This window comes from Carassius auratus, chromosome 20 (genome assembly GCF_003368295.1).
Source record: "Carassius auratus strain Wakin chromosome 20, ASM336829v1, whole genome shotgun sequence".
Classification (NCBI taxonomy): Eukaryota; Metazoa; Chordata; class Actinopteri; order Cypriniformes; family Cyprinidae; genus Carassius; species Carassius auratus.
This window is the reverse complement of record NC_039262.1, coordinates 7,538,197-7,682,375: the sequence shown is the minus strand read 5'-3', so window position 1 is coordinate 7,682,375 and position 144,179 is coordinate 7,538,197. Positions and strand designations below refer to the sequence as shown.

At 37.9% G+C, this 144,179-nt stretch overlaps 5 protein-coding genes and 1 pseudogene across 7 annotated transcripts in view; 2 read left to right on the top strand and 4 right to left on the bottom strand.

Moving 5' to 3' along the window:
• Positions 1-5,492, bottom strand: part of tprb (translocated promoter region b, nuclear basket protein) — a 15,567-nt gene extending 10,075 nt beyond the window's left edge. The window contains exons 1-19 of the mRNA XM_026290773.1: positions 5,314-5,492; positions 4,903-5,007; positions 4,748-4,821; positions 4,556-4,652; positions 4,136-4,239; positions 3,201-3,365; positions 2,939-3,031; positions 2,778-2,858; positions 2,576-2,663; positions 2,312-2,452; positions 2,134-2,231; positions 1,843-2,040; positions 1,620-1,727; positions 1,298-1,527; positions 1,016-1,176; positions 784-926; positions 427-575; positions 180-342; positions 1-84 (exon numbers count right to left, since the gene is read on the bottom strand). The exon at positions 1-84 is cut by the window's left edge and continues 51 nt beyond it. Coding sequence (XP_026146558.1) covers positions 1-84; positions 180-342; positions 427-575; positions 784-926; positions 1,016-1,176; positions 1,298-1,527; positions 1,620-1,727; positions 1,843-2,040; positions 2,134-2,231; positions 2,312-2,452; positions 2,576-2,663; positions 2,778-2,858; positions 2,939-3,031; positions 3,201-3,365; positions 4,136-4,239; positions 4,556-4,652; positions 4,748-4,821; positions 4,903-5,007; positions 5,314-5,464 — 2,433 coding nt within the window. The 5' untranslated portion in view covers positions 5,465-5,492. The remainder of the gene's footprint in view (positions 85-179; positions 343-426; positions 576-783; positions 927-1,015; positions 1,177-1,297; positions 1,528-1,619; positions 1,728-1,842; positions 2,041-2,133; positions 2,232-2,311; positions 2,453-2,575; positions 2,664-2,777; positions 2,859-2,938; positions 3,032-3,200; positions 3,366-4,135; positions 4,240-4,555; positions 4,653-4,747; positions 4,822-4,902; positions 5,008-5,313) is intronic.
• A 3,918-nt stretch (positions 5,493-9,410) lies between these two features.
• On the bottom strand, positions 9,411-14,494 carry pdcb (phosducin b). Its single transcript, XM_026290772.1, has 4 exons — positions 14,364-14,494; positions 12,841-12,906; positions 12,007-12,155; positions 9,411-11,372 (listed from the first exon to the last, which is right to left on the bottom strand). The coding sequence occupies exons 2-4, from the start codon at positions 12,887-12,889 to the stop codon at positions 10,857-10,859; spliced, it is 714 nt and encodes a 237-aa protein (XP_026146557.1). The 5' UTR covers positions 12,890-12,906; positions 14,364-14,494; the 3' UTR covers positions 9,411-10,856.
• Positions 14,495-29,302: 14,808 nt separating this feature from the next.
• On the bottom strand, positions 29,303-33,031 carry ptgs2b (prostaglandin-endoperoxide synthase 2b). 2 transcript variants are annotated; one of them, XM_026290771.1, is made up of 10 exons: positions 32,907-33,031; positions 32,673-32,789; positions 32,435-32,578; positions 32,131-32,274; positions 31,628-31,809; positions 31,446-31,529; positions 31,008-31,254; positions 30,593-30,879; positions 30,330-30,477; positions 29,303-30,190 (listed from the first exon to the last, which is right to left on the bottom strand). In XM_026290771.1, exons 1-10 carry the CDS (start codon positions 32,962-32,964, stop codon positions 29,781-29,783), a joined length of 1,821 nt encoding a protein of 606 aa, XP_026146556.1. In that variant the 5' UTR covers positions 32,965-33,031; the 3' UTR covers positions 29,303-29,780. The 2 variants fall into 2 exon arrangements, with proteins under 2 accessions (XP_026146556.1, XP_026146555.1); XM_026290770.1 differs by lacking the exon at positions 32,907-33,031 and having other exon boundaries at positions 32,673-32,797.
• Positions 33,032-45,172: 12,141 nt separating this feature from the next.
• On the top strand, positions 45,173-47,602 carry LOC113037905 (cytosolic phospholipase A2-like; annotated as a pseudogene).
• A 2,371-nt stretch (positions 47,603-49,973) lies between these two features.
• On the top strand, positions 49,974-54,691 carry arpc5b (actin related protein 2/3 complex, subunit 5B). The gene is made up of 4 exons (XM_026290769.1): positions 49,974-50,274; positions 51,238-51,310; positions 53,333-53,509; positions 53,590-54,691. The coding sequence occupies exons 1-4, from the start codon at positions 50,135-50,137 to the stop codon at positions 53,650-53,652; spliced, it is 453 nt and encodes a 150-aa protein (XP_026146554.1). The 5' UTR covers positions 49,974-50,134; the 3' UTR covers positions 53,653-54,691.
• A 200-nt stretch (positions 54,692-54,891) lies between these two features.
• hmcn1 (hemicentin 1) lies at positions 54,892-140,695 on the bottom strand. Of its 2 annotated transcripts, XM_026290767.1 has the most exons (107): positions 140,446-140,695; positions 127,496-127,566; positions 124,213-124,371; positions 123,840-123,962; positions 122,891-123,062; positions 122,691-122,797; positions 120,493-120,613; positions 119,662-119,925; positions 119,413-119,557; positions 118,926-119,047; positions 115,503-115,772; positions 108,920-109,061; positions 108,701-108,828; positions 108,400-108,513; positions 108,153-108,311; positions 107,672-107,866; positions 107,159-107,254; positions 105,097-105,224; positions 104,843-104,987; positions 103,786-103,898; positions 103,294-103,453; positions 102,928-103,105; positions 102,027-102,154; positions 99,559-99,825; positions 99,372-99,467; positions 98,503-98,697; positions 98,275-98,405; positions 97,393-97,540; positions 97,156-97,282; positions 96,518-96,672; positions 96,147-96,425; positions 95,729-96,010; positions 95,063-95,171; positions 94,808-94,977; positions 94,491-94,645; positions 94,256-94,379; positions 93,768-93,869; positions 93,480-93,656; positions 93,203-93,354; positions 92,967-93,090; positions 92,553-92,728; positions 91,023-91,119; positions 90,801-90,923; positions 90,502-90,657; positions 89,969-90,244; positions 88,300-88,467; positions 80,784-80,897; positions 80,538-80,624; positions 80,259-80,450; positions 80,010-80,183; positions 79,822-79,935; positions 79,569-79,714; positions 79,328-79,478; positions 78,819-79,001; positions 78,590-78,703; positions 78,293-78,480; positions 78,020-78,116; positions 77,746-77,907; positions 77,503-77,616; positions 77,148-77,350; positions 76,825-76,906; positions 76,174-76,305; positions 75,943-76,092; positions 75,692-75,851; positions 75,468-75,592; positions 75,207-75,390; positions 74,510-74,607; positions 74,104-74,382; positions 73,829-74,025; positions 73,579-73,660; positions 73,361-73,497; positions 72,789-72,930; positions 72,533-72,677; positions 72,319-72,446; positions 71,929-72,085; positions 71,637-71,758; positions 71,399-71,563; positions 71,197-71,304; positions 68,985-69,122; positions 68,378-68,512; positions 68,023-68,292; positions 67,601-67,791; positions 67,302-67,515; positions 67,033-67,167; positions 66,743-66,933; positions 66,229-66,310; positions 65,812-66,081; positions 65,566-65,736; positions 65,198-65,368; positions 64,945-65,115; positions 62,804-62,974; positions 62,545-62,715; positions 61,834-62,004; positions 61,350-61,496; positions 61,027-61,164; positions 60,825-60,946; positions 60,478-60,715; positions 60,178-60,240; positions 59,955-60,074; positions 59,720-59,854; positions 59,453-59,566; positions 59,240-59,365; positions 58,902-59,030; positions 57,628-57,990; positions 56,733-56,852; positions 56,475-56,601; positions 54,892-56,391 (listed from the first exon to the last, which is right to left on the bottom strand). In XM_026290767.1, exons 1-107 carry the CDS (start codon positions 140,693-140,695, stop codon positions 56,025-56,027), a joined length of 16,872 nt encoding a protein of 5,623 aa, XP_026146552.1. In that variant the 3' UTR covers positions 54,892-56,024. The 2 variants fall into 2 exon arrangements, with proteins under 2 accessions (XP_026146552.1, XP_026146553.1); XM_026290768.1 differs by lacking the exon at positions 57,628-57,990.
• Between the last annotated feature and the right edge of the window lie 3,484 nt (positions 140,696-144,179).

Here is a 144,179-nt window from a genome sequence, read left to right as displayed (position 1 = left end):
CTGGAAGGACTCTTTCTCCTGGGTCAGTCTGATCTCCACCATCTTCAACATGTCTCTCTCTTTACGCAGGTTCACCGTTTCAGACTGAAATAGAGACACAGATGATTACTTCAATTTAGACTGAACTCTTGGACTGAACAGAGACACCTGCACTTGAGTGAATGAAATGATTAAGACACCTCTGCAATGGAGAGTTTCTCAGCTGCTGCTCGGAGGTCCTGGTTGAGGGTGTGTATGGTCTGTTCGCTCTGCTGAATTGCTGCAGCCTGTTTCTGACTCTTCTCATTCAGAGATGCAATCTCCTTACGGTAGCCCTCTACATTATCCTGGAGCATCTCATACCTGACAAACACCACATAAAATAAATTAAAGATTCTATATTTGAGAAAACCATGAGGACCAAAAGAACTGTATCCACACGGATACCGTTTGGAGGTGAACTCCAGCTGTGTGGAGATCTTGGTGTTTTCAGAGCGGAGTTCAGTCACTTGATCCTGGAGTTTCTCGCTTTGCTCAGTCAGGGCTTTTTCAGACTCTGTTTTTTCCTTTTTATAGGTCACAAAGATTTCCTGAAGCTGATCAAAACACAGGAATAATACACAAACATGAGTTATATTTAAAAAAACATCTAATAGACAAAAGTAAAAAAAATTAAAATTCACACTTTTTTTACTGCATTAACGAATTCTTAAAAGAAAAGCATTTTTATTAATGATGCTCTTAGTCTCAGTGTCACTGATGGAAAAAATGCTACGAGTGGACAGCCCGCTCCACCCTGCCAACCTGCTTCAGTGCAGCCTTGGCCTCTACTGACTCAGTGGATTCCATCACAGTGGCAACCAGTCCTGTAGGGGTGGCTGCAGTGGGTGTGACGGCTGGAGAACGACGGGGGGTGGAGGTCAGCATAAGCTCCTCATTACCAGCACCTGTCACAGTAAGTTTATTAAACTGTTCAATCATCAATCATCGAAAAACCTAGCAATAAAGACTAGAACAACCGACTAAATATAATTACCCTGTGGGAAGGTGACTCCAGTGGCCTGGGTCAGAAGCATGCGGAACATATCCCTTTGTCGTGCCACAGCATCAACCTTCTGCAGATCCTGAGATCTCTTTTCCTTTAGCTGCTCCAACTCATGCTGAAGCTCCTCAAGATATTTCTCCACCTCACTCCGTCTAAACACACAATGAGAATTTTGCTTTCTCAGTCCATATTTAATATGATATTAACTTGACAGATCCACTTAAACCTCACACACACACACACACACACACACACACACACACACACACTCACTTCATGGTGTCTCCGTCCATCTCATCATTTTCCTTGTCCTCACTGAGATCTCTTAGTGCCACTAGAAGTCGCTGGTTCTGCTGCTGCAGCTCTTCAACGCTGCGGAAGGTGACCAGGTGTTGAGAAATCACCTCTGATGTGCTGCTCACATCCGCAGAACACACCTCATCCTCCTCACGCATCACATGGTTACCACGCGCTTCCTCCAGCTCAATAAGTAGGACTCGCACCTGAGATAGTTATGTTAAAAGAACATAATTTTTGATTAATTGTTTACTCTCCCGTAAGTGACTGAAGCCTCAGCTGTGCCATCAGGCCTCACCTGTTGAGACATGTCAGCCAGCTGCACCTCAAACCTCTGGTTATCTCTCTCCAACACAGATGCACGTTTGTTGCTTTCATCTGCTTCTTTCTGCAGGCGGTGGAGTTCCTGAAAAATCCAAGAATAATCATTTTTAGATTTGTTGTGTGTCATTAAGCAGCATTCACTGGCAGTGTGACGCGGAATAAGGTTTTGAATTTCTACAAGACTCTACGGTCCTCACCGTGACAGTTTGCTCTAATTTAGCAGAGAGACTGGAAACAGACTTTTGCAAGCGCTCATACTCCTCTCTCTGTCTCTTCAGGATGGGCCCCTTTGCTTCCATCTCCTGCACAATGTCATCCAGGTACTTGTGCAGTCGTTTGTTCTCCAGTTTCTCTCGTTGTAGCTGTTCTTGGGTCTCAACATAAGCTGTATATATCTACACAAAATAGCAGGTGGTATATTAAAACTGAAAAAGCTTCGTGAATAAGAACAATGCACTTACATCACAAATCAGAATGCAGGTCAGTACCTCTGTAAGTTTCATGCCTGGTTTGATGATTTTGGCTACTGCAGCTGCTGTGGGAGACATTGTTGTCACCTGCTCCTCTGAAAGAATTGAAGCAGTTCCTGGAAAGACAAAAAAGGCATCAAATTTACAAATACTAATTCACATGATAGAGGTTAAGGAACTAAGTGGCGATGCTAACCTCTGTGTTTGGCATCAGACAGCAGCTCATTTGCATTATCCAGCTCTTTCTCCTGGCTGCTTATTTTCTCTTTCAGTTCAGTGATTTCTTTGTCCTTACAACTCTCCAGCTCTGCCATCTTCACTTCCAGAGCTTTATGTGCTGTTCAGAGCAGATAAGATGTTATCACAGAAATATGTAAAAACACAAAGCATCAGTGTTAGTTTTCTTAAACGGTACTCAAGGCTGTCAACATGCATGTCTCTGGCCAGGAGAGTGGCTTACCTTCTCCAGCCTCTTTAAGCAGCTTGTGAAGTTCATCAACAGCTCTGCTGAGCTCCTCACTCTTGGCCTCTGCATCAGCTGCAGCTCCCTGTGAATCATCAACAGAATTTAGAACTTACAAATATTACTTGGATGATTATTGTAATATTCTGATTTATGCTTTCCTTGAAATTATACAATTCATAAAGTAATAAAAACTTACCTTATACAAATTTGAGAGTTTGATGTTGGCATTGAGCTCATTACTGAACTTCTCCTCCAAACTGGCTTGCTGTTGCTTTGCCTAAAAGCACAACAAAGATTATAAAGAATTGTGAAACACCATTCAGCGGATAACTTCAGCGATGGATTACAATGGCTAACCTCTCTCATCTTGGTGATCATCTCCTCTGCTTGCCTCTGAAGTTTCTCATTGGACGCCTTCAGACTGGTGACTTGATCTTGGAGGCGGGCGATCTACAAAAGGTACAGAGAAATTAGCACAGGGACTAAGAGCTTAAATAACACATTTCTAAGCAGATCACAGAATATTCATGAGGAATTAAAATACACACACACACACACACACACACACACATATATACATATATATATATATATATATGAAAAAAGGTTTTGGCAATACTTTATCCTCCTTGTTATTAAGGTTGATTTGGAGCTCCAGGATTTCACTGCCTTTCTGCCGGGAAAGAGACAGCAGCTCTTCACTCTTGGCCTTGAGCTCAGTATTCAGCCAGGTCACCTGATTCTGGAGTAGATCTTTCTCCTGCTCCATTCGTTTCTCTTTATACTGGAAAATTAACAGTGCCAGCATATCAAAAATCAGTGTTTAGGAGCCTGGTATAAAAACCAGAAATGCAAACAGGTAAGAGGGGAAAAAGGTGAGAACCAGGTGCATGCTCCACATGGATATTTTTTTTAAGATATTTGTTTTACATGCTCATTTGCAGTTACTTTAAGTTATTTGTAAAAATATTATCACCGGATACGTCACAAATGTAACATTTCACACAACAAAAAAATAACATCTTGTTGCAACATTTAAAAAAAAATCTAAATTGAATATATTTGGTCAAAATCCCATGTTATAAAAGATGAAGTGCTATGCAGGCCATTTAAGACAATATCGACTGATCTGACAGCAATGCTGACCTAAAATGCAAAATTTTACCTTCATCGTTCCCACATATCAGACTTCAAATACATAACATATTTCCCTTTTTAGGCATAGTTTAGTAAAGAAAAATACTAGCAGTTGCCAAGTGGCTATCAGCCAATTCCAATACAAATAAGACCAGTACACTTTTTCTAAACTGAATATAAAAAGTTATGACCAGAGTTCAGCTGGCTCCAGTTTTTTTTTTATTTACCCTTGTAAGATCACAAGGTAAAGAGAATCTATGAAAAATGCAAGTGTGTTATAAATAAAAAACTGTGGATGACAAATGCATCAAGAAAAAAGGTTCAATATTAAATAAATTGTCAATATTGGTGCAGAAAATGATAAAGGTATTAGATCAATGCATTTGTATGAAAATATTTGATTTCATTAAATGTTACCTTGATTGAGACCTCAGTAGATTCTGATTCATCCAGCTTGAGCTGAAGCTGCATCTTCTCTGAACTGACTTCCACCAATCTATCATTAAGACGCTTTAGGTCCTCTATAAAAAATAAAAAAAGAAGAAATTTAAGAAATACAACTCCGACTTTATCAGAAGTGACAGGAATCACATTTCTGACAATACAAAAAATATATAGATTCCAAATAAATTCTGTTTGATTTAACTTCCTTTTCAGCAAACACTGAAAAATGATTTTATGACAATATTTGAAGCACAAATTTGTATTTTGGCCATTTGTCTTTTTTTACTGTATTTTTGTTAAAACAGTGTAGGTGAACAAAGCAAAACCTGCATATTCCAAATAATCTGTGAAAATGTTGCTATTAATTGTAATAAAAGAAAGCTTATTAAATACCGCTTTGCTGTTCCATCTCCTGGGATCTCCTTTCCAATGTCCGTACAAGCTCTCGTTTTTCGGCCTCGAGCTCATCTTTGGCTTTGGAAAGTTCATTCTGCACAAAGGCGGCACAATTTCACCTCTTCAATATCACAAAATTCAAGACACGACACAGATGTTCTCTATCAGACTGTTATATGCTCTCATTACCTGAAGTGATTCTAGTTTGGTGTATGAAGCCACTTTCTCATTATTTGTCTCTCGTAAGCATTTCAGCTCATCCTCTGTAAAAAGACAAGTACAAATACAACATTAAGTTTTCTATTTTTAATCAAATAAGAGCTGTTTGACTCCCACATCCTTACCCAGTTTGCAGTACTCTTCTTTCAGTTTCTGATGCTCTTGAGTCTGGGACACAAACTGAGCCTGACTCTCTGCAAACTTCTTCTCGATGTCAAAATACTGTTGTTCTATATGAGAGAGAGAGAGAGAGAGAGAGAGAGAGAGAGAGAGAGAGAGAGAGAGAGAGAGATTAAACTTAACCGAAAGCCTAAATACCCACACAAACATGTATATGGTAACATAAACAGAAAACGTTTTCTGTTCAAATGAATACGTATTCAGTAACTTTAAAAAAAATGAAAACCTATTCAGTAATTTGAAACAGTTTGCAGAACAATATGCTCAAGGGGAAATATACAGTTTAAATACGATAATGAAACCCAGGCCTCCTTCGCGGCTATTCGCCGTTTACTAATTAAAACAGCAAACCTTACCATTATCCACACGATATTGCTCCTGTTGTGCCTTCAGACAATCAACTTCACATTGCTGTTCAGAAATATACTTCTCTAATTTAGACAAGACAGTTTTGGGGAGTTTTGATATCTCCGACCGCTCCAACATCTGCTGCAGCACATCCGCCATTTTTTCGTTGCAATAACTCCGCCTCCTCTGCGTCAAACGTAAACGTGCTTATTACCATTTCCTGTTGTTGAAAAAACCGCCCGTCAGGTGGCGCTCAGCAGCTTATCTTTTCTTTTACTGTCTATGGCTTATCCCAACCAAATCGCCAAGAACCGCTTTAGAAATTCAAGTAATTTAAAGAGATATATGTACACTATAATATTATAATCATTTAAATGTCTTCAAATTCCAAAACGCGTGCAATACAAAAGAAAATTTATATTGTAGGTTCTAGCACGTTCTAGTAATTACAAACGACTGCGATTGGTTGAGGCTGACTGGAGATGAAAAAAGTAACGCTGGATCGTTGACACTTGATTCATTCATAGATACAAAACAAAGCTATTAAGTATGTAAATTCATCAAGAGGCAGCTCGGTTCTTGCAAATAAGCGGACACAAGAGGGAGATGTGGTATCACACATGCACTGTCGACTCGATTCAGAGTGAGAGGGATGCCAAGACCGTGTTTTTACCACGGTTTTAAGCGACCCCTATAATGTGATATTTAGCCCCTACAATGCAAATATTACCAGGAGAAGCCCAGAAAAACAAAACTGTATTTTAAACCGCGAATTATTTGCGGGGATCCTCCTTAAAGCATGATTGGGCTTGTTTTGAGTAGCATTTGAGCGGGTTTTGTTGTGAAAACCTGGCAACCCTGATGGATGGTTGAATAAAAGTGTGACGTGGGCAATCTTTTTTGTAATGCGGTAAAATCTACATAAACGTGCTTAGATAAATTTTCTACTTTTAAAATTAAATTTTATTATCTTTTTATTTCTCAGTACTCTGCTCACTGTCCAAAAGTTTGGATGATTATCTCATTAAAACATTCCAGAAAAATCATTTCCAAAAGTAAAACTTTTTTCTTGTTTATTTATGGATTGATTTAAGGCAATAATAATAATGTGCACAGTTATAATTATTTTTTATTTGTAATACATAGTTTATTTGATTTAGTTTTTTTATAACTTGTATTAATATGGCCTTATGTTACAGTTTTCCCTGTAAAAAATAAGTTCATGAGAGAAAACTGAAACATAGTTAGATGTGTTGGTTTTACCTTTGTCTCATTTCTACTTGGCTCATATTATCCCGTACAGTCTTGGCATTCATTTGATGAACAGCATTACCCGCCTTTGCCTTCTCTTTTTTTTTGCTTTTATTCTCTAGCAGCTTTCCATTCCTTAGACCAGTCATAACACATATAAATGTGACCACAGATTAATTATCAATATGGAATTTTCAATTGTAAGAAAAAACATAATAGTTGTGAATGCCGTCAGCTCCCCCTCAGGCACTGGATATTATTTACAGTAAGACTGTCTGTATGGAGAGATAGTGTAACCTCCGGTAACCTCGCCTCTTTTGCTATGCAGCCTTAACCTTGAATCAGCCAAGCTATGCTCTCTCTTTCACCTCTTCCAAACGTCAACACACTCTAGAAAACAAAGACCCGTGGGAATGTCTCAAGAACTCGCACACCTCATTTCATGTTTTGAAAATGCTTTGTCTTTTTTTGTTACTTGCTCAGTCTATAGGGGTCAATGCATTAAAAATCACAACATAAAAAAAATTAATGTAAAGTGCTGCTTTTTGATGATCAAATCAGTGTTTCAGAGCCATTGGTGGTTAAACACGGAGTATAGTTTCCCGTTTTCAACATTCAAAGAAGGCAATAATTGACCTTGAGTATATGCATTTGTGGTAAATGTAAATTTTCCTGTGTATGGAAATTTTATTCTGTGATTTATAATTTGTTTTATTCCCAAATCCTGGTTTCCATAGTGACATATGGGGAAAACACGCTTCATTACTACACCTTTGCGTGACAAAGCTACATAGAATGTTGAGTAAGTAGAGTGTAGGAGGTTTTAAAGTATGTGTTTGTGTGGGTGGGTGGGTGAATGCTTCTGTAATTTTCAACACAAAGCAGTGTTAAGAAGCCCTGTGACTTCATATCCCCTCCATTTCAACCCCGACCCCACCTCCATCCAGTCCTTCACCTATGGTCCCATTTACACTTGAAATTAACATCTATCATGTCTGTCCACCCACTAACTCATGTGTCCAACGTCACTCCCAGATGTCCTTTGCAACACATTATACTCAGAGCTCAGGAAACCCTTTAATGTACAGTCATTTAGTTGGTCTCTTTTTTTCTGGACAGTTTGGCTTATTTGAAACTGTATTATACTCTCTTCTATTATAATTCATGAAACATTTGTTTTCTTTCTGGCCCAATTCTACAATGTTTTGTTTTACTGTATTTGTTTCATTCACATGCACAATTCATTTTTTCGGAGGTTGCCATACAAACTATATATGTAAGTGTGTAAGATACTGTAGATATAAGTTATATCTCAGGCCAGTTGCCTCTACATTAAGACTGTGTCTTAAGAGCTAGACTGCCCAACTAACAGATGATGGAATAAAAGTTTTTATGTTTTTATGTTTTTACAGAAAAAAAAAAATGATGACCAGTCTTACAGACAGAAAAATAGATGTCTAACTTGTAAGACTTTTATGCAACCGACCACTGTAATAATCAAATTCTTTTTAACATTTTTATTATATTTTGTTTTTATATTTGAAGTTTTTTTTTTTATCTATCTGAGCTATGAACCCGTGACAGCATGTCTTAGGAATTAAGTCCAGGCGAGGACTTGGCTGTTTGGGCTACTCCTTCACACATGTAGAGAGGATGGAGGCAAATGTGGTATCAGGTGCAGATGTTGTCAGAACATGTTTGCGTGAAGCACAGACGACTTCGTCGCACGATATAGCAAGAGCTCTGTGAGAGACACACAAAACATTACTACAAAATCACCAAACCCTTCAGGCCCTCAGTGGGTGTGCCTGCATGACTTGGCCCTCAAGAGAAAATATGTTACTCTCAAATTGGTTTGCATGTCTTTTTCAAATATGAACAGATGAAAAAATTCCTGCACGACCCCACAAGCTGATACAGTTTTTTGCAATTGCTGTTGAACTTGTTTTGAACTATGGTGAGATTAAAAACTTAGTGGGTGAGGTTACAATCAGGGCCAATTTATAGGATTCAAGAAGTAATATAGCCTGTATGTATCAGTACTGCATGTTCAAATTAAGTGGGTCATTTAAAATAGAAAAACACCAATTGTTGGATTAGAGCCAAAATATCCTGCATGAAGACAAAGGCTCCAGCAGGGACAGCCTGTATTTTGATACTGAACACTCAACAAGATCTTGGATTTAAATCCAGTAATAAGATTACAGACTAAGCTGATCAAAAAAAGATCACATACGCTGCTCATAAAAGCATGACAACATGGGGGTATAGCCACTTAATGCACTGACTAAGCTTACTGATGACATGATAGTGATATATTGTTTATTTATAACTGTATTTGACTCTACACCAGCTATTTCTAGATAATAGCAGATTTTAATCCACTCTAGCAAGAGGATAGTCAGGAACAGTAGCATGTCTTTTGTCTTTTGAACATGTTCTTCATAACCCATGGTTCATCAGGAGATCTAAATCTTGATCATTGCCCCATACTGTGCATCTCAACTCAAAGGAAGATTCTCATAAATACATAATTATAACATGTCAAGTTAAAGGAAAATTATTGGAAAATGAACAAATGTGTAATAAGTATCTATTCTTTTAATGCAATGAAACTTTTGAACCCGCAGGTCACGGTAAAGTCAGATGCAGAGATTGCATTTAAACAAGTGCCGTCTTGCTTTTCAAACCACATTAAAGGAAGGTGGAAATTCTCTGGAATTTCACTTTATTACTCTCTTGATTGATTCTGTTCTTCAAATGCTTTCTTTAAGGGTGACATATAATTTGTGTGCAAGTGGAGCATGTGTTTAAATAATAGTTTTTTTTTTTTACTATATGCAGACGGGAAATGTTCAGTGTTTCCATATGCATTTATTTGTGTATGCCTAAAAATACAGTTGACATAAAATATCCTGGTTTATGCAAAATTCCAGCCAAACTAATTTACAGTAAGACAGATTGTGCATGCAATCCAAAAATTAGGTTAAAATCCATCCCCACCACAAAATCAAATTTAACACAGGATGCTGCTTATCTTGAACCTCACAAAATTTCTATGCACCGAAAATCATAAAGGTGATCATGCACAGGTTTAAGGAATAGTTTACCCAAAAAAGAAAAACTGCTGAAATTGTACTCACCCTCAGGTCATCTAAGATGGAGAGGAGTCTGTTTCTTCACCAGAACAGATTTGGAGAAATTTAATTTAGCATGTCATCACTTGCTCACCAATGGATCCTCTGCAATGAATGGGTGCCATCAGAATGAGAGTCCAAACAGCTAAAAAGAACATAAAAATAATCCACACAACTCCAACAGTCCATCAATTAATGCCTTGTGAAGTAAAAACTGACATGTTTGTAATGAGCAAATCCACCATTAAGGCATTTTATCCTTATAATTGCTTTTTCCAGTAAAGAGTCATCTTTTATGAATCAGGAGAGAAATATTCTTAGATCAAGCACTGTTTATAAGCATAAACTGTCAAAAGAGTTCAAAACAAATGTGACTTATGATTATGATGATGTTTTGTGATTTTTGATGTGAAAACACAAGGGATGGATTTTTAAACTGAAGGATGCATTTTTATGGATTATCTATTTGTATTTTGGCTGGAAGCAATGGTTCAAAGTTAAAATGCCTTGATTTATTTCTTACAAACATGTAGCATTTTGCTTCAAAAGACACTAATTAACAGACTGCAGTAGTGTGAATTACTAGACTCTTGTGATGTTTTTATCAGCCGCTTGGACTCTCATTCTGACAGCACCCAATCACTGCAGAGGATTCATGTGTGAGCAAGTGACAGTGTTAAATTATTCCAAATCTGTTCTAATAAAGAAACAAACTTCATCTTGGATGGCAAGAGGCTTAGTATATTTTCACTCATTTTTTATTTTGGGGTGAACTATTCATTTAAGAAGAACTGATCATGGACCATTCTCATTTGTATCATCTTTGGCTGCATACTATCACATGTACAATATGTGCATAAGTATTCCACATGACACTAATTCATTCTTATCTATTTCATATTCATGCAGTTGTCTATTTGAGAAAACATGATAGTTGAATATCTCATTATCTTTCTCAGCTTTATTCCATTTTTTCGTTGTAATGTACAAAACAATTAGTAGTTTTCTCTACTGTGCTCAAAGAGATCTTTACCCTGAGCTGCATGTGCACATGGAAGCATCTCATCATGTTAGCTGGAAGAATAATGAAACTTATTCTTGTCATACTCAGAAAAACATTCCTCCCATTCATTTAATCCATTCTTACTCTCTGCCATCTTTCATCACTCCACATCTGCTTCATCCTCATCCGCTCCAGGGCCGCATTCCTTCTCTGGCAGCAGTCCATACTCATTGAGGAAGGCCTCTACATCGGTAGCAAAGAACTCCTCGCTGAAATGCTGCGTAACAGCCAGGAAGTTTCCCAGAAGCTCTCCAGCCTTGTACACTAACAAAGCGGGCAGCACGTCATCTGAGAAACGCTCACCAGCTCCAGTGGCGGCGGCACTAATGCGGCAGAATTTAACACTGGGATATTCTGTGGCCAGGCAATCCATGCAACTGTTAAGCACCTCGCACCCCTGCACTCCATCTTTAAAGATGTGCACCACCACCACTGTGAGCCGGTGCTCCTTCTCAATGACCTCCAGAAAGGCCTCGCCACTGTCTAGGTCATACACGCCCTCAAATTTGGGCCCGAAGCTCAGGCGCTCGTGCATCTCCTGCATGCATTGCTTGCGGTACTTACGCAGACTTTTCTCATCATCTTCTTTTATCAGCTCATACTCCTGAGCGCTCATCTGGGAAGTGAAAAAGAAGCAGGAAAATGAAAAGCTTTTAAGGCCAATATAGATTTTTGGGAGAGACAATGGCATTTAATTTTGGAAGTTAATCCATTAAATCATCTTTTGATGTCAAAGACCCGCCAAATATGATGACCTCTTTTGAGGAACCCCTAGAATAAAGTGTAAAAAACGATTTATACGTTGTGAGAAAAATATTATGCATGATGTAAAGAAAATACACTGGTTCTGAAATTAAACAACTGGTCTTTATATGGTCATTGTACTAAATATTGGATAAATATTTAAACGAATGCGATAAAAAAATAATATTTAATCACATTTTATACAAAATATTTTTTACCCCTATGTAGCCCATTGAGGATCCCTGAATCTCAGTTTGCAACCTCTAAATTCTTATGTACGTACAAAATACACAAATCAATTCATTAAAATGACTAACACAATAACTACAGTATAACAATGTTTTAATATAGTTTGGTGTTACTGTAGTTACTTTTGACCATAGTATTATTATGCATATACTTCCTATCCATTTTCGGAATGCACATTTTACAGCCTGATTAAGAAAAGCATTGTTTTTCTTCAAAGAGCTCATTTTTATTTTGAAATTCTGGTCAAAAGAGGCAACCTTGCGATTGATTCCACCCACACAGGAGTCTCTGGGTTTGTGGGGGGATGACATCTGTCTTAGAAGCTCTCTCTTGTTGGGAGGCAGAGCCTCCTGGTCCATGCTCTCCAGTTTAAATTTACGCCAGTCATTGATGACACCCTTTGGTCCTGGAGATACCGTAAGTGAATGAATAGATGAGTGAATTACATCAATACATATACTGTAAAAACGTAATGCTGTTATTAATCAGAACTTAAAACAAGTAATGATGTTTTGTTTGAAGTTTGAAGTTTACTTAAAAATAAAAGTTCAGTTTAGTTTAGTTAAGTTGGATATTTAAGTTCAACAAATTTAATCGTAACAAATTTAAGCTGTTATAAATAATTGCAGCAAACAACCATAAGTCAAAAGACAATAGCCTACCGTAGTTAGTTAACTTTCAGCAGTGGATGATATCAGTTCAGGTCTGACATATTTTATAGAAATCTTATCTCTAATTTGACTCATATTGGGGAAATTAGCATATGCCCAGACACTGATGTTGTTTCAAATTTTGTCCAATAATTCAAATTACAATCAGGCCTCAGAAGTTCAAGGTTGAATGTGTTTCCTTAATTTCTTCACAAGAACATCAAGTTGTTCACAATGGGAAGCTGGCAACTAATGTAAGGGTTCAGGCTTTTTTCTAGTAATTGTATAATTCAATTAATGAATTAATTGCTTTTTATAAATTTGCAAACTAGTTTGGGAAACCTTTCCGTCTTCATTCTGCATGTTCTTAATACATTAGACCACTTTCCTATATGACCCATTCATTTTACAGTCTCACAAAACAATAAGAACCATACTGACCTGTGTGAGTGACAGCCACTGGCTCCTCATCTGCGATTCTGTCAGACATTTTTATTTGTTGATTATCTGTTGAAAAAGGTCCAATCTTCATCTCATCTATAGATGTCAAAATAAATTCAATTCTCCCAATGGTTTCAGCAAAAGTAACAAAAGCTGTATATCTCTGAACGACTATCCAGTGTTAAACAAATTTAATTCGAACAAGGTATAACATCAAAACTTCATTGAAATGTTAGCACGTGGACAGTGTCTCTGTGTCGTCGTACCCAATCGCTCTCTCTTGGAAGATATTAGGTTTATTAAGAGTAAGAAGATCAGATTACACTTTGATCCAATTTATTTGCACAAGTGGCCGTCGCCGATATGATGTCATGGAATGACAAATGAACTGTCCTCAAATAATTTACAATAAGCATAAATTTCCATTTTAACGCAGACACTTTAATTTGGCTAAAGTCAGTTGAATTATCATTCTTTTTAATGCACATCTCTTTGATTCTATTTGATTCTACAAGCAATACCACTGCAATTGCATAAAACTTTATTATATATTATGTATCTTAATGCCAACTTTAAAATCAACAATGCAGAACATATTTGGTTGCATTAAACTGGTCTTTTTCATATGAGGTTGAGACTGAGATCAGATAAAGCTCATGCTGCAGCAGATTAGCAGTTTAATACCAGACCTCAGAGTCTTCACTTTGCCCTGCTAGTCTCTGGCCTCAAACCTCCTTCATTGTACCTTTCACTGCTCTCAGTAAATCACTGACCGCTAATTGAGATTACAGCTATGATGCAATGCATCAGCTCAGATCGCAACCAGTTAAATCCTATATGACAACTTTGGAGGTTGCCTTAGTTTTCTTTGTTATTTCTTTAAAATGTTGATGTTTGGTTTGTGCACAGAGATTACTGTTACTGTACGCTTATTGTTTGAGAAAAAAATAATCTTTTAGCTCCTTTGAGTCTTTATTCGTTCATCAGTCTTTTTGAATGTTTTTCATTCAGTCTGATCTGAATCTTGAAGTCTTGTTGAATCATGCAAAATGATAAACATGGCATGAACTTTTGCATAGTTCTGAGATAAATACTGTATACCATAGACAACACTACTGCTATCTACAGTCTTAACAAACCACTTCAAGCTAAGCACAAACCAACTTAAAGGTTTGATTTTGGTTCATAGAAAAACAGGAATTATGCTTTCACTTTAGCATGCAAACAAGTCAAAGTAGACTTTGTTTCACGCAATCCATTCGTCTATAACATCACAGCTCATCAAAAGTATAATCAGTACATTAGTTAAATTAAACTAGTCAAATTAAATAGTAAATTAGTTAAATAACACTGTAACTCACTTAAAGCTGCAAAACAGAAAAAAAAAAAAACAGGAAAAGATGCATCCAAGAATGGAGCTGAATAGACTTTAGGCTTTCGTTAAATAACACTGTGACTCACATAAAGTTGTAAAACAGAACAAACAGGAAAAGATGCATTTCTCTATTAAGTTGCCTGCTCACCTTTTTTAAAGGTCCGAATACGTTCCCTCAGTGAGCTGTTACGTTGTCACTACCACCATTAGCTTTGTCCTTCATGCTTTTTTGAGTGTGCATGGGGAGGGCGCAAAAAAGCTTTCTTAAGTCAAGACACATCAGGCAACTCTGTGCTCCTATGCAGAAATAGCACAAGGCACTTAAGAGGATTTAAGTGCAGTGATTAGACACTATTCAGAACACAACCAAAGACAAAGGTACCATAGCTTTGAGAGGAGAGTGGTATACAAGATACAGAGAACATGTGATGTGGGGAAGACGGGGATAATAGCTGAAAATGTATGCTAACATGGAAGAAAAAAGTTTTGGTTTCTGACAAGCTATATCAGATATCAATGCTTGCAGAACCATTTATGTGCAGAGATTTGTGCAGCGTTAAACTGGCTAACAGTAAACTAAATCTTTAGACTGTATGGCTAATGATTTTCTGTGCATAAATGTAAAGTTCAGACTGAGTCAGCGTGTAACTCAGCAGTTGGTAAAAACTTTTACACATTGCAGTTTTTATTGAAATATGCATTGTAGTTACTAAATCCAGATAGGGAGGGAGAGATGGAGAGATAAATTGAGAATCTGGGTAAGAGAAAGAGAGACGGAGACAGAGAAAGAGAAAGAATGGAGAGCGATGAGATAAAGCAGCGCTGATCGTTCTGGCTCAGTGAATGTAAATGCACAGATGGTACATACAGGATTGACCTCATTAGTGTGAAAACACTCATCTTTTCAGCCTAACTATTCCTCACTGTATCCTTCCTGCGTATATCCTGACAACACAAACACAAATTATTTACTTAAATTAACCCATCACTGATATGACATCATTTTACAAACACTTACATTAAAAAACATTAATTTTCCTTATAAAAAAACAAACAAGCAAGAAACAAAATATGATATGTACGTTTTCATATTTTATGAATTCAGTAAAATACACAGATTGAATAAAACATGAAAATTGTGTTGAGGCACTATTTTGAAAAATGACAAGTCATGAATTTACATGTTGCTCAAAAATGTTAAACATTTCAGTCTGATACAGTTCAGTGATTTGGGCCATAAAAATCTTTCAAATGGGTGAAGCACTGTATATTTCTCATTAATTGGAACCTAATGCTGACTATCTAGGAACTAACTAACCCTAACCCTAAGTTGTGGAAAGGTTTTTATTATGGTGTAGTAGCATGGCATAGCATTATGACTTCATACATTGTATAAGTCAAGCTTTGTTTTTATACAATTTGAATTTGAATTTAAACCATATAGTTTATTATAAAATATTTTTATTTCAGTTTTTGTACTGAATGTCACAATGTGAAGGTATAAGACTTGGAATAACTGTACGGCGTGAGTCAACAGAGAAATAAGATTCTGTTTTAATCAAAAATGGTGCAATGCAATGATACTATATGTTCTTGCCTTTCTGTATTTGCTTTTTTGTAGTGACATTACTGCTAATAGAAGAGTGGTTTGACAAACCTGAGGTGTGGGAGGTGAACTGTCAGTTATTAGTCATGTGAGGTAAAAGCGAATGTATTTTCCCTGCTCATGGATACACACCCATATCGGGATCACCAGCAGGTGAGTGTGCGCCTCTCAGTAGTTCAAACGGATTGTCATTGTAACTGGGTGTGGTGCAAATGTAGGTAAAACCCCATTAGGATTCCTATCAGGGATTGCCATAGCACCATCATAACAACACAGATTTGTGACCACAGGTTTCAGGTGATACTTGCATTATTTAGCAAAGCTATTCTAGGCTTCTGCTTTTGAAGAAACAAAACAAAAGAAAAAAAAACGTAACATACAGTCTTTTCTACACAGCATAGAGACTGCATGAAGATTATCATGCTTTTGAGAGATAAATTATTTAATTTATTTAGATTGACAATTCCAGTCACTTTTTTATCTTAACAGGACTCTGGATTAAGAAATATACAAATGAATCTCAATATACAGCATGTTAATTACCACAAAAATATTATATTGTCTTGTCTCCACTGAACTTTTTTCCTTTTTGAGAGAACTATCCCTTTAAAAATGATTCAGTATGTGCTCTCTTTTGAAACAATAGACAGGAAACACTCCCATAGCCCTTCTACACGTATTTACATGTAAACTAAAGTCAGTAAGCGCTTCAAAACATAGACTTGTTTTAAGAATATCAAGATTTTTGAAAACCACTGACTAGGAGCTTGATGACCACAGTGGAGTTTTTATTTTTTACAGAATCAAGCGTCATCACAATGACCCACAGATTTAGTTATACCTCTCTGTCCCATCGTAGACCTACACTTCCATTTACAGTGAACAGGAAGTATCTAAAAGTCAGAGATTACTTTGAAGTTAAGCAGCCAGAATTCATCAAGGGTCCGACTGACCGCAGGTCAGACTAAGATAACATTCATTTATGCATGCTAGTATGTGTTTGATAATATGCGTCTATAGCAGACCCATGCTGGCTGAACTGTTTTACAAATCTCAACTCTACCAGGAAATTATGTGCACTAACTCACCATCTCTCTATTAGCTTTCCATTTCTCATAGACAAGCAGAAAAATACTGATGAAGTGATGGAGAAACAACCCAGAAAAGGTCAAAAGTGTAAAGAGACTTTTTGTGCACTGGAAGGGGGTGCAGAAAATTTAGATATTACAACTGAAAGTGGTTTTTTTTTTCTTCTCTTTTTTCTGTCTGGGCCTAATTCAGGTTCCTCTAATTTTTCTGCATTATTGTGGTTACAACAAGAGGAAAATATGCATAACATTAACTTTTGAACCATATTTCAGATGTCATGTTTGAGCAGATGGTTTGAAGGACGTGATGCTCTGTGTACATTAAATATATATAATAATAAATAAAAATGATTTTTAATTAATTTGTCATCATTGTAGAAAATAATTTCTTTGAATTTTACTCCATTTTAAATTTCCATTAAATTTAGGTATGACATTAATAATAAAAAGGCATTCTTTTTCAGACATTCAACTGTACGTTACACACAACTTACAGCAAACATGATTTCTTGATTATGCCTTAAATTTTGTGCATATGCTGAAGGGGTCATATGATGCAATTTCAATTTATTCTTTCTCTTTGGAGTGTTACAAGCTCTTTGTTCAAGAAGAAGATCCATAAAGCTGCAAAGACTAAAGTGTCAAATCCAAAGATATATTCTTTATAAAAGTTAAGAGTCAGCCACACCCCATTAAAACCGTTTATTCTAACACGCCCCACATCTCGAAGCCAAAATGTTCACAAAAAGAAAGAAGCCGTAACTTTTATTTTCTCTATTACTGCTGCTGCCATGTTGTCTAGACGCTGTGTTTCATTGTGAAAGTGAAACTACTTTATTTGGCCTTCCAAAAGAGGACATGATTAGAAAGCAGTGGTTAAGTTGTATTTCAACACTTTTCCAGAAGAGTCCAACCCAAATGTTCCCAACCCCAACCCAAATATATGGAGGATTACTGGTTTCCTGAACCAGTAGCCTGCAATTTGTCTGTGGCACAACAGCTGTTTCTATAAAGTTGGGCAGTTCAAACTTTGCAAGGACAGTCTGGTGCTTCTGACTTACAACCTGTAAGTACGTTTTTCATATTTAAATAATTTGCCAATAATGATTCAAATGCGAGTTTTGACCAGTAGAGTAGGCTTGTTGTTTCTCAGATCAAAAACGCAGACGTGGTTTTATGTTTTAGCAGTGCGATACGCGATGCAAAGCGTAAAAAGACAGCATAAGTCATTATAATCAGTAATTATGTTCCCACTGGATTCAACAAATGCCTCGTTTGTAATGGGCGTTATTGGTTTTGTCTCATCTAGTTATGTCCTGATTGCGAACAAATCTTTCTTCTTAGTGAAACTTTCGAACCAGTTCACTAAATTGAACTGAATCATTTAAAACAGTATGCACTAATCCACATATTAGTTAAGTTATTCGATATATAAACGTGCCTTACACTCCCTCTCCCTCTACATAAACCAACATCCCAAGTTATTCAGTTACTCCTAACAGAAGATTGACAACTGCTAAAAGGGAACTGATGATGGGATTTGCACAAACAGAGCAGCTGAACTGAGTCTTGTGCTGCTGGCCTGCAAGATGCCATATTTTAAGGGGTGTAACATTTCCGTCACACGCTTGGGCCATTCAGCCAATTAAAACGCACTGGTTATCTGGCCAGAGCACACCTGGCTTTTTCAAAACGATGAGCTTTGTAAAAATCAACACTTTTCAGAAAGGCGGGGCATAGAGGAGAAACATGTCATGGTGTCCGGTCTGTGTTTCCCTGGGTGTCCACTACTGGTCTCCCTTCCCCATAGACACCTCACCTCAGGCAGTCTGTTTTCTGTCTGTGTTATGGAGTCCTTACTTTCCGTCACCTGGTTTCCTCGCATTCCTAGTATTTCATGTTCCTGTTCTTGTTTGTTTGTTTTTGGACTGATTTTTGGTTTTGACCCCTGCTTGTTTTGATTCTGATATTTGGATTACCCATTAAACTCACACTGCTCTTGGATCTCTCGTCTCCTGTGTCCCGATCGTTACAAAAGGACTCCATAACACAGACAAAAAACAGACCGGTATAAATAGGCAGGATAAAGAGTATGAAAGTGAAGACACCTGAGTGCAATTAACAGGTGTGCAACATAGACAGTAAAAGAAATGGACACAGCGACCCCATTGGAACTCACTTGAGACAAGTGAAGCCCATTTTTAGCGATTTTTACCACTTCAATTTCTGACGTGCAGACTCAAACTAAGCTTGATGACGTCAGCAACCTGTCTGACAGATGTAAATCTTCTAGTAGCAAACTGCCATCGTTAATCTTGCAGAGACAGCAAGCTTGAGCGGGGAGTTCTTTGGCGTGAGTGAGCAGGAGTAAGTATTCTGATTAATTATTTTGTATAGTATTTTAAAATGTAACGCCAGTACGCCATATTAAGTTAATTGCCTGCGAGCTTCTCCTCCTGTCTGTACGGTAATGCGACAGAGAGTCGCGTGGTTATGACGCAATCATTAGCCTATTTTTACAAAAACTGTTTCTATGGGGCCATAATGTAACATATAAGGTAATGGAGCCCTTTATACATTGTTGTGTATCTTTAGAAATAACTAATTGACAAACAGAGTCTTTAAATGCCTCAGATGTAAAGTTATTCGCTGTCAAAGTGACGCCAAAATGAATGGGAGTCAATGGGAATGCTAACGCAAGTGAAGTTCTGCTACAAGATGGCGGCACTCGGCCGACTTGAACTTCCGGTTGACTTCCTTGCCACCTGATGTGCAACTACTGTGATGAAGAGACAAGGCCTTGTGGGAATTGTAGTGCCTGAGGTGAGGTACCTATGGGGAAGTGGCACCACTAGTGGACACCCGGGGAAACACAGACCAGACAACGTGACATCACAATAATGTACATTAAATGGAAAATTATGTTTTTTGAACCTTAAATTGCATAAACACATTGCATTACACCAATTAAACAAAATAATGTTCTTTTTTTAGCAGCATCATATGACCCCTTTAATTTCATACAGCATTCAGTAGATTGTTGTAATTCTTTTTTTATTTCACCTTTATCAAATAATTAAACAAACAAAAAGATTTTCATATGCTTATCCAAAATATTAAATGAATAAAAAACAGCTTTTACCTTCACTACTATATACAGTAATCTGACACCACTGTGGGTCTGATCACAACAATGTATTTTCAGGCTAGAGCTATGTGCGTTTGTGCACGTGTGTGTATTGTGCAATCCTGACCTGTGCCTTAGTGGGTCTGTGTTTACGCATGGGAAGCGCTATATTCACTTCTTATAAAACGATTTCATTCATTTACTAAAATAGATTACTCATGCTCATTCATAAGGTTTATTTTCTCTGTAGCCCCCTTTCTCCCACTGTGACAGAAACAATGACTCATGTAGGCTAGGTTTAAGTTACCTCACAACCACCAGCTGACAGTAAAAACACAGTAACAATTTCCTCTTTAATTCTACACTTAAGAACATAAATAATGACATGATAAGTAGTCATTTTCAGTTGTACGTGACATACAGTATGCTTATTAGAAAAATAAATACTGTCATTATCTAGCCACTCAGCATGACTTTGCTCCTAACTCGTACTAGGCTACTTAGTTTCTTTCGTACAACACGAAATCAAAGGTTAAAGAATTAAATGTTTATCACTACTTTTGTTAGAAGACTAATTTTAAGTTGTTATTCGCCGAAAATTAACAGATTGACATAAACTCTAAATCTCATTGGCGACTTCACGAGAGAACTCTCATCCGATTCGTGTAGTTCGATTCTTTTAGTGAATCGCTTGATCCAGTTCACAAACAACTCTGAATGATTCAAGCAAATATGTGCTCATGTAATTGCGATTTATAATCGAGCACCGTTTTCCTTGAGTCTTTTAAAGTAGGCTACATTAGTGATAGGAGAAATTAGAATTGCTTCGCACAAGGATTTACTTTAAATGGAACGTGAACAGCCCAAACGTGCATAAAGTTAAGGGGCGTAGGGCTAATCTATAAATCATTAAATAGCCTACCATTTAATATGAAGAGTCTCATTTGTTATATAATTATTAATTTGTAGTGCTTGTTTTAATTTGTAGTGCAAGTTTTTAGATAAGACTTGGCTATTAGGCCAATTATAGGCTAAAGGAACTTTCAATTAATTAAAATGCAACCTAGATTATAAAACTACCATAACCTGAGAGCTATTAAAACCAGATACTGGTTCATAGGTTTACTAGATCAATGGCCATTTCAGCAACTAACCATTAAAAAGTATGATGTAAAGAAACTTCACTTGATTTTTTTTTGTTTGATTTATTTTGAAGATTCACAAAGGTTCCTAAGCATCATAAATCAGTGTTTCAAGAGTGATCATCACTACTTTATTAGACGTCCTTGTGGAAGATAAGTAAATACATTACAGTCATTACACAAAGCTATGGCTTTAGAAGGCATGTAATATTAACTGACAAGTCATACAGACCACTTATTTTGTACTTTTATGTTCCTTTTTGGTCTTTTAAACATGAATACTCCTTGTCCTTATTCATGAAATGAAAAAGAGCAATTTTTGGTGAACTATTCTTGAACTATTAGTGCTTGAGGGCACAATGGTGACACCTCACATCTCACCCTGCATGTGTGTTTCAAACCTACAACATTTTAGCTTCCAGCTTAGATCATTAACCAATACCATGCATTACTATAGCATCACTGTCATGAAAGTATGACAGCATTTCCAAAATGATGCATTTCAAAAACAGTTGTTTTTCACAGGTGTTTTATGCCTGATTTACACCTCTTCCACCACACCCTCAGGCCAGGGGAGACACGGGAAAATCCAGCAAATAGCTTGTCACAGCTGTCATCTACACATCTATAGCTATACAGTAATATTGAATCCCTAGCCATTAATTAATATCAACATTATGGCAAGGTATTACTGCAATTTTTAAAACCAACTAAATGAATAGCTGTAAGTAAAGAAAACCTACAAATTTTATATCTATACAGTATATATATATATATATATATATATATATATATATATATATATATATATATATATATATATATATATATATATATATATGATTTGTTTAAGGGAAGATTGATCTTGAGCCACACCCAGTCACTTTCATTCGTTTATACTTAGTCTATGGAAGCTTTAGCCTAAGTTCTGCCAGGAAGACTCAATCACTTCGTCACTAATTACCTTCATCATTATCCAATCACGTCTTTATACTCCTGTATAAAAGATCGTACTTACACATGTTTGAGTTTGCAGATGCCGACGCGACAACAACCTCCACCCTCCCCACCACCACCAGGATGGTCCTGTCCTTACCTTCCAGGGGGGTCTGCTGCGTCCCTGCCTTCGTCTTCAGGCAGGAAATGCAGATTCGCTACCCTCGGATTACGAACCATGGACGGGGCCTTCCGCCAAAGAAATTTATAATTGTGCTCGCTGAGCTGTCAATAAATGTATGCTTCGTATATTCCTCTATCTCCCGAGTCTTTCTGGTAGAACTGATGATCTTAACTTGATAAGAAAAATCATATCACTAAATACAGTATGTCATTCTTGGATGAGAGCTGTGTGGCGTAGCTTCCAGTTTATGTGTACTTGTGTATACTGGAGCACAAATGTGTGTGTGTTGACCTTTAAGAAGTCTTCACAACATGTCATGTTGTTTTGGTGATTTGTGCATATCTTTGGTCGTGTTTGCAATGATAAATAAACCAAATAAATCAAATTAGGCCAACCGTTTGCTTCAACTTAACATGTCTTCACATCACCTGCTAAACATACTGCTATCTCTCCTTAAAGCGTCCTCATAATATTTATATAGTCAAAATTGTTTAGTCACCCTGTTTACATAGTGTAAACAAGTGTGTTTCCCTGATCATTCAGGTGTACAGACATATTTAACCAAAAATTACCAACATTTTCAAATAAAGTAAATATGAAATTATTAGGCTAACTGAATATAACTATTATTAGGAGGAGAGCTTAACACCTGAACACACTTCAACACCTGATATTTGGAGAAGATGCCTGTTGTTGACATGCTTTTTTACGTGGATGCTCAAGGTAATGACTATGGTAGGATGGTATGTTAACCTGTGTATAAGAGTCATGGAAACATCCCCCTTATACAAACAGAGGAAGTATCAAGGATGTTAGATCACTGGGTCTCAAACAAACCCTTTCTGGGTTTCCTCTTTTTATTAATAGGATATTGGTTGTGTCAGAGATGCAGTATGTGGGAAATCTCCCAAATTACTCGTTTTAAAGTATTTGTGGCACTTTACAGAAGAGCGGACCAAACAGGGTGTGAAACATTTTTTTCCTTCAGAAATAGTCACTGAAATGAATTCAACCTTTAAATTTGTTGATAATCAACCTCATGAGGTTGAACTAAATTTTAGGGCAAATGCGTGTAAATGTAAAGTTGATTTTTAAGAAAGAGACGGGTTTATGTGGATTAAATGATTGGGGAAGTACAGCATACGTCACCAGAGAGAAGTCTGTCATTTTATCTAAAGATCAAGTTATGATATTTTGATTGGGAATTAAAAGATCAGAAAAAGCATCTATGATGTGCATTTAGAAAATATTATTTTATTTCATTCTGATTTGTGATGTTGTGCTTATGTAAGAAGAATATCACTTGTGGGTGCAAGTTTGAAACCACATGTTGTTTTGTAGTTACTGTTACTGCATATTTCCCATAATTAATAAAACATCTTTGTATTGAGCTGTAGTTTTACAAAAGCTTGGTTGTGCAGAACTTTGTGTTGACCTAAAATGAATGTGACATGGTTGTTCTCCCAGTGACTTCTTTTCCAAATTGATCTATGAATGGGGATTTCCTTGTCTTTGTTTTAGTTTGGAGATCAAAAATTCCAGTTTCAGGTGACTGATCACAAAATTGGAGATACGAGCCAACCGTTAGCAATTAAACAGTCACAATCAGATCTGAGTATGTGTGTGTTGGGTGTGTGTATAATGGCTTGGATGGAAAACCCAGTACGTGAACATTTGAAACTTTAATTAAGTGAATTTTTTTTTTTTTTTTTTTTTTGTACAGACATCTAGGGTTCTGAGCTGATCTGCCAGATCTGTTCAGTTGCTCCATGAGAACAGACTGCTGACTGCTAGATGGGTTTAAAAAGACATAAATGATATAAAGGTCTAATAATGATCAGAAATAAGCAATTATGATGAAAGACTATTGTTTCATCATTACATGAAAATGACATGACATTAAATTAATGTTCCCAAGAAAGAGTATGAGGAAATGGAATGTCAATGACAACATTAACACTAATTGCAAAAGAAGCTAGACAGAAACTATCAAGTCAAGTCAAGAAGTTTCTCTTTGTAGTAATGCCTCGTATGGGCCTTAAATACTACAACACCTACACACACTCAGTGATGCATAGACCACACACACACTTAGTCACTTTACAAATATTTTACAGGTAGTGTTTAATGCCTAGAGGAAAAGAGGCCTTTGTTTTCTTTTTTATATAATTATTACTGTTAGAAATCGGAAGTCAGATGTCAGGGTTCATTCTAAAAGATATTCTATTTATTTAAGACTTAATGCCTTCCATTGAAAACGTTTCATAGCGGTGGTGAAAGGTGTTTGTGACTAATCAAACAGTCATTCAGTTACAGCTGTTAAAAGACAGTATGTGCCAACAATTCAGTACTTCTGTGTACTACTAACAAATGACATAATTTCCTTATACATGCAAACAGACAAGTAAGACAATTCTACCTTCAGCCTTTTTGTAACCAAGATATTGTGACATTTCTCTTTCATACTATTAATAGATTTATCTTGATGTGACACAATGTGGATGTTGATACAAATGGCAAAAGTGGTTCCTCAACTGATGTTATACAAAGACTGCCTGGTCTAGAATAAGATACTGATCAGTTGCTCTAGCAGGAAATCTTGAATGGAGAGCTCCATCAGTAGTCTTGTATGGTTGTGGATGAACTTAGTGTTAAACTGGGGAGAGGAGGTCACGATGCTGATGCATCTGGATGTCATGCTTAAAGGGATACTTCACGCCAAAATGAAAATGTTGTCATTAATCACTTATTCCATATGTCGTTGCTAACCCGTAAAAGCTTTGTTCATCTTTGGAACACAATTTAACATATTTTGGATGAAAACCAGGAGGTTTTTTACAGTCCCATAGACTGTTAAAGTTCAGAAAAGTATGAAAGATGTCGTCAGAATAGTCCATCTGCCATCAGTGGTTCAACCGTAACATTATGAAGCGAGAAACGAGAATACTTTTTGTACACAAAGAAAACAAAAATAACTTTATTCAACAATTCCTCTCCTCCTTCATTTTCCAAAGACGAACGAAGCTATTACGGGTTAGGAAAGACATGGAGGTAAGTGATTAATGACAAAATTTTCATTTTGGGGCGGAGTATCCCTTTAAAAAGCTACATGGACTTTATGACCAGAATGTCTTCAAATGACTTATGGCATATGAAATCACAACTTGCATGGAAAACAATTTTCAACTATAGAGAAGTGTTTTTTTTTTTTTTTTTTTTTTACTAAGGAAGCCCTCATCTCATTCAAAGATTTTTTTATATATTTTTTTTTTTGGCTGTTTTCCCTGTCTGACTCCAATATACTCATTCCTGCAATTTCTGACTAAGAAATGTTAATCAGATTTCGATTGCAGTGCTATTAAAAGCTTGTTTCAGATTAACATTCTGAGAATGAGTCACATACTATAAAAAAGGCCTTCAAAAAAAAAAAAAAATCATGCAATAGCTTTGTGTAAGTAACTGACTCAAATTGTATTCATTTTTCACTAGAATCTTGCAATTTAAAACTTGCCACAGTTAGGAAACAATTTTTGTTTTTATTGATGTCAGTCTTACTTTCTTCAGGCAACAATTTCGCACATGCCCATGCAGAGGACAAGATTTTCAGATTAAAGGAGTGAATTTGACCATTTTTCCACTTTCAAGGAAAGCACCAGGAAAAAATAACATTTATAAATGCAATTAAAATGCATTTGTATTTGGCTATGCAAAATGCCACTGCATTGTTTAATGTATTTAATTGATTTATTGTTTAATATATGTTCTTTGTAGAACATACCACTTATATATGACTGAAATGTCAATAAAGCGGAGTAAATTACACTTTGCATTGTTAGCTCAAGCATATTTCTGGAAGAAAAGACTCTGGATGAATGTGTTATATTCAATATCCTCTGTTGAGTGGAATGTCTATATGCTTTTAAGATTAAGTCTGTTATTTTGTAGGTCATTTACTGAATGCTGACTTCCTGCTGTACACAACTTTTACTTCTTTTTTTCAGTTGTATTAAGTTTATAGGAAACTGGACATAAATTGAGCAAAACACTTGTGCTCATTAAACCAAGGAATCTTGTTTCCAGATTTAAGACACAATTCTGATAGTTTTCTTGTAATTCTAAGTTTAAATCCAGTTTAAAAATAAATTTAAAAAAACTCTCACTGTTGCCTTTTAATTCCCCCCATGGGAATCAAATGTACATTATTCATATTTCTGTAAAATTAGACGGAATTAATCTGTAAGGCACAGATGGGCTTGTGTGGCTCAGGTTGGCTGAATAATTGGAATTTCTTCCTTCTTCCTTCAAAGAAAGCAACATCATTTACAATTTGGGAGTTAGCCATGTGCAGATACAGGAGCACTTTCCTATAAACACAAGGCATACAGGGAAGTTCGTATTCTTCACTGTCCTTTCCATTTGTAAACAGAGGTATTACAAATTCAAAACAGCAAAAGACAAACAGTGGTATCTTAACCGATGAGCTACATTTGTTACTCCTTTCATGGTATGAGAATGTTTACAGCATTAAATGGAGGGTCAGACAGTGGGGCACAGTGTAGTTTCAGTATTGATAAGTCACCACTCTGTCATCTTGCTCCAGGACCCAACTGTAAGTGTTTTTTGTAAGCATTACCTCATGTGAGTCAAATGTTGACATGAAACACATAATGACAAGTAGTGACAGATTTATAGTTCTCCCCAAATATTTTTGTCTACTTTTACATTCGTTTTTTGCAATACGGCATGTGCATAGCCTACTAAAAATAGGCTATAATGAGTTTCATTTCTGTCATAATTTAAAGCAAAATGAAAGCTTTTAATGTTGACGTTATAGTTTCAAACTTATTCTTGTGGTACTGACGTCTGACAAGGTGACGGACTTCTGTTTCTTTCCCATGCTCAAATGCAAGCATCAGTTCAACGGTGCGTATCGACTGGCGCGGAGCAGGCAGAGCAGAGCGAGCATTTTCAAATATCAGGATCACCTTGGATTGGAATGATGCAAGATCTGTTTCCGAAAGCCGAGAGTAAAAATATACTGTCAGTTCTACTTTTGTAAATCCAGCTAGGTAGTATAATTATGATAATAACATCCAAACTGTACTATTTAACACACACACACACACATATGCCTACACACATATTTAGGGCTGTGGAACAATTAGGGTAATCGTGGTTAATCGCATCCAAATAAATGTTTGTGTTTAAATAATATATGTGTACTGTGTTACATATATATATATATATATATATATATATATATATATATATGTGTGTGTGTGTGTGTGTGTGTGTGTGTGGCTGGAAGTGAAAAACTCCTTACATTAAGGAGAGCTGAGTTATTAGGGATGTTTTCTTTTACTGATAAAATGACCCTCACTTAATTAGAATAACATGATGAAGTATTGTGAAATACTATATATTAAGACTAAGTCTTTATAGGCTTTATGGACATATATATATATATATATATATATATATATATATATATATATATATATATATATATATATATATATATACATATGGGTGAAATTTACTAGTAATTATTTGAATGGAAATGATTTCTGCACAAACAGTGTAATTGTATTCAATGTTTAAATGACTGCTGAACAGTGATTTTTCCCTTGAATCTATTTCTCTCTGCCAAGTTCTCACACTGGAAAGTGACCAGGGATCGAGTCCAACTGCCCCTTATTTTCATCACTTGTCAGATTGCACGTATCTCCTCTTGAGGCTCACGCTCACAGCCAAACAGGCTTTCCCGGCGGCACGTCCCCTGGCCAGAAAAAAAAGAAAAAGCCTGCGTATACTATCAGTCACTGAAGAGACAGTGTGTGCTGAGGCATTGGAAACATGCTCCCCGCAATCTCCCCTTCTGGCTCGCGGTGCCAATTTCATGCCAATTTATCACAGAGAAAGGAAGACTGTCTTTTAGTCCGTCCACAGAAGTGAGCTAGTTGGAGCTCATACAGTAAAGCTTTAGAAAATCAAAGCCCCTGCGGGGTCACTGATGACCAGAAGCACAAATGCAAAGTCCTAATCACTCGCACAATTACAAGGACTAATCGGACGCTTCTCGTCAAAAGCTTTACTCATGGCCCTGATTTTGGCGATGCATCTCTTTACTTTGATGTGGTCAGTGGTTCAGTTTTATGAGACCTGACATCTACAGCTGTAGAAACAATGTGAAAAGGGCACTTACAAAGCATGGAACATGTAAAGTGTATTGATTATCTCCTAAAATGTTCATATGTTTATGTTCATCATAAACAGATGAATATCACAAATTAAACCAAACCATGACCCCATAGTTTTGCTAAAAATATGCGGAAATGATCATATAAGTCCACAGGTTTTACACATTGAGATTTTTTATTTTACTATAATTATTATTTTTTTATCCTTTAGCATAACTGCTAACTGTTTGTTAAATTAAGTGAATTTGCATTACCTGGTTGTATTATCTGCTTGTTTTATGGATATATTTTAGAAAATAACGGGCCTTTTAAGCCTACTCTTGTAAAATTCATCTATCAATCTTTTTATCTTTTGCTGTAGTGAGGTTTGTTCCAACTTATTTACAAAAATGTAATAAGGACTTGGAATTAACTTTAGTTCACTTTGAATTTGGACTATGTTGTAATTCACTCAATATATTTGCATTTTCCACTGTTTGAACAAGTCAGCACCGTCTAAAAATGTTGTTTCTACATGTTGGTTCTAACACATTTGTTTGAGAAGATATCACTTCAAGCGATAAAACATTCTCCATAGACTAACAATAATATCATCTGTCATCATGAAGATTATTTTTTATTACTTGAATTTGCATGGATATTTTCATTATGTTTTATGTGCCCACAATTGAAACCAAATAAAATAGGATGATGTATTTTGATGCAACGTTATTACAAATCGTTTTTTTTTTTTTTTTTTTTTTTTGGTTTAAAGGAGGTTATCAAGAATACACACAGAAACAAGGTAAAAGTATTATTGTGGTTTATTATTTGAAAAGGTCATATTTCAAGTAAAACAAGAAAATATCAATACTTTTTTTTTTTTATAAAACATAAGTGTTCACAAAGATATTTCGTTAGAAAGAAAACTTTTGTTCAGAATTCCAAAATCTTGAGATGTTTCATTATAAAGATTGAAAGAAACAAACAAAAAGGCAGACATAAAACAAACAACACAAGTTAAACCATTTTGACATTGTAAACGACTAGAAATGTGATTCAAGTAAAATCATGACAAACTATTCAGCATTATAGCAGTGCTAAAGTCTGAGTTCTAATGTAAACATTTTTACAATACAATGTACAATTGTAATAAATAGTTAGAAAATAAAGCATCAGATTTGTACATAGACTATTCAACAATACAAAAATATGAATTAAAACAATTTCCTCAGTACAATAAATACAATAAATAACCTATAAATACTTAAATAATAAATAACTTTCTTACAGAATACATCTATCAGAGTTCAGATGTCCGTTCTTTCAGTAAAACTGTTGGGTTGACATTTTGATCTGAGTGGGAAGTGCTTGCATTAATGGTGGTTGGTACTGAATCTTTTACATTAGGCACGTAGAAGGACGCCATAGGGCAGGGCCCTTTGACATTATTGCAAACCAATTTCTGCAGAGAGGCAGTATTGACAATCTCAAAACCCACTTTGCCACCAAAGGTGCTCGGTTTCCAGTACTCAGGGGAACAGATGGGATTTCCCATAAGTCCTTTGAGGGAGTAGGGGGCACCCATTTCCACCATGGTCTCCCCAAAGATGGCGTTGGTCCTGGGCTTCTCAATCAGCAGCCCAGCATAAAGCTCCACAGCATCCACATCTCCGTACATCTCTTCAAGTTCAGCAGCCATCTCCTTTTCTCCTAAAACATAAAACAAGCTCAGTCAACTCAAATAGTTGAAAACAGAAAATCTGCAAGGAATGCTTTTAAAATATTACATGTGATATTGTAGAAAACATCCATGTTCAGACCTGATACATGGAAATATATTAACCCTCACCTGTCATTTCTTCGAATGATTTGTATGGCTTCATGTTGAAGCGTTTCCTGTAGGCATTGATAGATTGGTAGCGCATTTGCCTGCTGCCTTCAATTGACTTTATGGCCACCTTTAACACAGCTGGTGCAACGTTACGCCCTCCAGCCACCTGAAGTTATAGACAAGATTTATTATTCACCAAGGGCGGTACCTTGCAACAGTATCTACAACAGGCTAATGCAAAACAACTTATTTTTCTTGTCTTAGAATAATTGAACACTTACCCTTCCAGCAATCTGTTTGGTGAAGGACTCAACCAAGCTGTTGACGCCATGGTCTGTCAGTATAGATGTGTTGAAGAGAAACTGATTATAATTGTAGACTTCATCCTGGATGTGAAATTCATCAGGCATAAGGGGGTGCCAGTGGTAAAGAGTGTTGAACTCAGAAGAGATCCTGTTCTGGTACTGGAAACGCTCGTTGAAGAGAAGTTCAGGATCAAACTTGAGCTTAAAGTGGTATCCACTGAGATGTTGCACATAATCTTCAATGACAATTTTGATCGTCTCGCCTATAGAGTCAGAATATACAATGGTATTAATACATCCATGAACCCATTCTGAAAAATATCCAGTTTACACTATATACACTTTTCAACTTGCAGCCAATCTAAATTTCCTTTTGTAACGGGACACTCACCAATAAGGATGAGACGTGAGGTCTGAAACAGCCTCTCGTCATCCCAGTCAGGATGCTCCTGCTTCAGTATGTCACACACTCGGTTGTGTTCACGCAGCCAGATGGTGGCATACATCATGAGTCCAGGAACCAGTCCAAAGGCTTCGTGACCAACGGCAAAGCGACGAGACTCAGGTACATGAGGAGGGTAGTGCATGACTACTTGAACCTCACTAACTGTCGGAGGATAAACCTCACCATCCACAACCTGGATAAGGTAATGAACATGAATTTTCAGACAAGTATACTTGCAATATGAAAGAGGAACATGAGAAATGAGTAAGTAATAAGGCAGTCGAAATAGCAAAGTTGCCTAATGGGAAGGGAGGATGAGGTAACTTGGGAGTTCAGTGAACTGGAGGTTATTTTAGTTAATTTTGGGGTGGAGACATTCCTTACCTGATATCTCAGCTTGCCATCCTTGAAAAGTCTCAGCTTGTGTTGGCGTTCAAGGTCCTGTCCATATATGTGTCCCAAGTCAACCTAAAAACATAGGGCAAAGTCAGTCAGATGCTACAGTGAATTTGAAAGGACCATTAATAAAAGTTCATGTCACTTAAAATGTCCTATGAGATACATACCCCGTGATTTATGGCACTTGTGAAGGCTGGACCTTTCTTCATGTCTGTTTTGAAGAACTGGTGGGTAAAATGTTGGGCAAAGAAAGCGAACATAAGACTGGTGCGCTGAGGGTCTGGGATGAACTTCCTCCTGAGAAGCAGCTTCTCAGCCAGAAGCTTCACGTCTGGCAGCTCTTTTTTTCCTGCTCAAACAAAAGAAGAAATCATCAGAAAAAGACATCAATTATGAGGGTTAAACACTTACCCAAAACTGTTATAATAAAACAGAAGTTCAAGCATTCTGTGCAGTTTTAAGTTATTTTAGCCTCTAGCCTCAGTGACTTTACTTAATGCAGATGAATCTTTCAGCAATAATTCTGTAAGAACATCATATATTTATTTAAGCTTTTCTCATCCACACACCCAAAGCACGCAGGCAGGCAGGTTGCGTCTGCAAGCTGTGATTACAGAAATGTGAATGGTAAGAAATGTGAGAAAACAGGTCTGAGGACAAAGAGGCTCACCTGCGACTCCCATTGGTGTTGGGCAATCGTGCGGGACAGGAGGCAGTGTGCGAGTGTAGTAGGAGAGATTTGAGTAGGCTTCCCAGCTTTTGTAACCATAGTCTGCATTGAATATAGGGGGGCTCTCAATCAGATGGGCACGAGCTGGTTTAGGAGAAAAAATTAATAAATAAAGTCAGTTTTGCATTTATAGTTTACATTATTGCTGTAACAAAACTTTTAAAGTTACATTTTTAATACAATTATTTAACAGCGTATGATAATGATATTTCAGGAAAGAAAAGCAAGGCCTATAAATACTTACATGTTAGCACGTATCTCATTATGGCGTTTCTCAAAAACGATATGTTGTTGACAATATTCCACAAGCTTTTAAAGTGTGTGAGAATATAATGCACCGTGTTGGGAGAAGGCTTCAGGGAAACTTTCACCCATGTGAGAAACTCAGCTGTAAAAACAACACCAAAGTAAACGGTTAGTCAAGTACTGACAGAGAACAGCAACCTAATTATTTCCCAGAAGTCAATGCAGGTTACACTTACGTGTTGTGCAGTTTTGACCTTGATATCCAGTGCGTGTACAGTCACATTCATACGAGTCTGAGCCCAATGCCGTACAGACCCCTCGATTCTGACATGGCTGAGAGCAACAGGGGTTGGCTGCATGACCAAAAATATACATGTATATTTTAGTCAGCTTAATTTACATCGTTTTGATAATACTAAAGAATCCTAATAGATGTGAATACAAAACGTATAAGTGAGGAAATGACTTACTTCCTTGGCAAACCACGAACCCCAGGTGCAAAAGAATAAATAATACCGAACTATTCATTCCAGTGGCGTACAGTAGTTGTATTGGGTCGTTCCTCGCCAGTTCAGATTAGAGAATGAATGAACTTTCGAGTGAGAGCGGCGCAGTTATAAGAGCAGCGTAATGACGCAACACGCGCGGCTCTCATAGCCTACTTGAAATGAATTCCAGTATGACTCGTCATCCGCCATAGACAATGATATAATCTACCTACTGATTATTATACGGATTATCGGATGTCATAAACTAATCTAATAATTCTGAAGGCTGTCGGGAGATAACATAACAGACTTGTAGTTTACGTATGTCTTGTCAATTTATCATTTGTAACAATAGGAAGCTAAATAAATCAATTTACTAATAAACTGTAATAATAATAATAATTTGATACACCCTCTGTGATCGCATTATTAATGGGTTTAGCCGGATTCTTTCTCACATATACAATACATTGTAAATAAATTTTATTTAATTCGAGTAAAATTCTGAATTAAAAAAGCTACATTTAAATATTTTCCTTCTATTTTGGTGTAGGCTGTCTATATAGCCTAATGGTGAAATCCGCAGACCGTAAAAAAGGGAAAATTCGATTCAATTAAATTTAAAGGAAAAAAAGACAAAGTTATCACAAGTCGATTGTAATACACTTTTTTTAAAATTAATTCTTAAAACACAAAAGCAATACTTTTTAATAATTATCAATAATTCTTTAAACATTCAGTAGCCTAGATATGAAGAAATTATCGTTAATGCAATAAAAATATTTTAACCAACATTTAATAATGATAAATAAACCAAATAATAAACCAACAATCAATAACCAATTATATTTATATAAACGCAACATATGTGTTTTGAACAAGCCTTTTTAATTATTAATATTAAAATATTATATTAATAATATATTAATTATTATAATTTTTTCATTAATCTTCTCTGTCATCCACGTGTTTTTTTTTCCTTTACTTTTTTCCCTTTTTTTTTTTTTTTTTTTTTTTTGCGATCACCAGTTCAAGTTCATATCGCATATCAGGAACTGCTTATGGGATTAGAATCCCATATGCCTCCTTGTGGCAGAAATGAAGGCCTCGACCGCACAGTAGGTCCGCTATCAAGACAAACCTTTCATCGGGAAAACATCACTCTTTCTTTATGATTGTTAGGCATAATAACAACAATAATAATAATAACATTTGAAACATATAGAAAAAAAACATTTGCCTATGTAACTTTTTAAATCTGTATAATAATGCTTTGTAGTGCTTTATAATAATTTTTATAGCCTGTATAACACATTTACTAATAAGGGACGATACTGCTGGACGACCATGAGATTTTATCATCATAGTAAGCCTATTGTAACGCTTCTTTTATTTATTTATTTATTTATTATAGTCCGAGAAGCGCACTCTCTGCACTGAACACGACTGATCAACACTCTTCCGGTTGGTGTGCACCCAGCCCAGGGTAAGATGAAAGGTGATTACTCAGTCTGTTAGCAGAGCTGTTTACTGCAGGCAGTCGTGCGGGGCTCGGGGTAAACATCAACTCTGTTTGTAACATGCTGTCAGTTTAAGGGAAACGGAATGTTTTAAAAAGTTTTCATAGTTTCAGAATACGCTGTTTAAATGTCAAAAGGACATCTCCGTTCATAGGACTTTGAAGTTAAACTGGGGCCGGTTGCACCAGTTAGACATAAAAAATCTGGTTGTAAGCCTTAGCCTACTCTGGGTTTTGCAACGTCCTGTTTTATCATAAATATTTACACCTGTTGCACAAACTGAAACGACGCACTTACATAACTGATACGACTATTAATATAGAACTGAATTGCTCAAGACATAATATACACATTTTTTTTTATTAAGTCTTTCTAATTCTATATTTTTTTCTGTTGTCATGTCATATGTAAGTACAACAATTTCGTCGTGTGTTTGCGCACCTGGCGAATAAAGCTGATTCTGATAAGTGGAGCCACCGCACAATATGAATGGAGTAAACATTTCCAGCTGATAATTTATTCATTATAATTTTTTGCTGTTGTTGTTATGTTATTTTATTATTGTTATTTAAAGTAACAAAAGCACAAAACGTATTGTGATTAGGCTATTGGAAGTCAGGCACGCTAATACTTCTAAGCATTTACACTGTCCTTCCAAGAAAGATGTCAAATGGTTCAGATTCTTTTAATAATGCCAGTTATATTTTACTGCATAATTATTACATGAATGGCAGAAATACATTCTGTATTCAATTACTGTCGATACAGTGTGGCAGGCTATAGTCTACACCGAGCTTCGCGATTGATATCGCTTATCCTGCCGGATAAGAAATAAACGTTATAGTGCACCTCTGCAGTAATTAGCTAACAGACATGAATACTAAAAATGAATAATGTCGGAGCAAATCATAACTTTTCGCTTTATACCTAACTCTGACTAGGCGTAAGATTTAGTCTCAGACGTGGCACTATGCTGAGATGGTGCAATGTGTATATAGTAAATTCTTTGCACGATTTAAAGCGCATTATACGTTCAGCCTAGTCTTACAACTGGATGTAGGCTACGTCCAGCTAGTGCAACCGGCCCATGCATGTCTCTCACAGATCACATCTTTGTAAGTAGGAAAAACAGTTTCAGATTGTGGTCTCTGATAAAAAATAATAACAGTGTGGCTTTCAAGGTAGTAGGCTAAGCCGAAACATAAGGCATTTATCAGCAGATTGAGCAGAGATGTTTGCTGAATGGCCACTATTTTGGTTTTCCAAGAACTTCTTTTTTATTTCTTTTTTTTTATATATATATTTTTAAGAATGCTGATGTGCATTGGTGTGGATGTCATGTATCACTCATAGCCTTCCATGGTCAGGTGATTGCGCTAGATTAGCCAATGTTGGCTTGAGCAAAAAACGAGCAGAAACAGAGAAAACATATAAGCAAACTTTGTTTTATGAAGTCAGGCTCTACATAAATTATTTTAAATATTAAGTTTAAGAGATATATTTTTATGTTTCTGGCTTACCGACTCGAAGTGACAATGTATTGGTGTGAAGTTATGTTGCACCGACCTCCAAAAATGTACTTTATGGGCTTTGCCAATTTCATTGACATGTCCTTTTCCCCCTTTTTTAGTAAGGTGTAAATATTTTTTTTTAAAGATGTGTTCAAATTTTAAAAAGTAAAATGTTTATTAGTTATAAAGATTATAGTAACAGGTTTAGTATTAGGGGAAGCACCAGCAGCAGTAATGGTGGTGAGCTGAGTGTTCTGTGTATTTTTTAGGTTGAACTGCAAATCTCACAAAAACTCATAATAAAAGTGTTGTGGGCTGAAAATGTCACAAAGGGACCTCTTGGAAACCTGTGTTGAGTACTTATTTTCTATACTTTTTGTGTATGAAATTTAGGTACTTACAGAAGGAGGCATTGTACTTCACACTTTTAGCTACTAAGCTCAAATAGTTACAATAGATGGAAGCTCAAAATGATTGTTTCCAAACAGGTTTGCCCATGCTTACCATTGATGAATACATGTAGTTTATTGTAGCTTTAAACTCACAGTATGTCAGGTTATACCACAAAAAAACAGACCAATGTTCAACCTCAAAATGTCTCTGCATATTTAATATAGATTAATGTTTTTTTTAAACTTAATAAATTACACACTTCCTAATAGCAGTACATTTAACTATCATGCTGCTTTAATAAGGCCTTGCTATTTCCATCTCTGTGTAGTAATTTGAACCTTCCTTCAAATCTTTTATGTTGATCAGGCTTTTGGAACGCACTGTTCTTAGTAGTGTACGTACAGTCAGTGACATGGTTTCTGTCTCTGGTTTCCAGCTGACATTAGTGAATGCTAACTATGCTGTGGATACATTTGGACAAACAATACTGGTGTCATTTCTTATAGGAAAATTAAGTTTCGTCTATTTGAGGAGCACTTTCTCTTTAAGAAAGTTTTAAAAGGAAAATACATCCTATCATATTTACTTTTTATAGTACAATAACTTATACTGTATTTTGATTTATATCTTATACTGTCATAATGTAAGAACTCTCCTCTTCTGCTGTTGTCACATTTGCTTACTATTTCTTCTCTCCCTGCCTTCTACGATTTCTGATGTGGATTGTGGTAATGTCTGTTATTGTCATTTCACATATGACCAACGTATACTTAGAACTTTCCTTGGAGGAGTGTTATGTATAATCGCAATCAACAAAACTGGCTTCTGTGAGCTGTGTATAATAATAAATATATTTTAGTTGAAGTGCCACAAATCCGACTTTTTCCACTGTTCTCAGCTGAGCAATATACCTGCAATTCAATCTGGATCTGTGCCCTAAAGAAAGGCTCTATAGACAACACCGGTATGACAGAGTCATTCTGAGCATCAAGAAATTGTTGCACACGGAGGAACCTTCCCACTTCACTTCCTCTCCTCAAGTACCACTCATTCATTGACTGCTTCCTCAGAATTCATTGACTGCAGCTCAGATTTCTAGATAACTTTAGGAAAGTCATCATCTACCAAATAAGAAAGCAACATTAAGTAGCCGTAACAAAATATAAGAAATATTTCAACATTAAAGCTTTTAATAATGGTTTTGTTTTTTTAATGTTCTCAGGTGGCCTGCATTACCAAGTTTCTGTTTTCTTTGGCACATTTCTTATGCCTTTACTGGTTCAGTATTGGCTCAAAGTGAAAATGGACAAGCTTCATATCTAAAGAGGAAATGTTAGTCAGAACTCATCAGCTCTTCTTCAACAGAACTCATAGGGCTTGTGCAGTACAGGATGATTTCATAATCAATCAGTGAATAAAAACATGAACCATAGGTGGGAAATGACAAAAGTTAAACTGCTTTTATGCATTTAAAGCATTAGTTCACTTCCAGAATAAAAATTTCCTGATAATTTACTCACCCCTACATCATCCAATATGTTGAGGAAAACATTCCAGGATTTTTCTCTTTATAGAGCATTTCAATAGGAGCCAACGGGTTGAAGGTCCAAACTGTTTCAGTGCAGCTTCAAAGGGCTCTACACAATCCCAGCCGAGGAATAAGTGTCTTATCTAGCCAATCATTTTGCCAGATAATGCACTTATTCCTCAACTGGGATTCTGTGGTCAAACAGTATATACATTTTTTTTTTTTTTTAGAAAATGACCATTCATTTAGCTAGATAAGACATTTATTCCTTGGCTGCGATTGTGTAGAGCCTTTAAAGCTGCATTGAAACTGCAGTTTGTACCTTCAATCCGTTGGCACCAATTGAAGTCCGCTATTGAGCAAATACCTGGAATGTTTCCCTCAAAAACATGTTGGGTTTTGCATGTAACCATGGTTCCCCGGAGAGGGAACGAGACACTGCATCCTCTAGTGGACACTTTTGGGGCTGCCACCAGCAGGGTCGGCGTCTGAAGCATTTGTGAAAATACTCCAATTCTATTGATCCATAGAGCCTGTGACATCATGGATGACTTTGGGAAAAGAAATGCGATGCCACGATACATGCCTGTGCGCCTGGTGGGAGAGCCCCAAGGAAGTGACAGACATACACCAAACCTTTCCTCAGAAAGGGGCCAAGCCACTGATGCCCAGGGCCAATCACATACAGTAGATGGCAGTAATGGGGAACCCAGTTTCAAATGAAAGCGGGACATCCAAACCAAGTTAGGAACACAGCTATCCAAAGCTATCCAGCTATCTACCAATACCTTTCCCACAAAACTGCCCAGACCACAGAGAGTGGGCTATCTGCTTACAACCTTAACAGGGGAGATAGCACAGTCTAGGCAAAGGTTCAAGGAGACTGCTAGTTAAAAACCCTAAGCAGTGGAGCGATCATCCAAGCTGGCACATTACTACTATATCTTCAGGTATCCTCCAGCGGTCCTGACTGAACATTGCCAAGACCACAGAGTTTGGGCTATCTACCTAAAATCCAAACGTGGGAGAGAACACAGTCTAGGCTGAGGGTCTCAAGGAGACCACTATTTAAATACCCTAGTAAGGTGAGTTGTCACCAAATTAGAGCACAGCTATTCTTGAATTGTGGTTCCCTTAGATAATGCTGAAGATTGCCCAGATCAGAGAGTGGGCCATTTATTCAAACTTGGCACAGTTTAGGAGAGGGGCTCTTGGAGACAACTACTAAAATGCCCTAACAAGAGGTGCAGTTGCTGAGCTGGAATACATCTATCCTTGAATAGCAGTTTCCTAGGCAAGGATTCAGTGCTTACTTGAGAGAGCTTATGCCAAGGGAAGCCCCATTTAGTCGCAGAAGCAAGGCAAGAACACAGGTGCCCCCAGAACACTAGAGTCCAGAGCAAAGTAAGATTTAGCTGGAGCATAACTATCACAGACAGCTACACTCTGAGCAGGGGAAGTTTATTTATATCCCTGAAGAGGGGGAACAGTCTATTCAGCCCAAACGTAATATGCAGGATTCAGAGGGACCACCCAATAAAACATACACAGAGACCTGGGGAGGCAGGCTCCTAAACCTAAATTGCTGAACACAGGTAGGGACATTGCCCTCATAATCAAGCTCGGAATACAGCTGTCCTCAACTATGTTCCAAACTACAGTACAGACCAAAAGTTTGGACACACCTTCTCATTCAAAGAGTTTTAATTATTTTCATGACTATGAAAATTGTATTCACACTGAAGGCATCAAAACTATGATTTAACACATGTGGAATTATATATGGAATTATATACATATCAAAAAAGTGTGAAACAACTGAAAATATGTCATATTCTAGGTTCTTCAAAGTAGCCACCTTTTGCTTTGATTACTGCTTTGCACACTCTTGGCATTCTCTTGATGAGCTTCAAGAGGTAGTCACCTGAAATGGTCTTCCAACAGTCTTGAAGGAGTTCCCCGAGAGATGTTTAGCACTTGTTGGCCCTTTTGCCTTCTGTCTGTGGTCCAGCTCACCCCTAAACCATCTCGATTGTGTCCAGGTCCGGTGACTGTGGAGGCCAGGTCATCTGGCGCAGCACCCCATCACTTTCCTTCTTGGTCAAATAGCCGTTGATGCCTTCAGTGTGACTCTACAATTTTCATAGTCATCAAAATAAAGAAAACTCTTTGAATGAGAAGGTGTGTCCAAACTTTTGGTCTGTACTGTATGTTTAGTCCTTCGGATGATACTATAAACAGACATCCTGACTCTTTGTGGTCATTAAAAATCCTAGGATGTCATTCGAAAAAGAGTAGGGGTGTAACCCTGCCTCCAGGACAAAATTTCTAATTGGCTTTTGACCCTCATGCCCTCCTAATTAACGTACACTGATAGGCTACATCACTCTGTCGCCTCTCCACCAATAAGTTCAGGGCGTTCTGGTGCAATATGGCTGCTGTCGCATCATCCAGGTGGATGCTGCACACTGGTGGTGGTTGAGGAGATTCCCCCTTTCATGTAAAGCACCTTGAGTACCCAAAAAAATGTTATATAAATTTAACCAATTATTATTATTATAAAATATATAATATAGGGCAGGGATTCTCAAATCTGGACCTCGAGATCCACTTTCCTGCAGAGTTTAGCTCTAACCCTAATCAAACGCACCTGAGCATGATGATCAATGCCAATCAATATCTTTGGGATCATTAGAAAATCACAGGCAGGCGACTTTGATCAGGGTTGGAGCTAAACTCTGCAGGGCATTCAACCTCCAGGTCAAGATTTGAGGAGCCCTGATATAGGGTATGCAGCTCCCTCAGATCTGATAACCCAAAAGCCTCTCCACTAGAGGATGCAGTGCAAGCTCCCTAGAAGAGGAACTTTAATTCCTTTTTGACTGAAGAAAGAAAAACATGAACATCTTGGATGACACGGGGGTGAGTAAATTATCAGGAAACCAGTATTCTACAAGCGAATTAATCCTTTAAATGGAATGAGACAGGTCACTTAGTCAATACAGTTACACTGCAGTTAGAAATGCTAAGGATCTGGAGCACAAACTCAAAGAAACTTTGTTCACATCTTGTTAGCATAAATATGATTTTCTGAAAGTATTACCAGTGTTACCTGGTACACATTTTATGTTCTTAAAGACACAGTATAACAGAATTAGTGGCTTCTATGCTGTGACGCACATGATGTGAAACAAGTAAAAATGTAGTGCGTGATCTTTGTTCAGCCTCTCAGAACTTGCAGCCGATTAAAAGAAAGGGGGCGGGGTCTAAGTGATGTCCAGTATACATCAGAAGAGAGGAGTCCGTTGTTTAAATGGAAAGGTGATTTATAACTTATTTTAATTAAAAATGTAAAAAAGGAAAAGAATGCATGGATAAATCTTTTATAATCAGAAATATAACTGACTTTCCAAGAGCATGCAGAAGTGAAATAATTGAACTACACATTAAAACATTTTGATTACTTTTGAATAAACTTTAGACAAGTATTGTATTTTTATATTTGTCACATATTTGTGTCAAAATGTAATTATAACTTCAAGGATGGGTTATTATTTTCTTCATGACATCAAAAATCCATTTCTATTATGCCAACTAATTGTGTAGGGTAATGCTATACCTTGGAAATATACAAAGACCATTATCAGCTACATTGTTGTCAGTGTGTTTACTGAATGAATAAAGGGGGATGCCATTTATAGTAGTCTGACTTGTTGAACTGTCTGGGGAGAACCCAACTGCGTCAGCAAATAAGCATAAAAATGTGAGCAAGTATGTATAATTTTTTTCAGTTCAAAGAATTTTTATTGTTCTTCTAAATCCCAGAGAAAGCCCTGAAGTGCCAAACATTTTAGTTGTTTAAAGGTTTGTCTGTCAGTCTGTAACTGAATATAGACCGCAGACATTCTCTTAATTATGTTGCAAATGACTGAACGGGTCATGCCTCGTGAGCTGTTGCTAGCTCTTTCTGGTTTGAGAAATAAAGAGTGGAATAATGTTCTATAGACCTTAAGTAAATAAATTAAGACTAAGAACAGATTTACATCACAAGTAAACCAATTTTAATGCTCATGGCTGTTTTAATAGACCCTAAATGGACCTATTTATTATTAGCAGTTTTTTCAGACATCACATTTGTCACAGGTATTTTGTTTTTGGTATATACATGCATCAGTGCAAGTGGTATAAATCAGTACAGTGAAGATTTTATTACTAAATCAAGCAAACTTCATTTTTCGCAAGAGCTCACAAATTTTCATAATTGCCGCAAATTTTCTGCAGAATTGGGGCTTAGATCCCATGACATCATCACAATGCACGTTCAGTCAGAGATAGGTTGTTTCTCAGTTCCACATGGAATGAACAGCCTTTCCAGATTATCTTACTATAGGCAGATGAGAGGGTCTGTATTACTGACTATTGGAGAAAGCGTAATGGCTAACTTGGATCATGTGTCCGCTCAATCAAAATTCAGTCAGAGCTATACGACACTCAATCACCTTTAACTGAAACCATAGGAATAAATGAGATTTGCCATAAGCTGAATCCCACCTGTCGCAGAAAGCCAGTGACTTCTCTTATGAAACTGCATTTTTTTTTGTGGTAAACTCTAAAGATAGTCCAATCGAGAAGTTTTATCTAGTGTAAAACATATTGAAGATTAGCAGATAAACTGTCGATTCATGAAAATGATAAGCCATTCCATCTAAAAAGCTGTTTATTCAGCGTAGTTACTCTGGTCTCCTTTTCCCACATACTGCCAGACCGGAAGCGTTAGCTTTAGCCGTTATGCTTTTTTGGCTAATGGTTGCAGGCTTGCCTTCTAGTGGCTTTGGCCTTACGTTCTCATCATGATCAATTTACAAGAGCTACATTGGAAAAATGGAAGCAGAACGAATATGTGCTATTTGTTTAGCCTAAGCAGTGCAGACGTCTGCTAGGGCCGGAGCCACGGGCTGATCTCGATCACGTGACACCGTTATACAGTGCTGAGAGATACAGCGAAGAAAGTATTCCAATTCACCGCAGAATCAATAATATCTCTGTAAAATCTTGTGAGAAGCATTCAAATTTGGCACAGAATTATTTTAAAGCTTCATATATATGAACAAACGTCACTGATGTGGAAACCAGAAAAACATTGTTTAATTAACACAAATCACCACCATTCACCATGGATTTAAAAATACAGAGGATCAACTTGTCGCAGAAATGATCTAATGGTTTTGAGAGTTTTTAAATGCCACAACTTTTCCCAGCACTTCAAAGATTTAAGTATTATCAAATGTATGTATTGCCTCCATTTATAAAACTAAAAGTTTCATGATGTAGGAAAGCAAACACTTAAAATAAAAAAGACAATAAATAACCACTAGTAGATGGCAGCAGAGAAGTACTTATATGCTTATTAGCCATTTTCACTCCCTAATATATATATATATTGTATTTATTAAATTATATTTAGACATTATGTATCACAGTAATAAAAGTTATCTCAACTACTACTAACTACAACTACAGCACAAGTCCATCTATAATATGTCTGCTAAATATCTGAGAAACATCTGCTTTGTAATATGATAAATGTCTCAGAAGCAGTTTTACATGTATTCTAATAAATATCTATTTGACATCTGACAGGAAACATCTTAGAGATGTAATGCAGATGAGTAAGCGCTTTAAAAAATACATCTTGCATATGTAAATGCTGACATCTCCAAGATTGGGGTGAGTGCTTTACTGTCAGGTGCTGGTGCCATCTTCTGTAGAACTTCATGGCACTAGTGTCCTCAAATGTTAGTCTGGAGCCCTACAATGGTTCTTGGAGTAAGAAAAGGCATAACAATGTTAGAAGAATGTTTTTTTGTGGGATATTTTCACTGCAAAACAATAAGAAGTGCCACAAAAATCACCACAAATTTTGAGAAAGCCCACAGCAAAATCAGTCATTTTAGGCCCCAAAAATCAGAAAAGTTTCATGAAATCCTGGAGGGACTGATAAATGCAGCTGAATGAAAGCAACTATTCAGACACAGAGACATCAAGGGAATCACCCTCACATCACGTGTCATTGAAGTACTAAAATAATCCTAAGAGACAGAAAGAGATCCGAACCACTCCTACATCAATAGACTAAAACTGTGGTAACTGTCTATACCTCAGACTTTGATTAATCATTTTTGTCTGAAAATGCATGTCAATTTTATTCAGGCTCACTCACACAAAATAGCGTATGTACAGTATGTTTTGGGCATTTCGTTTAGTTGATTCATGCATCTGCCTTCGTCAAAAGTGACATGCATCAACATTCTCAGGAAGCTGAAATCTGAAACACTGCTTTCGCACATTGCCAGAAACTATTTGAAGTATGCAATGTCATTATGTTTCTTAGAACTTAGCATTGGTCTGTTGTCCAAAATTATTAATAATCTCTATATAATTAGACCTCCTGTTATTCTTGTAATTGTTACTGTTTATTTGTTATCATGGGCATGTTTTGCAGATTTTTGTTGGTTGTGGATGCATTTCTATTGTGGTTGTGTTTTGATTGGCGTGTTTTAACTGACAGATTGGGTGGAGTTCAGTCCTTATGAGATCAGAATGGCTAAATATGGACCCTGACCTTTAGGAAGCAAGCAATTCAGGTGTAATGTGGTCAAGAAGCATGAAGAGAACCCTCTTTACTTCTTTATGAGTACAGACTCTTTGTTTTCTGGATTTCTCTTAGTAGTAAGTAGAGAATCATGAGAAGAAAGTGTTCTTCTAGAAATAGTGACACCATATAGTTGGAATCTTCAAAGTCAGAGTCATATCACCTGATTTAAGGGTGTTGGTTCAGTCATTTACAATAATCTCATCCTTACTATATTGCAATGCAAGAAAAATGTGTGTTGTAATTCAATAGCACACACTCAAAATGTATGACCGTAACTGTGACCGTAAAGAAACATTCTTTGAAAGGTGCACTGCCTAGATTAAGTTTCACAGCAGATTTAAAGGATATTTTTTACAACACTGACAAAGTTGTGAAGCCCACATCACATGCAAACATCCTGGCACACACATTCATACTGGGATGATCTGAATGATTGTGATATTCTCAGGTAGAGAAAAAATATAAAGGCAGGTACATATTTGCATGTGTAAAGTCATATTTGCATTTAAAAAAAAAAAAAAAGTTTATGTATAAAATATTATTTGGAAAATATTACAATAATCATATCACATTTATTTTTATTAAAAAATTTTGTATATTGTAAATTTGAATTAATTTTTTTTAATATGTAGGCCAGCAGGATGCAGAGCATGGTTAGGTCTCTCTTCAGTGACTCGTTTTTTAAAACACGACCAGGTAGAGCAGGAAAAGTACACAACTTCATGTTGTTCTTAAACCTCAACAATGCTGTGCCACTTTCCCATTTCACTGAGACTGCCAGTCCCATGGAGGATGAGGTTGATGTGGTCACAGGTAAAAGTTCATGTTTTTAAGTGTCATTTAAGTTTATCCTCAAGGATATTATTGTTATTTTGTTCCTTATTGTTCTTTTTTTAATTTTGGATGTTTTCAGACCCATTTGAGTTTGCCTGTATCTATGAGCCATTAGACATAAAGAGCAAGAAAATTCATGTGGTGGAGAGTGGCTTGACCCTTAGCCTTCCTTATCCTGATTCGAAAGACCTCATTACCTACTTAGACTTTTCTGCCTAACCGAGTGACTCTAGTCCTCTATTTAAGGTTAGTACTCGGGCTAGTGTTATCGATTTATAATGCGTAAAAAAAAATAAAACTCAAGTAATTATCTGTATATCAATTATGTAGCTTAAAGAACCTTTTACATGCACAGACAATATGCATGCCACATAGGTTTCGTAAATGATTGTTCCTTTACTTCTGCTAGCTGAAAAATGAGCATGAATGAACAACCTTCCATTGCCGAAGATCAACACAAAGGTGTTTGATTGGGAGGGAATGAAGGAGTGTTATGCATTTAAGCCCAAACAAGGAGAAAACAACTGCCCTATTTTTTGTCCTGGTCAACATTGAATTCAGGACGTTCAAAGCTCCAGGTGTGTGTTCTTTGTGTTTACGTCTGTGTACTTAGGGATTTTTTTTAAATGGAAAAAGTCAGCTCTGCAAATGCAGATTTATAGTCAATTCCAACAAATTCAGGGAATTTGGTTGTTTCTGGAGCGTCCTTATATGTTTACACTGTGCTGTGATTTGCACATTTGTTGTGTAGTGAGGATTGCGTTTGACTCTTTATTGAGCTGGTTGATTTACATTCCTGTTTATGTAATGCATAAAGTGGGCATGATTCTATAAAGTATGAATCTCTACAGCTTTGAAAAGTTAATTTGGATGTTTTAATTATAAGATGTGAGTTACTAAGATTTATGTTTGTTTTTTTATATTAGCACTTAAATTAGATTGATAGTACTACTTCGCTCTCACAGTTTCAATGGTAAACAGTATTTTAAAGAATAACATTTGTATTGCATTAATATTTTTAGCTGATTTCAATTTTGTGTGGATTTGTTTGATTCAGTTTCTGAATTCTCAATGTTTCTTTTGCTTCATGTTTAGGCTTGTTTATGCAAGTCAAGTTTTTAAATCCCTCATCATTGTTATTATCTTCATCAAAGAAGGCATGGAGGACACTATCTTGAATATAGGAAGGAGACTCCATCTCGCTGCTCTGCCTCTCTTTCTCTCAGTCAAGTACAAAAAAAAAAAAACTCCTGAAGAGGGTGTCCAAAAGACAAGCATGCCAATAAGTATGCGGAGTATGATGGCATTCTAGCCACAGGAAGTTGTCACACATCTCATCATGGAAACACTTTTTTAAGCTGAAAAACAACTCCACAAACTGTGAAACCAGATGATCTGGTCTACTAAAAATAGAAGTGGTGAGTGACACAATGCAATGACCATTTACAGTCTAATTGTTGACATTAAGTTGTGCAGGTGCTTTAGTTTTTCTCTAAATTGTTCTGTGAACTTTTATTGAGATGCAAAATGTCTATTTAAAGTGCAGAGATTTACTACTTCTCGTTAGTTCAACCCCAAATACATTTTTGTTATCATTTACTCACCCTTATTTAGTACTTTTTTATTCTCCTGCAGAGCATAACCTATATTTCGAAGGTCATTGTAGTCCAAAAAACATTTTGACCTTCACTGTATAGACGAACAAACACTTTTCTAAATGTGTTATTTGGTGTTCTACAGAAGTCAGGTTTGGAACAACATAAGGGTGAGCAAATGACAACAGAAGTTTCATTTTTGGTTGAACTGTCCAATTCAATACAAAATGATCCTTTGATTATAATAACTAATTACCAATCCCAACAAAGGATGTGACCAAAAGCACCTTTGGGCTTTTGGTGTGGTTATGTTTTAATGGCAACTGCTAAAACAACATCATAAAAGTCCACTCCTGATTTATGTTTTATGAACCGAGGGAGTGCCTCAACAAAAGAGCAACATCCTGAGCTACAAAACAAAACATGAAACCATGGCAATGTCACTGCTATCTTGCTTCATTTGGTTATCGCTTGGATGGAGAGGTAATATTTATTTTGAGCTGTATCATTTCCCTTTACTGCCCATTTGTATGTGAGGAGTGAAAGGGACAACAAAAGTAGGTGCTAGTTAATCCTCAAACCAACACTTCAATATCAGGATGACATTATGCTCCTTTTTTTTCCCACACAGTACAATGGTAGATCATGAAGTATTTTATATAACAGTACAAACATAGTAAATATGCATTTTAGTGTCTAATCATGGCACAAAAATCATTCTTACTGCATATGTTAAGCATATGTTGTATAACTGAAACCACAGTATATCAGCACTTCAGCATACTGTTATAGTGACAAGTAGGCCATTATGGAACTCTGCAGTTAGTAAACTAAATTAACCAATCTAATGATTGCATGTCTGATAAACTGCATCTAAAAGGTTCTTCTGAAAGGTTCCATTGTTCCACACACACTCTTAAAATTCTCAAATAGTATGTGAGAATCTATTATACTCTTCACCATATTAAAATCTGCATTCTAATCTTGGGTTGTACCAAGAGTCAATGAAATTGTTGACATAAATCAATAGTGAGGTAATTAAAAGAGAGCAGATAAGGCAATTATGGGAACTAAATTACCCAATCTATGATTGTGTGTCTGATAAACTACATCTGAAAGGTTCCATTGTTCCATACACTCTTAAAATTCTCAAATAATGTGTGATAATCTATTATACACTCCACCACATTAAAATCTGCATTCTTATCTTGGGTTGTACCAATAGTCGATGAAAGTGACTAAATTAAAAGACAGCAGATTTCCAACTTTTATAGCGTAACAGAACATGTAGATAAAATGAAGGTTGTTTATTTGGACTCATTATGTTTTTAAGGGTTTTCTTTTAATGAAGAACGTCATAGGGAATGCCTTGTGTTTATGTATGTCACGGGGATGAACATTTGTTATGGAGGATGAACCCCATTTTAAACATCCGCTGCCTACACCGTCATTGCATCATAAACACATGACGTATTGACGTTCTTGTGTCACCTGCACTGAATATAATAGGACTCTAAAAAAAGAAACCACAATACACTGAATTCCTTGCGTCTTTCAGAAAATTTGTAAAGACGAGTCCCAGTATACGGATGAGTGCGTCTTCGAAAGCTTTTTAACCTTTTGTGTGCTTTCCAAAACAACATAGGCTATCCGATAAAGTGTTAACAATTGGGTTAAGCAACATTTCACACTTATAATTTTGAAAAGGGTCCACACTGCTTTTACCTTTGTATCAATTACAGTGTGAATTGTGATGTCGGAATGCTAAAACGAGTTCTTTAGCAACAGAGTAGACAAGCAATAACAAACTGCAGTGCTTACCTTACTACATGCCGTCTACGATTGCAGAAACATGTTTTCGCGCTGTTTAGTATTCAAAACTAAGAGAAACAGGTGAAAACAGTTAAAAACTGTTAAAAACAACAGCAGTGCAAAAAGTGCATTTATTTTTAAGTTTCATAAGACATAATAATACCAAAGTGAATTTACTGATATTTTCAAACCGACCTGCAGTTATTAAAACAGGTCACTTATATGCCAATCAGGTATGGAGACGTATTCGTCCATTGAATATTATTCAACTAATAAATATGTAAATAAGAACGCAAACCCAGGGTTTACGTTAACAATGTGGAGTCTCAAAATAAGGTTTATTAACTGCAAACCGAGCAACAGTGTGAAACCTTGGATTACATTTATGTGTGGTTAATTTGAACAGGTTTAGTTCAAGTGTGAAAAGCGCCAAACGTTTGAGAAGTTTTAAGACAGCGAATTATGAAAGTGTTCTGTCGCCCTCTACCGTCACGTGATCACCACTACACATTAAAATACTCGAATCACATTACATAAATATGTTTTTTATTTATTTTTTTACGTACAGAAGCAGAACATTTTTTTGATTCTCAAACTGTTTATTTATCCATTTTATGTTTTTTTTTATCTTAAAAGGCCCGTTGAAAAGTGTAAATAACCACAACCACAAGGACACTTGTTACTGTAGAAATGTCAATTTACTGCGTTTTTCAATAATATCAACAGATGTTTGTGGGCAAATTAAAATGAAATTTTAAATCGTCTGGCAGTCGCATTGGTTGTTTGCTGAGGCCCCCCAGTGGTTGAGAAGCTGCAGACTGCTGCATCTACAGTCCCGCATTCTCAGACCCCTTGCAACCCGATCTCACGGCAATTCGTACATATTTTAGGAGGTATAAAATGAATTTGTACGAATGACCTAAACCTAAATCCGCCCCTAAACCTAACCGACACTGGGGTTTAGATACATCGTATAAAATCGTACGAGTGAGGTCGTACAAATTATTAGCCACCTCGTAAAAATAGGTACGAATTGGTCGTGAGACAACGTTGTGTATTGATCCCGAATAACGAGGGAACTGAGAATGCGGGACTTTGGGTGCGGGACTGTAGATGCAGCAGGCCAGTCTCCGTGTCTGCAGCTTCATGATAGGATTAGGATTGGAGCGCTTCAGTTTACCGGTGTTTCCGATAGAGGGCGCGCTATGCGGAAGTGATGGAAATCCACCACCACTGAACACCAGTCCAGATAGTACGCTGCAGGAGTCGCTAGGCTGGTTTAGCATAGACGACTGTTAGATTGTTTTCATGCACAACATAGCATTAAGCTGAACATCAGACGGGGTATAAATAGCGTTCATCATGTCAAAGAATACGGTGTCCGATCGTTTTCGTAAAGTGGATGTGGATGAGTACGACGAGAACAAGTTTGTGGACGAGGAAGAGGGAGGAGAAAACCAGCTGGGTCCAGATGAAGCAGAGGTGGATTCTCTCATCAGACAATATCCTTCTTTATTTACCAGCCAACATGTGCATGATCTGAAATAGTCTTACATTTTCAGTGCCACTAACTCATATAAATGATTTCTCTGTGCTTTATGCTTGATTGGCTAATGATGACATCAGCAATGGATATCATACTGCTAATTAAACATTTTCCTGGAAAAAAAGTATGCATAAATAATTAAAGCAAAAAGTGCTTATTATCAAGTAGAAGGAAAGACGATTATTTATTTTTTTCGCAGTTGTTTACGTCAACATTATATGCACTGATTTGCTGTTAATAATTCATGAGTTGCCTGATACACCAGCTGGCCTGCAGATTTCTGTACATCAGAGACATCACACAGACAGAACTTGGCTTTTTGCGCTATTTATACTCATTTACATGTATTTTACTGGACAGAGTCCAGTGTCCAGCAATATTGATAGTGTTGTCCATTCTTCAGTTTTTCGTTTATAAGTGAAGCGAAAATCGTCACAAACATGTTTGTCTAGTTTCATCGTCAGCTCGTGCTGAATTGTGCACTTGTTATAATTCATAATAAGAGCTCATATTCAGACCTCTAAAAAGTCCAGGTCTGTCTTAACATACCAGACATTATTTTTTAACCAAACGATTTGTGAAAAAATGCTGATTACTTATTTTATTCAATTAGATTTAATAATTTTATCTACAACATACTAATTTCAAACGGTGTGGGGTTGTAAATATAAGGTTCTTCTGTCATTTAAAAACTGTTGCATTATTTAGTATAAGGAAGTTGAATTCATGTCCTTATATGTCAATTTTGGAGTAACCAGGGCCTTATTTCCTGTTTCTATTTTTTCCCCCTGTGGTTGCCTTGTTATGTTTTTTTCAAGTGCTGCATGTCCACAGCATTTGGATATTGTAAAGCAGCATTTGTTAATGCATGCATAGGTATTTAAATTGTGTTGGTGTTTTACTTAACTCCACTCTTCAAAGGGAACCTAATGGGTGCATTGCAGGCAGTTTTAAAAAACCCACCAATCAACACAAAGAATCAGAATGTCAAGGTGAGTCATGCCCCCTTTTTTTTCATAAGTGGAAGGAAAAATAATGTTATTCTATCATAGCAAATCGTAACATTTTGTTGTCAGATTCAGCATAATTTTAGATATAAAATTGTATAATGTTGCACATTCATGGTTTCCCTTTAAAAAAAAATATATATATTTTTGACATTTTGCTTATTCCAAAGTGTCATTAATATAAAACAACTCCTTTTAAATATGCTAACTTTTCTATTAAATTGTATGTTTAATGCCTTGAAATAAGTATCAAAATCATTATTATGATACGCTGACTTTACTACTGCGAACAGATTGTTTATTTCTAACTGTAAGAGTGATGACAAAGTACAGAATTCCACAAAAAGGATAGCAATAAATGCATGTGCACAGCTATTCACTGTAATAAGCACAAGGATTTTCACTTGTTTAACTGTAGTGGGCTTCAAAGTCAAAAAAACACAAGGGGGAAGATCATTCCACTAGCCAGGAATGGTGAACGAGAACATTCTGGAAAGTGATTTTGATTTGGTACCACGAGGCGTCACTCACCAGCGGATCTCAGACTTTTGGAGGGGATGTAGATTCGAAGTAGTGAGTGGAAGTAGGCGGGTTCTATATGCAAGCATCAATGTCTTGAACTTGATACGAGCCACAACCAGTAGCCAGTACAAGGAGATAAAGAGAGGTGTAATACAGGCTTTTTTGGGTTCGTTGAAGACCAGTTGTGCCGCTGCATTCTGAATCATTTGTAGAAGTTTAATTGTGCCTGATGGAAGTCAAGCCAGAAGAGAATTGCAGTAGTCCAGCCTAGAAGTGACAAGGGCCTGGACAAGAAGTTGTGCAGCATGCTCTTAGAAAGGGCCTGATCTTTCTGATGTTGTCAGTGCAAACCTGCAAGATTGAGTAGTCTTTGCAATGTGGTCTTTGAAGGTCAGCTGGTCATCGAAGATCACACCAAGATTTCTGACCGAAGCTGATGGGGTAATTGTAGAAGGACCTAGCTGGATGGTGAAATCATGCTGTAGAGTTGGAGTGGCAGGGAAGACAAGAAGCTCAGTCTTTGCCAGGTTGAGCTACAGGTGATGTTCTTTAATCCATGCTGAGATGTCCGCCAAGCACCCTGAGATCCGTGCAGCTACTGTTGAATCACCTGGTTGAAATGAGAGATAGAGCTGTGTGCATTCAGCACATCAATGGTAGAAGAAGCTATGTGCCTGTATGATGGGACCCAGTGTGATGTATTGTATGTAGACAAGAGGAGGGGTCCAAGAACTGATCCCTGAGGAACCCCAGTGACCAGTTGATGTGCTTTGGGATACCTCCCCTCTGCAGGCCACACTGAAAGACCTACCAGTGAGATTTAAATCAGCGTAGTGGAATCCCAGTGATGTGAGGGCAGACAGGAGAATCTGATGTTTGACAGTGTCAAAAGAAGTAGGTAGATCCAGCAGGATAAGAACTGATGATTTGGAATCAGCTTTTGCTATCCGCTTGGCTTCCGTGACTGACAGTAGCGCAGTCTCAGTTGAACGGCCACTCCTGAAACTGAAACCTGACTGGTTAGCATCCAGTTTAGAAACAATGATACCTGGTTGAAAACAACTTGTTCGAGGGTTTTCGCTATGAATGGCAGGAGATAGACAGGTCTGTAGCTGTCTATAGGAGAAGTGTTTAATTTAGGTTTTTTGAGCATTGGGGTTACCTGAGCCTGCTTGAATGCAGTGGGGAAGGTGCCCTTGAGAAGAGATGTGTTGATGATGACTGTGAGTGCTGGTAAGAGTCAAGGAGCAATTGCTTGGAGAAGGTGTGAGGGTATAGAAGGCATGTTGAAGGATGGCTGGAGAGGATAAGTTTTGATACCTCTGGCTCAGTGAGGGGACAGATGGAGAAGATGGGAGTTTTAGCAGTGGGTGTGGTTGGTTTGAGGTCCCATGTGTTGAGCTGAGAATTGACTACTGATTGTTCTAGTTATATACAATTGCATTGATGTATAATACTTGCATTTTTCTGACATTCTGAATGCAGGATCGTGCTGAAGGTCTAGTGCTGAAGGTGCTCAGCTCCTTTAAGAGCACTGACATAGAGAAAGGAGTTCAGTCTCTGGATAAGAATGGAGTGGATCTGCTCATGAAATACATCTACAAGGGGTTCGAGCGGCCTTCCGAGAACAGCAGCGCTGTCCTGCTGCAGTGGCATGAAAAGGTAGGGTAAATAGCAATGTAATAGCAATGCAAAGCATGTGGGAGGTCAATAGTTAAATTCTTGCTCTGTATTCTCCTCAGGCTCTCTCTGCAGGTGGAGTGGGCTGCATCGTGAGGGTCCTAACAGCCAGGAAAACAGTGTAAACTGCAGTAGGGTTAGCGTAGCACACAGAAAAACACAACCCAGCAGCAGGAAATCCTACTGGGGCACTCAGAATAAAACGATGACTTTCAACAGGGTACTGAAGAGGACCTCTCATCCAATTTCAATGCATTTTACCCTCTTCTGTTATATCATTCTTCACTCACATAGTCAAAAATGCATAACCGTGCCATCAGTTGTATGCTAGATTTACAGTAGCTTCTCTCAGGAATACTTTTCTATGCTCTTCTGTATTCTATTCAGCAATCTGATTACAAGACACTTGTTAGAGTTTTCTAAAATCTTGCTTAAGTTTATTATAACCTTTTATTATTAATAGCAATTTACTTGCCGATGTTCTTGGAGAGAAATGTAACCTGTTATTTTAGTCTGCATTTGTGTGAAAGGCTTAAAATGAACAGTCACAGATTGGTCAGTGTGTCTTACTGGCAGTATGTCTGTCCACAGTGACTGTGTCGGATTATGAATAATACTCTCCGGTGTATTAAATCTTCCAATCACTGATCCCTTCTCATTTGTTCTAAATCGCCAGGCGTTATCTCCATAGTATTTATTTTTTCATAACCAAAGCGCATTAGTTTAAATAATCCATTGAGTTACAATGCCGATCTTATGCATCATCTGAAACAATGGTTAAATTTTCTTGGCAGATGAAGCCATCTCATTAATTGTGACTTTCACGAATGCTGTTATAAAGTATTAATGTCTAGTCTTAATGTATCTGTGTCAACATTCCAAAGCACTTATTGCCGTGGACCATTGTTATTGTGTGTGTCAGAATGCATATGTCTTTATCAGGAGGCGTTCTTAAGCCAATCATGTTAAATACTGCCTCAAAGCAGATCATTTCTGATCTGAGACATATCGCCTGATCACAGGGACCTGCCTCTACAATGCAGTAATACAGAAAGACAAAGTGTAAACACTCAATAAACCAAACCGGTATAATGACTGCCTTACAAAATATTCCTTTTTTATGTTTGTGCTTTTGTGATTGATTAATAAAATATGTTGAATATACTCTTGAGGACTTGAGTTTTATATTTTGAATTTATAGATTTAGGAATAAACAAAAAATGGATTCCTGGATTCTTTATCTTTGAAGAATAGAAACATTATTTATATAAAAATCTTTTGTAACATCATAAATGTCTTTACTGTCTCTTAATAAAAAGGACTAACCCCAAACTCTTATACAGCTCTGAAGTGATTGTATCATAATGAATTGATCGTACAATTTATTGCTTTTTTAAAAAAGGAATACAACATAGTATTACAAATAAAAAACCCAAACACTTATATACACATCACTAAAATAGAATACACCTTGATTACTGAAACAGTTACAAAAAATACTCCAAATGTGTATGAACCTTTAATGATAATGAGAAATTGCTATTATGTGCATAATTACTGATTGACAATACTCTCTTCTAGAGCAAAAATAGGGCTTACCTGAGGTGGACATCCATTTCATTGTTACTGCAGATGTGGCTCAAACCCAAACCCCATCATTATGTTAAAAAGCACAGAATTTAAACCAATAAAATGTTCCCCATCTCATTTCATAGAAAGCAATGGAGGGAATTGAGATTCTTTCATATATTCAAGCAATTCCCAATAATTTAATAGGTAGACATATGCAAATGTATTCTATTACACCACCCATAGTCCTGCTGTACACTGTGATGAAGGATTCTTGTGACCAAATCACAAACCTGCCAGCGGTCTTACTACTGGTTTCATGTGAAATCTGTCTTGAAGTCTAAACATCAGCCTTGACTGTCTGCAGGACTCTGCAAAGGCCTTTTACATGTCTACGCGACCTGTGAGAATCTCTTCAAGTGGCGGATCTGCACTCACACATACACACTCTCACACAAAGACCAATATAGCTCAGTCACACATGTACAAAACTGCACCATTCTCAGAGGTTGCGCTACAAAGAATTTTATCTTTATGGATTGCAAATTTCTATTTTTATGTCAGTAAATGATTGATACAGATTTATTGAGATAACACCATTACAGGAACCTTGTGCCAAGAGCTTTTTAGTCTTACTTTTTACCAATGTCTCCTTTTTTTTCTTTTGCTTCTCACATCGCTCTCCTGGTTTGTTTTTACAGGGATGCTTTAAAAATATATTGTTTCCCCTCTTCTGCATTTCTAATCCTGTTTAGAAACCCTTCCCATGGGAATATTTCTATCGTAGGGAAATTGAGGAAACTAGATTTTCTTTTTTTACTTGTCAAAATAATGGAAAACATTAAGATGTCAAATGATGGGTTTCTTTTGTTTAGCGCAACCTCTGATCATTCCCTCTCTTCATAGGCTGTGGGATGTAGTAAAGTGCTCAGTAGGGATAGGCTGAGACAGCGATGTAGACAATAAAGGTGGTCTGGTACTCTATGCCTCCATCAGCGCTGTAAGACAGGGCTCGCACCTTCATACGGTACGTGTGAGGTTCGCGCAGTGGCCGGGTGGTGAACAGAACACCTTTGAGGTTTTCGTCCCGGAGGGCGAAGGGCAGAGTCGTGTCCTCGTCGACCACTAAGAAGGAAGTGCGTGGGTGGACAACTCCATCCTGGGTGTAGGCAACCAGTCGGATCAGGTCCTGATTGGCAGCGATGCCGAAGGGCAGGGACAGCAGTTTGTACTCCAGTGCATATGGGCTCAGGGCGCACTCCAGATCATTGGGCGGACAATTCTTCAGGCAGAACCTGAGAGGAAAGAACTCACTTTATTTGAAACAATCAATTAAACAAAAGTAGACAATTGCAATGGAAAAGAGTGGCAGTCTCACCCTGTGGCTTGATCTCTCTGATAGTTAGGAGGGCAAGGTGTGTCGATGCACTGGTAACTCCCTCTCATGTTGAAACACATCCTGTTTGCACCACACTTAATGTTCTGTTCCAGGCATTCATCTATGTCTATTCATACAAAGACCAAAAGTGAGCAATGCACAAACCTCTTAAACTTAGTATCGTTAGATTTGTCACTCTCTAGAGAAGATAACACATGTATTGTCTTTGTTTCTTATTGCATGTTTTAAGTTTCTCACCTTGACAGGTTTTGCCATTGGTCATAAGGCGATAGCCGCTGGGACATAAACACCTATGGCTGCCTTGTGTGTTCATACATTCGTGTTGACATGTATCCCTCTGTTCACACTCATTAATATCTAAAACACAAGACAGGTAATTAAGTAATTCATTTTAATCTGGAAATGGTGCAATTTGTGTGTCCATGTCTAACTACTGATATGATTAACAGGACATAAATCATATTGACATTATGAAATTAGTATATACTATAAAAGAGCTTTTAAGATTAAACATTAATCAGGACAATAGGCAATTTACATGCACCAATTCATTATTCTAATGTCTGAATGATATAAAAAATAAAAGTGTAATTTATATAATAAATCTATGTAGCCCCTAAAGGGAAGGTGATGGAAATAGAAAAATGTTTGTGTTTAGTGTTCACTTGCAAAACATTTATAATTCCCTAAGAAAGATTGTAAATTCAATAAACTTTTGTAACAAACTTTTGTATTCAATGCAAAGCTTTTGTTGATTGGACACAAAAACCATTAAAATCTCACGTTTTCATGGCAGTGTCCCCTTGGGGGCTCTGTAGTGTTCAATCCCATCTCCCCTGACATTATATTTACCAAGTACATCTCTTCTAAATTACTTAATTTCACATATAACACACAAAAACTACTTCCTGAATTTTGATCAAAATGCTTCTTCTCTAGAATTTTTCTGGCACTTACCGTACTATTGTATATTACAAAAAAAGCATAGCCTACTTTATAATCCATTAGAATATCAGTGTAAAAGCAGTGGTTTTCAATATTCGAATCTTTTAAGAGCAAGAGTACTTTATACATATACATCAGATCATGCATATACCATAAAACCCAAACTCTACAGCTCAACAGTAGTTACCTAAACACTGCCCATTGTTTGCCTTAAAACCAGGGGGGCAGGAATTAGTATCCCTACGACTGCGTGATTGGGCATTGTTTGGTCTGTTGGTCATGGGACGCCCCCCGATGGGGACATATGAGTGGAAACTCTGGGAGGTCAGGCTATGGTAGCGCTGCTGGTAGGAGCTCCGATCAGAGGAGGACTGGGATGTTCTGTACCCATATGAGAAACTCTCATAGCTGGGCAAGCGCTCTAGTCCGGCACAGGACTTGCCATCGCCCAGCAGGTGGAGCCCCGGTGGGCACAGGCACTTGTAGCTGCCAGGGCTGTTCACACACTGATAGGCACAGGGCACCGGTACCAGCTCACACTCGTTTATGTCTGCTCTCACAGCAAGACCAACACAGGAAAAGACAAATAGGGAAGCAAAGAGGGAAAATAAAGGAAATACAGTTGAAATGGAAATAGCAGGTCAAGAGAAGAAAATAAAAAAAGAAGGGGGTGAGAAAAAATACTGCACATAAATAGCTATCCCTCAAGCAAGTTTCTTCTGCAAAAATACATATTGTATTTTTGTTGCTAAATATTAAGTGTATTTAATGATTCCAGACAAGGAGCATAATTTATTTTATTAATTAATTGTTTCATGAATTCATAATTAATAAATTAAATTCAGTGAGTTATATCAGCACTGAAACCCAATAGAAACAACTGAGAACTGAAGAAAAACTCCAAATGCCAAAACGGCACTTCTTATCCCAACTGAATGTCACTAGAGGACATTCAAAAAATGCCACAGCAAAGCATAGCATTTCAGGGGAGAATCCCAAGCAGAAAGCTGAAGGGTAAAGACATAGATAGAGGAAGGACATAGTAGTGATAGTCGTGCTGGCCTTGCTGTAAGAGTGAACCTACTTACCGGTGTAATACTGCAAAACTCCTGTCACTCTTAACAAGTTGCAACACTTGTACTGACGATTACATCTGTAGCAGCTTAGAAAGACTTGGATCCTCAATTTGGTATCAGTGACTGACTTCTTTGTTTCTTAAGGTTATATGTTGGTTAGTTTAAAAGCGCTGTGGAACATAACATAAGCAAGCTGTGTGGAAGGAAGTGACATCATAGGTTCTGAATGCTGTTTAGGTAAGAGTTGGTTCACAGAAATTAAATGCAGCAAAAGAGTGAAGGAGATGAAAATGAAGGCAGGGATGCAGGTTGGTGTTTAGCAGGAGAGCAGCTTGGGATGTTGGGAGAGGATTAGAGTTAGTTGTGGTGGAGTTAGACTACGTACCAAGGCAGGGGCGGCCCACACCCTGAGAGCGGTACCCCCTTGGACAAGTGCAGTGGTAGCTACCTCTGGTGTTTTCACAGATTTGGTTATACCTGCACTGATGTGTGCCATCATGGCATTCATCAATATCTACAAACAGAATAAAAATATATTCATCTTTGATCATAATCCAATCATTTAACATTAAATGTTTAAATAAAAAACAAGTTAAAAAAGATGTTTTATTAATTATATATAAATATATATACACGCACACATACACATACACACACACACACACACACACACACACACACAAATAGTCCTCAGCCCAAAACATAAACAACAACATTACAAACCTATGCAAGTGCCATTGCCTCCTTTGGTCATGCCGGTAGGACAGAGGTCAATGCAAGTGTATCCACCACGTGTGTTTTTGCACTGCTGATCTGAGCGACACACTCTCTGTTTGCATTCGTTTATGTCTAAAGAGAAACAAGCAGCACTTTAGTTGCACAAGTGCATATTTTTACAGACCTTGCTCTATGCCACTTGAGAGGAATTAAACGTACCAATACAGCGCCGATTCCTGAGTTGGTACCCTGGCTCACAAGCACAACGGAAGCTGCCAATGGTGTTTAGACAGTGCTGATGGCAGGGGTTGGATTCCTGACACTCATTCACATCTGCAAAAGCAAGATTACAAGAATTCAAATGTATGCTAGAATGAAGATAATGATAAATAGAGAGCATTAATATACATTACAGTATGTCATGTACAAATATACACATCAGAAATATACAAACATGAACTTAAAAAACAAGGGACAACTGTGCACCTGAGCAGCTCAGCCCATCTGCTGTCCTCCTAAAGCCCCGCCCACATCGCGTCACACAGCGATAGGAGCCAATGGTGTTCTCACAGTCTTGTCCATCATGGCACATGTGACCACCCAATGAACACTCATCAATATCTAGGGTAGACGTAAAGGAAAGCAGTTATTCAGTTGAGATGACAGAAACATCAATATCATACACTACTATTCAAAGGTGAACTTTTTAAAACTGTCATACCCTGACATGTTCTACCATCAGCTGAGATGGTGAGTCCTCTGGGACAGGAACAGTAGTATGTGCCTATAGCATTGTGGCAGGCATGTGAGCAGGGGTTTCCATCGGCACACTCATTCTCATCTTCATCAGCAAAAAAGGAATCTCATCAATGAAACTTTGCATATTCACAAATGAATAATGTTATCTGTATACAGTAAAAGAAAGAAATACGGTCTGACTATACCTGAACAATATGGCCCAGCAGGGTCCAGCTGGAAACCACTGGGACACTGATTACTGCGCTCTCCTGAGGACGAAAATACATCATAACTGGAGAGGGATAGTTTTTAAAAATCATTTAAATTATTACATACCAGTTTGTACTGAATAAACAATTCAATCATAATGCCTATGTTCACACTATCAGTTTTTGTAAAAAAATGCTGTAAAATAATAATAAATACATAAAATAAAATAAGTGAATGACACATCATGGTTTTTTTTACATAATGATTTTTTCCCTTATGCATCTTTTGTAATGTACCTTTAGCAATGGTGGCATGGATGGCAAACTCCAGCATCTCTTCTAGTGGACGGTACAGAGCGCTGATAGCCGAGGCGTGGAGAGTCTGCACCAGATAGGGCATCTTTCCTTTGGAGGGTCTGTATGTGATGGTATGATTCCAGGAGTAAGGCACGCTCACCCTGTCTATACTGAACATACGTGTAGACAGAGCATACAGCTCACCAGGACCAGTCTGGATGTAGTCTTCAGTGTAGTCCTGGAGTTTAAAAAGGATATTTGAATGTGATAAAGTTTATATTGTGTAACATCACATTTTCAAAGTATAAAAAGGTATAATATTAAGTGAAATGTGACTAAGGTTCTACCTTAAGACTGATGTCTGCATTCGTTGGCAGTTGCAGGATGTGTCCATTTACAACAATGTCCAGCAGAAGTGCTCCATCTGAGTCCAGCCCTCGAGCCACATGAGTCATTCTGAGAATCTCTCCTATAGTCAAAGCACAAATTAAATTAGGAAAACTTAGAGGCCAAGTTTTTAAAGATCTCTATACATCATTGTGACCATACCTGTGGCAAACTCCACCTGAGTCTCACGTTTGAAGATGCCATCTGTGAGAGTGTAACCGTTGACGGCTTCACCCAGCTCCTGTGCTGTGGTCCAGTATATGGGGTTCAGGATAGAGATCAACTTCCTCATAGCAGGGCCTAGATTATTTAGCAGAACATATACAAGCATAGACTCAAATGTAAACATTTCTTAGTACTAAAGCCTCACTACCATGTCACAAAATAATTAATGTACTTACAAATACTATACAGTACATGTTTAGAATAGAAAAATATGATGAATTGCAGCTCATAAAAATAAAAACTCAGTAGCAGACACTGACCGAGACTCCTGGGTATGTTAGTGATGGTGGCCTGTATAACTCTCCCTCCAGTGGGACTGCTGGAGATGGTGGCATTGAGGATGGCAATGCCAAACTCCACATCGTTAATGTTCCCAATGATGCTTCCTCTGGCTTTCTGAGGGCCACCTTAGAGAGCAAAAACAGCAAAAAATGTAGACAATCTGCACTATCATATCTTGTGCAGTTAATTTAAGACCAAGGTCAGACATTAACCAGTGATTAGTGAAAGTTGTATAAAATGTGTCACTAAATTCTCTCATTGTACTCTATGCTTAATAAGAAAAGGGTTCATCCTGTATTTGATTAGATTTTATAGGTAAGAGTCATCATATTTCTGAAAGTAATAATAATGAAAAAGTGTGTGTGTGGGGGGGTGTATTTATTATTTATCATAATAAATATGATAAATTGACAAAATTGTATGTAAGTCTTTATAAACAACCATAAACCATTGTAAATGTACCTGGACATGGCTGTATATTACATCTTGATAACTGGGTGGAGTCTCCAGGGCAGGGGCGGCCGTTGTTGCTGGGTGATGGATTGTTACAGAGTCTAACACGTGTCCGTTCTCCACCTCCACAGGATGCTGAACATTCTCCCCAGGATTCCCATGAACCCCACTTACCATCAACTTCACCATACAACAGAGCACAGAAACGGGTGTAAGCAGTTACAGTAAAAATGTATCCAGAAAATATAATTCAACTACTAATTAAAATAATCTTGTAAATCATAACCTAAAAAAAATCACATGTAGCATCTCTTGTATATTTATTAATGTATAGGAACTATGGGTCTGTGTATTGTACAATATTTTAAGGAGAAGTTACATTTTTCTTCAGTAAAAAAATCATTAAATTGTTCAAAAGTGACAGTAAACACAAAAAAATTATGTTCTTTTGAAATATTCTATCTATATTTTAAAATATTTCTGAAATGATTCAGAAAAATATAACTATTTCAACAAAAATATTAACAGCACCAAACAGCATATTAGAATGATTTCTGAAGGATCAGTAGACTGGAATAATGGCTGCAGAAAAATTCAGCTTCACCATCCAAGGAAGGAATCAATTTTAATGTTTTAAAACATTTTAAAATATATTTAAAATAGTATATTATACTCCCAAATTCATACTTTTGAACTGGAGTATTTGTATGAGTGCCATACCAGGGCAGTAGGCTGTGTTGCACTTCTGGATTTGAGAGTCTGATCCAGTACATGCTCTGCCTCCATTCGCTGGTCGAGGATTGTCACATGTTCTGTAGCGACGCATTTGACCACCATTGCAGGTTCTGCTACAGCTTCCCCAGCTGTTCCATGGGCCCCAGTTACCATGAACTATGAAGAGAAATTATTTGTACTTGCTGCTTTTATTATTACACCAATGTATCTGCTTGTTTAGCACATATGAAGTGTGCTTACTCACTTGGACATGGTTCATTGTTGCAGAAATCAATATGGATGTCATTTCCCTCACACTGCCGCCCCCCATGATGGGGGGTGGGACTTGCACAGATACGTGTCCTCTGCCTTGTACCACCTCCGCAAGAAACACTACATGCCCCCCAACTTACCCAGGATGACCACTTTCCATCCACTGTAGAAGAAGGGAAGATAAGATAAGACAATGCTTGTTAAACCTGGATTTGATTAATCATGAAATAATGGATGTGTGCAGACTTAATAACAGGGTTTCTGCAGGATTTTTAACTTCAAATTTAAGACCTTTTTAAGACCTGCACAAATAAAATTAATAGTATATGAGCGATGTTGGGCAATGTCTATAGTACCATATTAAACTGTAAAAAAAAAGTTCTCTCAAAAACTTTTAAGAAAATGGATGAGTCAAAAGAATTAATTATTATATACATTTTAACAATTATTGTCGATAAAATATTATATCAATTAAATAATATAAATTAAGGGTATGCGATATCGACAAAAAATTATATCTCTATCATTTTCTGGGATTTTTATCGATAACGGTAATTAGATAATATTTAGCTATAGAGTGTGTTATTGTGCTGATATCTCATGTCTAATTGTGCTAACAGCTGGCTCCTGAATTCTTTTGATATTCTTCATATTGTGTGAGGTAAGTTCACAGCAATAATAGAAATGAATAATTTCCTAGTTGTATAGCCATTTTTTTTAATGTGCACCATTTTTTGAGTCAAATTCTTGCATTTGGGCTTTTACCAAGCAAACAAAATCAGTATCAACAATCTTTGCAATGCAGAGGAAACACAGAAAGCTGGATTAGAAGTGTCATTTAGATGCATTTACACTTTGTTTAATGCATCTCTGAGGGACATGGAATACTTTTACTTTTAATACATAAATAATGTTTTGATATTTTAAACATAAAACATTGAAAACTGAGTTTGAAATTATTAAGAAAATTAAAAGGTACCTCAAATGTGAAATTAAAACTGCCAGTAGGTGGCAGCAAGTCACTGTTAAGTGAGTCATTGAGTTTGAGCTGAAACATTTACATGGGCGATTCATTCAGAAATTAAACACCGTTGTATTGTTCAGAGACACAAAGCAGTGCTCTGTCTGTGTTTGGAAATATTTTTGTTGAAGAAATAAAGAAAAAACAGTAAATACGGTGTCTAAAATGTAACTCCTTGTTTACTGAACTGTTGTATAAAATCAATATCACATTTGTAATCATGCTGTGAAAAACGACACTCTTCGTGTGATATTAACTATGTGAAATATAAATTTTCTGCCCCATATCTTGAAGTATGTGATAATTCTAAATGCATTTTAATAGACTGATTCAAGTAGTGAAATAACGCAATATAAATGTGCATTCCCGCGCACTAGTCTGACCTGCCAGACTTCATCATGTAACGTATTCTAAACTCTGTATGCATTTTGTTTGCTTTTCCGCAATATACTGGATAATATCAAATCGCACATAGTTAAAAGAAAAATTATTATTGCACGATTCGCAGACCACATCGCACACCCCTTTACATTTTAGATTTTTATAATGCCTTATAATGCCCTCACATTTAAAGCTCTGCGTGTTTGCAGGGTAAAAACATGGGACGATTTTCACATTGGTCTGAACAAAACAACAGTTGTATTAAAAATGCTCATTCATTCTGCCAGTAGGTGGAGCGTTTGGTAGAATATAACTGTTTGCCTGGCAATAGCAGAACACAAAGCAGCACAGCACCAGAGTTTTTTAATGATTATTTAAAAATAGATTATTTAATGAAATCATGACGTTAGTCTTTTGAAGTTTAATCGTCACATTCAGCCATATCGCAATTCTGGTCTTTCCGTCCCCAAATTTAAGACCTCCTGAAATCATAATTAAGACTTTCCGGTATAATTTAAGACTTTTTAAGGCCTAACTAAATGTAAGAATTTTAAAGACTTTTTTTAATACCCGCGGAAACGCTGCTTATAAAGTTTATCTAGAACCAAGATCCTTCAAAAGAAAGACTAATTTGGGAAGAATATTAAAGAAACTGTTCAGCCAAAAAAATTTATTCTGTCATGATTTATTTATTTACCTTTATCTATTATTACTTTGACCAGGATGCTTACCAGGGCAGTTCCTGTCACTGCACACTTGCGTCTGTGCGTCAGATCCTTCACACAATGGTCCTTCAAATGAGGGTGGAGGGTTGTTGCAGAGTCTTAGCCTAGTCTGCATCCCTTTGCCACATGTTTCACTACAAGGGCTCCAAGGCATCCAGGCACCCCAGTTCCCTGCCACTGGCAGATAAGAAGCCAGTCAGACTGATAAAGACAAGATTTGTCCATGCATAAGGAGGAGAAGGTATGTTCCTCCACTCACCTGGGCACGGCCTTACACTACACATGATGGCCTCCACCGCTTTGCCCTCACATGCTCTGCCCCCATGCTGTGCAGGAGGATTACTACAAGCCCGCACCCTAGTTCTGTTACCCTGACCACAGGTACGAGAGCACTCTTCCCAGGAGGACCACTCAGACCAATTACCATCCACTATAAGGACAAAGAGAAAACATGACAAACAGTACAAACATGTTTTTACACAATTTTTTATTGTTGTTTGTTTACTATATTTATATATATATATATATATATATATATATATATATATATATATATATATATATATAACAATGACTTCAATGTAGTGCCCTGCTTAAAGGAGCAAAATAGATGACAATCTATATTACCTGGGCAAGGTTTGCCTTGACAGCTGCGTGTTTCTGTTGCTGAACCTATGCAGTGGCGTCCTCCATTCGCAGGAAATGGGTTATTGCACTGCCTCAGCCTCTTCTGCACTCCTGTGCCACAGGAAACACTGCAGGCTCCCCACTCCATCCATTCAGAGAAGCCTCCATGAACTGCGAAACACAAACAATTCAATCTCCCATTATAACACATCTGACTAAAAAATGTAAATGTGTAGTTTAGCTCACCTCGCACTGTGAGGGTCACACGCACCAGCACAGAGCCTAACAGATTTCGGGCCACGCACTGATACTCAGCTGTGTCCTCTTTCTGAGCACTACTGAACCGCAGAGAACTGTTATTCAGCATGGTGATTCGCTCATTACCCAACAGAGGCCATCCCTGACGGGACCACTCGATGACAGGCACAGGCTCTCCCTCTGCCTGGCAGTTTAGCACTACTGTGGAACCTGCGTCAACCACCGTCTCCACTGGCTCGACAGTGATGGTAGGAGAACCTGTGGAACAGCACTGATGTTATTACAGTAACACAACCTGCTATTTTATGGTTTTTATTGCCTGTGTGAGTATTCTTTGTGACTTTGACTGCAGATGACTAACTTTAAAGGATATGTTTTCATTTTAGGTTTGAACTGTAGACTTACGCTGTAAGGTCAGAGTGACTGTTCTTTCCACCACTCCTGCATCATTTGTGGCCACGCACATGTAATTTCCAGCATCTTCACTCTACAACAATACAAACCCATTAATTATTTATTAATTTTACAATGAGGAAAATACAAACAATTAAGGAATTTTTTATAAAATTTTGTGGATTGATGGCAAAAATTTTATGACCATAACTCTTGTTTTATTGTAAAAATAATAGCCTGGTATCTTCAAAAGTCAATATACTACATTATTTTATTAATTTTCACCATGATCTTTAAGACTTTTTTTTTATTTGTGGTTGCAAGCAGTTGAGTATTTTGTGACAATTATTTTTAATTATTAAATTATAATTATTATACACAGCAGAAAAAATATGCAGGTAATGGACTCTATTTATCTTTGCTTTGAAATATGATAAAAGTTAAAGAAATAGTTTATTTTGGAACAATATCCCGTTTTTCCCTTGCTGCACAGTATCTGTGACTGCAGTGTGCTGTGCTTGCTTACCACTGTACCGTAGATGGCTAGAGATCCGTTGTCAAGCTGGCGGATTCGGTTGCTTATTTGCACATTGATGCCTTTTTTGCTCCACTGGATGGTGGGCAGAGGGTCTCCTCGTACCTCACAGTTAAGGATGGCATTCCCTCCCAGGGGCTCAATGCGATTTGAATGAGCATCTCCGTCTATTATTGGTGGTTCTGTAAAAAGTGGAAAAGAGATTCAGGTTATTCACACTGCACTTCCTTTTGATTTTAAAAGCAGAAAATGTAATCATATAATAGAATGCAGATGTCTACCTTTAACATAGACAAATCCCAGAGATTTGATGGATCCCACGCTGTTCTCAGCCACGCAGGAATAAGTGCCCGAGTCATCTTTACTCGCACGCTCAATCACCAACTCGCTGTGGCCATTAGCATGATCATACTGAGCTGTGAATAGAAACAATACTTTTCTTATGTTCACATAACAGTCTATTGACACAAACAGCATAACTAATAGTCCTGAACTACAGGGGATGCAAACTGTGGGTATTTGTAGGCTCAGTTAGAGGGATGATCTATACCAGGGATGATATTGTTGTTGAACGCCCATGTGATCTTTGGGGGAGGAATGCCAGTGACTCCACAGGTCAACAGGAGGCGCTCTCCCTTGTTGAGAGCCACATCCCCCAGGAGTTCAGTGAAGGCTGGATGTGTGTGGATGGACAGACCAATGGTGCGACTGTCCTGCCCAACTGAGTTGGTGGCAACACACGTGTAACTCCCAGAATCTTCAGGCTATATTCACAGAGAGATGTCTCAGAAAACTGTCAGAGTATGTACACATTTTGAAAATAAGCAGTTTGAAGATTAGGACTCTGACCTGTGCAGAGTCTATGAGCAGCTCTCCCGTGGGCAGGACTGTGTATTCTCCGGTGGTCTCGGAAAGTGCAATGTCATCTTTCTCCCAAGTGATGTTGGGCTGTGGGACTCCGTCTGCCACGCAGGTAAGCAAAGCTTGGGTATTCTCCACCACAGACACCTCTGATATTCCTTCACGGATGGAGGGAGGTACTGAGAAGAAGAAAAACATTTATGTTTTAGGCCTGTATAGCTTATTTTATTTATTTATTATTTGATTATTAATAAAATAAATGAAATAATTATTAAACAATAATTTAAAAGCTGGTTTACTAATATTTTACTAGTTATTATTATCACTATTATAATTTTCTACCAGATGGTAAATCAATCAGTTAAATTATCTTGGTTTTTGAAATAAATCCATCTATCGTCTTGACTCACTCTGTACAGTGAGGCTCATCTCCAGACTGGTGGTTCCAGCCACATTAGCAGCAGTGCAGGTGTATCTGCCTGTATCTCCAGGTTGGGCAAAGGCGATCTGCAGTGCTCCTGTGCTGAGGACTCGCTGCTGCACAGACTCACTCAGCAGCTGCCCGTTCTTGTACCAGGTGACAGAGGGAGTGGGGAAACCCTCTGTGTGGCACTGCAGAGTTACAGATGCATCTAGTGCCACAGTGTACACCTTGATGTCAGATGTTATGACAGGGGGCACTGCAAGAAAAGTAGAATTTAGAACATTTCATAGACCACTTCCAACAGACATCTTAATTATCATCACAGCCAATGTGTGTCTCACCCTGCACTCTGAGTTTGGTTTTCCCCAGTGCAGTGCCTGCTGGATTCTGAGCCACACACATGTAGGTTCCAGAATCCTCCACTCTGGCTTTAGAGATCTGCAGGCCGCCATTGGGGAGCACCGTAAAATCACCTCCTGATGATGAAAGAAATAAAGCGATTAAATTAATCACTTAATAATTAATAATTAAATTACAATTCAAAGGTTTGGTGGTCAGTATGATTTAAAAAAAACATATATAAAAAGATTTTTTTTCAAATAAATGCTGCTGTTTTGAACTTTCGATTCATCCAATAATCACAAACAAGTCACACACAAAAATATGTTTTCAACTTCGTTAATAAAGAACTTTTTGCAGCCTTGGTGAACATAAAAGACTTTTTAAAACATTACAACAAACTTATTGAACCAAAAGTTTTGAATGTTATGTATGTAATACAATATAACTATTTATAATTGGGTAGATTGAGAATTAACTATTTACAATCAATTAAATATTTATTTAAATAATAAATTATTATTTAATTAAATTTAGCAATTCAATGGTACTGTAAAGAGATGAAAAGCTTGCTGAAAATGCCCACAGTGGTACAGCTTTTGTTCTCACTTGCAGTAAAGATGTTAATGCCCTCTTTCTGCCAGGTGATAGTTGGGCGAGGGGAACCTGTTGCTCTGCATGGCAGGGTCACATGGTTGTTCAAAATCACATCCAATGTTGAGGGGTGTGACTGTATTACCGGAGGTTCTATAAAATATAAATACAGACAATTATTAAATGAAAAAAATGACAAAGTGACAAAAATTGTAAATAGGAAAATAAATAGAGTTGTTCCGATTCCGATACTAGTATCGGAAATATCTCCGATACCACAACAAATTCTGGCATCGGCATCGGCGAGTACATGAACCCATATACCGATCCGATACCATTTTCTTAAAAAAGACCTAGTTATGACCGCAAGCTTTGCCTAACCGCTGCACGGTTCTTCTTCGCTGCTCAAAATGCATTGAAAACACAGGAAGTTGTGCTGTGTTGCCACAAGCAACCCCTGTTTAGAGCAGCGAAGAAGAAATGAAAACGCGTTAGCAGCAAGGGGCAAGGAACTCGACCGGAAGTTGAAGTCGGGTGGGGGCTGCCATCTTTTAGCAGAACTTCACTTGCGTTAGCATTCCCATTGACTCCCATTCATTTTGGCGTCACTTTGACAGCGAATAACTTTACATCTGAGGCGTTTAAAGACTCTGTTTGTCCATTATTTATTTCTAAAGATACACGACAATGTATAAAGGGCTCCATTACCTTCTATGTTACATTATGGCCCCGTATAAACAGTTTTTGTAAAAAATAGGCTAACGATTGCGTCATTACCACTCGGCGCTCTGTCGCATTACCGTACAGACAGGAGGAGAAGCTCGCAGGCAACTAACTTAATATGGCGTACTGGCGTTACATTTTAAAATACTATACAAAATAATTAATCAGAATACTTACTCCTGCTCACTCACAACAAAGAACTCCCCGCTCGAGCTCGCCGTCTCTGCAAGATTAACGATGGCAGTTTGCACGCACAGCTACTAGAAGATTTACATCTGTCAGACAGGTTGCTGACGTCGTCAAGCTTCGTTTGAGTCTGCGCGTCAGAAACGGAAGTGCTAAAAAACGCTAAAACTGGGCTTCATTTGTCTCAATTCAGTTCCAATGGGGTCGCTGTGTCCATTTCTTTTACTGTCTATGGTTAGCAGCCCTTATCTATATATGACTGGATCACTCATCACATTCTAAACTGCCAAAAGACAGTGAAGCCGCTACTATATTATAGATCAGTGGTTAGCAGTATGTCTCTGTAGTACCGGTAGTTACAGACTCTCGAGTATATTCAGTACCGGCAACTGCGTTCAGTCGCTTCCGTGTAAGTCAAAACGCAGGGCTCCAGACAGTAGCCGAATATATACTAGTGTCTGTGAATATTAAACTGCAAAATACTATTTAAATATTACTCCCGCAAAATCTACATCTCTGTGGGTGACTGGCACAGATGCGCGAGAGCTCGCTGTTTTGTAGTCTCTGCTGTGTGTCATGAGGACACGAACGCATAAACCGTCACTTCATGAGAATTTACCGTTTCATTTGAGAATACTGTCATATCATAAACACAGACACTCAAAGATCTTCATGGCAGCCCATTAAAATAAATGTTTGGTTTACATGAGTAAATTGACAATATATAAAGCTACTGTTGTAGCCTACAGTAATAATAATACATCTCTATAATAATAATAATTATGCCTAGATGGTTGCTTGTTTTTTACTTGTTTTTTACTTGTTAGAGATTATCTGATTAATAGATCTTTTTTTATATTCCTAGACTTATTTGTTGCAGTTTTTTTATACAGTTATATTGTAAAACTTAAATACCTTTTTTAGTTTGCGGTGTTAGATTTTTGGCTGCATTTGAAGTTCTTTTTTGCATAAGAAAATAAATAATACTGTCAAATTCATGTTAGATAATAAAAATACTGTAATAAATACAGTAGTTCACCATGTATTTGTTCATGTTTTATTGAGGGATCTGTCTGAAGCACACCATAAAAAAATTCTAGCAATTTACACAGGGCTAGTAGTATATACAGCTGTATATACAGATATACACCCAGGTATCGGATCAGTACTCGGTATCGGCCGATACCCTGAGCCCAGGTATCGGAATCGGTATCGGGAAGAGAAAAAGGGTATCGGAACATCTCTAAAAATAAATGTGGAGTCAGAAACTTTAAGTGGCACTTTTAGAAGAATGTTGGGGTTTACTGTTTTCTCTTACCATGTACAGTGAGCTGAACGTGTCGGTGGGCGGTGCCCGCAGCATTCTTGGCAACACAAGAGTAACGACCTGAGTGACTCAGATCTGCAGCTGGGATCTGAAGAGGACCTAAGAGAAACCCGGGAAACAGAACTGTAATATTCGGATCGACTTCAAACTTCAATTGATTTTGTTTTTTACACTGTTACTAGATAAAGCTCACCTGATGGTAATATCGTATAGCCCTCTCCATCTTTAGCTAGTCTCAATCCATCTTTGCTCCAGTATAGGACAGGATGAGGCACTCCAGAGGCAGTGCAGCCAATGATCACCGGGGACAGTCTGCTTACCACCAGCTCTGTGGCCTCATCAGCAATAGAAGGAGGAACTGTAGAGGGAAATAAACATTCAGTCCTCCTGAAAGTCACATACAGATGTCATACACAGAAGAAGGGATTCACCATGTACAATCAGCTGAATGGCTCGGCTGTCCTGGCCTGCCTCATTGGATACAACACACTCGTACAGTGCTGTGTCTTCTACTGTGGGTGCGATGACAACCAGAGAGCCTGACGACAACAGCCTGAGGACAGAATGCAAACTGATAAACCGGATGCAATCATGAATCTCAAGTGTCTTATTGTGCGATATTAAGCATTAGGGTCCTACTCTGACCCAGACTAAGAGTAATGCTCATTTGGTTGGAGATACAGTCAGAGGTGAAAAGTGGAGAGGGAGAAAACCTGGCTGAACCTGTACATATTCTGGTTCTGGTCAGTGTTAAGGGGTTGATCATTTTTGGTCCAGCGAACGGAGGGTTTGGGGATGCCGGTGGCCTCACAGGATAGCGTGGTCTGGACATTGACTGTCACAGTGATGCTAGTGGGACCCTCGGTGATAGAGGGTGGCACTGGTGTAAAAGAGAACATCTGTGTTTACTGTATGTCAGGACAGTTCCCTAACATATTTAATAAACAAGATATTTAAAAACAGTGATATGCAAACACATTAACTTATAAACATGTATACCTAGAATGCAATGGATAAAAGCATCTCTCAAATGCATTCATGTGTAAATGTACATGAAAAGCAACAGGCATATTTAAGATTTAATGAGTTCACTGCATATATTTCAAAACTCACCGTAAACCTGCAGATCTACTCTCTTGCGATCTGTGCCTGCCTGGTTGGTGGCCATGCAAAGGTAGCGTCCCGTATCTGTCACCTGTGCTGAGAGGATGTGAAGTGAACCATCCTCACCAAACCTGTACCTAAACGTATTGGGTGTTTGTTATTCACCATGAACAAAACTGAGAGCTGTGAAACACTCAAGTGATCTGTGCTGCTGAGTGCTGACCTGGGGTTGTTTCCTGCCAGGATGGCTCCATGCTTCCTCCAGGTGATGCGCGGAGCAGGTACTCCATTCACCACACACTCCAGAACCACCGGTTGATTAATATGAATTGACACAGACTGAGGACCGTCCTTTATTGTAGGAGGGACTGCAAAAAAAATGTTTATTTTAGATTATGCTGTAAATATGCTCATAGACATAAACCCACAATATTTTCCCTGCTCAAAGTGCCTCAACATATATAGAAATTGCTGATCACCATTGACACTAAGGTTGAAGTGGCGTCTGGTTTCTCCAGCAACATTGCTGGCCACGCAAGTGTACTGGGCACCATCTTCCAGCTCAGCATTGTTGATCTGCAGGTAACGCCCGCTGGACAAAACACGTACCCGTGGAGACATCTAGAGAAAGCATTGCAAAAGCTAATTAACACGAATGCACTGCTTTATAATCAACTTTTCTATCACAGTTCTTTTAAAAACATAAAAAAATATTAATAGTAGAGTATATGTAAAATATTTTGAAATATAGTAAAAAAAAAAAAAAAAAGTAAAGGAAAAAGTAGAATTTCCCTGATTTAAAAACTTCTTCAGCTTGTATTTAAGGAGGAACTTTATAAAATCTATAACAGGAATATGAACATGAAAAAATCTGTCTACATTTGCATTATACATTTACCAGATCAATTTAGCAACTTACAAATAAGGAACATAGGCAATTTATTATAGAGGTGTTTTCATTTCTGCTATTTGAAATTCAAACCTCATCTGTCACATCAGAAGTGTTGTAACTCTATAGGTTTTAATATTGAATGTTATTTTCATTGAATACCTTCAGAGGGGCTCCATCTTTAAGCCAGGTAAGGGTTGGGGGTGGAACTGCATCAGATTTACATTCAAGAGTCACCTGTCTGTTTTGCAGGACAGACACATCTTGCACACCTCTGTCACCAGCAATGTTGGGTGGAACTGTTGGAAAAGATTGTTTTTAAGTAAATTATGTGAGGTGACATTAGTTTGAAATGATGGAAAACATTTTAACTGCCCCACCATGTACTCTGACAAGAAACTCTTTATCATCATCTCCAGCAGGGCTGGTGGCCAAACATGTGTATCTTCCAGTGTTCTCCACCTACACGTGTTTGTAAACATGCAAGTCAGCAGAAGAAGGAAAAACATAGGAAATAACGTTCAAGTAGCACAATGTGATTATGGAATTTTTAACACTTGAGCAACAACTTAAACAAGACAGGACCAGGAATGCTACTCCCCATTTTGACACAACATTTTTATTTCCTACCTGAGCAGAAGCAACTCGGAGCACCTCTCCATCTCTGAGGAGCCGTATACTATCTGTCTGAGGCAGTGGCCGGCCATCCTTCAGCCAGGTCAGTGTGGGTAAAGGTATGCCATCAGCCTCACAAACCAGCTCCAGGACATGATTCACAACCACAGAGACCTCAGCAGGCGCACCAGAACCGTTGATCCGTGGTGGGTCTGAGAGACAGGGATAGATGTCAATGAGTCTGTGACAGGAGTCAGTCCAGTCATTTTGTCTGTTGCACATTCTCTCACCCAATACTTTGAGGCTGAAGTGGCGGCTTGCGTCTCCAGCCTGATTATGTGCTGTACAGGTGTAGCGTCCGGTGTGGTTGACGCTTGCATGGAAAATCTGCAGGGTGCTGTTTTGGTTGAGGAGTGACAGGTGAGCATCTTTAGGCATTGCTGCACCATTCTTTAGCCAAGTAATAGTCGGACTAGGCGTCCCATCTGCAATGCAGATGAAAGAGGCTGTGTTTCCCCTCACAACTGTTATTTCTTCTGTACTGCCGGCTCCATCCAGACTGGGAGGAACTGAGAAAAATGGCATAATTCAGTAAAATATTAGAAATAGCAAACAAATTTGTAATTTACATGAACATTTTCACTGTAAATGCACCTAAATTAGATCTTCTTTGGAAATGCAAACAGGTTAACTCACCATACACCTGTAAATTGTAGTGTCTGTTGTCCACTCCAGCTCTGTTGGAGGCTACACAGGTATAGCTACCTCCATCTGAAACCTGTGCACGAGCAATGCTAACACACCAAAAATGAAATTAAGATGACAAGCATTTAGTATTATGAATCACCAGCTCTATTTAGAGTGGGACATTAACACCATTTGTAGCACTTTGTGCAAGTGTGCAATTCAGTGTTGTTACTGCAACTAAAATTATTACAAGTATTGACCGTTAACTGAAATAAAACTGAAATAGAATAAAATACACACATTATGTGAAAACCTAATTAATAAAATACAGAAATGTTACCTTGTCAACTAACTGAAATATCTATGTTTCAGTTAAAGTAATTAAATAAATAAATAAATAAAAATACACTTAAATAAACATAACACATACTAAAAAAAGGACATAACAAATTAGTAAAATAATTAAAATATATATGTTAATTAGAATTATGAATAAATAATATGAAATTAAATAAATAATACTAGAATAACATTGGTTTATTTTTCACACTTATAGTGGAAAACTCTATGTTAGAAATAAAAATGGCTTAAAAAATGTAAGCCTTCATCACAAATGTAAGACATTTAAGAAAGGTGTGACTAAGGGGGGAAAAAATACATTTCCCACCCTGGGATCATCATGTTTCAAACCTGTCAGATCTCTTACCGGAGGACTTGGCCAGCAGACAGCAGTCGAATCTGAGACGAAACTGGAAGCGGCAGACCATTCTTCAGCCAGTTGAGCTGCGGAGGCGGAGAACCACTAGCTACACACTCAATATTTATTGAGCTGTCCAGCACCGTGGTCAGTTCCTTGGCAGCAGGCCCGTTCCCCTGGATCAGAGGAGGAACTGGGAACAAAACATGCAGCTATCAAATGTCTGGGAAGACTGTAGCTGTGCTATGACAGATGTTGGACACCACTCACCATAGACATTTAGGTTGAATATACGGTCTTCCTCTCCGGCCTGATTGGTGGCCACACAAGTGTATTTTCCACTGTCAGATGTGTGGACGGCCGTCACGGTCAGTGTGCTGCCATCAGGGCTGATTCTGAAAAAAGCATGTACTTTTGATTTGAGTATACATATGAGTATGCAGAGAACACACTGGATAGTTTAATAGCATAATGACACAAAAATCTTCTCTCACTTGATGTTCTTCTGAGCAGTTCTGCTAAGTGTCTTTCCATCCTTCAGCCACTGGATCTCAGGGGTTGGATTTCCTTCAGCACGGCAAACCAGCTGAATGCTATCGTTCAGCAGAACACTCATCTCACTAGGTAACTCAGATCCTTTGATGTTTGGTGGGACTGGCTCACACACAAAACAGATGGTAATGTGGTTTATTAAAAAAAACAACAACAACTACTATATTTAATGCTTAATAATGCTTTCTTGTACCTTGTATTGTAAGATGGTAGTTTTTGCGGGCCTTTCCCTCCACATTGGATGCCACACAGGTGTAAGTGCCACTGTCAGATAACTGTGAGCGGGAAATCTGCAGCTTACTGCCCCCAGACAGGATATGCATCTCCAGAGACTCCGAATTCTCTAGAAAGAGAATAAAAACATGCATGCGTTAACTTTAATAGAAATGTAAAGCTCAAGAAATCTGTAGATTGTCTGTCTCACCAATCACTCTGCCGTTCTTTAACCAGGTGAGCGAGGGAGGAGGGATCCCTGTAGCATCACAGGCGAAAGTGACGGGATTACTGATGGTTTCCACCACACGCTCCACTGCTGGGCCGTCCAGCCGTGGGGGAACTGCACACAGATTACACAGAGACTTAACATAAACAATAGTGGACTAAACAGAATCATAATGCCAAAGTGTGATACCATTCAAAAGTGTGGGGTCAATAAGATTTTGTTTTCTTTAATTCAGCAAGGATGTATTAAAATTATAAAAATAACAGTAAATAATTGATGATATTGATGTTACAAAATATATTCATTAAAATATGAAATATTTTAGAACTTACTACAGCGAGAATTAACAAAGCCAAACCAAAAACACTTAGGGCCTGGAGTGAATTTGTTACAAAGCTATCTCTGATAATAACTCAATAGGCCATCCGTATGGATTACTTCTGAGCGCTATCAAGGAGGAGCAGTGGAAATCCTGGAGCTGTGTTGTTGTTGTTATTCCACCCCTTAACTAAATTTTTTTTGTACATAGTTATTTGTGGTCACAATTGTGGACCTTGTTCAACCTTGGAAAATAAATAAATAATCATAAAAAAAAATATGAAATATTTATAATACAAAAGTTTTGTTTCTCACCATGGATGCTGAGATGAAAGTTCTTGTCCACTTGACCTGCTATATTTGTGGCCTTACAGACATACTGGCCTGTATCTGACACCTGACAGAGAGAAAGAGCCATTGATACTTTTTCAAAAAAAGAAAAAAAGAAATTATATATATATATATATATATATATATATATATATATATATATATATATATATATATATATATATAAATATAATTTTTATTATTATTATTTTTTTTTTTTATGAAGTAATTATAAGTGGCGCTTGGAGATAGACTACAAAACTCACCACCATGCTAAAACTAACGCCTGCTAATTTTCTCACACTCACCTCTGTTTCTCTCAGTTCCAGCATTTGTCCATCAGCCAGTATACGCAGGTTGACAGTCTCAGTGATGGGACGTCCATTTTTGTACCAGGTAATGATGGGAGGAGGCACTGCATTAGATTCACACTCCAAAGTAACAGATTTGCCCGCCTGGACATTTACTACCACTGGAAGATCTCCACTACTGTGTCTGATGCTAGGGGGAACTAGGAAATTGTACACCAAAAATTTAGATCACTGACTTCTGAGAAATGTAAAAATATTTAATTTGTCATATTAAAATGAACATTTGTATGCCTTACTCCAACAAGTATTTTCTTAACCTTTGAAAAGTTTTGCAGAGACATGCTTTACTTGCCATATACTGTAAGATAAATGAGTTTTTGGGCTTCTCCAGCTTGGTTGATGGCCACACAGCTGTATTTCCCACCGTCAGACATCTTTGCTTTCAGGATCTGTAGAGTACGACCACCTAGACACAGAGAATGAGGACAAGAGGTGGAGCAGAGGAAAGGCAATTTATATGGCAATTCATTAATTTAGGCTACACTATGCATTCCTTTTATAATGTTTGAGTGAGCATATTTGTTTGCATGTGTACCAGGCATTATGAGTGCTTTGGAGCTGGCCTGTACGGGTTTCCCATCTTTGAACCAGCTGAGGGTGGGAGGCGGCAATCCAGTGGCCTCACAGTTTAGAGATATGATGTTATTCATCACCACTGTCACATTCTCCTCTCTGATGCCAACAATGGAGGGAGAAACTGACAACGAACAGGATACCAGCAATTATAAGATAAAACGTAAGCTACTAGGTTGCAGTTTATTGCTGAATAATAGAGCCATGACACAGGTTTTATTTATAGATAGACTTACCATGCACATGGAGGTTGAAGGACTTCTCTGCTGTTCCAGCTAAGTTTTGAGCTACACACACATAACGTCCTGTATCTGTCACCTGTGCATTTAAAATCTGTAACACAAACACACACAAAATCATACCAATTAATATATATGCTAAAATAAAGCCAATAAAAATCCTAATATAAATATTAATAACACACGAACACACATTCACAAGCACACACACGTATGCAAAATAATGATGACGCAACTGTCACTGTTGCACCACAGTTGATTTTCTCTCACCTGCAGTTTCCTGCCATTGGACAGAAGTCTGTGTGTGTTGTCTGGGGTAAGGGGTTGACTGTCTTTGATCCAGCTGATTTTAGGAGTGGGACTCCCATCCACTTGACACTCCAGTAATGTGGTCTTGTTCACCAGCACTGTGATCTCATCATGCAGGTCACCATCATCTCCACGAATCGAGGGCGGTACTAACAAATGTAATGACACAAATATGTAAACATGCACAATAGTTTTAGTTGTTGCTGTTGTATTGTTTAGCATTTAAGAAAGAAAGGTTAATACTCATATTGAACTCACTCAACACTCGAACATCATACTGGATTGAGTCTTCTCCAGCCTCATTCACAGCCACACAAGTGTATCTGCCAGAATCCTCTGCTTGGGTTCGAGGTATCTGGAGGACTCTTCCGCCTGATTAAGAAATACAACATAAAAGCATATTAAATTCTTCTACACTCATATGCATCAATATATTAAACTATTTTGCCATGCTATATAATCAAAATGTTTCTATTTAGCCACTCACCAGGCAGGATGAGTACTTTATCATTAGAGGTCAGCAGGTGTCCATCTTTGTACCAGGTGAGAATGGGAGGGGGGACGGCATTGGTCTCACAGAATAGGGAGATGGGATTATTTAGTATCACATCCTTCACGTCTCCATTATTACCAGTGTCAGAGTCTCCAAAGCCTCGGAAACTAGGGGGCACTGAGACAAAGACAGGATTTTACTGTTACAGACAGAGATAAAGCCTGAAAATTACCGTACAAAATCCACAGATAAAAGGTTTAAAAACAAGCTAAAAATGAGATCCAGACGATAATATATGTATATAAACCAGCCACTAGGGGGAGACATGCTCCTTAAAATTTTTGTCTTTTTGTGTGTACCCACAAAACCTTCTTTTAAAAAAGGCTCCAAACTTTGAAAAGGAGAGTGTGTGTGTGTATATAAATATATATAAATGAATTTGGATGGTAGTGTGCATGTAGATTATTTAATTCTACATTCTGAACTTGTAAAACCCTGTTCACCTTGTATATTTACATCAAAGTCCTTCTCATCCTCTCCAGCGATGTTGGTGGCTACACAGGTGTAACGACCTGTATCGGACACCTGAGTGTGTTTAATCTGAACGATACGACCATTTGCTGTGATAGTGAGGTGACCGTCTGCTTTCAAGATCTACAGAGAGAAACAGATTATAGTGAAAATTCAATATTCCCATAAGAGTTAAAAACAACATTTTCTTGATATACTGTACATGTTTTTCACCTGGCCGTCCTTGTACCACAACAGCGTAGGTGTCGGAATAGCCTGAGCCTCACACTCCAGTGTAAGGGTGTTGTTAACTTTAATTTTCACCTCTTTAGGAGACAGACTCTCTCCTGGGATGTCATTTTTATTGATAACTGGAGGGACTGCAGGAAAGGAACATATATAAATAGGTTACAGATAGCTGACACATAAAAAGTGCCATATTCCTCCACGCCAAAAGGTGGCAATGTAGATAAGCTCTCATACGTACTGAAAACTTTGACCTCATAGTTTTTGAGAGTCTCTCCAGCCTCATTAGTCGCCACACATGTGTATCTCCCAGCATCCTCTTCCTTAGCATTCAAGATCTGTAAAGTGCGACCACCTGTCAAAAGACACATAGTTTTTTTTATATCTATTTATTTTGCCAAAGTTACATTTTTAGGGTTGAGATCTAACCTGGTAGTACCCTGACGTTGCGGCTGGATTCAAAGGTTGCGCCGTCTTTGAGCCAGGTGATGATGGCAGGGGGGTATGACTGGGCTTCGCAAACAAGAGAGGTAGGACTATTCAATGTCACAGTAACCTCTTCAGCTGAACCTTCTGGACCAGAACCAGCAATGGTGGGAGAAACTGGTGACAGAAACATAAATAAGTCCACACACGAGACCACAAAAAGACATAGTAATACCTCCTGGCCAAACATACCTAACACATTGAGGTTAAAGTGTCTGCTCCTGTCTCCAGCGCTGTTAGAGGCCAGGCAGCTATACCTGCCTGTGTCAGCAACCTGAGATCCATTGATCTGCAGGAAACGCCCATTTGACATCACCTGCAGCCTTGAGTCGCTGGTCAGCGCTTGCCCATCCTTCAACCATGTAATCTCCGGCACTGGATTACCTAGACCACCCAAAAAATTGGTTAACAGGAGGAAGAGATCAACACAAAATCTAGATAAGCAAAGTCATCTTGTGGTCTGTCACTTACCAGTGACCTCACAAGCCAAAATGATACTCTGTCTTTCCTTCACTTTCACATCCTCCACTGTGCCTTCATTTACAATGCTAGGTGGCACTGAGGTTGACAGAACAAAGATAATATTAAGTGACACACTATTATTAATATCAATATATTCTGGCAACTGTATTTAGGCTTTGAAATTGATAAAAGCTGTGTTCATTTATGACTCAAAAAATGAGTTTCAAAACTGTCCCATGCATAGTGCTGTGTTACCCAGGACATTTAGGTCAAAATTCTTCCGCTCCTCTCCTGCAGAGTTGGAAACGATGCAGGTGTATCTCCCAGCATCCTCACTTGCCGCATGCATCAAGCGTAGGCCTCGTCCACCTGAGACAATTACAGACATATATCAGACTCACAGGTGGCTGAATGAGGGAATGATTTCTGCACACTGAGTTAAACGGATAGACCGCACATACTTCTCTTAGGGAATTACTTAATCAGCTATAAATCAAGAGTGAGAGAGTTATTCAGAGGAGAGATGCAGCTGCAAAACAAATCAAGCAAGTTTCAATTTGTCCCAGAAAAAAAAAAAAACAGGCTTCACAAATGTCCCTATTGTTTGGTATGAAACGAGAGATCTCAAGTTAACAGCTGTTCAAACAGAGCTTAACCCGTCAACACAAGTCAAACCTCCCATTTTCACTCTTTAAACGAGTATGTGATAAAGCGAGCACCACTACTCGCTTTGGGGGGGAAGGGTTCAACTTTTTAGTTGTGGGAGTCCATGAGGGAGAAAAAAAATATGGCTTACTCGCACAGCACTTCCGTGCAGGGTGTATTTTATTTACAGTGCCAATAAACAAGAACAGTCCTCAGTGAAGAACCTTTACAAGTGCATGAAACCCTAAAAAAAAACTAAAGTATCAAAGGAACAACAAAACAAGAAAACAAAATGAAAACTGTATCCACAATATACAATACACTGGTGTTTGGCTCGAGGTTCCACTGTAACTCTCTCGCTGACTTGGTTAACAAGTCCCGAATGGAGTCTTGCCTCCCCTTTTATATTCCAGACTCCGCCCCTTTTCGGCATAATTAATTCAAGGGTAAGTAATTACAACAGGTTCCCACCCTTTTGATCTTTCACACATTTCTAGACACCTTAAAAACAACATTACGTAATTTCCAACAATTATTCAAAAGAGCACCTATTCATTACTCACATTACATAGAAGTAAAAATATTTGACACATTTGTTAAATATAATTCCCCCCCACACACAGAAGACAATGGTTTCGCCTGCTTTCAGCGGTGCTGCGCCGACGCGATTAATCAATACGTCATAAAAGGCCGCCCTCCGTGCGCTCTGTTTGGCCGACGCAACATTTACCCGCTGGAAGACAGTCGACTCTCCTCTAACAAACATTTAATCGACTATAGATACAACAAGACAAAGACAAGGACAGTGTATGAGTGTGTGTGTGTGTGTGAAAAATGATCGGTAAGAGACGGGTTTAAAGGGAAACGCTAGGTGGAGAAATGTCCGTGTGCCATCGGCCTGGCGTGTGCACCCGCTTTGCCGTCAGCAGAAATAGCAGGTAAGGAGAGGGGAATGAAAAGTGAATGGGGTATGTATGCAGGGGTGTGTATGTGTGCGTGCGTGCCCAGCGAGGTGTCTACTTCACCACATCACCTCCCCCTTCTCTCGGCCGCGTACTGTCCAGGGTACCGTGACAGGTAGTCGGCAACCACGTTCTGCCGTCCTGGTCTGTGCCGCACCTTGAATTTGTAGGGTTGGAGGCTTAGGTACCACCTCATTACTCTGGAGTTGTGGTCTTTCATTGTCTGAATCCACGTTAGTGCTCGGTGGTCGGTGTCCAGATCAAACTCCCTCCCTAGGAGATAATATCTTAGGCTTTCAAGGGACCACTTGATAGCGAGACACTCTTTCTCCACAGTTGAGTACCTTGACTCTCTAGGCAACAGCTTCCTGCTGATGTAGACCACTGGTTTTTCTGCCCCCACGTCCCCCTGGGCCAGGACAGCCCCAACTCCGGTGGCTGAGGCATCTACCTGGACCAGGAATCTCTGATTGAAATCAGGGCTTTGTAGGACCGGACTGGAGCACATCCTCTCCTTGAGAGTTCTGAAGGCTGCCTCACAGTCCTCGGTCCACTCAATCGGGCTTCTTGCAGCTTTCGCCAGTAGATTAGTAAGAGGTGTTGCGATGGTGGCGAAGTCCGGAATGAACCTCCTATACCAACCCACTAGGCCCAGAAAGGATCGCATCTCTTTTTTTGTCTTAGGCCTTGGACTTCTTTGGATGGCTTCGACTTTGTCCACCTGGGGTCTCAGCTGGCCATTGCCTAAGTGATATCCAAGGTAACTGGTCTCCTGCCTTGCCCACTCACATTTCCTTACATTGAGGGTGAGTCCTGCTTCTTGAATTCGTCTCAGGGTATTTTTTAGATGTTCCAGATGTTCCTCCCAGGAGTTACTGAATATCACCACGTCATCCAGGTAGGCAGCTGCCCACCCCTCACACCCCTGAAGCACCTGGTCCATTAGCCGTTGGAATGTTGCAGGTGCTCCATGTAGGCCAAAGGGAAGGACCGTAAAATGGTACAGCCCCATCGGTGTTCTGAACGCCGTGTACTGTCGGGAGTCATTGTCAAGAGGCACCTGCCAATATCCCTTGCACAGGTCCAAGGTGGTGATGTACTGGGCCTGTCCAATTCTCTCCAGCAAGTCATCTATTCGCGGCATGGGGTAAGCATCAAAGCGGGACTGTGCGTTCAGCTTGCGGAAGTCTATGCAGACACGTAGTGTTCCATCCTTTTTCGGGACAATGACTACAGGACTGCTCCACTCACTTCTGGATGGCTCAATCACCCCCATTTCCAACATCATCTTTACTTCTTCTTTTAAGGGTTCCACCAACCTTTCGGGGACCCGGTATGGTCGCTGCCTTGATGGTGTCGGGTCAGTGAGGTGGATCGTGTGGTGGATTAACTTGGTCCTCCCCGGCCGCTGGCAGAACAAAGCAGGGAACTGTTCCAGGAGGCTTTGCAGCTGAGCTCTGTTGGAGTCCGACAGGTGCTCCAAATTTACTTCTGCTGGTTCTCTCTGTGCCCTGGCTTCTGGTTCCTCATCCATCACTTCAGTCACTTCCCTCACCATCATTGTCATCCCTTCCGTTACGGGTGGTTCCTTCCATTCCTTGAGCAGGTTGATGTGATACGTCTGCTTGGCTTTCCCTTTATCTGGATGGTGTATTTCATAGGTCACCGGTCCCATTTTCCTTACCACAGAATATGGTCCTTGCCATTTGGCCAACAGCTTGTTGGTTGATGTTGGTAACAGTAGTAGTACTTTCTGTCCTGGTTGTAACTGCCTATGTCTTGCGTTCTGGTCGTACCACGTTTTCTGTGCTTTCTGTGCTTCCTTCAGGTTCTCTCTTGCCTGGTCTTGATAACGCTCAAGCCGATCCCTCATCTCCAGCACATACTGAACAATGCCCTTCCCCTCTTCTCTGCAAGCAGGATCCTCCCAGCTCTTCCGTATCAGGTCCAGGGGTCCTTGAACTTGCCAGCCGTATAAGAGCTCGAAAGGGGAGAAACCCGTTGAAGCTTGGGGTACCTCTCGATAAGCGAACAGTACAAATGGAAGCCATTTATCCCAGTCACGGCCCGTGTCTGACACAAACTTCCGCAGCATGTTCTTCAGTGTCTGGTTAAACCGCTCCACTAAGCCATCTGTCTGTGGATGGTATGCACTGGTTCTGATGGCTGTGATGCCCAGCTGGCGGTGAAGCTGCCCCATTAGACGTGAGGTGAAGTTTGTCCCTTGGTCGGTCAGAATCTCCTCAGGGATTCCTACCCTGGAGAACAGCTGTACGAGGGCTTGGATGATCTTCGATGTGGTAATGGAACGGAGTGGGAAAGCTTCAGGGTATCGGGTCGCATAGTCACATATCACCAGGATATATTGGTGTCCTGCACTGCTCTTCTCAAGTGGCCCCACAATGTCCATGGCGATGCGCCTGAAGGGAGTAAAGACAACAGGGAGAGGATACAAGGGTGCTCGACCCCGCTGTGGCACAGCACTGGTCTTCTGACATGTTGCACATGTGTTACAGTATGTCTGTACGTCAGTGTAAAGTGAAGGCCAGTAAAATCGTGAAATTATGCGAGTGTATGTTTTCTGCTGTCCCAAGTGACCAGCCCATGGAATGGTGTGTGCGAGGTGCAAGACAAGGGGTCTACAACATTTAGGAACAATTAAACGAGTAACATCATTGGCTTGCAGGTACAGCACTTCATTCACAATAACCACCTTTTCATCACACAAATTTGAACTTTTCCCACTGGCAGCTTTTTCAAACAGTGACTTAAGTGACTCATCCTTTCTTTGCAGTTCCCCAATGTTCTCTGGGATCCTCCAGTCATCGGCTTTGAGGCCCTCCCCAGAGGCCTTAGGGACTGGAGAACCCAGATACTTTTCAAGCCGACGTTGACAACGTGGTTTTCTTGGGCCCTTGGTTCCACCCTGCAGCAGACTACTGTGGAAGTCTGGCAGTGGCTGCAAACCTGTTTTTACTTGAGCCCGGGTAACAGCAGGACATGATTTATGTACAGTGGCAGTGTTAACACTAGTCTCAGAATTCACAGAGACTTGCAGCAGGTCATAAAGTATGGGTAAGTCACCTCCCAAGATCATATCAGCAGGCAGTCCATCCACTATAACAACATTCATCAGAAATGCCTGTTCTTGTACACACACAACTACCTCAGCTCTGGGGTAGTGCCGTATATCCCCATGCACACACTGGATAGCTGTGGTGGTTGCATAATCCACATTTGAAACATAACATGGCTTTAGGAGAGACAGGGAACTACCAGTGTCCAACAGGGCTTTCACAACATGTCCATCAACAGTTACATCACATAAAACTTGACTCTCCCCTCTAGAGTCAATATCTCTGTCCTCTTCCCGGGGGACATAACAAAACCCTGTCAACTTTGTCTTACGAGCAGGACACACTGCAGCTTTGTGCCCCGGCTGCTGACAGTAAAAACAAATCAGTTCTTTTCCCCCTGTTGACTTCGGGCTTGGTACCTTGTCCAACAGTTCAGCACGACCCCTCTCAGTCCCAGTGTGAATACGGACAGTACCTTTAGGTGGTTGAGTACGTGGACCTCCGCGATGAGCGTTCAGGTATTGCTGAGCCAGCTTAGCTGCCGCCAGTCCAGATGTTGGCTCATGCTCTCTTACCCAGGTGCGAGCGTCGTATGGAAGTACCCGTAGTAATTGCTCCAGAATGATGGCCTCACCAATCTCCTCCTTGGAGTGCTCCCCCGGTCGTACCCATCGCTGATACAGGTTCTTTAAGCGATGGTAGGTCTCAGTTGGTGATTCTCCAGCTGGAACAGCAGGTGATCGGAACCTCTGCCGGTAAGTTTCTGCTGAGATGTTGAATTTCTCCAGCAACGCCTCCTTCAGATCCTCATACACCTCTGCTTGCTCCTCATCCATCGCCAGGTATGCCTCCAATGCTTGCCCAGTCAATAGAGGAACCAGATGATAGCTCCATTCTTCCTCAGGCCACCTCCAGCTCCTGGCCAGACGCTCAAAACGCCGAAGATAATTCTCAATATCTTCCCCCTGCTGGAAGACCGGCATTTTAAGTTCAGCTCGTTGTCTCGGCTCTCTGATCACAGGAACACTTGGGGAGTCACGGTCATGTGCTGGTCTGTGTTGTGTGGACACCCTCTGTCTAGCTGGTGTTGGTAGCTCCATTCGTGGGCTCTCACTGTCAGACGAACTCCCAACTGGCCGAGTTGTCTGTTGGATAGACTCACGCAGTTCTCTGAGCTCCTGCAGATATCTCTCCTCTCTCTGCTGTTGTGCATCTAGGAACTGGCGCATTAGGGAAACCATTCCCTCACCGGCTGTAGCGACTGGAGCGATTGGCTCTGTCCGTGGTGAGCTAGACTTTTTGGAAGTATCAGGAAGCCCTGCCACAACTTCCTCTTCCTCTGTAGTCTCCGCCGAATCCCATGCCACATCCTCCATTGCCGCTGCCTTAACCTGTGACCGCAACCCAGCTCTGGGTTTTCTGCCTTTTGGCGCTGTTTTGCGAGTAGCCATCCCACCGCTGCCACCAAATGTGATAAAGCGAGCACCACTACTCGCTTTGGGGGGGAAGGGTTCAACTTTTTAGTTGTGGGAGTCCATGAGGGAGAAAAAAAATATGGCTTACTCGCACAGCACTTCCGTGCAGGGTGTATTTTATTTACAGTGCCAATAAACAAGAACAGTCCTCAGTGAAGAACCTTTACAAGTGCATGAAACCCTAAAAAAAAAACTAAAGTATCAAAGGAACAACAAAACAAGAAAACAAAATGAAAACTGTATCCACAATATACAATACACTGGTGTTTGGCTCGAGGTTCCACTGTAACTCTCTCGCTGACTTGGTTAACAAGTCCCGAATGGAGTCTTGCCTCCCCTTTTATATTCCAGACTCCGCCCCTTTTCGGCATAATTAATTCAAGGGTAAGTAATTACAACAGGTTCCCACCCTTTTGATCTTTCACACATTTCTAGACACCTTAAAAACAACATTACGTAATTTCCAACAATTATTCAAAAGAGCACCTATTCATTACTCACATTACATAGAAGTAAAAATATTTGACACATTTGTTAAATATAATTCCCCCCCACACACAGAAGACAATGGTTTCGCCTGCTTTCAGCGGTGCTGCGCCGACGCGATTAATCAATACGTCATAAAAGGCCGCCCTCCGTGCGCTCTGTTTGGCCGACGCAACATTTACCCGCTGGAAGACAGTCGACTCTCCTCTAACAAACATTTAATCGACTATAGATACAACAAGACAAAGACAAGGACAGTGTATGAGTGTGTGTGTGTGTGTGAAAAATGATCGGTAAGAGACGGGTTTAAAGGGAAACGCTAGGTGGAGAAATGTCCGTGTGCCATCGGCCTGGCGTGTGCACCCGCTTTGCCGTCAGCAGAAATAGCAGGTAAGGAGAGGGGAATGAAAAGTGAATGGGGTATGTATGCAGGGGTGTGTATGTGTGCGTGCGTGCCCAGCGAGGTGTCTACTTCACCACAGAGTAATTATCACTCCCTAGGAGAGAGCTAAGCTAATCACCTGAACAAATAAGTATGTCTCTTTTCTTCCCTGGTGTCTCTCTTTCTAATAATGAGGAAAAGAGTTTGTGGTCAGCCAGAAATGATATACAATATCTATGGATGAGATTGTCTATATAGGCACACTTGTGAATTGTGATCAATAATGTGCCTATTCTACATATTTTGCTCCTGTTTTCTGTCCAGCTTCATGTATTGTCTGTGACATGCAGATGGACAGTCTTAGAATAGCTCAGCACAGATGATTTACAATGTGGTTCATTTTGCGCAGGTGACCTCCGGTGGTTTACGATGTCTGAGGTTACAATGATCGATGTACCTCATACTCGCTGCTGGCGGAGGATCAGTCTCTGTTTACACTGGAAGTCCTTAATGTAGAGTGGTTGCATGTTCAAATACAAGAACATCTGTCTAGCTGTTTTTCTTTCCAGTTAAACACTGATCTGTGGCATTTGGCTGCTTACTGAAGCTATCTTGTTGCACCAACTTGAGTTATTACACCTGGTTAACATAATCCTTTAACTGGTACTGGGCTTTTTACCTAGACTCAGTGGTGTAGAGATTTTGGATCAAGACAAAAGCATTCATTGAAGAAGTTGTTGATACCTGAGATGACCCAAACAGAGCTAGACGTGCTGATTGGCTGGCCGTCTTTGAGCCAGGTGATGGATGGTGGTGGCATTCCAGAAGCTTCGCAAGTGAGAACAACTGGGTTCTTCACAACGACACTCACATTCTCAGGCACCTGTGTCTGTCCGATGATGGTGGGAGGAACTGAAGAGATGATACACATTAAATGTGAATGTATGTGAATGACAAAAAAAAAATCACTATACTTATTGAATAAGTAGTATTACTTAAATAGTGATCTGAAAAGTGAATTTTAATAGTATTATAAGAGTGTAAAGGTATACATATTTGTACCGAAATTATTTGATACAGGTCTCTCAGGTTTGGTTTTCATGTGCACTGAAGAAACACAGCATCATTTGATCCACTGCATGAGTGGAACTTCATTGGAAACTTCCCTTTTTATTTATTATTACTTTTGAAGAGAAACAAAGTCTCATCTTTCAAATTATGTCAAATTTTTTTCTGGAAATTCAAACAATAAATGCTCTTTTGATGCTCTTTGATGTGGCGTGACAGATTGATGTATAAACACCTCAGTTCAAATGGCAGGACTGAGCGCGATCATCCCTTCCTCTTTACAATTAATTGTAATGTGAAATAAACATGAATGACCATCTCATTTGTTTGCTAGAGAAATGAAGTCTAGAGAGAAGCATTTAGCTAAATATTAGACTACATACTCATTTTATTTTACTTTACCTGTTAGTGATGTCTTAATTATTTAATGTACTGTATGTTTAAATAAATCTTTTATAATTATAATTTAAATTAATAATAATAATTCCTTATATTTATATAGCGCTTTTTCTGGTTAATCAAATTGCTTTACATAGAAGGGGGGATCTCCTCATCCACCACCAGCGTGCAGCATCCACCTGGATGATGGGATGGCAGCCATATTGCGCCATAATGTCCACCACACACCAGCTTATTTGTGGAGAGTGATGAAGCCAATCAAAATATGGGGGTGATTAGGAGGCCAATTTTGGCAGGATGCCGTGGGGTTACACCCCTACTCTTTTTTCGAAGAAAATTTACGACAGTCATTATGCAAATTAATATATTACAACAACAAATAGAAATTTTCTAATTTAGAAGTTCATTTAAAAACATAATGTGCAATTACATATTTGTATAAAAAAATTAATTTGAGTGTTATATTTAAAAATAAATAAAATAAATAGTAACTGAATTTAAGTTGTTAATTGTAACCTTATAGTAATGTAAAAGGGCTCTTTTTAGTTCAGAGCAGAAGCTGAGGTAGATTTTTATCCCTATTTAAAATTTAATTATAATTCTCTTTATTTAAAAGAAATATTAGAGATATTTGTTCTGTAAACCACTGTTTAATAAAAAAGAAGCCATTTTATGTTTAGGTTTTTCCTCCTGTACCAAAACCATACTTAACCATGATGTCAAAACCAAGGTACATACCAAACCGTCATATTTGTGTACCATTACACCCCTATAGTATTTTGAACAATAGTTAGAAAAGAATAGATGTAACATTAAAAAATAATTAAAATGATAAAATAATACACACGAATCACTAAAAAGTTTGGAAGACAAGTGGAAATTAAGAAGAGTTTTAAGAAAACGGTTGGCTCATAAAAACTACACAAAGTTTGACTGTTTTTCTCACCATGAACATTGACATCATATTTTATGTCAGCTTGTCCTGCCACATTGACAGCAATACAGGTGTATCGACCGGTGTCGGCCACTTGAGCATCCTGGATGCGTAAAAGTCTGCCTTCATTAAGTATTTGAGCCCTGCGGCCAGTGCTCAGGGGTCTACCATCTTTCATCCATGAAATGGCAGGTCTGGGGACCCCGTCTGCCTCACACTGCAGAGTGATATCCCCACCTCGCGTCACTGTCTCCTCATTCTGAGCTGAGGAGCTGATGGAGGGACGAACTGTTTGGAGTAGAGAAAAATGTAAAATGTGTCTTTTATATGGTGAGACAGCAGAAACTGAAAACCCCACAAGCCTTCAAACTGTGATCAAACCTAATTCATACAGACACATGCAGAATATGCAGACTGTGAATATCTAAAATTACTCAAAAGTTAAATATTGATTTTGTGGATTTACTTTTCCATAACAATATCTATTAATTGTCCAGTTCTAGTTTTAGTGCCTGTAATAAATAATGTGAGACAAAAAAATGTACCATAAACTTGCAGATTGTATTCCTTCATTGCACTGCCAGCTGTACTAGAGGCCAGACAGGTGTAAGAGGAAGCATCTGCCTTCTCAACACTAGAAATCTGCAGCTGACGCCCACCAGAGAGAACGCGCACACGAGTGTCTCCCTTCAGCTCTGATCCTGAGACACACATAAAATGATGATAAAACTTAAGGTTAAGAGTTTGTTCAAATGCCTTAAGGATCGTGGAGTACGAGTTTGCAAATGACAACAAATATGATGAGGATAGTGACGAGGAGGATGGTGAGGATGAAAAGTCTAACCATCTTTCTTCCAGGTGAGGCTGGGAGGAGGAATCCCACTGGACTCACACACAAGCGTGATGAGACCACCCTCGATCACAGTCAGAGGAGACACCTCATCAGATCCACGGATACTGGGAGGAACTAGGGGAAAACAAATAACAGAGAGAGAAAGAAAAACAGTTTACATTACACTTGACTCAAGTTCAGAGTTTATATTCAAGTATATTTCCAAGTACTCACCCCACACGTTCAGGTTATAGTGCTTCTCAGTTTTTCCTGCAACATTGGTTGCCTCACATGTGTACCTGCCTGTGTCCTGGACCTGAGCACTGTTAATCTACAAACACAAATCAATTATAAAATCAATACCATCCTCTTAAATGAGAAGAACAACAATCCAAAATGCCCTTCACTTGCTATTTTAGAACAGGATAAAAAAAAAATGTAACCAACCAATAGGCCAAATTTAAACTATTTACAGATTCAATCGCCAAACTTTGATGCTGGGGTGTTGAAACTAATTTACAGGGTGTAGTTACATAGTTCCCATGATATTGTGGGTGGTTGCTAGGTTGTTGCTTGTTGGCCCACCTCAAAACAATAGGTTACTGTCGTAACCCCAGTTTTCTGAAACATCGAGTGGAGAGATCCACCTAAGGGAAGGGCATCTGTACCTGACCTCTGCAGAAGCATCCAATAGCACCAAGTCTAGCTACACAGACAGAAGTGTGCAGCCAATGCCAGATAAGGCCCCGCCCCCTTACCTGAGAGCATATAATGGCTGCAGCACTGCTATTCTTCAGTAAGTACATTTGCTTATTGTGGGGCAAGCAGAGCACAGCTGGTGGATCTCTCCACCCTATGTTTCAGAGAACCGGGGTTATGACATTAACCTATTTTCTCTTTCTTCATCTTGTGTTCAAAATCCACCTTTGGGAGAGGCATGGACAGTCTCCAATTGCCCAATACACTCACAGTGAGGTTCTGTAAGCCAGAAAAGGACGATCGCCTCAAGGAGGCGGTGCTTGACACGACCCATAATCATGCACCTGATAACCCTGACACGTACACATCACTGATGTGTGCATGCAGATCATGAAACAAGTATGTGGCACACAAATGTAAATAAATCCAGCAACAAAAATAAAAAAATGCATGCTTGGTGACATGAATCTGTGTGGCCTGCTGGCCCATTCACCCTTTGTTCCTTTATTACAATAAGTAAATATTAGGGGAGGAGGGAATATAACAAAGGAGGGGCTATGAAGACCCCATCCGTAAAACAGATTGTGCTACCGAGGTTTTCTGATATCCAGTCGGTAGTGACGCACAAACGTATTAAGAAAAGCCCAGCTGGCAGGGGTGCATATGTCCTGCAGTGACACTCCCCTGAAAAAGGCTCAAGAGGTGGCTAAGTCTCTCATAGAATGAGCTCTATTGTTTTCTGGGGCCTGCACTCCCTTCGATTCGTATGCCAAAGCTATAGCTACCACAAGCCAATTTGAGAGGCGTTGCTTATATATGGGAATTCCCTTGTAAGGGTGCGACCATGAAATAAATGGTTGCTCTTCCGGAAAGCACTGGTAATGGTTATATACATCTGTAATGCATGACCAGGACACAGAGTATTCAGTCTCTTTCCTCCATTGAGGAAAAATTGGATGCTTCTGCAGAGGTCAGGTATGAATACCCTTCCCATACATGGATCTCAAACACAAGATGATGAAAGAGAACTAACAGGCAGCTTATAGGTTGATGGATGTACTGTACCTTCAGTAAGCTGCTATCCTCTGACAGGCTCAGACCTGGTTTTCTATAGAGTGGTCGACCATCTTTTCGCCAGCTCAATGCAGGTGGAGGGATAGCATCACTCTGACAATGCAGCTGGACTGACTGACCCATCAGAACAGTCTGGTTCACCTCCTCACCCATGATGTTGGGTGGCACTGAAGGACACAGACACATTTGGAGTCATTCCTCCAGGCTTCAGTGTAACATGATCCTTCAGAAATCATTTGTAATAAGCTGACTTGGTGCTCAAGAAACATTTCTTACTATTATAAATGTTACAAAAAATAAATGTGATGCTTGATATTTTTGTGGACACCTTTAAAGATTTTTTTTCAGGATTCTTGGATAGAAATTTCAAAAGAATCAAGATTTCGGATTTAGGAGTGAGCTCACCGTACACACGTAGGTCATATTCTCGGTGCTGTTCTCCACCTGCATTCACAGCAACACAAGTGTAATGACCTGTGTCACTGACCTGTGCACTAACAAACGACAACACCCTGCCACCCGACAATACCTAGTAAAAGAGGAAATTGAAAACTGATGCACCCTGTTTAAAACTTTTAATTGTCAATATGTATATATGGCTATATATGCAGGAAAGCATCCAAAGTCCCACAAATACAGACCTGGATTCCATCTGAAAAGCTGGAGACAGGACTGCCTTCTTTGAGCCATGTAAGGCTGGGCAGGGGAACTCCTGAGGCTTCACACTCTAACCTGACTGGGTCATTCACCACCACTGTTATCATTCCTCCTTTACTAGAAATAGAAGGAGGAACTAATGGAGACATACAAAGACTGTTAGATGATCCAAACCAAAAAGGAGTATTTTGAGAAAAAGTTGATTATAGACAAACTTTTGACTGAAATGTTGTTTAGTGTTAAACACACAAACACACTCACCATACACCTGCAGGCTGTATGTGAGCTCAGTGCTGCCAGCTGCATTAATGGCCACACATTTGTAGAGGCCAGCGTCTGACACCTGTGCACGGTCAATCTCTAGCACCTGACCTCTGCTCAGAAAGTTTACTCCTGCAGCGCTCGTCAATGGACGACCGTCTTTATACCATGTCACAGCTGCAGCAGAAAAGGCATGAGAGAAGAAACTACACCATCTGTACGTTTGTAAATGGTTACTAGCCAGTATTTGATATTGCCCTAAAAAAGAGGAAATGTAGTAAGACTCACCTGGCAAAGGACTTCCTGTTGCTTTACACTTCAGCTGAATTTGGAAGCCAGCAAGGATGGTTTCATTGAGAGTCTGTCCAGCATACTGGATGCTGGGAGGTTCTATAAAACACATGTAAAATTTTACTGAAATGCATATTAACTTAATATATATAAACATAGATTAATAAATACAAACTAATAAAATACATACATATAAATAAAATAATAAAAAATAAATGGATATTTTTTTTTAACTCTCATCACTGTAATACAATTAAACTATTATAATCAAAATTATTTTTAATTAAAATAATTAAAATATTTAAATTAATGAGATGATTTTTAGCATTTATGTAAAGAAATGATAATTAAATGTGTGTAATTGTGTTAAATTGTCATGAAAAGAATCATTATATAAATAATGTAATAAAAATATTGTTGTTTTAACAGGTTTTCTGAAATATACACAATTAACTATTAACTATTTAACTAAGTATATTTCCTACCATGCACATTGAGGCGAATGTGCTGTTGTGCCTCGCCTGCTGCATTAGTTGCCACACACGTATATTTCCCTGCATCGTCCAGTCTGGCCTTCTTTATGTGCAAAACCCTACCTGCAGATTCCAGCTACATGCCAGACAGAGAGATAAAGAGAGAGGAGATTATATATGAGGTTATTTAAACCTCCTCAAACACTTATTTATTTTGAAAGGCTTCTGTCATGCTTTAAAGTCTGACCTTCAGAAACTCTTGTGTGGTGTCCACAGGACGGCCATCTTTGAGCCATGTGATGCTGGGAGTTGGAGTTCCACTGACCACACACTGGAGGCTGATTGACATGTGGAGGACCACCGATCTTTCAGCTGCACCCGTAGAACGGATAGTTGGGGGGACTGACAGACAAATATTAAATAATTAAATAATTACATTATAAATACCTGAAATGTGTCTGTAACTTAGAGGAACTTAAAAAAGTCACCTTTGACCTTACTTCTGTGAGCAGATGAGGCAAACATCAAACACAAACATTAGCAAGAAATTAAATAAATGATTACCATGTACAGATACTTTAAATTCTCTCTCTTGTTCTCCAGCCTCGTTAGTCGCTACACAGTGAAAAATTGCTGTATCAGACACCTGAGCACGTGAGATGACCAATCGACGGCCATTTGACGTGATCCGCACCCCTTCGCCCTGCCTCACCGCCACACCATCCTTCAGCCACCTTAAAAAAAAAGAGAGAGAGACAGATGAAGATGAGCGACTTTTCAATCCGGTATATGTTTGAATATTTGTGCATGTGTACTCACGTGATGGTTGGCGTAGGTGTGCCTGTAGCATAACACTCAAGCTCTAGGATATTGTTGAGGATGACTGTGGCATCTGTGGTTTCACTTGCCCCATCCACAACAGGAGGGACTGAATACACACAAACAAAAGTATTGTCAGACGCTACAGCATCTCCGGAATCGTAAACCAAACAATGCACGAATCATCCGTGTCTTTTAAATAATGCGTAACAAACTCACATAATGAAAACACACAGAGAGTTAACGAATGCCACATGCTTGGATAAACATCATCGGATACAGCCTCTACAATCATCCTTTAATCTCACTGAATCTTTTATACATTTCCTTCATTTGATAGGCTCGTAAAACACCTTGCTGTTGATTTCCTGCAATCCCATTCCCATGATGCAACACAAATGTGGACTGAGTGATTGTGCTGGTATTTTGGACAGATGTATTAGGACCATAATGGTGTCCAGATGCTCAGAAGATCAATGTGCAGATCGAGACAAGATCTGTCTGGCTCATGCACACAAAAACACAAAACGCCAAACTTCCTGATTCATGTGGATAGTGAAGGATGAAATGACTTGAGATTTTGAACTACAGAATGTTTTTTAATTCAGGTGACTTCTCTTGACTTTTAATAGATTGCTACAAAAATGTAAATGTGTGTGCATATACCTAAGACACTGACGTCATATTTGATCTCCCTCTCTCCAGCAACGCTGGTAGCCACACATACATATCGACCAGCATCAGATGGAAGAGCACTGAGGATTTCAAGTTTGCGGCCCTGCTCCAGAACATGCAGGTTCTCTCTAACAGCCACCGGTGAACCATCCTTCAGCCAGGTCAGTGAGGGAGGAGGGTGACCTTCAGCCTCACACTCCAAAATCAGAGATTTACTGAGCACAACCTTCAGGTCTGTGGGACCATCAGAACCGGCAGTGATGGAGGGAGGGACTGAATGATGCATGAAACATGAACAAGTGTTACTATTTCTAGGCAAATAAAATCTGTAACTAAAAATGAACACTGATTATAGAAAGGTACAGGCCTGGAAAGGAAACTCTTTTTTTTTTATTGTGAGAGTCCTCACCATAGACATCCAGCTCATAAACTTTTTCAGCGGTGCCTGCTACACTGGTGACTTTACAGGTGTACTGTCCAGGATCTGACACTTGAGCTCTTGAGATCTTGAGGAACTGTCCTCGGTCCACATACTGGGCATGTCTGCTGGACAAAATGACCTCTCCGTTCTTGTACCATGTGATGGCAGGGAGTGGCACACCCCGAACCTCACACTCCAGAGTCACCAAATTACCAAGCAGAACTGTTACTTCAGAAGTCATGTTTCCTCCCTTAATACTGGGTGGTACTGAGTGGGTAAAATGGAAAGACAATTATCTATTACGTGGAATTCAGATTTTTTTTTTATTCTGTTGTTGTTAAAAAAAAATACAAAATTACCAAAGATACTGAGGTTAAAATCCTTGGACTGTTTTCCTGCCGCGTTGGTGGCACTACACTGGTATCGTGCCTGGTCACCTAAGCGAGCACTCTTTATCTTCAACTGCTGTCCTCTGTTTAAAACTTCAATATTGGGGTCACCCAAAAACACAGGCCTAAAACAAAGAGTTAAAGGGACAGATCATGCAAATTCTCATAGTATTGTTTCAAAATATAAGAATCAGGAGTGAATTCACTGAAAATTAATTATGCTGCCAATGTTTGCTTGTACTGCATTGATTTAATATCTGATTAACAAAAGGAATCAAGCAAATAAGGTATTGATGCTAATGTAAAAAGCCGTTTTCTACAACAAAAATTCCCAAACCTATGCTGGGGTTATGCCAAAATTCATTTACGTGCTTTCCCTGAGTGCTAAAAGCACAACATTAATAGGGTCGGGTAGGGGTTTCGTGAAATTGTTAGAAGCCTGATTTGCATTGTTAAATATTTACACTTGAAATGCTGACAACAAACTTACAGCAGGGCAATGTTTCAATGCATTTAGTGTCTGGTTAGACTGGGTTTTGTGTGATTAGTGAATAAAATGCAACTTTTTAGTGAAAGTGTTCTTTACAAAGCTTTGTGGAGTAACTTACTTCCTGTCTTTGTACCACTGAATTGTGGGAAAGGGATCACCTTTGACCCTGCATTCCAGATTGATCTCCTGATTGAGTACGGCAGAGAGGTCACGTGACCCAACTGTCCCAATTATAGTAGGAGGAACTATGAGGAGGCAAACCATATAATGAGATGTAAAACCAGCTTGTAAAGACAACAACAAGTGGATGTTAGCACAGAATAACTTTAAATGAAACAACATTTTTGCAGTGTACCCAATACATCTAAGTAGAAGTCTCTCTCTGTGCTTCCAGCAATGTTGATGGCCTTGCAGGTGTAGCGTCCAGCATCTACAACAGCGGCTTTCAACAGCTTAAGAGTTCTGCCCTTCTGAAAAATCTGCACGTCGCTGCTAGGAACCACCTGGTTAAATGATACAAATAGCTATTTGACCAATCATAAACAACAAAACCAACATATATTAAAATAGATTTGTTTTATACTGTAAAGGAATTTTAGCTCTATAATCATGTTTATCTTGTGGGGAAAAATCCTAGGAATATATACTATTCCAACATTAATGTGAATCAGCAGCCTCTGCTCTCCCTGAAGTGCAATTAGAGATTTCCTAATTGTTGACTTCATTCTGAAATTGATTCTCGTAAAAGAACATTTATAAGAAGCACTGGTTTTTTTTATGACCTGTTCTTGGAGCTCAAACATAGTGATCCAAGGAAACTTATTTGTGATTGGCCTCACTGTAGGAAATGCCACTTTTATTTCTCATTATGCTTATTGAAACTGGTTTAAGCACATTTAATTTGCACATTTAACAATGTGAAATGGCATATGCAATGTGCATTACTTCCATAAAGTGAAGTAATTCAGAACAGAATATTCAAGACTGGACTTGATTTTATCCAGGGGGAAGTGATTGCATTGGAACATATTAGGCACTAATATCTTTTTATTATTACTTAGCTATAATTTAAAATATAAAATAGTAAAATAAATCTTTAGTAAGAACTACTGTTTTTGGATATGTAAGGAGAAAAGTAGCTTCAGAAGCAAAAGATAATTTTTTTTCTTTATAGCTTTTTCTCTCTAAATCTAAATATCTAAATCTAAATATTTTCAGTGAATGTCATTGTACTAACCTCAACTCCGTCTTTGTACCAGGTGATGACAGGTACAGGTGTGCCCGTGACATCACACACCAGGTTGGCTGGTTGATTCATCACTATAGAGACATTGGACAGCAGGCCATTGTCTCGAATATCAGGTGGGACTGGATAAAGGGAAAGGAGGATACAGAGAAGAGAAAGGTTGTGCAAGGTCCAAAAAGAGAAACGATCTTTATAAATGTTTTTAAATGCTGCACTAACCGTTGACCTTAAGTTGGTATTTCTTCTCTGTTGTACCGGCATCATTGACAGCCATGCAAGTGTACTCCCCATTATCCAGAGGGGACACCGAGGCCAGGATGAGAAGTGTGCCATCCTCCAGAATGGACACCCCTGGCTCATTCCCTGTCAACTCCTGACCATTCCTAAACCACTTTATTACTGGCTCAGGAGTGCCTGCAACAGTAACGATTAATAAAAGTTAAATAATCAAATCAAATTTGTTTTTTGATATTGAAGCAACATTGTGAATATCACAATGACTTAAATGCAATTTTAACCATTACATTTTCTAAAGCCAGCAAAAATATCTATCTTTCTATCTTTTTTGCAACATACAAGTATGACTACTTATGTTTAATATTTAATTAATATCCATGAATCACATTAAATTATTTCAACTGATTCAAAATTCTGATCAATAAAAATGAATAGAAACACAATTAGGTTATAAAGACAGTATTTATTTGAAATAGAAATATTTTGTAAATATCTTAAATATCTTAACTGTCATTTTAGCCAAAAATATTGCCCCGTGCTGAATAAAAATATTGATTTCTTTAAAAAATATTTTGATTGGTAGTGTATGTAGATAAATACCTACGATGACATATTGGTGCATATAAATTACAGTTATTATATAAAATTCTTTATATCTAACCAGCATTTATATTTAATATATTTTAAGTTTAACCAACTTTATATTTAATGTTTTTATATTAAACACACTTCCAGAGTCATTTCATATTGATTTGGTGTCACTTGTAGTTATAATGGCCAGTTCTAGGAACACTGTTACTGGTGACCAGTTGAATAAATGGTGATTTCTTATGATTCAGGTGCAGGTTCACCTTTGGCAGGACAGGGAAAGGCAATCTGTTGGTTTGCCACTCTCTCCTGTAAGGGACTGTTGAAAGGGGGCTCAGAAACCTCTACCACGGGAGGGACTGTGGAAAGTCGAACAATATATGGGATTTATAGTTCATTTAAAGCCGGAATAGCTGTAATCACAACTGTAAATGCAAGCATCCATCTGACCTTGCACATGGAGCTGAATAGTGGCTTCATCTTGTCCAGCGATGTTGGAGGCAACGCAGGTATAGACACCCTCATCCATAAGTCCCACCTGGTTTAAAGTCAGAGCTTCATCCGAGATCTTGTACTGAGACCCATCCAGCAGAGCAGAGCCATCCTTCATCCAGGACACAGAGGGTTCTGGGACCCCCTGTGCGACACAGGGAAGGTCTATGGCATGTCCCACCTGCACTTTCATACCTCGAGGACCTGCACGGATGCTGGGAGGAACTGAGAAGGCAAAAAAGAGAAAAGAGTATTGGGAGGAGAGTAAAGTAATAAGTGTCAAACATACTGTATGCTGGAATAATGCATTCTTTCATAACATATTATTTGGAGTGATTAGTTGCTCATAAAGCATTGGCCATGCACAAAAACAGCAGCATGTCCTTATTAGCCCTTGGAAGTTACTGAAAATTTTCTCACATCTTTTTTTTTTGCTGTTAATCTTCCAGATGAGACACTTGGTAGCTGTGATAAATCAAACAGCACATTCCCTTTTGCTGTAGCTCTCATTTCTCAGACTCGTTTCAGCTAAAGTGTCTGCTCACAGTCTTACGGAAAACTATAATCCAAGATTAAAATGACTAAGAGTTTAATTGTAGTCATTATAAATACCTCCATTCCAGTTTTCACTTGCAGATGTGTCTGAGTGTGCTCTGAGATCAACTTGTGTTTATGAGACTCTATAAATATTATCACGCTATGCTCCAAGCGACTAGCTGATCTCTCTTTCAGTACTTTCTCATACATAGTGCCAAGCCTGCTAAAGCTCAAAAGTGGGTGTTAGGAGGTCAATGAACATCACTGGCCCATATAAATACACTCACGTGCACAGTCACTGCGCAGCAAATGAATAGATGTCTAAGCATGAAAAATATAAACAGCTCTATCTGTATTAATGCATTACAATACAATTTATGTTAATTGCAGTTCATCTCCAAAACATTTTATTTCTTCATTTGTAGTTTTGTGAAAACAAACAAAATGTGCATTTATTCATTTGGCAGATGCTTTTTTGCAAAACGATTTACAATAGAGGAGCATAAGTAATTTTCACAGAGCCAACAGCTTTCACAGTATACAATGCCGTGTTTACTTAAAACCCAGATCCGGAGACAAGCTAGAGCAGAAGAGAAATGCAGAGAAGCTTTTGCAAAAGCATTGGTTTAGGGTTGTGGAGTGGTTTATATACAGTATCATATACTGTATGTGACCCTGGACCACAAAACCAGTCTTAAGTCACGGAGGTATATTTCTAGCAATAGCCAAAAAAAACATTGTATGGGTCACAATTATTGGTTTTTCTTTTATGCCAAAACTCTTAAATTAGGATATTAAGTAAAGATCATGTTCCATGAACATGATCTATTGTACAAATAGTTGTATCTCGGCCAAATATTGTCCGATCTTAATAAACCATACATCAATGGAATTCTTATTAGTTCTCAATTTCGAAAGATTTGTTGTCCAGGGTCACATATAAAGACCCTTATGCTTAAAAATTACACAAATAGTTGATTATCTGTTTTCTGTCACCAATAATGATGTAATATATTGCATATTATATGATTATAGAAGTTGTGATTTTTTTTATTACCTGTCTCTTTAACAGATGTGCAAGAAAAACAAAGCGGAAGTTTCAACCATTATCAATTACCCCTCTCAAAGCAGTTACATCATCTGTTTAAACAGAGGAGAGACAGTTTCCTGAACTTGCCGCTTTTACAATCATCTATTATTTACACAGTCATGCTGTGTCCGAAACCACTCACTCAATCTCTACTTCATCCTAGTCTACATAGTGAATGCCTCAGCTCACTCATTTATAAAGCATGTACATGCACTGTTGTGCATTGTAAATGACAATAGTCATGTCATGCCCTAAATGTTAAAAAGCAAATACTAAAATCCAAAAATAGCATATAGATGTTTGAACACTCATTTGAGTCAGATATGGTAAAAAAAAAAAAAAAAAGGTACCTGTCTGAACAAAGCCTCAGAGACGCATTGATCATCGGATGTACTACCCAAGAAAAACAAATGACAACAGTGTTTGGATATGTGTCTGTCCTGGTAAACAGCACATCAGGTGTGAAACTTAAATATTTTGATGCACTTACTGGGTTGATTGTGGTGTGTGATGTGAAATTGACTATCAAATATGCAATAATCAGTCATTAAATGATGCTCACACAGCGTTGTTTTACATGCGGTTTTCAGGTGAAATACAGCTGCAGTACATACAACTGAATGAAGCCTGATGTCACCACAAGACTGAGGCAAAGTGATGCATTCATACAGATGGGATCTGTATTTAAAACCCCGGGGCTGATGTGTGCTTATATGAACTTCGCTGCATCGATAAATTTCACATGCAAGAATAAACTGCAACAGCATCCAAGTAGATAAATGTGATCGTTTTCTCTTACCCAGCACACTGAGTTTGATCATCTGAGTGAAGTTTCCAGCTATGTTGGTAGCTACACAGACGTACATGCCACTGTCCGTCATGCGCGTTTCTGTGATTTTCATGGAGCCTGATGAAAGCCGAATGTGTCTGTGAGAGAACAGGTTAAATACATTAAGGAGCAATAAGAGAAGCTGTTCTTTTGCAGATGTAGAACCACACAGGTGCTCCTGGTTTACAGAGAAGCTTCCAAAATTATACCTCCGTTTACTTTCATGGTGAGCAGAGAAAGGAGTTTAATTACTGTGTAATTTTAATCTGACCGCAGTCTTTCTGCCTTTAGGCTATACAGTAAACATCAGCCCTTGAAAAACAATGCAGAGAAGAGCAAGCTACTCACATACAAGCTCAAAGGTGTTTAAAAGTACGATACAAGGGCCTTATTCATAAAATGCATGTAAAATGAAATTGGAATCCATACACCTGTTGAAAAAGCATGTGTGCAAGCTTTTTTGTGCACATGTTGTGCATGTTGATGTAATTTTTTTGATGTGGTTCTTCTTCTAGTGACACAAGTGTGTTTGGGGTACATAATTATTTATTTATTTTTTAAAAGAGGCCTCTAATGCTCACCAAGGCTGCATTTACAATCCAAATAACAGTAAAAATTTTACTACAATTTAAAATAATAATAATGTATTGTAATTTATTCCTGTGAAAGCAAAGATACATTTTCAGCAGTTATTACTCCAGTCTTGATTATAGATTGAAAATGATTTATTAAGTGTTTAGGATTTTTTTTTTTATAAGATCATCTCATAAATCAATCTATAGTAACAATTAAGAAATCATTGCATGTTCATATTTATTATTCTTATATGCTTTCATTATAAATTAGGTTTTCACATAAGTCAAACTGGTACCTATTAGAGAAGGGGGAGATGAGCTGCTTGTCTTTGGCCCAGGTGATGATGGGAGGAGGTACGCTCTGCACCTCGCATGGTAGTGTGACATCATCACCCACTTTTACTGACATCTCCAAAAGCTTGCCAGAGTTATTTTGCATCTCTTTTCCATCAATGCTGCTCAGCCTGGGCTTCACTACACATTTACCAAGACATACAGTATACAAGAACAGCAGGGTGAGATTGGAGGAAGCACCAAACTAATAAACAGAAGACTAACAAATAAAGCACACACAGAAATAATGAAACCACAAGAATCAAAACCACAGAAGACAGGTAGAACAGAGCAGTATGTATCTGAGCAATAGGTCGAGCTGCTCTAACCGTAGACGGTGAGCTGAACTTTCCTGGAGCTGTATCCAGCAGCATTGGTGGCTGTGCACACAAACTCGCCAGACTCTTCACCGCTGGGGGAGACAATGTAAAGACTGCCATCCTCCCCCCGAGAAAAGACACTGCCACTCAGATCCAGCAACTCTCCTCGCTGAGGAAACATTATCACACATACATTTAGCAACATGAGGATGTGATGTAAGGCTGAAATGGTGAGACTGATAGAGTACTTATATTAATTTATTGTAAATGATTGTATGTACATGTAAATATAAAAAAATAAAAATAGAGGTCAAAAGATCAAATTAGCTCATAACTAAATACTGTAATCAGAAAAAAAAATTCCATTCAAATTACCTTTTAAAAGAAAACACTAAGCGATAACCAAAACCAAGCATGATGGGTTCAAGTGTAGTCAGCATTTTCTGTCCGAATCCCATTGTGTGAGCATGTGTGTCAAAGACAGAAAGGAGACACATTTACCTTAGACCAAGTGACGTCTGGTTTGGGAACTCCATGTGCATGACATGGCAGAGAAATGGGTGTCCCCTCAATGGTACTGAATACTTGAGGGCCATGTTGAATAGTGGGCATCACTACAGAGAAAAACACATGTTGAAACACTTATATAAACCCTGAAGGATTTATGAGGCAGGATTTAGAAATACTGCAGAGTATTTTAAACATTTTATAGGATACTGTAAAGACAACATACAGTATTGTATCCTATAATAATCTTGTCTCAGACTTTCATTTGTGGTGATTTCCATTAGTAAAAGTAGACTGCTTCTTTAAGACTGATCACATTTGAAAAATGAGAGTTTTTGTCTCTCTGTTATTTCTCTGCAGAAGTGCTTTAATCACACTGCTGGTTCTGTTTTTAATTCTCAAATGAATAGATGAATGATGAAGGCATCTGTTGTAGGGCAGAGGGAAATAAAGGCTTATTGTATACAGTCATTGAAGGGAGGAAGCAGAGGACTGGACTACGTCATATTGGTCCAACTGGCCTGTTTCTGAAACCTCTTTTAAAAAAAAAAAGAAGAATGTCCATTTTGGTAGGTATAATCCTGCATGTTATGAATAGCTATGATTATCTTCTGTTTAAAAGGTTGATTAATTTTGGTGATTCAGTTTGTTTGGGTGGTTCATGTTACAGATATATTTGACTCCCTATGTAAAGCAAAACATTTCATATTCAAATTGAAACAGTTTCAAATCAATCAGATTTGATTCTACCTATTTCAAACTGTTGCAGAATCACAGAAATGCTGGGGTTGGTAAGATTTTTTTTTTTTTAATGGTTTTAAAGAAGTCTGTTATGTTCACCAAGGCTACATTCATTTGATCAAAAATATATAGTGAAAAACATTTTTACAGTTTAATATAGCTGTTAATATAGAACTGTTTTAAAATATGTTAAAATGTAATGTAAATGTAAAATGTTAGTTTTTTCCAGGATGCTTAATTAAATAATAGGAAGTTCAATAAACAACTTTTGAACAGTAGTGTATTTGTGTGTTTTTCCTTTACATCTTACCATAGACATTTAGTATGGTTGTGCGGTTACTGGATCCCAACACGTTTTCGGCCAGACAGGTGTACTGCCCCCCATCCTGCTGACCGACCCGTTCTATATGTAGACTTCCGTCACGTCTCACAGTCACATATGGACTTGATGTAACCTGACAAGTGGTCACACACATGCATACATTTAAATCACATTTATTTATTGTGACTGTGTAAGATACTTAACGATGATGCAAAGGCTTCTAGGCCTATGTGTTAACTCACTAAGCCATTGTCGTGAAGCCAGTGTCTCTCAGGAAGGGGGTTTCCAGCTAGTAACACGCAGGGGAGGGTGACCTGCTGGTCCTCTATCACACTGACCACTGTTGGACTCAGAGCTATCAAAGGAGACACTGCACACAAAATACACACATCAGGATGGTGATTGGTGATATATATACAGTTTCATTGAAGTATTGCAGAAATAAACGTAATAAATAAACAGTTTTTAAAACAGTAAGATTTGTTCTCCAGAGTAAATTGTACTTTTATTCATCAAGCATGCATTAAATTGATCAAAAGTGCAAGACATTTATAAAGTTACAAAAAATGTCCATTTCAAATGAATTCTGTTCTTATGAAATGTTCATTCATCAAATGTTTTTAACATTGATAAGAAATCAGCATATTAGAATGTTTTCTAAAGAATCATGTGACATTGAAGACTGGGGTACTGGCTGCTGAAAATTCAGATTTGCAGAATAAATTGCATTTTAAACTCCAAACTTTTAACAGTAGTTTCATGATAATGCAACAGTTTCTCAAAGACAGATATGGTGGTTTAAAAAGTCCATTACATATACTGCACCACCACACTGACGAAAATGAGCTATTCACACCAAAACCTCAGGTGCCTCAATGAACCTTTATCCTCAAAACAAGCAAAGATATTTTTTAAATCCTAATCCTGATTATTTTAGATGTCATTCTCCTGATTCGATCAGACAGAGGATGGTTAAGTCTCCACTGGAAACACTGACACTGAAAACTCTGTGGACTGGCCGCACCTCTGATGTTTTGCTTGTTAAATTTCCATGGATACCTTGGAATACACATAAAAAGAGTCACTGGGGTATAAGGGCTCAGCAGAGTAGAATTATGGGACGGCTGAGACACACTGCATGATCGCATTAGTGACCTTTAGCTTCAACATGGTGTTATGTTGTTTTTACAGGATCCCAAAAACAGTCACTCCCTCACATACTGAGATACGCTTACACTGGATCTCACACACAGTGTCTACTTCAACATGGCAAAACCGACTGACCCTTGATGAGGATTTTGGGATTACACTTAGACTTTAAAGCTTTCAGTGTTTATATGAGTCATAGTGTAAACTCTATGGATCAAAAATGTATTTCTTTTTGCCTTCTCTTTAAATATACACATCAAGTTATTTATTTAACCAACTAAAGTACACAAACATGTATAATTTAGAGAGAAAAGGACATTGCATCATGCTTTTAACATATTTGAGCTAAAGTCTGGATTAATATCAGGCTAAATGATTTCAAAGTTTTGCAAAAACCTTGGAATTAGCCATTTTCTTAGATGTATTTAAAGAGGGGCATTTTTGCCAAGCTCACATGTTGAGGTTTCAAGCTGGCCAGTGTGGTAAGGTCTTAACTGATTGACATCATCCAGTGGTATCAGAACACATTGAGTAAAACTTCACAGATGCTAGAAATGGACTGTTAGCAACTTCTGGGTCTCCAGAGCTTTGTTAAAAAACAAAAGTATAAAAAGGATGCCTGAATTCCTTTGATTCTTTAAGGGTTAAGCTGTCACGCACCCACTGTATTCTTAAAGGCACGCATGCACACATGAGCTCCATCGCACACATGCAAATACATTCATTTAACATCTACAATAATTAAACAACAATATATAAATATAATCTAGTAACTGAGGTATACACACTGCAGTGCATGTTTTAGTGCTCACATCTGGTGCGGTATATCTCTCGCCACAGAGAATGAATTTGAGCTTACTCTGGTGTTGGCCTTCTATTTTAGCATCCTATCTCTTTTAACCAGAAACACATGTAGCCCTGAGCCTAATAAATTCATATGGACTCAAACATCAAACTGAATTCTGAGCACCTTGCGAACTCAAGTGTATGGGCCTCAGGCCGAGAAAATGTACATGTGAGTAAGATAAAGGAAGCGCAAAACAATTAATATTCCACATCGGCTTCTTCCTTCAAGCATCCTGCTGACAGACGGATAAGTATAAACATGAAACATATGCTATGGTTATGACAGAACAGTTTTTTCAGATGTCATACCCAGTCCAGTAACAGTAACTTTGGCCTTGGCCTGGATTTTGCCAAAGTGGTTTTGAGCTTCACACACATAGGTGGCCTCATCCTCTACCCAGAGGTCTAAAAGGCAAAAGACAGGAAATCACATGAACCATGTTAAATACATTGAAACTTGTATCTAATTATAAATAATAAAGCAAATAATAAGAAATGCACCTAAATGCAATAAAAGGAAAATATTTATAGTTTTAATGCCGCAAAATGCTGAATTTCTCGAAAAACATCTCTTTATTCAGGCATTAATTTAAAAAATAAATAAATGCAATGAGGAAAAAATTATTTAAAGTTTAACATTTTTAATGTATTTGATGCAAAATTTCAATAATAAAAAAAAAAATTCTCTAATAAATAAAAAAAGAAATTATAATTTGAAAAAAATAAAAATTAAAACATTAATAGCAGCTTTTGGTGATGGAAATTCAAATCTAGCGTTTCAGACAGACCTAGAGACAGAGAAAGTAAAAGGAAGACACTGACTGGTGATGAAAAGGTCTCCATTAGCTTTCTGAGTGACAGTACTGGGACCGCGGTGCTGAGAGAATAGTTGGACGTTGTCCTCTCGCCTCCAAGAGAGCTGGGGTTTTGGGTGTCCTTGAGCATGACACGGCAAGGTGATGTTTGTGCCAATATCAGCAGACAGATCTGAAGGCTTTCGTGTGAACTGAGCAGCAGCTATGGAATACAGAATAAAGAACTGAACAGTAGTTTGATTTATTTACTCATACAGGACTCACAGGACTTCAATAGGCAGCAGACAAAATGCAGCTATTATAGACAAAAATACAACCAAAGCTAAAAGAAACTAAAGTTCAGATTTCACAGTCCCTGCTACTAATTGCATTAAAAGTACATAAACTACACTTCACATAAATAGTGATTATGGTTATGCAGTTTAGTCAGAGGATTTTGGAGGAAAGGGGGCCCTAATTTAGATGAGGGATATATAACACAGTCTTACAGCCCACGTCCAGAGTGATGTACCCCTGTGCAGAGCCGGCTGAGTTTATGGCCACACATGTATACTCTCCTGCATCTGTGTCCTGAGTCTGCTGAATGCTTATAGTGCCATGCTGAGGGTCCATACTTAAAACTGCAGTCGGCTTCAACTGCACGTCACCTTAAGATCAAACACACAGTACATTTCATTACAAACAGTGCTTAAATGCTAGAAAGTTCTCCAGAAGTTAAGGAGTACAGTAACTGACCTTTATACCACAGGACGTCCGGATGTGGAACTCCCGTGACCCTGCACTCTAAAATGGTCGTCTGTCCTAAACCAATCAGCAGGTCAGAGTGAGGGACTGTCACCTGTGGAGACTCTACAGAGGGGCGAAGATTACAGGAAACTTAATTAAAGACCAGTGTATAACCACAAGGTTGGACTGAATAATGTCAAATGTCTCACTTAGTCACAGATGTAAGAGGCTGAGTAATATTGAGCAAAAACACCATCTTACTCTCTGGTTTGATATTTATTGCTCTCATTTAGTTGTTCTCTGTACTGACCGATGTAGCGGACGATGGCAGTTTGAGTGTCCGTTCCTGCAACATTACTCGCCAAGCAGCCGTATGTCCCAGCATCCTTCAGCTCTGTGTTCCTGATCACCAATGTGCCATCAGGGGTCATTCTGTGCCTTAGTAAGAGGAGTACAACAGACTACAGTAAAGGTTAACAAATAAAGACCAGATTCAAAAGTAAGATTTTTGTGTTTTGTTTTTTTTTACCTGCTGGAGCCCATGATGAACATATCATTGTGTGTCCACACCACCATGGGTAAGGGGTAGCCTTTGGCTGAACACCTGATCCAAATTTCTTGACCTGTCTGGAACGTCTGGTTTCGTGGGTCAACCGTCACCACCGGTGGTTCTAGCAATAAAATGAGTCAATGATGATTGGTAACATCAGCTGCTGTGCAAATGTATTGTGGCAGCAAAACAAACACAGCTCAAATTTACAAAAGCAGTGATTCCCTCAACCAAGGAACCACGGTCCACTTTGGGGCCTCGGCAAACTTCCAAGAGGGCCTCAAGATGACTTCATTTAAAATAGGACAAAACAAGATATTTCTTATTTTAATTACTTTTTTTTATCTTTGAAGAAACAGGATTATCTCAGACTTGGAAAACCTGAATTTACGCTCATTTTAAAAGTGTGATTTCTAGGAGGAGTTAATGTATAAAATAAAAATATATTTGTACAAAATCCTTGTGATTTATGCCTATCCAATATAAATCAGTAGAAACTGGAAAAGTCACAGGTCATTCAGTACAACTATACAGATGTGTTTGTAAAGAACATAACTGCATCTAATGTCCACATGTGTTCTCCACAATACCCCTCCAAAATTGTCCTGCTTTATACCCATGATATGATTCTAGACCAAGCCAACCACATTTCACAGCAATTCTCATATCATTCCTTCTTCTTTTTTACAGAAACACTAAAGTGGGATTATTGGTTCCAGATTCTCTGTGCTGCTGAAGCCGAGGCATGCTCTTGATCAATTCATGATGTGCAGCCCCTGCTGAATGAGAGTGTTTTCTCACTGCTGAAGCCAATCTGATGTGTGTCTCCACTGTTCTCTGACCTCCAGTCTCTGCCTGTCCCATATTCCAGCAGAGCAGGATGTGTGACATCATGGCCAGAAACAGGAATGCACATGATAGCTGTGTTCCAAAACCTAGTAAGCGGCCTACATAGCTGCTTTCTAAGAGAGCATGCAAACAGAGGGGAGACTTGACTAACAACTGATTTCAATAGAGCATGTTGCTAAGACAATGCCACAATATGGTAACAAGCATTAGAAAACAGAGCATCACATTTTCCACAAAAGCAGCACTATTCTTTTAAGCACTGACAATAATAATAAATGTTATTTGAGCAAATCAGCATGTTAGAAACAGCATGTGACACAGAAGACTAGATTAATCAATGCTGAAAATTCAGCTTTGACATCATAGGAATAAATAAAAATTTTATCCCTAAAAAAAGAAAACAGGTCTTTTGAATGGTAGTTTATATTTAATTCAATACTGAAAAGTATTTATAACCACTGTTGGGAACGTTACTTTAAAAAAGTAATTAGTTATAGTTACTCACTACTTGTTCCAAAAAGTAACTGAGTTAGTAACTGAATTACTCTTTAATAAAAGTCACTCGTTACCAGGGAAAGTAACTATTTGCGTTACTGTAAAAAAAACAGTTTTTACAAGTCAGTTAAAATGAGTAGAACAGACAGGTGTTCGTACATAACTTTCAATATTTATTGCACGTCAACAGACAGCAAGAGTTTTATCCTGCACTTCCAAGTATTATCTTTGTATAAAAAGTGTTTTTGGCCACTAGCATTGTAAATGCGTGTGTCACATATTACATGTACACATTACATGCACATTCTTGCCCTTGACCACAATGAATTTAAATTAGTGCTTATATCTCCACCTTGAAAATGCCAACTTTTCATCGGATTGCTCCTGACTGGCGTAAAAACACTGGCTCTGATTGGCTACCATGAAACACATGACTCTGCCTTAGCCAATCATAATCGCTTATCTCGTTATTAACTCAACTGCTCACTCGCTGTGTGAGGCAGGGGTGCGTTCGGATCACATAGTTTATTAAATCAATGCAGTCCGGTAATGTTAACGGCGTTATAATGGCGTGAAAAGTAATTAGTTAGATTACCCCGTTACTGAAAAAATAACTTTTTTACCTAATGCCGTAATTTTAAACGCCGTTATTCCAAACACTGTTTATAACATTATTTGTTTTTATTTATAATCAACATTTCTCTCACCCTCTCCACCACTTTAAATGTATTTTTAAACTGACCTTGACACAGTGTCCTCTGTGACTGCCTTCTCCATTAAGAATACATGCAATGTGCATTAGAATAAAAGGTATCTTATACAGGTAAAATGAGATATTTTAGTAGGCAGAATAACATAGCTGCCTACCTTTTGTTACAAGATAAAATGTGGCCTCTGTATGCAGCTCACTAAGTTTCGGAACAGAGCAAGTCACTGCTTACGTGCTTGAGTATCAGTAACATGACTTACATAAATAATGGTAACAGAGCCTTCCAGGTTGTCTACTGCATTTCAAAAGGAAAGCTTCACTGGAATGAGTGACGAAATTTCCAGAACCCTTCTTTGTCTTGATTAAAATAGACCCAAAACAAGACCTGGCAAACAAAAAGAATCTTTTGTACACTGGAGAGCCGCTGTGTGTTGCATGCTCAGGCGGTTAAAGCATTGCCGTCGAGAGGTCACTTTGTGTCTAGTATTAAAGCTGTAATTATCCCAGGTCTTACTCACTAAATTGTCCTCTAATAGACTTGGTCTGCCTAAAGGCTTGGGTTTAACAACGCACTGACGCTAAACCTCACTAACACCTCATCATCTAGGCTTCTGTGCCTGAGGCTACTCTAATTCAAATAGTTACAAATAATTAAATATGTTTCTCTATAGTTTGAGCAAACTGGATGCCCACAGGTCTGGTATATATATTAAGACACATTTTTAGCATGCAGATTGCACACTTAATATGTTATTGCGACTGCATTAGATTTCAACAATTGTTGCTATTTATTTTTGTATTACCATGCAATGGTTTTCTAATGTAAATAAACAAAGGAATAAATAAATACTTTCAAAAATATTAAATATTTAATCTATTTAATCATTTGCGGGAAAAGGAAGGTCATTGGAGGAAAAGTGTCACTTAAGTTCTAGACATACTTTGGGTCTCTCGACCTTCTGAACACAGAGATGTGCATCTGACAGTCTCTGAGGCTGTAAACAGTGTGTGTGGACAGAGGACCAAAGTAATGTTGTGTAAAGGATTAGAGCAGATGACTCTGTGGACTGGCCAGGCATCACTGTGTCAGCAGTCCCACTTCAAAGGGCCCATAATGACTGGGACAACAGAGGAATCCCAGCAGGTGGTGATTACACACAACACACACACATACATATACATGCACTTTGTGAGTACAACAGTGACAGCTGTTTAAAAACCCAAAGACTGATACAAAAAAATTGAAGTGGCTTAAAATGTACAAGCAGGACAAAAACAGAGGGTAAGGGAAAAGGAAACAAGAGATAGAGAAGGAATGAGAGAGAAAAACAGACTGCAGAAAATCAGTAACTGTCTTATTTTCTATATAGAGTAAATCATTTAAAAATTTTATTATAAAAATGCCTTCTACTTGATTGAAATCATGCATGCATAGGTGTATGCATTGCAATAAAAGCTTTTGTAAAGTAAAAAGTAAAGAATATGTATATATATATATATATATATATATATATATATATATATATTTTTTTTTTTTTTTTTACAATGTCTATAAAGCTGGTTTAATCAAATATAGAATCATGAGAAAAGAAGAGAGAAAACAAATGACACAGACGGAGGAAAATAAACCTAAAGAGAGACAGAAAATTAGATGGGGCAGAAACAGAGACAGAGAGAATTAAAGTGGGACGCAGGGAAAACCCGTTCCTCAGGTCTTGGGAAAGAATGTTGTGGAAAACTAAGAGACTCATCACTCAACAATGAGGTAAAATTCTACAGTTAATGTCACTCCCGCTCTCCTGCTAATAAAACTCAAGCCCGGCCCATGCTGGGGCCCTCAGGGGCTTGACACATTTCATCATCATCAAGGACAATCTCAAGTCACATCTATCCATCAATATTACCTCCAAACTCCATATTTTCAAATCAAAACAGCTTTTTCTAATTCCTTACAACAGAGCATGACTAATAAAAAAATTGCCTCAGTATGAGAAACAACAGACAAGTCTTCAAGATACAAGATTCTGTAAGCGATATGCAACACAAAAGGTTAGTGAGCACTTCATGACCTCTTAGTAGATCAACTGAACTGAAAGTCTTTTTTCAAGTATATATTTGGTTGGGTGTTATGAGATTCTTTCTTTAAAAAATACAAGACATAGGGCAGTTGAATAAATAAATAGGCAAGGTCTAAAGATGTGAGATGCGACTGCAATGGTCAAACAAATCCATCTAATGTATGTTTATTCAGAAAAACAACAGAAAAGCAGCGCAGTGCAATGTAAAAACATGTTTTGCATAAACAATTTATTACACCTCAGTTCTGTTCTGTTACAAAAGCCATTTCTCTTTTCATTTGTGATCTCATTTGTAATTTTTCTTTTGCACAAAATGGCTATTTTCCCCAATGAGAGAAAGCAAAGTGATTTGCCAGGGTTGTGTACTGCCGAAGGAAGTCTTCTTACTTCAGTGTAACAGAGGGGTTTAGAGCCTGTTTCAATGGAAACTACAGGATCGCAAACAGTGAGCATGCACAGCGTAAATCACTTTCACAAGTGCTATAAAATATTACAGTGAAATATTACAGCAAGGCTGCAGTGAAAACAGATCTTGTGCTAGAGAGAAGCAGGAGAGTTAGCTGCCAAGAGCCCTGTGGCATGGCTTTTTCTATGAATGTATTAAAAGTCCAAAGAGCTCTTAGCAGTTTAAACACACCTAGTGGACAAGGAATGTAACTTGTGACCGTGTGTGAATTTGTGTAACTTGTGAATGTAATCATGAACTGATGGATATGAGAAATGTTATTTCATGATATGTAAATTTATGTATTTATACAGTACAGACCAAAAGTTTGGAAACATTACTATTTTTCATGTTTTTGAAAGGAGTTTCTTTTGCTCATCAAGCCTGCATTTATTTGATCAAAAATACAGAAAAAACAGTAATATTGTGAAATATTATTACAACTTAAAATAATAGTTTTCAATTTGAATATAATTAAAAATATATATTTATTCCTGTGATGCAAAGCTGAATTTTCAGCATCATTACTCCAGCCTTCAGTGTCACATGAAACATCCAGTCGATCACATGATCATTTAGAAATCATTCTAATATTGTGATTTATTATGAGTGTTGGAAACAGTTCTGCTGTCTAATATATTTGTATTTATATATATTAAAAAAAATTCTAAAAATATATATTCTAATTATATATTTTCTTTACTATCACTTATTATCAATTTAACACATCCTTGCTGAAATTTTTTTTTTATTTTATTTAAAAAAAAAAGAAAAAAAAAATACTGACCAGTAGTGTATATTGTTATTACAAAATATTTATATTTAAAAAACATAGCTTCTTTTTTTTCTTTTTTTTTTCATCAAAGTATCCTAAAAAAGTATCACATGTTCTGAAAAAATATTAAGCAGTAGAACTGTTTGCAACTTTGATAATGAATCATCATATTAGAATGATTTCTAAAGGATCATGTGATAATGATCCTAAAAATTCAGCTTTGCATCACAGAAATAAATGATAATTTAAAGTATAATAAATATAAAAACAATTATTTTTAATTGTAATAATAAAAAAAATCTGTATTTTTGATCAAATAAATGCAGGCTTGATGAGCAGAAGAAACTTCTTTCAAAAACATTAAAAATAGTAATTTTTCCAAACTTTTGGTCTGTACTGTATATACTTTATTTAACATATTTTGTTGTTTGATTAACATTAATGAGACAGACAGGTATTTAATTAGGCTGCTATGCCTTTAAGACCGAATTAACGTAATATACCAGTGATTCTCAAATCTGGCTCGCGAGATCCACTTTCCTGCAGATTTAAGCTCCAATCCTAATCAAACAAACCTACCTGAAATTTTCTAACGATCCTGAAGACACTGATAAACAAACTCAGGTGGGTTTGATTAGAGTTAGAGCTAAACTCTGCAGGAAAGTGGATCTCGTGAGCCAGATTTGAGGATCACTGAAATATACTGACACATAATCTGGTTTACACCCACCTGTTTATGTTCACTTAAACAGATCGCAGAACTGGGATCGCGCGGGTGCGCAGAGAGAGCATTTCTGTTGTGTGTCATTTGTGATTCCGCCTATCCTGCCTGCACTCACTGCAAGTTAATCAATAACCAATTGTGATAGGATAGTAATTCTGTTCTATGACAAGCTTAGATTAGCCTGTGTCTTAGAAAAAGATTAGTCTTTGATCAGTCACGCGTGACAGAACACTTCGACTACTTGCACTGATCACCCAGTCGTAAAGACATTTTGAAATACGGGACAAGACATTATTTTTTTCTAAATAAGTCGGGACATTAAAAATTGAGCTAAAATATGGGACTGTCCCAGGAATAACAGGGTGTCTGGTCACCCTAGATATGCCCATTTTTCCTTAGGCCCTTAAATGTGGTAAAACCACTATAATTAGTCTTTTGTGGCTTATTGCTTAATCAACAACACTAAAAATCACACAGATACGCTTACCTTGCACATTGAGGTAGACACGAGAAGTAGAGACTCCACCCTCATTGGCTGCGATGCAGGTGTACCAGCCGACATCATCCGGAGTGACTCGCTGGATTTCCAAGGATAGGTTGGCGGTGACACGCATCCGACGGTCCAATCTGGCATCCACGTCCCCTCGCTGCCAAGTCAGGTTAAAGCGCACCGTGCTGGCAACTAGACAGGACAGAACGACATTTGCACCGGGAGACGCTGTCATATTGGAGGGGACCGTGATAGCTGGAGGAGGCTCTGCAGAAATACACAGACACAAATGAGTCAAGAAAGTGTGCTTATAAACCTGTTTATCCCAGAGTAACTGAATTCAACAGCCTGATTTGAATCTGTTCACCTTTGCTTATTGTTTTTTTGTCTATGAGTTCTCATAAGGTCTTTGGATGTCTGTGTACAGATCTATGAAGTCTGTGCAATAAGTATGAAATGCAAAGGGAAACTGGGAGGGTGTTGAAAGATATGTGGATTAGGGTATAAGTGGAGAATTTATACAGGAAGACACATCAATTTCAAAAGGGAGGTTTTTCCTGTCACTCCTGCTAATCATGTCACGGGCCCAGTGACAGCACAGTTGGGGAAACAGCTCAGAAAATGGGACAGGATTAAACCTTTGGACAACAATAAACCTATATGTGAAATGTGACTTCTAGGTGACCATTCCAGGTGAATGGGATCTTGATCCCAGACTCTAAAGTAATCCTGGGTGTTATTAATGCTGTATCTCACCATAAAGCCAAGACAGCAGAGAAGAGCCGGAAGACAGGAAGTGAGGCTATTTGTCCAAGAAGTTTGTGTAAGCACGGTTTGGGACAGTGTGGTGTCTGATTTCCAAAACCACACTGCCATGAGGATACAGTACTGTTTATTTTTGCAGTCCTTGTGCAACACAAAACTAAACATTGAAATATTTCTTTCTTATTGATATGTTAGGTAATAAAAATTATGTTCTTTCTTCCCATTACAAAATCTGTTATCAAAATCTAATTGCAGTGGCATGAGAATATTAAACGAGTCTCAAAACTGCTGCATACTTTAAAAGCATATTGTGCGTACATTTTTGCAAAAATAAATAAATAAATAAAAACAGACAGACAGACTGAATGAATGAATATGCAAATTAACTTTCTAACAGTAGGTGGCATTTATTGAAAAGCAGAAATCCCACATTTACTCTTTTACACAAAGCACTGTGCAACCTTTGGATTCTGATGCCCACTTGTCACAGAGAATAAAGGAAATTAAACAATATTTACATGCTTTCAAAAAGCCATTCAGATTTCTGTATTCGCTATAGTGTTTATCCAACAACACCAAATACAAGACTAGTTCACTGTTGCTTAGCAAAATAGACTGTTCTTGTATGCCACCAAGTCGTAGTTATGCAAGAGCAGCAGCTCTGGGCTTATGACCAAAACCAGTCTTATTGGTTGGCCAGATTTCTTTGCAGTGTGATGGAAAAGAGATTAGTACTCTTGTACATAAAAAAATCACTGCATTAACAGTTAGTAAATGTTTGTGCTAGTCTGAATTGCAATTCATTCAAATTAAAATGCGTAATGCACCAAATTTTTGCACCGAATAATCACCTTGGTGTGAATGGTCCTTAACGGTTGCTTTTGCTTGCATCTATGATGCCCAAAAATGATATGTAAAGTAGAAAGCTCATTAGATTTTGAGACACTGAATCAAAATGTTTCATTTTAATTTAGTCAAGTTATACAAAATCTTCTAAAATTTTTTAATTAGTTTATATCAAATTATATATGTATCATACACCCAATTTGATTATACTTTAATATTTAATTTAGCAGCTGGACTTAAGTTGAAGTTAACTTTCTTTTGTGTATTAATCTTCTACTGCTGTAATTCAAGTAACTATAAATGTTTAGGCTGAACTGTGACATTTTTATGCCATTTGCATCACCAAACTCTGCTGCAAAAATAATAATTTTCTGAACTTGAAACCACACTCACTCACATCCATGAGATTGTTCATGGGCAACACATGTCTGTTACATGGAGCGTGAAATAAAACCAAAGACTATAATGGGCCATTTCATCTGAGGAATCCAGTGCTTTCTCCACTTTGCGTGAAATGGGGGCAGACTTTTGGAGCAAAGCATTTAACTGAGGCGATCAAACTGGGATTCTGGTAGACACATGCAAGTTGACTGACGAGAAAATAAAAAAAGAGACATTCTAGGCATGTTAGATGTGGGACATCTCAATATTCTGCCTCATATTTATTCCTCATATGTTATCTATTATGCACCAGTGTATAAGGTTGAAATGCCTGACCATTCAGTCATGCACAGGCAGCATGCTTCAGCGTTCTTCTAATGGTGTACATCTCTCTGAGTCTGTGCAAACTTTGAAAGTTAGAACTCATTCAATTCAACTTCGTTATAGTGTATATTGCATCATGTCAGTTAAGGCCTGGTTCACACGGGACGATTTTAAAATTGTCGGCAGATTTTCCAAACCTGATAGACCCCACACACGGCGATAAAAAATCACGGGTCTAACAGTTTTGGTCGCTCCGTGTGTGGTGTGCAGCCACACGGCAATATCAACACATCACACACGAACCGATTTGACTCCCGAGCATTCCCAGGTCAGACGGGAAATCTCGCAAAATCCCTCGAGATCAAACGTGACTTTAGAGTAAACAATCATGGCGGACAAAGAGGATGCAGTGGCCATTGTTTGTGCTTTGTTTTTAACGGGGGAAAAAACATAAGAAAAATAAGAAAAGTGATGGTCAGAGAGGTGGAGACGACGCGAGCATGGACTATACTTGCTATATCATGATATGGAGACAAGTTGTTGTTTTATCTCATAGAAATGTTGTTACGTACTACACAGATTAATAACCGTTGAAATAAACGTTCATATATTAGTTTCCATGTACTCCATGTTCCATGGTGGACTGCAGTTGTGGATGTAGTTATGCCCATCGACTTTATTTGTATTTGTTATATTATATACGCCGGCTGTTTTGATTTTGTTTCCCGGTACTATCACTGCCTCGTCACCTCGCTTTCTGATTGGCTACACGCCACAGTCCACAGGCTGCGTGATTGTTTGTCCTCGGGGGACACCACACACGAGAAGAAATCGGGCAAAATAAATCCAACATGTTGGATATCCCCGATTTGAGATCGGAGCGGTCCCGACATTCTTCCGAGCAGAGGAGAGCAGTCTTAACACACCACACACGGCAGGAATATTTGATCAGATTATTTTACGATAATCGGAGCATCCTAAGATTGTCGGAAGGGCTGAATCGGGGCTAAAATCGGCCCAATTATCCTGCCGTGTGAACCAGCCTTAATGTTACTGATGAACACAGGCTACAATATAGTAGAAAATAAAAGTTGACATTCTAACCAGAAACATCAAGGAAAGTTTGAGCCCGTCCTGTTCCAGCACTGTTGATGGCGATGCACTCATAAAAGCCCTCGTCCTTCAAGGACACCTGAGGGATTCCCCATGATGCATTAGCAGACTCCCTAAAAATATGATAAAAATGTAAACCATATAAAATTAATTGTTTCCCAAATAAACACAAACTGCAAAGATTTAAATGATTAGGCTATCAGCATTAGGTCCTCGAGGACTTCAAAACTATAATTTGAAGGCCTTCTTCTACATTTACATAGCACTTATCTGCTTATAATATTTCTTCTGATTAAAAAACAGTAGTAATTAAGTTTCATTAGAAAAATAAAACTTTGGGGGGTTTTTTTATTCTTTTTTTTTTTTTTTTTTTTTACAAAAACAAAAACATTTACCAACCCCAAATTTGGAATGATAGTGTATGTCGCATTGCACAACATGTTAGCCACTCATCTACAGTGCCATTAATTAGCACTACCTGAAGATTTGGTCCACACCCAGGCGTAGTCCCTCCCTGGTGAAACGCAAGGTATAGGGGATCAGGCTATCCACAAAGCAGGTAATACTCCCTTTCTGCAGGTAGTAACCAGGGGTATGAGTGGGCATGCTTACTCTAGGTGCTTCTAAAAAAATAAGAACAAAACACTAGTAACAAATATAGTAAAACACACCTATTTTATACTTAAATGGACTATTCCATGGTTTTATCTGTCTACACTAATCTGACCTGGCACAATGCTGGAGTAGGAGACACTGGACACTCTTTGGAAGACAAATCCATCACGGTCATAGCCAGTGACTCGCAGAAAGAAAGCCTCTTTGGGTGGAACAAACTCAGTGATATTCCAAATGCCATAAGGGCGTCGGTCAGGGAAGTAGCGGATGGGCAGCGTCTTCATTACATCACCAGTGATGCTCAAGAGTTCCAGGCGATCAGCACGAGCAGGAGGGGAGAAACCAGTGGTGTTCAGTAGGATAAAGGTGGGGATTCCTGTGTGTGTGTGAGAGAGAGAGAGAGAGAGAGAGAGAAGGAGCAAAGAGGTTAAAAAGGTTAACCAAAACACATTTAAAATGCTCAAGTACACAGCCACCATGTTGACCTCATAAATTCGACAGCATGTGTGGTCCATACAAAACCACAAGATTTGGGTTACTTTTCTTTTTTCTTTTAAGAATTCCCTTTTTTTTAAAGAAATTAATACATTTATTCAGCAAGGACACAGTTTAAGAGGGATTTGGAAGATTAGAGAAGATTTTGGTCCTTTTGAACTCTATATTAAATCAAAGAATCCTGAAACAATGGACTACAATTTCCACAAAAAAGCAGCACAACTAGTTTCAACATTGACAATAACAAACACTAAATCAGCATATTACAATGATTTTGGAAAGATCATGTGACACTGGAGTTATGGCTGCTGAAAACTCAGCTTTGCAAATCTCAGGAATAAATACATTTTTCTAAAATATTAAAATTACTTTAAATTGTATTAATATAACTGTTTTAACTGTATTTTTTAACTTATATGACTTTAAACTCCTTAAAACACTAACTCACCTTGGACTGGCCTGCTGGATGTCATTTTAAAGTCCAGCGTTTGCCTTCGGGAAAAGCCTGCTCGGAAATCGATGGTGCTGAGGCCTGATATACGAACTGAGTGCCTGCCCTCACTAGACGTCTGAGGTTAAATTGACAACAACACAAATAAGAAAACAAATAGAAAGTTATTTGTATTTGTTAAGATAACAGCATTCAATTGAAATGACACAACTTGTTTTTCATAGCAAGATGCACGGAAGAAGCACAACAAAACTAATTTATGATGACAGTCGACAGATACAGCACATCTGAAATTCGCGAAACATTAAGCATGACTTGCTTTCTTTCTTCGCTTTTGACGGATGGAACAGTCCGAGTCATTTAAACACGATCCCTGCTGTTCTGCACTGCCCTTTATGATTGTTTTGTTGCTGAGGGTCTGGTGTACGATTGATGTTGTCTGCAGCTCAGTGCTCCAGGGCGAGCCATGTCAACCCATCCTCTGCTTGCATTCTTTTGAAATTACAACCATCCTAAAGAATCACCATGGGCCATGAAGCACTGCATGATATGACGCCAAGAATGATGAGAAGAAGATCCTGAAGGATTCCTCTGAGAGATTTGGAGGAGAGAGAAGGAAAGACATTGGAACGGGGTATAGGGGCATTCAAGAGATTCAAGGGAAAGGCCTTTGCAGAGCAATTTACAGAAGATTAAGATTAGATTATATCCATTCATCCTGAGGTTTTAAATCCCGCCCTTGAATTAGCCTGCCAAGCCAAATTCAGGCCAAACATTTACTAATCCAACCTAAAACAACCCAGAGGCAGAAAACCCAGTCAGACGCCACCATAACATGGGAACAATCTGCATGCTTTCTGAGAAACACTGACATTATTTAAACACATAAATTAAAGTTGTATTGGGGAAAATAAATACAAGGAGCTTTTTTCCTATCTTAGCTCATGTTCTTGTAAGCAATGGGCCGTATGAGTATTCATGTTTAAAAATGCACTGGGGGTCAGGAGAGAATTAAAACTGATTCTGTTAATGATAGAAAAGATTTCATAAAATTGGACAATATATGGAAAATGGAGCATTAGAGGACTAAAGGAACCTTGCTCAATGTTTTCTATGACATGCAAAGAAACTATTTAAATAAAGTTCGTACTATGTATAGGGTATAGTTATCCTATAGGAATCAATATATATATATATATACATTTATTATGTTACAATAAATTCTATTTCAAATAATTCATAATTGATAATAAATGTTTCAAGAGCACCGAATCAGGTTATTAGAATGATTCTGAAGGATCATGAGACATTAAAGACTAGAGTAATGACTGATAATAATTCAGCTTTGCCATCACAAGAATAAATAACATTTTAAAACATATTAAAATAAAAATAAAAAACGGTTAATTTAATAATAATAATATTTCACAACATTACAGGTTTGACTGTATTTTTATTAAATAAATGCAGCCTTTGTGAGTGTAAGATACGTTTAAACAGAAGTGTAAATTAAAATCTATCCATTCAATCTAAGCATAGCTGAAATAAACCTTTTAGTCATGGAACAGATAATAGTGTAAGAGTTCTGATTTCAGCTTTTAACAAAACAACAACAACATACTGAGATACACATTACTAGTAAATGGAAGGAGGAGAGTTTGGGTGAAAGAAGGAAATAAATTGACAGATATAGGGTGGATTCTGCCCATATCATGGCAGACAACCCTCTATTCAGTGCAAAAGCAAATGGAGGATGACAAGTTCTCTTTTTACATTCCTCTACACATAAATCATCAAGCTCTTCAAACTCAAAGAACAGCCATACAGCTGATTGAGCAGACTATGAAAGGTTTCCCGCTGTATACAGGAGCTACAGGGCACACAAATCAATCAGACAAAAATGTTGTCCTGTACTTTAACTAGACATTTGGGACATTGTGTACCCTAAAGTCCCAAACCTCAATTCCCTGTCATGAGCGGAGCAACAACATAAATGACTTCACCACACAACCTTGGACTTGAGTATCTATCCATCACTCTGTGATATGTCCTTATCCTATGGAGTTAAAACAGACTTAAAGCAATAACTTTACCTTTCTGGAAAGCCACCAGTTACAGTTAAATCATCAACACTGACACAAAAGACCTATCAAATGTGTATGTGGATCTTGGTCTACGATAAACTAGTCCATCACCTTTATGGTCCACATTCCTGGCGCTGGGTCTTTGAGGTTGAGGACTTTGGCAGAGTTAGGGATGTGAAGGAGCTCAGACAGACCCTCCTTAATCCCGATAAGTTTTCCTAGAAGCACAAGAAGTACATGTCTCAGTTCTATATCAATCTACACTATGTGTTAGTTCTAGCAATACAGTAATCAGACAATGTTCCCCTTACCCTGAGAATTTCGGATCTCAATATTTGGTGCAGGGCCGCTTAAAGCAACAGTCACTTCCTTCAGGCTAGGGTCAAAAGGGATCTGCCAAGTGTTTGAAAGCCCATTCTGATGATCAGTCGAGAGCAAGTGAACCTTGGAGGACTGCACTGCCTCCTCAACCCATTTCAGCACCTGCAGTCAAAAGATTTAAGAAACTGAGTAAAGTCCATCAAAATGATTGATGGATATAGAATGTGTGTGTGTGTGTGTGTGTGCGTGTGTGTGTGTATATGTACAGTATATATGTATATACTATATATATATATATAAGATCATCAAGAATAACAAAAGTTTAAGCTTAGAGAAACTGTACAAACCTATAGCAAAAGGCTAGAAATATAAAGAGGAAGAGATTTGAAAATTACTGTACATTTTGAGAAGCTGTGGATTTTGAAGGACATACGAAATTACACCCTCAGATAAATCTCTCTTTTTGTCTCCTCAAATATTTTAGTTTGCGTTTGATTCTAACATCAAAATTCTGAGGCAGCAGCAACTTGACCGCATATGAAGATTGATAGGAATTTCTTGGAACATCTAAAAAGAGCAAACTCTTCTAAATCCTTGGTTTTCAGAGAGCTATAAAACAGAATCCTGGACTTATGTCCACGTTACCATGCTTAAATAAAGTAAAGCCTTCAACCGAGAACATACAGCATCACTGCACCTCAAGCATTTCCATCATCTTTTCCAGTCTTTCTATTAATTTGCTCACTCTATCATCATACATGGGGTGATGTAGTCTAGTGGATAAAAATCTGGGCTGGTAACCAAGCTAGGATATGAAGATGTTTAATTATTATTTCTAGGACATACAGTATATAACAGCAGCAGTGTTACTGTCTGAAACATAAAGAAACTGTAAAATTATATTCTTTGGGTCAAACAAGTAGCTCCAAATAAACTTACCTCATTGACTTGTTTCTTGTCCAGATGGAAAACCTGTCCTGAGCTGGTGGAGGCGATCTCCTCATACACCTTATAGCCTATATGCGATCGGTCATCACAGTCACCAGTCAACACAAAAACCACCTGCCCACACACATACATATCATTATTGGTATTCCGGTACACAATTCTTAATGTCCAGATACATTTTTATCACATTGATTTAATCCATGTAGCAGATGCTTTTTGGCAAAGCGACTGCAATAAAAAAAAAATAGTGTTGCAATGTTCATGCTAGCATTGCATGTAAGGCATCATTTACCGATCAAAGCATGGCGGATCTTTTATTAATGCATTAAATTGTTGCTGGAAATTGAGTGAATGATTTTATTACCTGTGACTGTTTCTGCTGAATGAGCTGAAGAACGTCGTGAGTCAACTTGTAGTCTTTTGATCGGGCATCCGTAAACACGTAAATGTAGGACCCTGGTAGGGAGATTTCAAGGGCTATCTTGATGGCTCCAATGCTCATCTCTGGACAATCTCCTCCTCCCTGAAAAAAAAAAAAATAATAATAATTTGTCATTTGTTCTTTATATGAAAAACACAGAAAGCTGACTGTTGCTTTATTTCTTTTCTCTAATGCTAGGAGAGTCAAAGTTTAATTTTATTGGTATACACCACCATTTAAAAGTTTCAGAATGGTAAGCTATTTAAATGCTTATAAAAGTCTTTTCCCTTTTGAATTTCCCAAAGAAAGTTCAAAATCACTCTCAAGGACCTTTTCCTGGACTGTGCCGAGCTGATGGAATGACCTCCCAATCTCAATTCATACAGCTGAGTCTTTACTCATTTTCTAAAGACTCATCTTTTTCGACAGCACTTAACCAACTTATATTAGCCCTTTTCCTTTTCTTGTCTTTCATATTTAAAAAAAGAAAAAACAAACAAAAACAAAAAAACCCACCCTGGCTATGCGTTCGGTACCAGACTAACTGACACTTGTCATGGCATTTGTATACTGTTGTTGTTCTCTCTTTGACCTGACTGCTTCTATTGTTCTCATTTGTAAGTCGCTTTGGATAAAAGCGTCTGCTAAATGATTAAATGTAAATGTAAATGTAAAAACTATTTTATCCTTAAGATATTTTAAAATTTAATGTATTAATATGATGACAACCCAGAATTTTTAGCAGCTATTACTCTGGTCTTCTAGTATGCTGATTTGATGCTCAAGAAACATTTCTTACATTATTGTCAATGCCAAAATCAGTTGTTCTGTTCATTTTTGTGCAAACCATGATATTTTTTCAGGATTCTTTGAGGAATATAAAAATATTTTATGACATTATTAATGCCTTCATATTTTTTACTGGCACTCTTTAAATTCATACATTTAGACAGATACTTTAATCTAAAGCAATTTACATTACATTCAAGGTATATATTTTGTCAGTTTATATTTTTGTCATTCCATGGGGACTGAACCCAAAAACCTTAATGTTGCTCAACCATGCTCAACTGTTTTAGCTACAGCATTTCCTCTTAACCCTGGCTTGCTCACTGTCTATTTTTCTTTGCTTTTCCATTTATCTTCTTTATTTATCTCCTCTTTTCAGTCCAGCTGCTTTGGAACTTAAAAAAAAAATGCTACACAAATAAATCCAGATAAATTGTAATAAATATGAGCACAACTGTCAATGTGTTTTTCAATGGAACATCCAGATTTCTCAAAGGCAGATATCCATCTTAATTGCACAAAGTTGGAAAGGGCAACGAGCTGGTCAGTAGATTTGGCCTAATCATGAAAGTAGAAATGTACGGCATGCTGTAAAGCTTGCCATGGGAGTCAGTCATGCCTGCAACTGATGTTGACCTTGGAATGCAAAATGGAGCACAATCTTGGACCCAAATGGATGACTTCCAAGAGTTCTGTTAGATATGTGCCTTCCTTTAAACTGACACGGATAAAAGTAAAATGTTTGTGTACATCAGAGTATCTGTGATTTAGGCATGTCTGTCTCTTCTCACATGGAGGGCAAAGAGTCTTGTCTTCATTATGCATTCCAAGGGGCACGTGTCTGAATGAAACATCTGGAAGCAAGTGATCTTTGCTTCTCTGTTCTTTACACAAACACACACATACAACAGTGGATAGCAAACCCAAACATCAAACAGCAGAAAGATTGTTGGAAAGGTTAAGAATGTACAGTACTCCGAATGGACTCTAGTAGTTCATTTCCAGTGGCAGGTTGTTCTCTGGAAACTGCAAAAGACATTACCAGCAAACGGTGATTTGAATAATTTATCCCTTTCAAGTCGCACACTTACAAACAAACTAGACCAAATCCTGTTCTGATTTAACTTCTGCCTTCGAGAAAAAACAAAACAAAACTTATTTGTGCCAATACAGAATTACACTTAATCAGTGTGTCTGCATTTTCCCTTCTTTGGCCCAAACAGCTGGGACAGATGCAGAGACTGAGAAATACACAGAGGACACTTCATTCTGAAAACGCTGGTTTCTGAATGAGGTGTCCAAGTGAAACTGTTAACATGACAAATCACCACCAATGATATAAATCTGTCATTTGCCAGATTTACAATAAACACAAATTTTTAAACATGATGTCCAAGACTAGCAAATGTCAGATTTTTATTTCGGTAGCCCATTCCTAAAATAAAATAAAATACATATACATATATATATATATATATATATATATATATATATATATATATATATATATATATATATATATATACATACATACATACATACATACATACACACATATATATATATATATATACATACATACATACATACATATATATATATATATATACATATACATATACATATACATATTTTTTTTTTTTTTTTTTTTTTTTTTTCATCAATGCTGCTTTTTTATTTTAGGAATGGGCTACCAAAATAAAAATCTGACATTTGCGAGTCTTGGACATCAAGTATAAAAATTTGTGTTTATTGTAAATCTGGCAAATGACAGATTTATATCATTGGTGGTGATTTGTCATGTTAACAGTTTCACTTGGACACCTCATATACATTCGTACATGTATATATTCGTACATATATATATTCAGCATGATATTACACAGAATACATAATTGGACAAATTAATTACATCAACAATTTTACACCTTACATTTCTTACAATTAAAAACTAGGTATGTCAATAAAATCACTACTAATCTCAAGACTTCCAGCCAGCATTTAGAAAATATTATAAAACAGTAAGTGAAATAGAATTTGTTAAATATGTTGAAAATGATTGCATTCAAGATATTTAATGTTAATATAAATTAATTAATATTAATTGATATCAATGTTAACTTTAACAGTGCTAAAAATACATTGCTAAATTGTAAAATCTAACTCATCTGGATACCCAAGGTGCAATGCTTTCAAATCACAAAGGTGCTCATTCAAATCACAATACCTGCCAGATATACTGCAAAACAAGCCAAAGACAATAACCCATGGGTGCAAAGACTCGTTTTCATGGGAAATATATAACTTGAGAATATTTTAGCAGAGTGACTGTTTTCTGGCTGTTAAGACTCTATGCACATTTTTGGACTGAATATGGATTTAAATAGACCTGTGATGAAATATGTCAACAAACACAATGTGAAGCACATGAGCTCACCTGGACATAAAGCTCCCGCAGCTCATCCTGGAACTTCTTGGGGTCTGTTGTTATTGTAATGGGTCCAATTTCTGCAGAAAACAACAAATGCCATTAGAGGCAAAAATATGCTGTTGGAATACGGTCAAATGACCTCGCAGATCGAAAGATTAGAACGGGTTTTGTTTTGTCCACTCAGATGCTAAATATTTATGCTGTCAGCCAATGGCAGATGTCCAGGATCAAGGGTCACAGTTGAACTAGGGTGACGAGAGCCTCCTGTTTAGTGCCAGGATGTTTTCTTAGCCCTAGAAAGCAAAAAGTCTGATTTTTTTCTTTCTTTTTTTTTCTTCTATTACACCGAGTTGTGTATATTATAATGTAATTTCGAGCAACAGGGCCAAAATAAAATACAGACATAACATACATAAGTAAATCAGATATAGTTTTATATGCAGTCAATATTACAAATTGAATTTGAATTTGTTTAATTGTGCAGCCCAAGTATTGCATTAATTAGCATAGCGTGCTGTGGTAAATAAACCTGCTGGGTCTAACCGGCAGTGGCTCTGTCTGAAGGAAACAGCCTGTTCTCATTATGTTCCCATCAGCTGTTCTCCTTCATAATAGGAAAGACCTTATAACTCAGGTATGCTCTTCTGTTAGCGGCGGGAGGGTCTGGCGTGAGGTCACTGTTCTGCGGTTGCCTGTGTCAGTGTGCATGGGCCAATGACATCATGTGCCTTTTCTGAAGCCATGTTGTCTCTACTTTCCAGCTTTCTTTCTTTGTTCAAGGTTGAATGAGCTGTAAAACTGTTAAGCATGTTCTTTCTTTCAAAGGAAGCATTCAACTTTAACTATAGTAGAGCCCAGTCACTTTGTACCAAACATAACAACTCACACTAAAAGTGAAGCTTTTCCCAAACCACTAAGCAAATACCAATATTTGAAACCATTCAAAAGCATTTTACGTTGAAGAAGTCAGGAAGTACAGTATCATCCAAAACCCACAAATTTCTTGACACCAAAAATTATAGGGGCTGCACAAGAGAGACTCTAAGATCTTTTTGATGCATTCCCCATATCTAAAGTGTCTCTGAAGTGTATTTTGTTTTTGCATATATTACCATCTTCAGAAAATAAAAATGATTTTCCATGGTTTGCTTTCAGTTTATGTGAACAAAGAAAAACTTTATGGTCTAACGTAACTTCTTGAAAACACTGTAGAAACAAATTCTTGCAAAACTGTAAAATCTTTCTTGAGAGATTCAGATTCAGAGCGCTGATATTTTGGCGCTATAGAAAACACTTGAAGTGCTAAAGAAAAAAAAAACATTTACTGTAGGTGATTAAAGCTGTGTTTAACAGGATAGTAATTTTGACTGCTCTGCATGCTGAACTCCTGGCTTCAAGTGAATGCTTTCATGAATGGAAAAGTTTACAAAGTCCTGGGACATTTCTCTCGATTAAGGGGTTTTATCTTAGAAGCCTGGACGCTGATTGTCTTTACCTCTCTTTTGACCTAAAAGTGGCATCACAGTTAAGGGAAGCTTGGGCAAAGGGCACATGGAAATATTGAAAACGGAGGAAATGGTGAAGTGCTGAGAGGACTCTTAAATGCCAGTTGCATTAGAACAACTTTGAAAAGGAGAAAAAAATAATGATAATCAAATTGGAAGACATTTAAGAGAACAGATGATGAACTTTTGATTATGGTGAATAAAAGCGTAAAAACCTTATAGAAGAAAATGAACGATAATAAAAAAGGAAGTAAGTGATTTATTTGATCTGATTTTAGGTCAGCTTAGATCACTGAAGGAAACAGTCACAGTGTTTTCAGTACTGAATAACGACGACAGATCTTTTAAAATACTAAGTATTTGAAACCATTCAAGGGGTTATACAATGAAGATTCACATTTTCCATGATCATTTGAGGAAAAATGTTACTCTATGAAAAAACAGAAAGCTCCATACGTTTAAATTTTAGAATGTCCTTCTCAAATAAAAAATAAGCATTTATTGAAAGTAACAAAACAGCTCTGCAACTTTCTGACCTACATTTGAACATCTGAAAAGCAAGACTGAAGAGAAATATCTCAAGAAGAGAGGCTATTAAACTAACATTTAAAAAATTGCTATCTCTACGCCCCCAGCCTTCCATTATTATTATTATTAAAAGCTCGTTTTCAAAAACAAGTTGTTCTCTTCACTAAAGGCCAAATCACTTCGGCTTGTCAGTCTAAATGAAGAATTAAGGAACAATCTTAAAAAGAGATGGATGGAGCCTGGGAAACCACTGTAGAAGTTAAGTTACTAACCTTCCACCACATCTCTCCTGCCAAAGACCAAAGAGTTTATATAGATGTGGAAGCAATCATATTAACAGCTCTGAACATTTGTTTTCATCCCTTTTATTCCAGCAATCAGGAGGTTCTGGATTAAACTCACTATGTACTCTGCAAATGAATGATTAAGAGCATCAGATACTGTTTATGCTCCAGGGTTAAACATGTTGTATTTATTACAGGGCACTGACCACATGCCAGTGTAGATAGTAGAAATGACTCTTTCATTGCTGTCACACTTTTATGAGATCACCCTCAACCTTTTTTCAGTATGTTGTTCATACAAAAATTTTTTAAGTAGAAATTTCTAACAACTGCTACAATGGATTCTTCCTCCTTTATGTGTCTTTCCGCTGGTAGATCCAAGATGGATATTTGATGACCATGTTTATGAAATTGTAGGTACAGCAATCAAGTCCAAGAATAACCAAATAATATAATGCACACACTAAATTACTAACAGAATTAACATCATGAACTATTAAACATCTGGAGGAAATAACAGCAATAACATTTATTAAAACATCCGCTCACAGCAAATATGTTGCACAGACTCCTCTGGGAAGAGAAATATTTCACTGATGCAGGATAATCATTTCAATTACTTCAGCATTGTGCCAGGAAACTACCAAAACAGTAAGCCTTTGTAAGAAAGAAAGAAGAAGAAAAAAGATGACTGATGAAAAAGAACAGTTCAATGAGCCAGGGCTTCCTCAACTTCACCACAACCAATGTTCAGGACAGAATCACAACTCTCCACACTTGCTGTGCCATAAAATGACAGAGAAACATGGGGTGAAATGAAAAATAAAGTGGGATGTGTCCCAAACAATATGAGAAAAAACTTGCTATTATATTAAATGGTGCACTCCATATCATTTATCAAGCAACACTGCAGCTTGTCACATTAATGTAGAATATAACCGATGTGTGGTTATTGGTACGCATAAAGTTTATCATTTATTTACCTTTAAATGTGGTTTACCAATCAGAATTTACCAATCAGTGGTTTAAGTAACCACAGTTAGTGTTGAAGCAGCCATGTCAGGGAGATGCTGTGTGTATCGAAAAAGCCTTCTGAAAGTAGTTGCATTTAGGAATCTTTAAGATTACTTACAACAGAACAGCAATGCATTTTATGGATGACCGTTTCATGAACCTAGGAGAGGAGGACATTCTGACTTTGCTATGACAATCTGGCACTTCTGAATCAGTTACTGTAAGTATGTTTTGTTATTAGTTTAAGTATTTGCTACTGAATGTTCAAATGCGTGTGTGTGTGTGTGTGTGTGTGTGTGTGTGTGTGTGTGTGTGTGTGCGTGTGAGAGTGAGTGAGTGAGTGAGTGAGAGTGAGAGAGAGAGAGTCAGAGAGACACAGTGGAGTCTTAACCATCCATGGCTTGTGTACTGCAAACACATATGAGCTTCATCACTGTGTCTGTCACGCCACTTTGTTCCACTTTTGGGCTTGAACTGATGGTAAAACTAAGGACATTATTAACTGTCTTTACATTTATTCTGAAACATGAAGCTCGTGATTATGGAAAGGGGCATTACATTTCCGACAAGTGCTTGCATTGCCATGTTTGGCCAATCTCAATGCACTGGGTCAGTTGACCAATCAGAGCAGACTGTGCTCTAGAAACCAATGCATTTGAGAGAGGCGGGGCATAGAGGACCTACAATAGCATACAGTATTTGAAAAATAATGTGTTTTTTGAACATTAAAGCATGTCTACATATACTGTTACACCAAATAATGATCTTTAAAGAAGCATCATATGACCCCTTTAATATATCTATCTATCTATCTATGGTTATGTTTGCCCACAAAACCAACAATGTGCTAAAGTCTGTCGGAAAATTAAGAAAGAACATTGCAAGGTTTTTTTTAATGCATTTGTTTGTAATGCATTTGTGTACTGTGGACTGTTAATATAAATGCGATCATGAATGTTTATTAGGTTTGAATGTGTATGTAATGCTTGAGTATATATAAAACTGTTCAGACAAAAAAAAAGACATTAGCTGATATTGAAGCTTTCATACAAAAGAATCCTTACAAAAATGACAAGTTTGCCAATGTCATCAGGGAGTCGTGGCCTAATGGTTAGAGGGTTGGACTCCCAATCGAAGGGTTGTGGGTTCTAGTCTCGGGCCGGACGGAATTGTGGGTGGAGGGAGTGCATGAACAGCTCTCTCTCCACCTTCAATACCACGACTTAGGTGCCCTTGAGCAAGGCATCGAACCCCAACAGCTCCCCGGGCGCCGCAGCATAAATGGCTGCCCACTGCTCCGGGTGTGTGCTCACAGTGTGTGTGTGTGTGTTCACTGCTCTGTGTGTGTGCATTTCGGATGGGTTAAATGCAGAGCACAAATTCTGAGTATGGGTCACCATACTTGGCTGAATGTCACTTTCACTTCACTTCAGAAGGTTAAACTTGACTAAGGGGACTAAAACCAATCTGTTTCTAATTTAGGCCAGGTCTGGCCTTGGGTATGTTTCACTAGCTAAGTGAGACTCAGGGTTTCCAGTATGAGCTCTCTAGAGGAGTGTCCAAGTTTGACTGACACCATCGAATGGCTGGTGATGGCAGCGCCCTCATAAAACAGTCAAAACAAGTCAAAGTGTTTCCCTCAGTATGTGATTACAGCTGCCACCAGCACAACAAAAAAAATTTAAAATAATCAGAACAAGGGCATATAAAACTTGGAATGGCTGAATATCAAATAACTCTTATGGAAGTTATTATTCCCCCAGAGAGACTTGTAATCAGTCATCATCCAACTATAATGGTAGTATTTCTTGAGCACTAAATCAGCTTAATAGAATGATTTCTGAAGGATCATGTGAAACCGAGTACTGGAGTAATGGCTGCTGAAAATTCAACTTTGCCATCACAGGAATAAATTACATTAAAAAAAAAACCTTTGTGAGAATAAAAGACTTTTTACAAAGACATTTTACTAACGTCACATATTTAAAAGCGATAAGTGAGAAGAAAGTTTTTTCATTTTTCAGACAGTTTTGTTATCAAATGCAAAAATGGGATAAAAATAAAAACAAATACATAAAACTAAATTTTCTTACTTGGTTCGTTCTTAATTATACCTCACAAACTATAAATCAACTCTTCTCAGCTACTCAATATGAATGCTATACAGCTACAGTATGTAACAGATGGCTTCCATTACTCTCAACATACAATCATTTAAAAACCAGAAACTTCGGCTGTGATGTAAGACTGTTGGCCTTAATATATAGAGCACTGGTTGATCATTTGTTTTTAAGCCTTGCCAAGTCACTGGTTGCAAGTCCACAACTTTCTAATGCCATAACTGTATTTAGCTAAATTGTATGATTTAAAAGCTGCTGGTTAACAAATATGGCCAAAGTAACAATATCTATCTGTATAATACAGCTACACAAGGTTTTGTAAAAATATGAGATCTCTGAACAACTCAAATGTACCATCGGTTTTACAGCAAATCTTTTATCCGGTTTTGGTACAGTATGAGCTTTGAGGATTTGTTTATGGTAACTCAAACAAAGCCATTTAATGAAAACCAACTGTATATTGATGCAAAACATTAGTCATTAGTCATTTGAGTCCAACAGGGCCAACAAAAAAACAATCCAGTCCTGAACCACTTTATAAAATGTAAAGTACACAAACTCTTTCAGTACACAACAAATGTTGCTCTGATGTAGAGTACAGTTGTTTAATTGTGCCAGATATCCTATAGACAAAGACCCAGCACCATTGGCCAAATCATCGACCACACATGCTCCACTCACTCAACCACAAACCCAGAGAGGACTAAGTCTAACCATCCATTTCCTCACACTTCTCTCATGCTCACACCACAAAACTTTCAGCAGGCTGGCCTCAAAAGAAAAGCCTGAACTGAAGGTCAGAAGGTCTCCATCGCTTGCTCTGTAAAGCCAAAATTCAGACCAGAGATCATAACACAGACACAGCAGATGCTGGTATGCCAGCTGGGAGCTGACTGGCGTTTTTTCAGCCGCTCAGGAAATGTTTCAGCAGTGAGACGGTGACTCCCCTGGGAGACAAAAAAAAAAAAAATGGGGAGACAGAAAGGGATGAAGAAAGACAGGAATAGACAGACCCAGATAGGAATGCAAATCAGGGGTCGAGAGCAGGGGAGAGATGAAAAAAGCTTTGAAAGCTAATCAAATCGGTGAAAAAGGATTTAAAAGAAATCTTTTACTACTGCAAATATTTCAAAAAGTTTTTCTTTTAAAAGGAGACACTTGAATTAATGTGTAAATAAATATTTAATATATATATTTTAAACATTTCATGACAAAAACTTCTTGAAAGCACTTCAGCTGTTGTCTGTTGTAAACTACCCATGTTGTTTTACTTGGAGCATAAAGTCGGATCTCATACATATGAGTCTCATTTTCCGTGAGGAGGAGGAGGTCAGGTAAATAAGCGTTTCACATACGTACATATTCACAAACTGAACATGTCAGGTTTTTCCCTCACACAGCCTCTATAAAAGTTACCAAACAATTTACATGCTCTTTTTTAGCTAGTTTAAACAGAAATTTAACCAGGGTTGGATTTAGGACTGTCTGTAATTGTGTATATTATTTTTTCGCTTCTCATTTATTATGAACTTTGTAAAACTGTAACTAAAGCTAAATGTCATGTTCCATTACATTATAGATTTGGACCATTTTCCCAACTTTCTCGGTTAAAAAAAAAAAGAGAAATTTGTTGTTGCAGGTACTGCTGGCTTCACATCTAATGAAAACAGAATATATAACCTGAATCTGGTCTCCTTATAGTTATAGCATCATCGGGAATAACACTAACTTTAATTAAATTCTCATTTGATTATATTCATAATTGCATAATTATATAATATATTATATATAGGACTTATTTATTTCATTGGGTTATGTGATGCATACATCCAAGCAATAGACACTTGATCAACTGATTTACTGTAGGTTTTTAATGTCCAATATATTGATATCTTAGAAAGCAGGGTAGGCAAAGCTAATATGATATTACATTGTTTCATTACATTATTATTAGAATTCTGCAATTAAATTAAAATATATTTTACATAATATTTACTACAATAACCAAATAAATATAAGAAATAAAATAAAGAAATTAATAAAATGGAAGCAAATACTGTAACCAACCATACACTTAATTAGTCTGGTAAGTCTGCGCAAACTGGAAATCATTTTTTTCACAAATAAAGACCAGGCAAAGCTAATTTCACATACATACACTACACAAGGACAATGGCTAAGTGGTATACTGGATATAGCACAGCATAATCTAAGTTGAAAAATGTTTCAGCCATAGCAATATAGCCTTGCCAATGTATAGGTCAACCACATTAAGTAATAATTTCAGAGATGCTAACCCCATCCAGATCAGAATATGAAATCTCAAATGTCCTCAAGTATGGTAACAGTAACTCAAATTTCATTCAAAACATTTATCCTATCAGAACAGCACTTAAAAGAGCTCTGAAGACAAAAAAAGCATGTCACATGTCACGTTTCACTACAAACAAAAATGTACCCATTTCACATGCTTGATAGAAAAAAAAAATTGCTTTGTTTTGAAAAGATAAGTCACATCATCCAAAATCATGTCACTAAACAAGATTGGCACAAACAGACTTCATTCATCCAGACCAAATGTGTTTCCCCAGTCAGAGCCAAAAACTGAAGAAAGTTCTGAATGAGAAACATAATTGTTCACAAATGATCAAAACAGCCTGTCCTATCATCTAAATAATGTAGCAGAGTCAAATTTTGATATTCATAAACAGTGCTGAGTATAGTGCATTTTGAGAAATGCTTTCACATCTGACTACATTTGACAGAGAAATGCACTAAGCCCTGCATGTGCAAATTAGTTTGTATATAATTTTTTTATTCAGTATGATGCCCTTAAAACAGCTTTTCTCTAAAGAAGACAACAATTAACTTGTTGGTCTCAGGTAAAACAAATTAACTTGTTTCATACTGATGTAATGTTGATATTGTCTTGATACTGTACTTCTCTCAAGATCTCAGGGATTAAACTTTATGTACAGTAGATCTTCCAATTTGGACCTTCAAGACTATTTAAGTTGCCTAAAACCCTGCTTCAGTCGTGACATGTTTACACATAATCCAAAACAATTAATCAGTGTCCTGTGAAACTTTCAGGACAGGTAACTGTCTCATGAAGTACAGTCCAGTAAACCCCTTGACCCTGTTATGCATAATTATGCTTTACCAATCAAATGTACATTTTTGAAATTCACAAAACAATTAGTAAAGCTCTAATTCCGCAGTGCAACAGGGCTCATTTCACACCTGGAAAATATGATGGCGTAAATAAAATGGCTATTTTGTTATAATTGAGCCAAAATTTATGTCAGAGCATATAAGAGACCCATGTTCAGTCATAAATTCAGTTTGTATATTGTGTGCTTTTATATAGTGTGTTTGTTTTATCTAGTCATATTAAAATAATACAAAAGAATGTGTGACATCAAAGTAATGAAAAAGCATAAGCAATTTTTTGGCCTGGAGCAAGCAAAACTTTGCTCTACGTTATAAACAGAGGCTTTAATTTTCCACTGACTTGTAGGAGCTAATGCAATTACGCTCTAATAGTATCCATGTTTGTCTTTCAAACATCTGAAAATCATACACAGGCCAAAAGTCATCTATTGTCCTTTCATCTTCCATTCTGAACTCATCTCAAGTTCAACTTCCCAGCAGACTTCGGCCTTTGCCCTGCACCAGTCACAAAAGGTCAAAGAATCTCTCCATGTCCAATCAAAACAATTCCTACAGCTCAGAAAGAGCAATCAGCGGCAAATACACTACCAGTCAAAGGTTTTTGAACAGTAAGATTTATTTAGGTATCTCTTCTTTTCACCAAGCCTGCAAAAACGTATACTTTTAGTTAGCAAGGATGCCTTAAATTAACTGTGATGATAAGGGCATTACAAATTTTACAAAAGATTTATATTTAAGATAAATGCCGTTCTTCTGAACTTTCTATTCATCAAAGAAACCTGAGAATCTTTTTTGTAAGTCTCTTATACTCGTCATCAAGGCTGCAATTATTTAGGCAAAATAAAAAAACAGTAAAAACTATATTATAGTGAAATATTGATACAACTTTGATTAATTGAATTTAATTAACATAAATGTAATTTATTACTGTGATGGCAAAACTTATTTTTCAGCAGCCAATCTTTGGTGTGGAATGATCATTCAGAAATCATTCTAATATTCCCCAGCTCAAGAACCATTTCTTATTATTATTTTCATTTTTTTGTAACATGTTAAATGTCTTTAGTTTTGATCAATGCATCCTTACCAAATAAAAGGTTTAATTCCCCCCCACCCCCCCCCCCCCCCGCCCCCACACAGAAAAACACACACTTTTGATATATGTCATGAATACCCATATAAATATAAGGTAAGTGCTTACAGTAACTACTGGGTACAGTAGCACTTTTTAGAAAATGGCTCTTTGTGTAACACCTTAGGCACTGGAACCAGGCCATGCACTGTTCTCAAATTAAAGAGTGTTATATTATTCTCTCCTCATCATTAAAGAGATGAAACAGAAGAATTACACCATACTCCGAAACCCTATTTAACCCACCCCACCCACCATCACAAAATTCCTGCCTAATGGCATCATTACGGGCCATGTTCACGCCAGTCTCCTTGTAATCTAGGGGTATTCCGAGATGAATGTAGCTTGAGAGGACAAGCAGCAAAAGGGTCAAAGAGCTGTTTAGTTAAACAATAAGCTTTGAAAATGTTAAAAGCATTGAAAGCATCAATGTTTCTCCTTTCTCGTTTTGAAAGCTTTGGTAAAAGGTCTAACTATATGGAGCAGATGCGACCAGTCAGAGTGAAGAAGGATAAAATGCTCCTTAGAAATGTTAAGGTGATTATAGTGCCAAAGACATCAACAAGTTGTAGCCATGTCAATGTTCATTTACAAAGCAGGCTGTCAAACTATTTGGTAGGTTCAGCCATTTGAAACTGTGACAGGATGTAGAAAGAGCAAGATAAATCTCATACAAAATTAAGGGAACTTTTTTTTCATTGACTACAGAAAGACAAAGGGAACTATTTGCTTTGGAAAGCTGACTGATATTCATATCCATCCAGCTGCTATCATCAGGATCTTCAGGAACCTGGAAAATTCAGTCGGAGTAGTAATGGTCCCTTAAGAATACCATTTCTGCGTATTCTCTGTCTGAAGTTTATATCATTTGTCACAGCTTTTCCTGACAGTTTTAGGATGACAAGAAGGAACTGAAGAAGTAGTCCTGTTCGTCTCTACGATTCTCCAGCTCCCTAAAGCCTGTCCAGAAGCCAATATTTGGACAGATTCAAAGCGTGCACAAAATAATATGATATAGTACTAATAAAGAACAAAAACCCTGAAAAGAGTGTGAGATATATAGTTGAAAACGTGTGAGAAATATCGTTTCCAAACTCAGCCTGCTCTAAGTAGACTGTTTCTATGCCCAAAATCACACACATTTAAACACATCCAAGTTCAGGAACTGGATTACAGGGGGTCATATTTACAGACCTGTGTGTGTGTATTTGAGTATGCATGCATGTGTGTGTGGGAAGTACATCACTGGAGTCTTGGGAAAGCAGTAGCGCAGGGAGCCTGTGGCCACACACTTCTCAATGGGCCAACTGCTCTTTAAAAGATCTCTGGACATCTGAAACTCATTGAAGCCTCTACTGACTATTAACCCTTATTCAGTGCCCAAAGGGACTTTCTATTTCCTCTTCCAGGTCACATTTGAAAAGTTACCAGAGGATTAAACTTTTAGTTTCTATGCATGCATTTATCTACCAGTACAGTTTAAACCAAACTAGCTCTCTAAAAATGATCTAAATTAAAACAAATTGATATGGATTAAAATCTGTACATAGTTTAATATAGTCCTTCCTTTCCTGAGAGCAAGGTTTTTCTTTGATTTATGCAAAAAAAAAACACACATGAGCAATATCCAAAAAGCCAGCCACAGATTGACAATTTCTTGACAAACAAGCTGCTTGTGTTATGTGTTGTCTAAATAATGCATATTCCACTCCTTTGGCTGCATCTTGCATCTGCAAGGCTTCATAAAATGATCTACAATAATGCAAACAAATAGGCGACAGGCCGAATTCAGTACATCTGGAAAAATGATTTACCAATTTTTGTGAAGGAAAAGGCAATCTCGCTCTCCCTCTCCCTCTCTAAGAGTCTTCTTTTGTGTTGCAAATCTTTCGGTTTAGTTACAGTGGACAGCGCATTCTGAAGCAATAACCAGATACAGCGTGCATCTTGAAAGAAATTCCTGAGCACCCCAAGGAGTGGATGGAAAATGTATTTGGCATGCTGCATTTGGACACATTAGGTCAGATTCAGGTTGGGAATGAAGAAGGGGGAGGCTTAACATCTCTTGAGACTATACTTTCTTTTGAGACTCTCTCTCACTCTCCGAAGGCGTTTGAAGAGTTTAGATGCATAGTTTTTCCATCCTTACTACCACAAGAAGTTGCTTACCCTGCAATTTTATATTTTTTATGCCATCATGTTGTTTCAGCTTTTGTAGATTAGAGAAGTAAACTTGCTCTTGTACTTAAACTAATTACAAAGTGAAAACTCCTGTGTTCAAAGTCTGAGTTTTGCTAAAAAAAGTGAGTCTGTCATTCATTATTCAGGTCCTCATATCATTATTTAGTATATCAGGTATACTTTAGACAAATCTAAATGTATTAAATGTACATGGAACATACTGACTCTTAACCCATGTCTATTAAAAACCGTTGGAATACTCTAACTGTTGTGTACAGTCGGTAAAGTACCTTCCATGGAAAAATTGTGCACTAGCAGGCATTCAAATGCTTCCAAGCTTGTTCCGCCTGGATAGACGGAATGATAATGACAGTGAATTCAGTGCACAGAACATCTGGGCACTACAAACAATGCTTTGATACCTCCTGTAGGTGTGAGACACTTCAGCATGCAGCAGCTCTCAGCAAACTAACAGATTTGTCATGTTTCTGGCAACAAGACCCTCTTTAAGATGAGCTACATATGTAAACATCCTTAAAACAAGAAACATTTTCTTAACAAGAAAAGTTGTGTAACTGAGAATATATAGTTCATTTTTATAATATATATATATATATATATATATATATATATATATATATATATATATATATGTGTGTGTGTGTGTGTGTGTTTTAAGAATAAACCAAATTGCATTAGATTTACGCTTCAAAGAAGAAGAAGAAAAAGCATTTATTCTGATATATGTATTCAGATTTTAAAGTAAAATGGTCTAGTTTGGTGTTAAGACTGGAAAACACACTGTAGTTATAGGTCCTGTAAGGGAAGAAAGGAACAGGTAATACTTATCAAACAAAACTTAATGTCCCCCTAGAATGCTAGGAAGGATAACTTTGAGCAAAATAAAAATAAAAATAAAAGAAAGAAATTAAATTAAGACTTAGTTAAATAGACTTGAGTAGGATGAAGACATATTTCATTAAGAAGAATAAAAGCTCATTTGCTTTGTTTCATGTACCTGGGTCATGAAAAGGCACCAATGCGAAGTTGTACAGTGTTCTCTGAGGTCTGCTGAGGGATGTTTCCAATATCTTCGATGCTCCTTCAATTACTTGCACTAAATCGTCGTACATGGAGCCGGTGACATCAAACACAAACGCCAAGGTGGACGCTCCCTCGGGGATTTCTTCATTTGTGTCCTGGGCTGCTGACAAAACGTGAAGAACTACTATCAGACCAAGAAAAAACAGCGAAGGTCTCAGGTCCATCTTGAGATTTCAAACTGCTCCTCGGCAACAACAAAAAAAAAAACCTCGACAGAAGATTCAGCGACGAACTGAGGGATAATGACAAGACATTGGTTCGAAATGTCAACACGGGCAGTACTGGGGGGAAATAAAGTCTTTAGGGAGACAAAAATGTGAAGAAAAAAATCAGAGTCAGATTTCTCCTGCCCGTCGCTTGCGCGAGGATGCTTGGAGTTTGTTTTAGTGCACGCGCGTCCTGCTCCTCACAAGTTTCTCAACACACTGTCGCCGTTACAAATGCTGATCAACTGTAAAGTTCTTTTCAACAGAGCGACACAGCAAGCACCTCAGGCAAACTATGACTCGCCGTATTAAGACGCTGCGCTCTGATTGGTCTGCAGCTCTTTTGGGGTCGCGAGGGGGTCCTAAGCATACGGACAGGCCATGTATATTAATGGCCTTACATTTCATGGGGTCTACATATAAGAAACAAATCTCACACCATGTTTTTTTTTAATACAAAAACAAAGAATACACAGGAAACAATAATAATTTTTATGCTGTAGCCTACAAACTGTAAATTATATCCTCTAAACCTCACCTAAAACAAAAAATTTTTTTTAGTATTATTTATAAGCTATCCCCCCCCCCCCCCCCCCCCAAAAAAAAAGTTTCCACCAGGTTTTACCTATACTTTAGGGACATTTGGTTCCCACAACATAGGATTTACCTGACTCTCTCTCTATCTCTCTCTCTCTCTCTCACACACACACACACACACACACACACATACTCGTTTGAGTTTTTGTTCTTTTACCACCACCTAACGGTAGGCTACAGAAGCTGAGATAATTGTCTTTTCTACAACATTATATGCCAACAAAAATAAAGGTGTCCGTCGAAAAAGTCATTGTGAAATGTCACCCTTTAAATAATTACATGATGCATTTTTGTTGGCTGTACGTTTTTTATGTAAAATGTCAGCTAGGTTTGCTTTGAAGACTTTGTAAGAAAAGGATCAGGGTCAGCTGATTCATGATGGAGTAGTAAAAAAACATAATCATTTTTTTTGGAAGACTGTGGAAAAGAGGAGCCAAATAGTCAGCCATTCATGGTAGAAGAATTAATGAACATGGCCGCCTGTCAGACCACTACACAGAAATGCCATTTGGGCTGATGAGATGTTAATATTAAGTCATTTGGAAAAAGATGCAAGGGATTAGCTTGCCATAAATTCAGTCCCATGTTGACATAAATGAGAAGAAATTGTGTTTTACAGCACTAGATATCACCAGAGCAATTATTTAAACATTTCAAAGTGTGTTTTCCAGTATGATCATAATTATAAAATCCTTACCCTAAATTGCAATGCTGTTTACATGTTTCTTACCTTCAAAATGGAAATACTTTGTGTAAGGGCCTTCTTCTCCATTCTTTCTCCCAAAATATGCATTTTTTGTTTAAAGCATTATTTAATCTACTTATTTAACAAAGTATTAAATATGTATGCTGTTCCTTCCAACTCTGATCTCTTTAAAACCAAGGTCAGGATATTCTCTTAATTCAGTCAATGTGCTTCCTTGAACCACCTGTCACCTGATGCTAAAAGGAAAGAGTAAAAAGATTATTTTGAAACCCAATTAGCACCCAATTTCCTTTGGACGTTGGTCCATTAGTTCAAGTCAAGACTAATCGAAACTTCAATCTCCATGTTAATGGTGGCTCAAAGTAGAGCTGTTAAGGGCTTGAGTGATCACAAGGGTGATTTATTCTCCCACACACCCTCCCAAACAACACAACTCCCCACTTAAAAAAAAAAGAAAAGAAAAGAAAAAGCATTGTCCACTAGAGTGCGCCATGTAACATACAAAAGTAGGATCACAAACTCCTATGGACGTTTGTTAAAAATGATGCAGTCGCATACATGATATGAAAAGAAGAAAAAAAATGCACAAATTATGTTTTTAATAATAATATTTCCATTAATTAATGTTTATTATATATTTATTTACAAATGAATTGAGCATGCACTATTGTGGAAACGTATACCACTACTGACTAATGATTGAAACAACAATTAATACAGCTCAATACAAGAATCTACTTAAACACTGAATTCCATTTTAATATCAGTAATCATTGAAATTCCAACAGTCACACCCTTGACATGATAGTCTCATCTTGGCGTACTGGATTACTAGGAAATTGACTAAAAATTTACTCTGTCAAAATGTCCACTTTTTGTATGTTGACACAGGTGTGTTGGCTTGAGCTGATGGTATGGAGGCAGGATGTTTATGTTGGATGTGCCCACTCATCTCCTGGTTACAGGTTTGAATCAGGGCCCAACATCAGCAGGCTGTCTGTGCTGTTGATGCTAAAAATCAAATACACACAATGGTGGGAAAAAATTACCAAAGCATAAATTGTACCAAGTACACATTTCTACCTTCCAAAAACGTATATCCACTACTTAAGGGAACTGGGTATTACTAATGCTCTCTGTTTTGAGGGTTTTAAGTACAATCAAAAGAATAAATCATGCATCTGAAAATCTTGCAAATGTTTACTCCAATTCTATTTTACTCTGTTTTGGTACAGATAAATACACACATCTGCACACAGCTGATACAGAATGTGTTCACCTAATCGTGACTAAAAACTAACCTTAAACCAACTTTATATCTAACTAGTTTGGAATTTCAGCAGTGAGGTGCCAACTACAATAAATGCTGTTTTTATGGAGAGAAGTAAATGAAATGCAATACTGCGCAAAGCCTAATTGCCAAATGGGGACTGGATACACAACCAAGCAAACCAGTTATCTGCCAAACCCAAGAGAAAGTTGTTTGAGAGTGTCTTGTGCAAAAAACTTCCCAATCTTATGCAACATACAATAGGACATTACTGCAACCATAGCAAACTGACACAGAAGTTCTGTATTTATTGTAATGTGTTACACCACCCTGTGTACCGTACAATGTTGACTTCTTTTGCTGCTATTGCACCATAATTTACTTAAGGGGCAATGAATCACATTCCTGTCTGTTTATCTGTCTATCTATCTAACTATCTATCTATCTATCTATCTATCTATCTATCTATCTATCTATCTATCTATCTATCTATCTATCTATCTATCTATCTATCTATCTATCTATCTATCTGTCTGTCTGTCTCTATATCTATCTCTATATCCAATCATCCATCCATCTGTCTATCCATCCATCTGTCTATCCATCCATCTGTCTACCATATATCTGTCTATCCAGCCATCAATCTCAGAACATCTTCATTTTCGCCCTATAAAAGGTAAATGTGAAACCTATTTCAAGGTCTGGCACAAACCAAGATTTAAAATTTATTGCAAATCTGAAGCACTGTCATGATTTACTGTGTTTTTATACATCCTTGTTATGCAAGTTAGTGTTTCAGTATTTATAGTACATTCAAAACTGTCACCAATCCCCTGACGGACATCAATAAAGGGAATCAAGCATTTTCA

Coding starts and splice junctions, on each gene's coding strand:
- hmcn1 (XM_026290767.1), bottom strand. CDS start 140,695: ATGGACCTGAGACCTTCGCTGTTTTTTCTTGGTCTGATAGTAGTTCTT. Junction 76,907..77,147: donor TGGAACTGAGAGAAACAGAG/GTGAGTGTGAGA, acceptor TCTCTCTGTCAG/GTGTCAGATACAGGCCAGTA. Junction 60,947..61,026: donor TCAGGTGGAGTTTGCCACAG/GTATGGTCACAA, acceptor CTTTGACTATAG/GAGAGATTCTCAGAATGACT.
- ptgs2b (XM_026290771.1), bottom strand. CDS start 32,964: ATGAATAGTTCGGTATTATTTATTCTTTTGCACCTGGGGTTCGTGGTT. Junction 32,579..32,672: donor AGGTCAAAACTGCACAACAC/GTAAGTGTAACC, acceptor TTGTTTTTACAG/CTGAGTTTCTCACATGGGTG. Junction 31,810..32,130: donor AACACCAATGGGAGTCGCAG/GTGAGCCTCTTT, acceptor TTGTTTGAGCAG/GAAAAAAAGAGCTGCCAGAC.
- arpc5b (XM_026290769.1), top strand. CDS start 50,135: ATGTCAAAGAATACGGTGTCCGATCGTTTTCGTAAAGTGGATGTGGAT. Junction 50,275..51,237: donor GTGGATTCTCTCATCAGACA/ATATCCTTCTTT, acceptor TCCACTCTTCAA/AGGGAACCTAATGGGTGCAT. Junction 53,510..53,589: donor TGCTGCAGTGGCATGAAAAG/GTAGGGTAAATA, acceptor TATTCTCCTCAG/GCTCTCTCTGCAGGTGGAGT.
- pdcb (XM_026290772.1), bottom strand. CDS start 12,889: ATGTCTGACAGAATCGCAGATGAGGAGCCAGTGGCTGTCACTCACACA. Junction 12,156..12,840: donor AGTGGCTGTCACTCACACAG/GTCAGTATGGTT, acceptor CGGTATCTCCAG/GACCAAAGGGTGTCATCAAT. Junction 11,373..12,006: donor TGGGTGGAATCAATCGCAAG/GTTGCCTCTTTT, acceptor TTCACTTCCCAG/ATGAGCGCTCAGGAGTATGA.